The sequence below is a fragment of the Sciurus vulgaris genome (assembly GCF_902686455.1).
Source record: "Sciurus vulgaris genome assembly, chromosome: 4".
Lineage (NCBI taxonomy): Eukaryota > Metazoa > Chordata > Mammalia > Rodentia > Sciuridae > Sciurus > Sciurus vulgaris.
This window is the reverse complement of record NC_136464.1, coordinates 83,146,069-83,271,251: the sequence shown is the minus strand read 5'-3', so window position 1 is coordinate 83,271,251 and position 125,183 is coordinate 83,146,069. Positions and strand designations below refer to the sequence as shown.

At 39.1% G+C, this 125,183-nt stretch overlaps 1 protein-coding gene across 2 annotated transcripts; it reads right to left on the bottom strand.

The window, feature by feature from the left end:
• Positions 1 to 14,030: 14,030 nt before the first annotated feature.
• On the bottom strand, positions 14,031 to 98,561 carry PAPSS2 (3'-phosphoadenosine 5'-phosphosulfate synthase 2). 2 transcript variants are annotated; one of them, XM_079138306.1, is made up of 14 exons: positions 98,443 to 98,561; positions 96,770 to 96,909; positions 68,462 to 68,551; positions 47,608 to 47,725; positions 45,967 to 46,202; positions 44,745 to 44,883; positions 43,684 to 43,802; positions 43,442 to 43,555; positions 41,832 to 41,943; positions 32,612 to 32,817; positions 21,695 to 21,830; positions 18,306 to 18,574; positions 16,352 to 16,581; positions 14,031 to 15,607 (listed from the first exon to the last, which is right to left on the bottom strand). In XM_079138306.1, the coding sequence occupies exons 3-14, from the start codon at positions 68,486 to 68,488 to the stop codon at positions 15,466 to 15,468; spliced, it is 1,848 nt and encodes a 615-aa protein (XP_078994432.1). In that variant the 5' UTR covers positions 68,489 to 68,551; positions 96,770 to 96,909; positions 98,443 to 98,561; the 3' UTR covers positions 14,031 to 15,465. The 2 variants fall into 2 exon arrangements, with proteins under 2 accessions (XP_078994432.1, XP_078994431.1); XM_079138305.1 differs by lacking the exons at positions 68,462 to 68,551; positions 96,770 to 96,909; positions 98,443 to 98,561 and adding an exon at positions 95,826 to 95,989.
• Positions 98,562 to 125,183: the final 26,622 nt, after the last annotated feature.

Below are 125,183 nucleotides of genomic sequence, written 5' to 3'. Positions count from 1 at the left end.
TAACAAACAATTGTAATAAGGTCTGCAGTTTCAAATGGAGGACAAAGAGGATGCAGAGGGATGTAGAATGTGGCTGTTAATGGGATAAGAAAAGAATATACAGAAGTTCCAGATAATAGGGTGAGAGTGTAATCAAAAGAAATTGGATGTTAGCATGCAAAAAAGGGAGAAAGAGACTCTGAGGGAACAGGTAAACAAAAGGAAAAGAGAGCAAGAAAAGTAAAGGAATAAAAACTAAAATTTTTTCAATAAGGAGAAAAAAGAAAATCTACAGTATAATAACAGTCATATAGTAATGAAACCTTCCAATCTTCAGTAGCCTGATGCATGAGAGGTACCTGACAACGAGCTTCAAGCCTCTAGCAGGCATCTCAGGATGGCATTTGCCCCACCTAAAGATCAGAGCTATGGCTTCCAGGATTATCCAAGATGGCCACTCTGGCTTCAAAATGTGTTGGCAAATGGGGGGCTGCAGCTCAGGGTGTGGTTATGGTCAGCAGGAGGTCCTGGAGGCGGATGCGGTTGGTCAGGCAGGGGTCCTGGAGGTCGGGTGTGTTTGGTGTGGTTGTGGGATCCTGGAGGCCGGATGCAATCAGTTGGTCTGGGGTATAGGTGCTAGGGCGCAGTCAGTTGGTCAGGGTGTCCTGGCGGCAGGGGGTAGTCAGTCGATGTGAGGGTCCCAGAGGCAGGGAGTGATTGGTCCGGCTGAGGGATCCTGGAGATGGGGCTCAGTCAGTCCAGCCAGGGGTCCCACGGGGCCTGGCTGTTGTGTCTCAAAATGGCGGCAGCCATGTACCTGCAGGTACTGTAACAGTGAACTTCCAGGGAACAGCAGGCAGCTGGTGCTCCACTGGCGGTCGGTGATCAGTTTGCTGACTGTTGTCAGACCATCGGGAGGTGAATCTCGTGATGGATAGGTGTAAGGCAGGAGTTGGACACCGAGAGGCAGGCAAATGGCGGATGATAGGCGCCTGACAGTGAGCAATCTGCAGTCAAAAAAAGGCGTCGATATGCTGGCAGACTGCAGGTGATCACAGCAGACAAATGGGGTAAACAGCAGGGGATCGATAAGCAGCAAAAACTGCCTCACCAAGAAACAGATATCCTCTGCTTGAAACCAGAGTTACAGAGCAACAAGGAACACAGCCTCCCTCTAGTCTGCCATCTTGGATTCCCCCCCCCCCCCTTACAGTAGTTTTGACTTGCATTTCTCTAATTACTAGAGATGGTGAACATTTTTTCATCTACTTGTTGACCTTTGGTTTTTCTTTTTCTGTGAAGTACCTGTTCAGTTCCTTTGCCCATCTATTGATTGGATGATGATGGTGGTGGTGGTCGTGTGGTGGTGGTGGTGGTGGTGATTTGGTGTTAGGTTTTCTGAGTTCTTTATATATCCTAGAGATTAATGCTGTATCTGAGGTGCAGCTGGCAAGGATTTTCTCCCATTCTGTAGGCTCTCTCTCCATGTTTTTTATTTGTTTCCTTTGCTGTGAAGAAACTTTTGGTTTGATTCCATCCCATTTATTGATACTTGATTTTACTTTTACTTGTACTTTTTGAGTCTTGTTATGGAAATCAGTTCTGAAGCCGACATGGTGGAAATTTGGGCTTACTTTTCTTTTGTAGGCACAAGGTCTCTGTTCTAGTGCCTAAGTCCTCGATCCACTTTGAGTTGTATGCAGGGTGAGAGATAGGGGTTTAATTTCATTCTACTACATATGAATTTCCAGTTTCCCAGCACCATTTGTTGAAGAGGCTGTCTTTTCTCAAGTGAATTTTTTTGGTCCCTTTGTCCAGTATGAGATAACTATATTTATGTGGGTTTGTGTCTGTGTCTTCTATTTTGTACTGTTAGTCAGTCTACATTTCTGTTTTGGTGCCAGTACCATGCTTTTTTTGTTACTCTAGCTCTGTAGTATAATTTAAGGTCTGATAGTGTGATGCCTCCTGTTTTACTTACCTTTCTAAGGATTGCTTTGGTTATTCTGGGTCTCTTATTTTTCCAAATAAATTTCATGAATGCTTTTTCTAGTACTATGAAGAATGTCATTGGAATTTTAATGGGAATTGCATTGTCTGTATAGTGTTTTTGGTAGCATGGCCATTTTGACGGTGTTACTTCTGCCTATCTGAGAGCATGGAGATCTATCCATTTTCTAAGGTTTCTTCAATTAATTACTTCCTTCCTCCCTTCCCTCCTTCCTTCCTTCCTTTCTTTTTGGTTTCTTCAGTTTCTTTCTTTAGTGTTCTATAGGGGTTTTTTGTTTTATTTTGTTTTTTTGAGGCTATTATGAGTGGAATAATTTCCCTAATTTCTCTTTCAGTAGATTCATCACTGATGCATAGGAACACATTTGATTTATGGATATTAATTTTATATCCTGCTACTTTGCTGAATTCATTTATGAGTTCTCGGAGTTTTCTTGTGGAACTTTTTTGGTCTTCTAAATATAGAATAATGTCAACAAGTAGGAGTAGTTTGAGTTCTTCTATTTGTATCCCTTTTATTTAAAAAAATGTTTTTTAAATTGTAGATGGACATAATACCTTTGTCTTATTTATTTTTATGCAGTGCTGACAATTGAACCCAGTGCCTTACACGTGCTAGGCAAGTGCACTACCTTGGAGCTATAATCCCAACCCCACCTTTAATTTCTTTTGTTTAATTGCTCAAGGACAATATTGAATAAAAGCGGTGATAGACAGCATCCTTGTTCCAGTTTTAGAGGGAATGCTTTCAATTTTTTTTCCATTTACAATGATGTTGACGTTGGGTTTAGCATATATAGCTTTATAGTGTTGTTATGTTCCTACTGTCCCTAATTTTTCTAGTGTTTTGAACATGAAGTGGTGCTGTATTTTGTCAAATGCCTTTTCTGCATCTATTGAGATAACTATATGAATCTTGTCTTGATAAGTTTATTGATGTGATGTAAGTTTATTGATGTGATGAATTACATTTATTGACTTCGATATGTTGAACTAACCTTGTATCGCTGGGATGAACCCCACTTGATCATGGTGCACTATCTTTTTAATGTCTTTTTTAAAAATTTTATTGTAAACAAATGGGATACATGTTGCTTCTCTGTACATGGCGTAAAGGCATACCATTTGTGTAATCATAAATTTACATAGAGTAATGTTGTTTCTTTCATTCTGTTATTTTTTCCCTTCCCCCCACCCCTCCCACCCCTCTTTTCCCTCTATACAGTGCTTCCTTCCTCCATTACTTGCCCCCTCCCTAACCCTAAACTCTAACCCTAACACTAACCCTTCCTTCCCCCCATTATGTGTCATCATCCACTTATTAGCGATATTCGTCCTTTGGCTTTTTGAGATTGGCTTCTCTCACTTAGCATAATATTCTCCAATTTCATCCATTTGCCTGCAAATGCCATAATTTTATCATTCTTTATGGCTGAGTAATATTCCATTGTGTGTGTGTATATATATATATATATCACAGTTTCTTTACCACTCATCAATTGAAGGGCATCTAGGTTGGTTCCACAGTCTGGCTATTGTGAATTGAGCAGCTATGAACATTGATGTGGCTGTATCTCTGTAGTATGCTGATTTTAAGTCCTTTGGGTATAGGCCAAGGAGTGGGATAGCTGGGTCAAATGGAGGGTCCATTCCAAGTTTTCTAAGGAATCTCCACTCTGCTTTCCAGAGTGGCTGCACTAATTTGCAGCCCCACCAGCAATGTATGAGTGTACTTTTCTCCCCACATCCTCGCCAACACCTGTTGTTGCTCGTATTCTTGATAATCGCCATTCTAATTGGGGTGAGATGGAATCTTAGGGTGGTTTTGATTTGCATTTCTCTTATTACTAGAGATGTTGAACATTTTTCCATATGTTTGTTGATTGCTTGTAGATCATCTTCTGTGAAGTGTCTATTCCTTAGCCCATTTGTCAACTGGATTATTTGAATTCTTGGAGTAGAGTTTTTTGAGTTCTTTATAGATTCTGGAGATTAGTGCTCTATCTGAAGTATGATTGGCAAAGATATTCTCCCACTCTGTAGGCTCTTTCTTCACATTGCTGATAGTTTCCTTTGCTGAGAGAAAGCTTTTTAGTTTGAATCTATCCCAGTGGTTGATTCTAGCTTTTATTTCTTGTGCTATGGGAGTCCTGTTAAGGAAGTCTGATCCTAGACCAACAAGGTGAAGATCTGGACCTACTTTTTCTTCTATAATCTGCAGGGTCTCTTGTCTGATTCCAAGGTCCTTAATCCATTTTGAGTTTAGTTTCGTGCATGGTGAGAGATATGGGTTTAGTTTCATTCTGTTGCATATGGATTTCCAATTCTCCCAGCACCATTTGTTGAAGAGGCTGTCTTTTCTCCATTGCATATTTTTGGCCCCTTTGTCTAGTATGAGAAAATTGTATTTATTTGGGTTTGTGTCCGGGTCCTCTATTCCTGTACCATTGATCTACCTTTCTATTTTGGTACCATACCATGCCGTTTTTGTTACTATTGCTTTGTAGTAGAGTTGAAGATCTGGTATTGCGATACCCCCTGTTTCACTCTTCCTGCTAAGGATTGCTTTAGCTATTCTGGGTTTCTTATTCTTCCAGATGAATTCATAATTGCTTGCTCTATTTCTGTAAGGTACGTCATTGGGTTGACATACCTTTTTAATGTTTTTGAATGTGATTTGCCAGGATTTCATTGAGAATTCTTGAATTTATGTTCATCTGTGATGTTTCTCTACTGTTTTCTTTCCTTGATGTGTCTTTTGGTATCAGGGGTGACACTAACTTCATAGGATGAATTGGAAGGGTTTCCTCCTTTTCTATTTCATGGAATAATTTGAAGAGTATTGCTGTTAATTCTTCTTGAAGGTCTTGTAGAACTGGGCTGAGAATCCATCTGGTCCTGAACTTTTCTTAGTTTTGGTAGGCTTTTAATACATTGCTTGAATGTGTTGGTTTAAATTGTGTTATGTTCTCCTATTTGAGTTTGGGTAGGTCATATGTTTCTAGAAATTTGTCAATGTCTTCAAGATTTCTATGTTTTTGGAGTATAAATTTTATAATAGTTTGTGATTATCATCTGTATTTCCATTTCCATCTGTGTTCATTTTGGTATTTTCCTGTCTCATCGTGAACTTTAGTAATTCAGTTTTTCTCTTTCTTTGTTAGCATGAGTAAGAGAATTTATCAATTTTATTATTTTTCCAAAGAACCAACTTTTTGTTTTGTCAATTTTTAAAATTCTTTTGTTTCAACTTCATTGATTTCAGCTGCTGATTTTAATTATTTCCTATCTTCTACATTTGGTATTGATTTTTCTTTTTTCTAGGGCTTTGAGATGTCATGTTAGGTTATTTTATTTGGTATTTTCTATTCTTTTAATAAATAAGCTTAATGCAATGAACTTTTTTCTCTTAGAACAGTCTTCTTAAGTCCCAGAGATTTTTAAATGTTGTGTCCATATTCTCATTTACTTCTAAGGTTTTTTAAATTCATCTCTGATTTCTGTGCTATGCATTAGTTAATCAATAGCATATTATTTAGCCTCCAGGTGTTAGAGTAGCTTGTATTTTTTATTTTATCATTGATTTCTAAGTTCACTTCCATTATGATCTGATAGAATGGAAGGTATTATCTCTGTTTTTTTGTATTTGCTAAGAGTTGCTTTGTGACATAAGAAAGTCTGTTTTAGAAGAAGGATCGTGTGCTGCCGAGAAAGAAAGTGTTTTTGATCATGATACTGAAATACTCTATATATTGTCTGGTAAGTCTGAACTTACTTCGTTGTCTTATTTAGTTATATAGTTTTCTTTTGTTTAGATTTTGTTTGGAGGATCTATCCAGTGGTGAGAGAGGTGTGTTAAAGTCACCCAGAATTATTGTGTTGTGGTCTATTTGATTCTTAAAGTTGAGAAGATTTGTTTGATTGTACATAGATGCTCCATTGTTTGGGGCATAAATATTTACGATTGTTATGTCTTATTGCTGTATAATTCCTTTAAGCAATGTAAAATGTCCTTCTTTGTCCCTTCTGAATAACTTTGGCTTAAAGTCTATTTTACCTGATATGAGGATGGAAACCCCTGCTGATTTAGTGATCCATGTGAGTGATATGTTTTTTCCCATCCTTTCATCTTCAGTCTGTGGATGTCTTTGCCTGTGAAGTGAGTCTCTTGAGAATAGCATATTGTTGGGTCTTGTTTTTCTGTCAGTCTACTTCTTTTTTTTTTTTTTTTTTTTAGTTGTAGATGGACACGATACCTTTATCTTACTTGTTTTTATGTGGTACTGAGGATCAAATCCAGTACGTCACACATGCTAGGCAAGTGCTGTACCTCTGAGCCACAACCCCAGCCCATTCTATGACCTTTGATTGATGAGTTTAGGTCACTTATATTCAGGATTATTTTTGGGATATTATTGTATTCCCAGTCATTTTGGTTTATTTCTAGTTTTTAATTTGAATTTGTTTCTCCTTTTATTGACTATTCTTTAGTGTAGTTCCTCCTTTTGCTGGTTTTCACTTTTTTCTCATTTCATCTTCATGGAATATTTTGCTGAGAATGTTCTGTAGTGCAGGCTTTCTAGTTGCGAATTCTTTTAACTTTTGTTTATCATGGAAGGTTTTTATTTCAGCTTCAAATCTGAAGCTTAGGGGCTGGGATTGTGGCTCTGTGGTAGAGGACTTGCCTAGCATGTGTGAGGCACTGGGTTTGATTCTCAGCACCACATACAAATAAATAAATAAAGGTTCATCAACACCTAATAAAAATATATATTTTTAAAATATGAAGCTTAGTTTTGCTGGGTATAGTGTTCTTGGTTGGCATCCATTTTCTTTCAGAGCTTGGTATACATTATTCCAAGACCACCTAGCTTTGAGTGTTTGAGTTGAGAAATCAGCCTGAGATCCAAATTGGTTACTCCCCTAAATGTAATCTGACATTTTCCTCTGGCATCCTTTAAAATTCTGTCCTTATTCTATGTGTTAGACATTTTCATTATCATGTGTCTTGGTGTGGGGGTCTGTTGTAATTTTGTACATTTGGGGTCCTGTGTGCCTTCTGTATTTGATTTTCCATTATTCTTTAGGTTTAGGAAATTTTCTGATAATATTTCATTGAAAAGATTGTACATTCCTTTGGTTTGTGTATCCATGTATGTCTATCCCATTAAATCTTAAGTTTGGTCTTTTCAGGTTATTTCATACTTCTTGGAAGTTCTGTTCATGGTCTCTTAAACATCTTCTTTCCATGGTCAACTTTATTTTCAAAATTATATGTTTTGTCTTCATTGCCTGAAACTCTGACTTCCAAGTGGTCTATTCTATTGGTAATGCTTTCCATTGAATTTTTAATTTGATTTATTGATTCCTTCATTTTAAGACTTTCTGCTTGATTTCTTTTCAGAATCTGTCTTTATTGAAGTGATCTTTCACCTCCTGAATTTTATTTCTGATTTCACTCCTTACATCATCCTTTACTCTCTGATCAGTTTAACTGTGAACATTCTAAACTTCTTTTCTGACATTTCTTCCTCTGTGGTGTCAGGTCAGTGTATTCTATTATTGAAGCATCTTGGTTTGTTTGCAGCTATTTGTTCCCTTGTTTTTTCATCTTGTTTGTCTACTCATCTAGCAGAGTCGTTCAAAAGCAGTATAGTTTCTACCTTCTAGACTTATAGTGTCCCTGAAGTTTTCTAGTACCTCACTTTTAAGGGTGAGGCAAATAATAACAGCAATCAATGCAAACAACACACAGTCTTAAACCAAATAGCTCCTACTAAGATGTCTGTGGTTTTCTCACAGTAAATAAAAATGATGTATTCAGTCATTGCCTACAGTAAATACATCACATTTGCAAAAGGATTCACAATTTCAAGTGGTGGACAAAGAGAACAGAAGTGGTGTAGGATGTGATGTTTATGAGGGAGGAGGAGAAAAGATAAGTAAAACATTATAGGAAGAGTGAAAGAGGGAATAATAGAGGTTGGCTGTTAGGAGAAAGAGAAGGAGAATCCAGGAAAACAGATTAGTGAGAGAAAAACTATATGTAAAGTAAAACTTTAAAAAAAAATTAAAAATAGAAAAAAGTAAAAATAAAAGAACACAAAATAAAACTGAAAAATACTATTCAGACATCCCAGCCCTCAAACTGATGCATGAAAAATAAAATCGGTTTCAAAAATGGTAAAAATGAGAGAAAAAAAGAAAAGAAAAAGATCTTGATGAAAAATTGATTAGATTTTTTCTATTGGAGTTCACAAGTTTCTCAGCTTCCCTTCTCAGCAGTTAGGTGCAGTTGTCTGGAGTATGATGCTTGTTCCACCCTCAGGATAGGTGGGATTGCTAGATGAGAGGGTTAATCCTGGAGGTGGAACTCCTGGTGGTTGGATGTAGGCTTGGGTATACTCTAGTCTCTTTGCCAAATGCTAGTTGGTCTGGAAATTTTAAGTCAGTGCACCTCCAGGACCCAGCAATTGTTGGTCCACACTGGAAGACTGTACCCCAGGAATCTCCTTTGGGTTCCACTAGTGTGGTATAGGAGCATATTCTTAGCCCACTACATCACCTGTGGAACTCATGGATTCCTGGTCTCTGATTCACTCTCGAAACTCAATCTTTCCTTCCTGGCCCTTTCAAATTCCCAGTCAGGTGCTTCTCTTCCAGCTGGTCCTGCAAGCAGCCAGATTGGAAGGGGAGAGGAAACCAGGTGGGTTTCCTTGACCAGTATTCCCTGTAAACCTCTCTTCACACTTGATTTTCTCCTGGTCACTTAGACACACTCCGTTTTTTGAGCCAGACTCAGGTCTGCCAGAAATTGTCTCCCCCAGCTATTGGCACCCCACCGTGGCTATAAAATGGTTCCTTCTGTCTTGGACATGCCACGGAGAGATGGTGGCTTTTTTCCCATACAAGGACATTGTGCAACTCAGCTTACTCTTTATTTGGGCAGTGATTCTAATCTCTAAACTCTCCGTACCTCGATATTCCCTTACTGCTTTACTGCATTCATGGAGGGACCATTCTGGCTTGTGCCTCCAGCTGCTGCCATAGCTGTGGGACTGAGGATTTTTTTTTCCTTATTTTGAGTCCCAGGTCTGTTTGAAGTATCCAGTATTAAATTCCTGTAAAGTTGCCCCTAATTCTTGTTCATTCACCCACCTTGCTGAAAAGCTGTCTGTCTGCTTTTCTTGGTCTCACACCATAAATCCGCCAGGGAAGTGACCTCTCTATTCTGCCATCTTCCCAAAAGTCCCTCTTGAGTGGAATTCTGATAGACCAAGGATAAATACAGCTTGCATGACCACTAACTGGGTGTACTAAATAAAACCATGAACTCCTCTCATCTATAGCTAATAAATCTTCAAAGACTTTCATTATTGAATTCATTATAGATTTGGTTACAACTTTATAAAAGTTAAAGCTCCCTTTACATGTACAGAAGAAAATTCTGTGCAAGTCATCATCACATTCATGAAATCATATAGGAGATCTTGAACCTTACTAGCAAGTTGAACTTTACAATTCCCAACTGAATTGACTGAAATATAGCTGTCATAATGCAGATATCATATGCAAATGAGATCAAACCTAAAAAATCGTGTAGCAGTGTAAAAAAAATTTTAGTAGCACTGATGTAAACTCAATACTGTTTTTATTAATGACTCACAAGAGTCTCATTACTAACACTTGGAACTATTTATGCTTATCTAATATTTGCAGTTATGAACTTGGTTTTGAACATTTTTAGATAGTAACTTTGGTGCTTTGAGAATGTTAGTGCTACCCATGGAATGCTTCAGGGACACAGGTTTCGTTGGGAAATGAAAGTCCAAACAATGAAATAGTCACTGATATGCAAACATGGAACTCAGAATAGAGCACAGCATATAGATGACAAAGTATAAGATTGACTAAACTACTCAGGGATGACTATATCATGAAGTAAAAGTTCTTTGCAGTCATGTCTAAGGAAGATGAGGGTCTGTTCGACCATAATCATAAATTATATAGAATACGCCAATTAGGGTTCTGTAGGAAATGATGAGCTCCAACCCAGGGAATAAAGAATTTACTTGAACGGCATGATCACAAGATCAAAGGGAAGTTAAAGAATCTGACTTAGGATAGAAAATCAGAAAACTCCAGAAGTTCTTTAGCAGAAATTGCAAGTCAGTAGGCTTGTATTTATTTCTCTACTGGATTAGATGTACTCTTTAAATTCCTGATTCAAGAGAAGGAAACCTCCAGGACACTGGGTAAGATTGTAATGGTTCCATTTCAAGTTTTGACCACAGATGGCTTGTTCTTAAACTGATATGTTTATTCCTCCTCTCCTCCCCTTCCCCAACAGTGGGGGTAGGGGAAATATTAATGTTCTTCCCATCCTAGGCCAGGAAGTAAAATACAGACCTGGGAACTGGTGCCAGCAAGTGAATAGCTCTCTCAAGGCCACTGGATAGACAGTAATTTTATCTACTGATAATTGTACCCAGAGCCTAGTCCTTGAATTTCCCTTTAAAGGCCTTTGTTTCTCTTTGTGAGGAGAGATGGCAATCTTTGGACCTTAGTCCATTGCCTTCTTTCTTTGCCAGAAGTTTTATTAAAACATTTTTTTCTCAAAAAACTTGTCCTCGTTATTTGAATTGGCACCAGGGACAAGAACCAAGCTTTCTGTATCAAAATGGTTTGAGAGCAGTTATCTTGGTTTACCTATTGACTCATCAAGACAAATGCAGCAGGAGAGATAATTTATTCAAAAGGAAATAATATATTATGGGGAAGGGTGCTGGACAAACAAAAAATGGCATATGGCCAGTTGATGAAACCTCAGGTATTTGCTAAATAAAGGCAATGATACAAGAAGTAGGCATGCTGTGGACAAGCTTGCAGGGACTGCTCTGTTGGATTCCTTCAGTTTACTTTTCCTTGAATAGCTACTTAACTCACCCAACTCTTCTTAGATGGGTAACTTTTTTAAAATTTATTTTTGTACCTGGGGGATTGAACCCAGGGGCACTTAACCAATGAACCACATCCCCTCACCCTTATTATTTTGAGACAGGGTCTTACCAACTTGCTCAGGGCCTTCCTTGCTAAACTTACAGAAGCCTCACAAGTTGCTGAGATTATAGGTATGTGCCACCACACCCCACTAAAGAACAGTGGAAACTGAATAACATTTTGTTTTTGACATAATATCTTTATTTATTTTTCTGTGGTACTGAGGATCAAACCCAGAGCCTCACACATGGTAGGCAAGTGCTCTACCACTGAGCTACACCCCCAGCCCTTTTTGTTTGTTATATCTCCAGGGAGTATAAGCCCTTCCCACTGATAGACAAAGTGAGGGGCTGATTATTCTTATTCCACCTAGACATAGTTATGCGGGTCTGGACTGTAGGGCTGGTTTGTTTACATTACACCACATGTTTACCACTGAACATACATCCCAGCCCATTTTATTTTGATATAGAGTCTCACCAAATTGCCCAGGTGGCCTGAATTTACAATCCTCCTGTCTCAGCCTCTTAAGTAGCCAGGATTGTAGGTATGCACCAGGGTACCCAGCAGGATTAGACTGAGTCACTGGTTTTATCCAACCCCTACCAACCCCTGTAGCAGTCTTTTGATCTTGTTGGCATTTGAGCTGGGAGGGGTTCCAGTTGCAACGTCAGATGTTTGTGGTAGTTTGTTTTCAGTTCTTAGGGTTCTAGAATCCAGTCATTTTGAGAATGTGCAAGACATCCACATTCCCTGATCTTGACACCCTCCTTCCCTGATCTTGGCAAAATTCAGGAGAGGGAATTTTCTAGCCTAACTGTTTTTACAGGTGGTGTGTTTCCCGATTACAGTCTATCCTAACAGTACACTGTTGTCTTGGTCCTGACTTAATTCCCATCCCTGCAAAATCTCTCCATCTAGGACAGACCCACACTCCATACAACGTAACCACAACCCAGAGTCCACCCCAGAATTAACTGCCAAGACAAAGCTCTCAACTTACCTTCGAAGGGCTTCTCTCTGGAAGATAGTTCATGAAGAATTTCTTGCATCCACTTGTTCTTTTGCTAGTCTTGTAGGAAGGTATTATTTTTACCTTTTCTAGAATGAGACTAAAATGTTCAAACTCTGGCATGTGACCCATTTATTTGCAATAATTCAGTAAAATTACAACATAAGGAAAAAACAAAACAGTCCTTGGAGAGCATATTGTGAGTTGCTTGAATGCCATTTTCATCATTTGGTGAATGTGTACTATGAGTGGCCCAGTAGTGGCATTTACTAAAGAACTAATTGCATGCTGGGGAAGAATGGTTACACTCAATATCTGTATGTGTGTGTTCTCTATAATCTGTGCCTGTTAATGGGTGATGGAAACCTGAATCTAAGGCAAAAGCTGCACCATTTTTCCATCAAACCTTTCGACCTAAGAACAGTTGACCCATCTGGTACCCCTCTCTAATTTCCTCATTTCTTCCCTGTAAGGAAAATTATGTTGAAGATCAGAGCTGGAACTAAAGGGAAACGATACAGAAAAATAAGAAAATAATAAACTTGCTCTTCCCAAGTAAACAAGCTTTGTTTCTTCTTGCACAGAAGTTGAGTTGAAAAGAAATTTAAAGGCCTGGTAGAACTGTTGATGTAGGTAGAGGAAGTGGCACGTGTCTACAATCCCAGTCACTCAGGAAACTGAGGCAGGTGGATTGGATCACAAGTTTGAGGTCAGTCTCAAAAACTTGGATCCTTGTCTTAAAGTAAAACTAGGAAAGGCCACAGATGTACCTCAGTGGTAAGGCATCCCTGGGTACTGGAGAGGAAAAAAGTTGATATATTGGACCAATTGATTGATTGTATGCATTTCCCAGGATCTTTTCACACTGCTGCTCCCCTGAACAGTTTTGCATATGCCCTCAGCAGTACTTATATACATCTTCGTATATTTATACACTCATTTTCTGTCCTATATTGTCCTACTAATTGACACCAGGAGCCACCAAGTAAGATCTGGGATCAAAAAGGAAGGAACTAGAGTTGACTGCTTTGAGTTGTCCATTCTACCAGTTTTATTTGGGAGTGAGGATCAATAACAAAAAATTGCATGAAGCCTTCAGGACAAAGTGAATCAGGGGCTCAAGAAGAAACAACAGAGCTGCATGCCTGAAGGCCACTGAAAGAATGGGTGAAGACAGGTAGTTTTTGTGTGTGCATATAAAAGTAGCAACTGCTGAGGTCAGTGGAGGTGCTGGGATTGCTGAGATAAAAAAAAAACAGCAATTATTTCTAAGCCTACTGGTGAAACTCCTTGGTGGCACTCTTTTATTATTATTATTATTATTATATATATATATTTTTTTTTTTTTTGGTTAGATGGACAAAATATTTTTATTTTATTTATTTTTATGTGGTGTTTGAGTATTGAACCCAGTGCCTCACAAGTACCAGGCAAGCAGTGCCTTACCACTGAGCCACAATCCCAGTCCCTTGGGGGCACTTTTGAGAACAAGATCTGTTCCTTTGAAAAAAAGGTAGCAAAGAAGATAGCTTCATCTCCTCAAATGGAAGGAAAGGTCAAATCCTCCTGCAGTGAAATTCCAGGCAGAGGCTCCAGAGCAATCCAATCACTTCTGAAAAGATCCATCTGCCAGACTGAGACATGTGTCATTTACAGTTAGAAAATGACATAAGCAGGGCAAACAGTCTTCTAAGTTTGGTCTTGCTGTCTCTTTGCATTCAGTCACACAGCTCTCCAAGAGTCCTGTAGTCAGCCCATGCCCAGTGCTACAGACAGAAAAGACAGCCTTTGTTTTGAGAAATTTATTAAAATAAGGACAAGCATCAGTTGTACACAGAAATAGTTGTTTGCACTAAGTGTAGAGCTACAGCAAAAGAGCAATTTTAAATATATTTTTTAAAATCATAAAATACATTTGGTTAAAGCATTATATCTGTCTCATGTTTTAAATAAATATCCTGTTTTTTAAAAAGGTAGCAGTGAGTACCTCTGATTAAATGAGTATAGGCACAATCCTTTGCTGTGGCCATTGTATGTTATTTATTCTCAAGAGAACCTTTATTACTTAGCCAAGACTCACTTTTTTTTTTAATGGACAATATGAAAAAAAAAATCAGTTTTTCTAATTAGGACTCTTCCAGAGAAACCTATGTATAAAAGATGTTTCTTTATATATTCCCTGGCATAAGAATTGTGCATAGAGTACAAAAGATTATTTCTTAGGAATTAAAACCATCAGAGGACATCTCAGAACAGCCTGAGTCTTTGGAAAAGTTTTGTTTCGTTTCCAAATATATGGTAAAATCAGTGGAGTTTACAAAACCCTAGACCTTTCTGTATCCAAAAAGGCTGCTTTGTAAGCCCCCTCTGATCAAGAGACTTCTCTGAGGGAGCTCAGACCCAGCTCCTGTGTTGTCTGGTGTAGACAGAGCACTGGACAGGAGCCAAATGGCCTGGGCACACATTTAGTGCCACCAGTACTTCCTAATGGCAATTTTGCTTTTTTTGGTATAATACTCAGCAGCTCACGAAGCACATGAATATATATCATCTCAGTTTGTTCACCTCTAAGACAAAAGGTTAGTAGTTGACATTTTCTGCAGTCTTTTCTAGTTCTGGCTCCTTGCTAGTCTGATGATGTGAATTACTTTTGGTTATAGTTGCTGCTGCCGTCAGATAGGCCCCAACCACTCTGTAGACACAGTGACCACAGCAAAGGGGAAAAATTAACTTTCAACAACATGGTCAGATTGGTCCCTTGGTACAAATTCCTTCATTAAAGTATTTTACATTATGATATTACCATTTATTAGTCACAGAAGGCCATTAAGACTTCTCTTATTGGAAAACATAACTTGCATGGCAAAAGTAGGTTGCATAGATTTACTAAGATTAAATTCACATTATCACACATTTGGTTTCTCCAGTCAAGGAGAAAGGCAGTAAGGCTGTATGTAGTTATGAGGTAAAAGATTAGCAAGAAACTTGATGCGAGGCACATTTCGTTTAGGGTGATGATTTTTTTTTTCCAGTTGTACAGAAGGACTGTACATTGTTGTACTGTTAATCCAGTTTATTTTACTGCATGTACATGACATTGGGATTGTAGGTTGGCAAGTTTAAAGTGAAAAATATGCTTCACTTTTTGTCAAGGAAACTAGACACATTGTCAAAGCTTTAGAAATCTGGGACCTACCTGCTCAGATGCAGTAGAGAATACAGCTGATTTCATTCTGAAATGTATAAGAACGTTGCTTTCACCTGCTAAAATTTAATCTTCAGTTTGACTTTAATATATAAAAATGTAGCTGGCTTTAAATTATAGGCACAATTTTTACCTTATTACAAAATATTAACTTTAAAATCAGTCACTGAGAAGCAATTGGATACAAAGCATCTAATCACAAAAATAGAAAAGGTAATCAAAGAGCACTTCAGAAAGAAACTTTGGAGCCAAGGTGCATTTAGTTGATCTTCTCCAGGGACCTATAATAATCTGTCAGGACTTTCCATGCTTTGGGGGCCATGAAGCCATCTGGGGGATTTTCTCCTTCTCGGGCGAGCTTCCTCATACGAGTTCCGGAGATGAAGTCGAACTCATTGTGCCTATCAGTAGAGAGCAAAGAACTCAGTGTAGGTTAGTAACTTCTGTCCTAAAGGTTCCTGGAATTAGGTTATGGGTTTATGGACCCATGTTATTTTTCTTTCTGTAAAATTTTGCATTTTTGAAAATGAGCAGTTCACTAAATCTTCAGTTCAGGAACTTGGTAGAGGAAAAGGGAAACCATGGCAACTGTGTGCTCAGTATTTATTGTCACCTACTCTGTTATGGGAAGTGTCTCGAGGCCAGGGACTGTCTTCTATTTCTCTGCCTAGTTCTGTGAGCTCTTATCCTGGGGAGTGAGTACACATAAATACTCATTGAAATCTTTTCCTATGTTGCTTTTTTCCCCACCTTAATGTCCTAAGCACTTGGTGCATGCTCAAAGCATGCATGTTGAGAGAGAGAAAAAAATTACACACACACACACACACACACACACACACACACACACGTGTCGTGGTGCTGGGGATTGAATTTAGAGTCTCATCCATGCTATGCCAGTGCTCTACCACTGAGCTACATCCCTATCCTTGAAATAAATATTTATAGACCATTTACTGTGTGCACGAGTCTGTGCTGCAACTTCAGGAGATAAAAAAATTCCAAGACCAAGTTTTGACTCCCAAGGGACACTCATTCCAACTGGGAGCACGTGCAAATGTGCTGGAGAGTTTCCCAAAGGGCCAAAATATTGCCTCATCATTCCAGTCATACAGATGTTGACTGATTTTTCTCTGGAAACCTACCTTGTTGGATCATAGAAGTCCATGGCTTTTTTAGCCTTATTGTAGGCAGCCACTCGGAATGGAATGATTTCCACAGAGGTGAGGCCAGGGGCCATGCTCAAGACCTTGCCCCCATGGGTAGGTTCATACAGGTCCTTCTTGGTCTCAGGGTGGGGCATTCCTGCAGGATCCCTGCCCACAATGTAAAAATTGGCTCCTGCAATCATCCGGGCCCTGCAGTGCCACTGGACCTAGGAAACATTGTACAAAGGACATGATGGTCACCCTGCTTTAAAAGTAGTTCAGTGATACTGGTCACCTAAAAGTTGCAAGAAAGTCAGTGAGTCCTAAGACTGTGTGCTCCCTTCTTCACACTTGGTTCTACTGGGTAGGACTGGAGATTTAAATATAAGAATCATATGATACCCAAAAGACTTAAAATCAGCATACTATAGTGACAAGGATATATCAATGTTCATAGCCGCTCAATTCACAATAGCTAAACTATGGAACCAACTTAGTGCCCTTCAACAGATGAATGGATAAAGAAAATGTGATATATATACACAACAGAATATTACTCAACCATAAAGAAGAATGAAATTATGGCATTTGCTAGTAATTGGATGGAACTGGAAGCTATCATCCTAAGTGAAATAAGCCAGTCTCAAAAAATCAAAGGCTGAATGTTCTCCCTGAAATGCAGATGCTGACTCACAATGGGGTGGGGGAGAACAGAGGGAGGTCTGGAGGTTCACCAGATTGGACTGGGGGAATGAGGGGAAGGAACAGGGAACAGGAATGGGTTAAGACAGTAGAATGAATTGGACATTTCTTTCCCATTTTCATATATGAATACACAACCAGTACAGCGTGTACAACAAGAATGAGAAGTTATACTCTATGTATTATATGTTAAAATACATTCTACTGTTAGGTATAACTAAAAAGGACAAAATTTTTAAAAAAGGGATCATATGAATCTTTTAGAACTCAAGGATGTATTTCTTCATCTCTTCTCCAAACAGGACAGCAAACCAGGAATATTCAGATCTACTGACCTACAAAACTATTAAATTTTACTTTTCAGTCCTTCCTTATTTAGCTAAATTACAGTTTAAAGGAAATTACAAACTCCAATATCTCATAATTTGACCACCAGTAGTGAGTTAATTATCTTTCAAATACTGATTTCAGTTCAACACAAAGTTTGCCCTCTCTAAAGCTCAGATAGAAATACAAAGGATGGAGATTGAAGAGAACTCATGAACTTCAGTTTGGGGCAGTCCAAAGGCTGAGACTTTCAATTCATCATATTTCCTTCAAAATTCTTCAAACATTACACTGCTGGTGGTGTAGGACAAAGAAGATCTGTGATAGGCTTGCTGGGTTAGGATAAAAGGGAGATAATTATCTTTTAAGGACATCTCCCTTCTAAAAAGCCCACTGGGCATGGTGAGCCACTTACCATGAATATCAGACTGTATACAATTTGCCCAATAACCCAGACAAGCTCTGTTACCCACCTCTTCACCAGCCTCCATATTCTCAGAGGCAATAATATATGATGGGTTTGGCTCGATGTTTCTAGATTTTTACAAATAAAAAAATGGCCACATTATTAAATTGGACAAAGGAAAGACCAGAATTTACTCCTAAGGAAGAAAAAAAAAAAAGGATCACAGAGACTCATTTACTCATTTTTTGTTGGGGAAGGGGGGTTGCCAGGGATTGAACTCGGGGGCACTCGACCACTGAACCACATCTTCAACCCAATTTTGTATTTTATTTAGAAACGGGGTCTCACTGAGTTGCTTAGCGCCTCCCTGTTACTGACCGCTAGCTTTGAACTCATGATCCTCCTGCCTCAGCCTCTCTAGCCGCTGGGGTTACAGGTGTGGGCCACTGTACCCAGCCTCATTTACTCTTCTAGATACAGTTTGAGTCTATATAACCCAGTTTGGGGATTGCTCACCTCTGTGGGGCCAGCATATAACATAGGAGATGGAAAGATGGCAACAATGGTTGACTTGGGGTCCAGGACCCCTTCCTCAAGCACAGCTGCATGCTGTTTCATCCGCCAGTCCAGAGGCACATCGTCATCCTTGGTCCAGCCCCCCAGAGGGTGGAGCAGGAGAACCGGGTGTTTGTAGCCCCTCTCCAGGAGCCGCCGGCGGGTGTCCTGCATCAACAGAGCATGGCCATTGTGGACGGGGTTGCGCAACTGGAAGGCAAATACTGCATCTGGGAGAGAAAAGCAGAAAAGTCAAGGTCAAAGAAACATAGTGTTTCTCGTCCATTGGAACAGAAAGGAAAGACAGCTCTGATTATGGTTAAGTGCATTCATAATAAAAAATAAAAAGGTCTGGGGATGTAGCTGAAATGGAAAAGAACCAATAACGCCATTTTGTTCTGACCTGACTCCATTGTATGCTTCCTTGTAAAGTTTTCCTTTCATCCTCCTGAAGCTGTATCGGTGTTGACAGTATCGTGGGACCTTTCCTCATCCCTGACTATGACCTGATCTATAACAAAAATGACTCTGAAATGTATGATCAAAATTATTCTCTCATGGAATCAAAATAACTGTCTCTATAAGGTCTTTTCTGACCTCCATATGCCTCAGTTGTCCTTGTGGTTTCTGTAGATTTTTGCCTTTTTTTTTTGTACTTAAAAAATTCCGGGGCTGGGAGTTCTTTTGAGGTGTTAGCCTGTCCCAGGCATCTTTTGCCTGGCATGCTCATTAAAAAACCCCTTTTCCCTTTCGCAATTTGGCTCAATGTGAGTGGTGGTTTGTAATTCTCACTCACTTCCATACAACAGTGGCTTATTGGTGGAGCACCCCTGGGTTCAATCCCCAGTGCCCACAAAAAAAAAAAAAAAAAAAAAAAATGTACTTTACACCCTCACTTTAGTGAAAGCTTCAAAATACTACTCCCACGATGACAGAATTCTGACAGCCTTACTCTCTTTCTGGTTGTGAAATATAGTTAATATATCTCCATTATGGAAATCTTGGGAAATGCATAAATGCATAAAAGTCCAAAATAGATATAACAATCCCTATCATTACTTTTTTCTCTTTTTCAAAATGTATAAAGAATTACAACCTTCCCTCTCCTTAGTCCAAGTCCATCCCCAAGAGGTAGCTGCTGTCATCTGAAATTTGGTGCTATGCTACCCCAGAAACTTTTCTGCTTCTATATACACAAGTTAAATTAGGGTTTTAAAAAACTATTTTTATTTTGCTTCCAAAATACGATTGTGCTACACATATTGTTCTGCAATTTGCTCTTTCACTTAATAAATACATTTTAGGTATCTTTCTGTGTCAGTGCATATTTTCAACTGTTGCATAGTGTTCCAGTACAGAATGTAGTACAACTTTGAACTGTTTCTATATCATAGATATGCCTGTAGATGTTTTCATTTTATTTTATTTCTATTTATTTATTTTTGATACCAAGAATCAAACCCAGGTTCACTTTATAAAACACTGAGCCACATCCCCTGCTCCTTTTATTTTTTTTATTTGAAGACAGGTTCTTGCTAAGTTGCTTAGGATATCGCTAAATCACTGAGGCTGGCCTTAAACTTGTGATCCTCCTACATTAGCCTCCCGAGTAGCTGGGATTACAGGTGTAATCCCAGGTATGTTTTGCATTTAAAAATACTGATTCCTGATTGCGGCCCTCCGGCTCCAGGCTTCCGGCGGACGCTCAGGGGCCCCTCGGCTCCGCCTGCTGGCACTACGCTCCTGGGGAGCCGGCTTGGCTCCCAAGTGCCCGGAAATGGGCCTGTTGACATTCAGGGATGTGGCCCTCGATTTCTCTGAGGAGGAGTGGGAGTGCCTGGACCCTGCCCAGCAGAATTTATACAGAGACGTGATGTTAGAGAACTACAGGAATCTGGTCTTCCTGGCCATGACTTCTCATCATACCCATGAATCTCCACCAGAGCAGGGGATAAAATATTTATTTCAAAAAATGATGAAGGGAAGGTGCTCATGATGTGAGTTTGCCCTGAGTCTCAGAGGAGACTTTGGACTTGAACTTTTGGGCAATCTTAGAAATGTTGAGACTGTGGGGACTCTTGGGAGTGGACTAAATGTATTTTGCATTGTGAGATGGTCATGAGCTTTGGGGGGGCCAGGGGAGAGTGTTATGTTTTGGATATGAGGTGAGAAAATGCAAGAAGGTTTAGAGGAGAAATGATTGAGTTATGAGAGCCTTAAACCAGTCAGTGAATTAATCCCCTGATGGCATTCACTGAGTGGTAACCAAAGTTGGGTAGGGTATGGCTGGAGGAGGTGGGTCAATGGGGGCATGCTTTTGGGGTATATATTTTGCATCTGTCAAGTGGAGTTTCACTCTGACTTCTGGTCATCATGTGAGCAGATGCATCACATGCTTCCCTCTGCCACACTCTGCTGCCGTGATGTTCTGCCTCAAGCTCCAAGGAATGGAACCTGCCATCTATGGATCGAGACCTCTGAAATTGTGAGTCCCCAGATAAACTTTTCCTCTTCTAAAATTGTTCTTGTCAGGTCTTTCAGTCACAGCAGCAAAAAAGCTGACTAAAACAACCCAGTTATCCCACTACTTGGTATGTACCCAAAGGGCTTAAAATCTGCATACTACAGTGACACAGCAACAGCAATATTTAAAGCAGTTCAGTTCACAATAACTAAGCTATGGAACCAACCAAGATGCCCTCAACAGATGAATGGATAAAGAAAATGTGGGTATATATACATGATGGAATATTACTTCTACATAAAAAAGTAATGACTATGACATTTGCTGGTACATGGATAGATCTGCAGATTAACATGCTAAGTAAAATAAGCTAATCCTAGATATCCAAAGGTTTGAATGCTCTGTTGAAAGGTTGATATGCAACAGATAACACACAAGAAGGAGCAGGGTGAGGGGAAAATAGAAGTTTAGGGGATTACAAAGAAATGAGGAGAAGGGAGAGGGAATGGGAATAGGAAATAGATTAGAAAGAATCAGACATAACTTTTCTATATCAATATATGAATATACTGCAGTGAATCTCATCATCATGTACAACCACAAGAATGGGATCCTAATTAGAATAATTTATACTCCATGTATGTATAACATATCAAGATATTCTTCTGTCCTAAATATCTAAGAGGAAAAATTTTTAAATTAAAATTAAAAAAACAAATCTATTTTTGGGACTTTGTACTGAATTTTAGTTTTTTAATTTTCATATTTTGTACCATGTATTAAACTCAAGGATGCATTAAAAAAATACTGATTCCTGATATCCTTAATTCTTTAATCAAAGTGTGGTAGGGAGTACTAACAAATGTGCTCAAGCCAGTCTACATACCAGCATTCATTTCTTTACATTTCTGTTTGAGTTCCAGAGGTGTCAGGCGATACTGGTCCAGCCCATCATTCCACCTTATTCTCTCCAGCACCTGAAGGTCTCCACCAACCAGCCAATCCCCACTTTCCATCACCATCTAGAAAGAACATGATTAAAGTTTTTCAGGATTAACATTGATTTCTATATTATCTGAAAATTTTCCTCCTTCTTTTTGAATTAGTTGTGGGATGAAGAACCACCTTCGATTCTTCAACATTTCTAGCACCTTAGTTATCAAACTTCTTGGTCTCTTGGCTTTATTTTGCTCTTAAAAATGAAGCCAGCTGTGGTGGCATGCATCTGTAATCCCAGAGACTTCAGAGGCCAAGGCAGAAGGACTGCACATTTTAAAGCTAGCAATTTAGCAAGACCCTGACTTAAAATAAAAAATTAAAAGGACTGGGGATGTAGCTCTGTGTAAAGTGCCTCTGGGTTCTATCTGCCAAATGAAAAAAAAAAAAATTACTGGAGACTGCACAAAAACTTTTCTTTATGTGGATTATATTTGTCATCATTTTCCATATTAGAAATTAAAACTAAGAAACTTTGAAAGTAGCTATGAATTAATTTAAAATGAACATGAATACATCTTTTACACACTTTTAGCCAAAAAATCCTATTATCCTCCCCCCTGCCATAAAAACAGGAAGTATGGCATTATTTACATGTTTTGCAGATCTCTTTCTATCTGAATTAATAGAAGACTGATGCTGGATTCTCATACTTATTTCTGCATTTAATCTGTGGCAAAATGTTGTTTGGGCTGAAGTATATAAAGAAAACCCAACTATAGGTAGATAGTTGGAAAAGGGAAGAAGATTTCAATAGCCTTTTTATATAATTGTGGATATTCCTTTTCAATGCTACACCAAAATGCCAACACATGCTAGTGTTTTTAAAGGTAAGCTGCACCTGTAAGATCCAAAACTTTTTTAGTGTACTTTTCATATTCCGTTACATTAAAAATATATTATGCTTTTGAATGAATCTCTTACCCATGAAGGAGTGTGTAACACAATATATTGGTCAAATAGAAAATATGATTCCCCTGAGTTTTTTTGTTGTTCTTTTTAGTTATACAGACAGTAGAATGTATTTTGACATATTATACATAAGTGGAGTATAACTTCCCATTTTTGTGGTTGTGCATGATGTGGAGTTTCACTGATCATGTATTATATATGAACATAGTGAAAATTATCTCCATTCTACTGTCTTTACCATTCCCATCCCCCATTCCCCTATTCCATTCTCTCCATAGCCCCCCTTCCTATCCAATCTAGTGAACAACCACCACCACCCCGCCCAACCTATTGTGAGTCAGCATCTGCATATCACGAGAACATTCAGCCTTTGAGTGTTTGGAATTGGCTTATTTCAATTAGCATGATATCTTCAGGTTTCCATCCATTGACTGGCAAATGCCATAATTTCATTCTTTATGGCTGAGTAATATTCCATTGTGTATACTACATCTCTCTCATTCATCTGTTGAAGGCATCTAATTGACTCGAGGTTTTAAGCCTTCAAATGCTGACACAGTTTATTTATAGAATTTTTAAACACAAACAATTTGTTAATTAGTACTGTTCTTACTGGAAATTTTTATAAGTATGGTGAAGCTCTGCCTAACACAGGAGGTAAATATCACATTTCCCAAAAACTCTTTGCTTGAACCTCAAGACTTACTCATAAGCAAAATAATACTCTGTTTTTCTTGATGTGACAGGACTTTGTTCATTTTGAAAAGACCTGCTGAATATCCAAGTCTGAATAACCATAGTTTGTCACCTATTCTTTCAAGTAAAAATGGTGTTTCATGCTGAAGCACGGTGGTACACACCTGTAATCCCAGTGGCTCTCAAGGCTGAGGAAGGAGGATCACAAGTTTCAAAGCCAGTCTCAGCAATTTAGCCAGACGCTGTCTCAAAATCAAAATAAAAGGGCTGGGGATATGGCTCCGTGGTCAAGTGCCCCTGGATTCAATTCCCAGTACAAAATAAAATAAAATAAAATAAATAAGGTGTTTTATGAAAAACAAAAACAAAAACAAACAGAGTGTCTAACTTTGCTTGTAGCTCAATCACACAAGTACTCTTCTTAAGCCAACCATTGTATGTTGATGTATGCAGTGGAAGTACTTAATATGTACTTCTCCTTTTGTAACAGGATGTGAAAGCGATGTGAATTCAGGTCAAGATTGAAGAGTCCATTTTTAGAGCTTCATCAAGAACATTCTAAGAGAAATTGGCCTCTTTCTTATGCAAGCTCCTGGTATGGGGAGTACAATGACAATGGGTACCATTAGTTGTCACCATGTCGAGTCTAACGTGCAGCAGTTTCATCCAGGATTGCTTCTATACCAACTTTGCAAATGTCAACACAGTAACAAAGGCAGATGAAATCTTTGAATCATGAGCATGATTTCATGCTTGGAAAGTCTCTGGCTGGGCCGTGGGCACTCCAGGGTTTGGGGGCCACTGCTAGTGTACTGCTCATACGATCTGATGTATCTTAGACTATTTCTAGTAAGAACCCAAAATAGAGGCCCTGGGGGGAAATCAGACAAGTTGTTTTCTACAGTTAATTATTGTTTAGCACAATTTCTATGCAAATTCTCAAAAGATGCAGCCTCCTTCACTTATACCCAACTTTAAATCTCCAAAATATAGCAAAATGTAGTAAAGTTCACGTGGCAGGCTAGACACCATTTTATCAAATGATCTTCAACAAGGACAATCAAGATCATTATGGAGAAAGGACAGTCCTTTCAACAAATGCATTGGGGAAAAGTACACTCATTCATTGCTGGTGGGCACTGAAAATTGGTGCAACCACTCTGGAAAGCAGTATGGAAATTCCCTAGAAACTTGGAATGGAACTACCTCTTGACCCAGTTATCCCACTCCTTGGTATATACCTAAAGGACTTAAAATCAGCATACTACAGTGACACAGCCACATCAATATTTATAGCAGCTCAATTCACAATAGCTAAACTATGGAAACAGCTTAGGTGCCCTTCAACAGATGAATGGATAATGAAAATGTGGTATATATACAAAATGGAATATTATTCAGTCATAAAGAAGAATAAAATTATGGCATTTGCAGGTAAATAGATGAAACTGGAGACTAGCATGCTAAGTGAAATAAGACAAAAACCAAAAGCCAAGTGTTCTCTGATATGCAGAGGCTAACTCACAATAAGAAGGGGTAGGGAAGAATAGAGTACTTTGGATTAGACAAAGGGGAATGAGGGAAGGGAGGGGGAATGGGAATAGGAAAGACAGTAGAATGAATTGGACACAACTTTCCTATATGACTACAGGACCAGTGTAACTCCCCATCATGTACAAGCACAAGAATGGGAAGTTATACTCTGTATATGTATAATATGTCAAAGTACATTCAACTGTCATGTGTAACTAAAAAGAACAAAAAAATGTGTTGGGGAAATCAACAAATGGGCTAAGGATATGAACAGACGCTTCACAGAAGAAGATCTACAAGCGATCAACAAACATATGAAAAAATGTTCCCCATCTTTAGTAATAAGAGAAATGCAAATCAAAACTACCCTAAGATTCCATCTCACCCCAATTAGAATGGCGATTATCAAGAATACAAGCAACAATAGGTGTTGGAGAGGATGTGGGGAAAAAGGTACACTCATACATTGCTGGTGGGACTGCAAATTAGTGCAGCCACTCTGGAAAGCAGTGTGGAGATTCCTCAGAAAGCTTGGAATGGAATCACCATTTGACCCAGCTATCCCACTCCTTGGCCTATACCCAAAGGACTTAAAATCAGCATACTACAGAGATACAGCCACATCAATGTTCATAGCTGCTCAATTCACAATAGCCAGATTGTGGAACCAACCTAGATGTCCTTCAATTGATGAATGGATAAAGAAACTGTGGTATATGTATACAATGGAATATTATTCAGCTATAAAGAATAATAAAATGATGGCATTTGCAGGCAAATGGATGAAATTGGAGAATATCATGCTAAGTGAGATAAGCCAATCTCAAAAAATCAAAGGACAAATGATCTCACTGATAAGCGGATGATGACACATAATGGGAGGTAGGAGGGGGGCAAGAATGGAGGAAGGAGGGACTGTATAGAGGGAAAAGAGGGGTGGGAAGGGTGGGGGGGAAGGAAAAAATAACAATGAATCAAACATCATTACCCTATGTAAATGTATGATTACGCAAATGGTATGCTGTTACTCCATGTACAAACAGAAACTACATGTATCCCATTTGTTCACAATAAAAATAAATTAAAATTTAAAAAAATGTGTTGGGGAAACTGATTAACCATATGCAGAAGAATGCAGTTGAACACATATCATACCATATACAAAAATCAGCTCCAAATGGATTACAGACATAAATGAAATACCTAAAACTATAAAACTCTTACGAAAAAATATAGGGAGAAACAATGAAGTTGGCAGTGATTTCTTGTATATGGAACCAGAAAAGCACAGGCAACAAAAACAAAAGTGACAAATGGGATTACTTCAAATTTAAAAACTGGTGTGCATTAAAAAATGGTTGACAGTTGGGCACGGTGGCGCACACCTGTAATCTTGGGGACTCAGGAGGCTGAGGCACTAAGATCACAAGTTTAAAGCCAGCCTCAGCAACTTAGCAAGCCCCTAAGCAATTTAGAGAGTGTCTGGCCTCTACCCCCTGAGTGGCTGGGGTTACAGGTGCGTACCACTGCACAGGACCGAGAGGGTCTTGAAGTGATGTTTGCACACCCATATGCTCAGAAACTATTCACAATGGCCAAGAGGTGGAAGCAGACAAAGTGTCCACCAGTGGATGATTGGGTAAATAAAAGGTGGTAAAAACACAATGGAATATCATCAGCCTTTAAGAGAAAGAAAATCCTGTGAAATGCTACAACACGGATGAACCTTGAGGACATTATGGTGAATGAAATAAGCCATAATTAGCAAAATGAAAATCACTGAATGATTACATTTATGTAAGGACAATGTGGCCATCTGAAATATAAATGGAGGAGGAGGCAGCGTGAGCGAGAGAAAGCTGACTCGATTTAAAATGTCTAGTGAAAGCTGCTCAGAGGCTGAGTCCAGAGGATCGCAAGTTTGAGGCCTGTCTGGGTAGTAGTGGTGGTGTGTCCCTGGCTCAAATTCCTGTTATGGCCAGATATTGGGGTTTACAATGACCTGCATCCCAGGGGGGGCTCAGGGAATGGGGTTGGGGTGAGCAAGTGGTGGTTCTTGACATTTTGTTCCTGGTGACATTTGACAGGAAATTGTGATTGCCATATCTGAACTAGGAGAAGGTATGTTACTGGCATCCAGTGTGTAAAGGTAAGGATGCTACTATATATCCTAAACTGCATGGGACAGCTGCCCACCCCTCTCCATGCACCAATAAAGAATCATCTAGTCCCAAGTGTCAATAGCACTGCAGTTGAGAAAACTGGGGCGGGTAGAGCAAGGGTAAATTGTGCAAGATATTTGGTTCTGTTCTCATGGCCCTCTTTATAAACCCTGTACTTAGGCAAATTATTGAACAAGAATATTTTCAAACACCCATACCTATGTATAACTTTGTCCTCACGGCTTAGTTAGGCCACAGATAACAATTTTGAAAGAACTGAAGACCCAAAATCCCTGGGGTGCAGTAACTCATTTGGACACTAGGGGTCCCCGTGCACTGCATTGCTCTTTTGAAGAGGCTGACTTTGTTCACTGTCCTGCCCAAAAGCCAGTCTGATGAGTGGTGCTGAACGTGTGCTATTGGCATTTCTAGGACCAGGTGGAATGACTGGTTCAAGGGGCAATGCCCTCTCTAAGGTTGCTTCAACTACCCCCAGAACCATATCTAGCTGTCAGGAAGGGAGGCCCAGTGCTTGTGGCCTAGAAATTCCCATTCCCTCACAGGTCTCCTGCTGAAGACAGAATGAGGACCACAGCAAGGGGATTTGCAAAACTTGACGGGCCCAGAAAAATGAGGATAAGGCTTAGCAAATCTGGTGAAGTAGTGAAAGAGGAATTGGGTTCAGAATCACAGACAAGAAGAATGCAAACAGGAGGAGATAATGAGTCCAAACACACTAGAGCAAAGACTAAGAAAGCTGTGGCCAATACAATGGGCCCAGAGAGGGCAAGGAACAGGAAGAAGGCCACCGAGGAGGCAAATTGGAAGGAGAGGAATAGCTCAGAGTGGGAAGGTGTACCGAGGCCACCAATGAAAAAAAGAAGGGGAAAGTAGAAAACGAAAAGGAAAATAAGGTCACAAATAAGGTCATGATGGAAGGGGTTCAAAGAAGAGAATCGAGAAACCAACATGAGGCAAGTGGTAGAATGTACATTCTTTTCTGCCAAGATCTATCATAGTCATGGAATCTAGAGCTTGAAGGGACCTGGAGATCATGTGGATTTACTGTCTTCATTTCAGTAGGAAGGTAGTTTTATGGAAAGCAGCACAGTTCAAGGGCACACAGCTCTCTTACCAAAGCCAGGACCCAAACCTAGGATTTGTACAAACCAGGCCTTTCTTTCCATCACACCCACTGCCTCTGATCAGTGGCTCACCACCTTGCTACTTCCCCCTCACCTTCCAGCATTACCTGTCACAGGTGCAGGCTGGACAAGTACAAATTGCTCTGGAGCATACAGAGGGCATCTATTCATGCTTCTATGTCATGGGAGTTAGGGCTGACTTTCTTAAAGGAGGGAATAAGATGAAGAGGCAGGAGTGGACAATGTCCCAAGCTGAAGGAACGAGCATGTGCAGAAGTAAGAGAGGGCATCATTTAATGACCAGTTCAGGGATGACTGTTGAGTGGCATGGTGAAAGGCTCAGCGATGAATCCCATTTTTCAAAGAGGTTCTTGAATAAAGTATGAACTGTTCATTCTGGCTAAAGAATAGATTAGAGGGACAGGGAAGAAGTGAAATGTCCTGGCCCAAACTGAAACAGGAATGAATACATTCAAGTCAGACCTGGGAGGCAGAACTTTGTGATGAATGAGCAAAAGAAGAAAGAAGTAAGGATGACACTCAGGTTTTGTTTATAGACCACCATTTGGATGGCAGGGCTGTTGGTGAGATGAGGGACACACCAGGGGCAACAAATCTGGGGAAAGGTTGAGCGTGTTGAGTTTGAGGTATGCTTTAATATATCCAGGTGAAGTCACATAGGAAACAGCTCCAAATAATTATCTATTGAAGTGGTTCTCAACCTTCACAGCACATTCAAATCACAGTGAGATGGAAAACTTCCCAGGACCAGGACTGACCCAAACCCAATTAAATCAGAATCTGTGAGAGTGGGATCCAGTCATGGGTAAGTTTTAAAGCTGCCCAGGTGATACTGTTGATTGAACTGATTTTCTGGAGTTAAAGCATATAAGACCTCTTCTTCCTGTCCTTCACTGGAAGTCATGCTTTATTTTCTTGATTTCTACGTCTATAAAGTGGGAGAAATGATTTTTTTACCTACTTCACAAGAGCATTGTGAGAAATAATTACTGCTTGGAAAAGCTTTGAGAGCTGTGGATGAAAGGCAACTGGGTTCCTCCAAGCGTTATTTTTACAAGTTTCACCTGCTCTTCCTCATGACTTCATCTGGGATCATGTCACATGGTTCCATAGTGACTCAACAGAGTCCTTGAATGGACGGTCAGGAACTATGGGAACAGATGGGAACAGACAGATCGTTTCCTTGGTGACACCAAGGAAATGTCATTCCCAGTGCCATGTGGAAATATAAGAAGACCCATGATTACTCTGGGAGTTACAACTTTTGGAATTTTGGGGTTCTAAAAAAATTATGTTAACGTATGACTGAGTTCCAGGATGCTAAGAAAAATGCACAATGAGGAGTTCTTTTCCCAATAAAACCAGTGTTTGTGTTTCCTAATAAAACCCTGTGTAGTCTGGTAAATGCACCTTCAACAACCCAAGGGTAGTGGCTTTCTCTCTCTGGTTATCCATGGCCCATTTCTCACCATTAGCTCACTGAGAATGTTTACAGAGTCCCTCTAACCACCTAATAGTACAAAGTCACTGACAATATTGTCAAAGGCAAAAGTCACAACAGCACTCTCCCTGGCTTCTAACTCCAACTGCTGACATACGTTGACAAGACAAGATGAAAGACATAATGGCTAAGATCACTCAAGAGCTTCCTGAGGGTTTTTTTGTTGTTGTTGTTTTAAGTTCAAGTCATGTGTATGTGGGTGTTAGACCTAAAGAGGAGAAATAACTGATCTGCCATACTGAAAAGCCGTTATTCTTTGGGTCACTGGGCAAAGATAAGATCCCAAACCCATATGATTAGAATCAGGAAAGAAATGACCAGAGATATAATTGAAGCCCAGAACAAAATAAGTCCTCAAACAGTTCTAAGTCAGAATTCGGAAATTACAAGAACCATCTGCCATCCTCTGAGAAAAACCAGAGGATTTGATCTAGATATGCATTAAGATTGAAGATTCTTAATGTTTTTTTCTCGTCCAAGGCTGAGGATTAAACCTAAAGATCCTTTACCACTGAGCTACATCCTCAGCCCTTTTGTTCTTTTATCATTATCATCATCATCTTCATCATCATCATCATTTTGAGACAGGTTCTTGCTAATTGCCCTAGCTGGACTTGAACTTGTAATACTCCTCAGCCTCTAGGGTCACTGGGATTACAGGCGTGAGCCACTGAGATAAAGATGATAAAGATGCTGATCCTGAGGGTGACTAGCTATGTCCAGTGAGTGAAAAGGCTACTTTGCCTGCCCTCTTCATTCAGATTAAGAAATTCCCTGGAGGCCACTGTTGGGACAATCCCCAAAGGGCTATTGTTAGGTTCCCTCCCTGAGGCTTTTGGCAAGCATGTAACCAAGGCCATAAATTGGCTGTGTTATAGTTAAGGTGTGGTCAAAGTCAGAAACATTCTGATTCAGTGTACATGCTCAAGGTCGTGATCATGTGCTTGTGAGCGCTCGCCCACTGATGTAACCTGCTAGATCATGCCTTCTTTGTCTGAACTGTATATAAAAAACAGGGTAAGTGTGTTGGGGGCTGTGCCATGTTGACTGCGCCAGAATGGCGCCTGATCATATCGGCAGCGAGGAGGTTAATTGACATAAGCACACTCAGATGATTTATCGTCCACGCACACCATGTATGCGCATGTGTTCTCAAGCATTCCTAATTGTGCCTGCTCGGACATCTAGTGTCTTGCTAATCTTTGCATAAGAGGCGTGGCCCTGCTCTCCGCCTCCTGGAGGTGATATAAGCGTAGGCGGAGCGAGACAGCGAAACTCAGCAGCTAACACACAGTAGCTAGTAGGGAAGAGCACAGCAGCTAGTAGAAAGAAGCGGCACAGCAGCTAGCAGAAAGTGGCTGAAGACAGATTGCAGAGCAAAGAACTGAGACGCATCATTAAAGCACCTTAGGTAGACGCACTCTTAGTTCACAGGATGCAGGACGCACCAATAAGAAGCAGCAGACCTTAAGTGAGGCATAGCAAGTCTCTCTTCCTCTAAGCTCTAAGCAAAGCCTGTCCTTCTCTCAAAGTCTCTCTTAAGCAAAGTCTCTCTCTCTCTCCTCTCAAAGCAAGTAAACCTCATTTCCTCTATCCTCTATAAACAAACAAGTAAGAAAGCAGCGCACTAAAGAGAAAGATAGAAGTATCTCAGTTTCCACTCCACCACCCATAAGACCCGTGCAAGTTGTTGCTGCAAGCGGTGTCAAATATTCGCGGATTTTGTGCCGCAAAGAGCCAGCGACATAAGTGGAGCTGGCTGGAGGCTGTTGCCACCTCTGAATAAAGCATGTCTACTATCCAAATTTGTTTCCTGGGTCTGAGACCCTGCATGACAGACACCAACAGGGACCTTGAAAAGTCCTTCCTGTCCTAGAACATTTCAGAACTGAGGACAACAACAACATAATTTTCTCTGGGGTCAAGGGACTGGAATAGCTTATAGTTATTTTGACTGGCCCCTTCTTTTGTCAGTGAAGAAACTGAGGTCCAGAAAGATAGCACGCCTTGTCCATCATGAGGCTTTTTAGAGCCTCTGGGCCTTGAATTGCTCTTGATGATACCTGTGAACTTGCTGAAAGTTATTCCAGTTGGGGAATTTGAGAAGTCAAATTAGTAGTTTTTTTCTGTCTTCCTTTTTCATCCTAATGCCTTTATCTTGGATGAGCAATGGTTTCTGAATTCAATTTCACATATTTTTCTTTATGGGAAATAAAGATTCCATAATGACCCCTCACTCTCACCCCAACCCCAACAGCAGCTAGAAGGTGTGAATGAACCCAAGGAGGTTCATTATGATAAATGATCATTTTCACTGATGAAAATGTAGTATCTTTCCTCTGGGAGCTCAGCCACTATCTGTGCTGATTTGTGTTTACTGAAAAGATGTCTTTGACCACCTCAATGGCCACAGAACATGAACTCCGAATTCTCTCCAGTGGTTGACCATGTTCGTTCTGTGTGACGATATTTTCCTCAAGTCTTGTTAAGATGAACAGGGCTAAACACTCCAGCTGTGGGTGTGTGCAAGCTATACAAATTTAGTCTGGTATCATGATTTCTACTCGTGATACCAGACTAAATTATCTACACACTTCCATTTAGCTGAAGATGTGACCATCAGAGGATCTGAGGACTTGAGATCATTGAGACCAGCTCTCAAACAGAAAGACATTTCTATATCCCCTTTTAAAAAAATCTCCCAAGGCCAAGTTTGCAAAACCAGTCTTCCATGGAACCTCAGTTTTTGAAGTCCTCCAGGAAGGAATTAAAAAGAATGATTTCTGTCCTCAGTTGAAATAGATCAGGGAAGCCCTTCCAAAGAGTTCAAGACTTACTTTGATATGGGGGTGTTTTGAACAAGTGGTCCCCCACACATGGGAACAACGTTCCTCTTTCCTATGCTCGTAGAATTCAGGGTCACGTAAGACGGCCACCCTTCGTCCACCATATGTCAGGACAAATGCGCTGCACCCTTCCAGCTGAGTCTTATCATCTGTAGAGACTGGCAGCACGATGGGAATGCTCATGTTGATCACTCCATCTGTGGAAAGACCCATGTGAGGTGTGAATACCGGAAGTAAGGTGTGCCGACCCTTAAGGATGTCTCACATGTGGATGATGTTCCTTCCAAAGAGTTCCTTTAAAGAGCTTTAAAACCTAAATCCAACATGGCTATGTCATCTGTGTGGGTTTTTCTAGAGTCAGTGATGAGAAGTCCCAAAGGACTTCCAGAGCAGGAGATGGGCAGTGGGTGAAAAGTGGGCTGAGTGACCCCCAAAGGTGGCCTACCCTTGGGTATGGAAAGGCCTTATCTCCCTTCTGGGGGTCTATTTTTGGGTTTTGGTACTGGTGATTGAACCTAGGGATGCTTTAAAACAGCCACACCCCCAGTCTTTTTTATTGTTTATTTTGAGACAGGGTCTTGCTAAGTTGCTGAGGGCCTCAGAGTTGCTGAGGCTGGCCTCACACTTACACTCCTCCTGCCTCAGCCTCCTGAGGTGATGGGAATACAGGTGTACACCCCCACACCCGGTCTGGGTTCCATTTTTAAAGCTTGGTCCTTATCCCAATGCATGAGGGAACTTAGAGTCTTTAAAAATCCAATTAAACAAAATAAAAAAGTTTGATGAAACAAAAACAAACTCTTCAGTTTTTCTTGAAACAAAACTTGTAACAACACTGATCATGGCTAACCCACTGAATTGAAAAGATAGGAAAACAATCAAGATACTCCATAGTCTCTGGGACCCCAAATAAGTAGTCCTTCTGATGCTCACTACAGTGTGGGCACAGCAGCACCTTTCAATGTTTTTGAAGAGACTGGTAATCTGACTTTTCTTTGCTAGCTTAACTGTACTTGAGAACCACTGGCCAAAAAACAGGAGGAGTAAAAAATTATATGAAACCATTACTGAAGCTCATGTACTTTCTTTGGAAAGTGAGACTCTCTCACCTTTATGCTGAGTCTCTAAAAGGAATGTAAGTAAACTGTATGCTCTGATTTCTCAGTATACAACACAATGAATCAGAAAGGTATAAAATGTGCTGTGTAGAGAAGCGACATCTTCAGCAACATAGCACGTCAACATCTTGACCACAAAGGAAGAGATAGGAAAACAGACAGAGACTGGGATGGCTGATTGTACATGAATTCTGAGTTTGGTCTCCATGGCTAGGCCACCGTACCCAGATATTTGGTTAAATATTATTCTTGATGTTTATTAGAAGATAATTTTAGATGGGATTGACATTTAAATCTGTAGACTCTAAGAAGCCAATCCTTCATAATGTGGGTAGGCTGCCTCTAATCAGTTGAAGATCTGAAAAGAAAGACTGACGTCTCCAGAGGAAGAGGGAATTCAGGCAGCAGGATGCCTTTGGATTTGAACTACAGCTCTTCTCTGGGTCTCCAGCCTATTGGCCTATCCTGCAGATTTTAAACTTGCCTCCAAACACATGAGCCAATTTTTTAGGATAAATCTTTCTTCCTCCCCCTCCACATGTATGCATATGTGTGTCTCTGTGTGTACATATGCATATACACACAAATCCATATGCATCTCGTCAGTTATGTTTCTTTGGAGAAGCACTAATACAGAAACTAAAAATACAGAAACCACCAAGTCCCTTAGTACAAAGGCCAATAATCCCACAAATGTCCCAGGTGCCATTATATGAAAGCTCAGCTTAATAACTGATAGGACTAATGACAACAGAGTCATTTTGAAAAGTTTCCTTATGTTGAACTTTCTCTTTTGTGTGTGGGGCTGGGAATTGAACTCAGGGCCTCATGCATGCTAGGCAAGTGCTCTACCACTGAACTATACCCCCCAGTGAGTTTTTTTTTTTTTTTAGTGAATAAGGATTTTTTTGAAGTCAGACTATTTTGAAGTATTTCTAGATAAAATGGTTAAAAGATGTAATTGTTTTTCAGTTGGAAACTTAAAAGGGTAAACGTTGGCTCTCATTTTTTAACAATGCCAGTCAATGTAAAAAATAACATAAAACTGTGTGCCCGATACCTTTTGTAACAATGCTATAATATTCTAATAAACATGTCTGCCTCTCAATTGCACCTATAAGTGAAAAAATGAGGGCCCCTGGTTAGGTGTGTAACACAAAAGAATAATAGGGAAACTTCAGCTTCCAAAGAGCATCAAAGGAAGGTGAATAAAGAAAACATTGAATTCCAGAGAAAATACGAGCAGTGCTTCATGGATTTGGGAAAATATGTCACAAACTAATGAAGTCATTTAAATCTAACTTTCAAATCCAACATTAAGAATGCCTCTGTCAGAGTTAAAGATTTGAGTTCTATTGTTTTGGGGCATAAGACTCCACCTTAGCAGCTATAAAAATCAAATTTTCCAGGCAAATCATTTTGTTCTTTTTAAACACTCTCTAAAATTACTAGTACCTAAGAATGTCATAGAAGACAGGCAGCAGCTACCAGCCATAAAGAAATACAGTCTATCCTAAAATCCTGCAACATACTTTAGGACCCTTAATAAGACAAAAATTAGATATGTGCCTTACAAAAGTAAGGTTTTTTGTTATTCAAATAACTCGTTGTTTCAAAGGTCAAGAGCAGCCAACCCCTTTGCAGAGAACAATAAAAGTAAAGTGAGGGCTTTCCCACTTATGAAGTGTGTTACTCAACTCCTCTGAACTCAGTTTCCTCCCTTAAAAAAAAAGGTGGAGTGGGGGGAATAATAAATAAAATGTATTTTTCCTAGTGTGATATGAGAGGGGCGGCTCAACACTAAATTAATGGAGGTTTATGATGAAAGATAATTAAATCCACCACAGTCCAGGTAAGGAAAAGAGGTTAATTAAGAACACCACTTTCAAGGATGCTGATATTCTAATTAGAAATTGTGTTTATGCCAGACATGGTGGCCCAACACCTGTAATCCCAGGGACTTGGGAGGCTAAGGCAGAAGGATCACAAGTTTAAGGTCAGAATCGGCAATTACTGAGGCTCTCAACAATTTATTTAAACTGTCTCAAAATAAAAAATATATATATAATAAAAAGGGCTGAGGAAGTAGCTCGGTGGTAGGGAAAGCACCCCTGGGTTCAATACTCAGTATCAAAAAAAAAAAAAAAAAAAAAATCATGCTTTCTGTGGCCATACTTGCTGAAAGAAGGACCGTGGTGTTTGACTCTGCTTATAAAGAGTGACTTGACCAAAATAAAGTAAAATAAAGAAAGAAAAATGCAAAGTCCAAAGTAGGGTACGAAGCTAGAGGAACCCTCGCCTTGCCAGCAACATGCCTGCAACCTTGTCTTGCATCAAATGTTCTGGGTGGAAATCTAAGGGATACTTCACTTCCGGTTGCAATTTTCTCCTCTGGTCCACCAGGTTGTTGCCCATTGTAGCCTCTACTCCCCCTTCATCTCGTCCTGGAGTGAGCATCCACAGTGACTAAGCAGCACGCCCCTATGGTGGTCTAGGTCAAGGAGCACATCCATAGGATGCTGTGGAGAGGAGTCCTACTGATCTCACGCCTGTGGTTGCAACTGCACCTGGGTACAAACAGATTTACTGTGGGTTCCCTATCATCTTTCTCAACTTTTCTAAAACATAAATTTTTCCGGATATTTAACTGTGCTGAACATCCTCTATGGCTTTAAACATTGATTAAGGCTTTCTGCCTTTCCCTTCGTGTGCTTCCAGCTCTGGCAGGAACTACCTTGATTATTTTATTGTAGTACGTCTCATTTTGGAAGAGTACTGTGTGGTTTTCTTAACGACTGTAAATCCAACAGATAATTTCCTGTTCAACTGAGTAACTTTTCTTTTGCTTTAAAAATAATTTTCAAGCTTCTGTTGCAGTCTTATAGATCTATCTATCTACATATTGGATGTATAGATGTTCTATGTAAACCCTGAATTAATCTTTGTTACATAACTAGGATTTTTTTTAAGGAGAAATAACAATGATGAAAACAATGTCAGAGATAAATGATACCTTTGGAATTTTACCTCTTCATTCTGGTACAATTCAGAAATTTACAGTCACAGCAAATGTATATTTATTTCCATTTCTGTAACTATCAATTATGATAGCTTGAAATTAAATTCATGCATAATCACATATCACAAACAAATAAAGTACAATCATACACAATCCAACCAGGTGCATCCACTTGAAATTGAATCTAAAATGGATTTATCCTTCATCAATTAAAATATTTTGTAAACATGGTAGAATTTCCAAATTTGTGAAGCTAAAAGGGAACTGGAAAACAGTGGAAAAGAATCATAAATTTAAAAATACTCAGGAACAAAAATGTTTAACAATAATTTAGAAACAAGTTTACTTTCATCAGCTAAACACAACATTATCAACAATAGCTGCCTCTAATCCAGAAATTTCCTGTTATTTGGACTCCAATTAGCAGAACATAATGTACCATTATTCTACTATAACTGGTTGGATCATGAACTGATAACGATTCCAACTGGTTAATTAAGTTTTTTTTTTTAGTTATGTCTTTGACCATTTTGAATTAATGCAACATATCTAATTATGATAATTTAACTACTTGGAAAGTTAAAGTACATACCATGAAGGACCATGCCTAGAGAAATACAAACACAATTAAGAAACATGTTTTCAGCTCTCCACCAAAATAATCTGAAAGCAACAATGTCAAGGAACCTGTTATGACACTTCACATATATAACATACTGAGCTCTTTGTTATGCTATATTTAAAAATAGAGACTATATGACATCAAAAAGCTATAAAATCAGAATTTGTATGGACTATTGTTCAATACACTCCAAAAACATTTTGGGATGATTAACTGTTTTTTAAAAAAACAGATTATTTTATAACTATAACATATGTTATATGGAATCCCTCCAACTTCAGTTATCTCTTGTAAACATGTGGTATTACAACCACTGTCAAATGATTTCCAAGCCAGGCTTTGGGAGAAGGTATAGAAACCAACTGCCCTAGATTTTCTGGAATCCCAGATGATTCAAGGACATGAAATCATGCCCAGGAGAACAAGCACAAGTGTTAGAGCCAGGATAAGCTGGATTTGAATCCAAGCTTCAAGTAAGTTGTTTAACTTTTCCAACGTTCTTCCTCCTGTGGATAAAATATCTTCACAGTGGTGTTTCCAGACTCAGTGTGATAGACCACATCAAACTCCAGTCATTGGTGCTTAGTAAATGCTGGTGATGTGTGTAGCATGCCAGCGACCTGCCTTGGAAAACCAGCAGCAGGAAAATTACCATTAAATGATGGTGTCTCATCAGGCTGTCATATCTTGAACCCATTTGGAAGCCATCAGTGTAAACTTGGTGCTCCATATTTAAATGTACATGGGACATTTATGATGGGAGGGTCTGTGATAACCTGGAACTGTATTTCCAGTGAGAGATAAAGTGACACAATACATTGATATGGAAGTAGTTACCATAAACACTGACCAGTGATTCCTTTTGGGCTCTTGTTTTGCAGCTGTTTCATGATATCAAAAGTGAAAGTGACTGTGGCTAGACTCAAAACATTTCAAATATTCAATGGCATTGAATCAAACCTTTATGAATGGGTTGAAATTAAATTATATTGATATGAATGATATCTTGCTCCATATTCTGATACATAAAGAAATCTCTTTTTAGAATTTAATTCTGTGTCCCCAATTCTGAAGCCGTCAAGCCAGGCACTGCCAGGAAACTGCCATGGTATGGGAAATATGGAAAGTTTTATGGTATGGAAGCAGTTTCCACTGGCTTCCTTCAGATGCCCACCAGCCTGCTGCTCAGGAGGAAGGCCAAACCCCCAGCCCCTCCTAGGGAAGAAGTTCCACTTCGTCTGTTATATATATTACCTCAGATTTCCTTGAAATAAAGAGTTTTATGGCCCCCAAAGAATCACTGATGTGGTGGAAGAACCCGCTGCTCTCGGGCTCAGAGGAGGAGCTGTACTGTCTGTGCAGGAAGTGCACATCTGCCTTCACAACCACTCTGTCCCCAGGAGCCAGGTGAACCCTGGCATATGAGGGCTCTCAATAAGTATTTGTTGCTGTGATGACATCATCTGTGCTAATTCAAACTGATGTGACTGTGCACAGCCACTTACTGTCTTCAACCCTCCAAGTTCTTTTAATTGTATGCATGATGATAGCTAACGTGTGGAATTTACTAATGAACGGGGCACTCTTTTAAACTTTCAATATCCCAATAAAGTAGGTGTGTAATTAATATTCCCATTATAAAGATGAGGCAACTAACTGCAGAGAGTCTAAGTAATTTTGTCTCAGGTTCATAGTTCATCACTGACATACAAACCCAGACCCCAGTTCAGCTTCATAGCTTATATTCTACCTTTGCTTAGGCTAAAACTAAACGGAGATATGTAAAGTGGCAGACGGAGGCAGGAAATCATATCCTGGTATCTATTTTTATTAACTGGTTGACAAGAATGGAGGAGGTTTCTGGGGGTATGCAGAACTTGGACTGTAATTTAGGGTTACATAAGGATGCCCAATGGATTCTGGTTGCAGAGGCAGATGGAACAGCCAGCAGAAAATTTCTGTAAGGAAACGAGGAATCTTCCAGAAAGCCCCAGAAATGTGGCCTGCACGGGGGAAGGGGTTAGGGGTCATGGAAACAGCATGACACCCTCCTGACATAGCCCCACTGGAGACACAGGATAAAGGGATCCATATGGATTACAAGTCATTTGGTGGTACTCAAGCACCAAATTCCTAGAGAGTGCTCCATTGAGGTTAGCACAAAAGAACAAAACACTCTTCTTCCACTTAAGAAACAATCCATAAACTGCCCCAGCCACACCAGTACCAAATTCAGTGGCTTGGGCAGGACTTGTACCACTGTGGACACAAAAGCCATACGGATTCACACGGCAAGTGACACATGGCTATGGGCCTGATGCAGAAGCACAGGAAACACACCTCCTATGAATTCTTGGGCTTAGGCTTTGGAAATAACTGGTTTCATATGAATAGGTAAAGAGTTGGCACCACTGGGACTCAAGTACCAGTGGGAACATGAGCTTACTGGTATACCCATGGGGGTGGGTTTAGAAGTCAGACATCTGCATTACATGGGAAGTAGGAACAATAAGTGCTTCATTCACCTCATGGTTGTAAGGACCAAATAAGAAGTAGAAAAATCAATGTGTTTGCCCATGAAATGAAATGGAAATGGTGTGAGAAGGAAGGAAAGAGAATTTGCCTAAATTATCAGATGGATTATCTGCATTCTATTTTTCATCTTTTTTGGGTCATAGATTCTTAAGAATTCATCAGATGCTATAAACTCTGAACTCAGTAAAAAGCCTGTCCTCTTCTCAAAACAAGCTATTTTTGCCCACCCTGGGATGTTTTCTTTATCCCCACCCTGAAGACCGAGATCCCATGCTAATGAACCTGGACTGCCATTAACATTGACCACTGCAACCATATCTGCCACCCTGTCATTTTTCTCTATGGAACAAATACCTGTCAAAGGTTAATGGCATTATCTGTAAATGGGCCTCTTTCGATGTGGTCCACTTGTCTTTTTTAAAAATAATTTTTAAAACATTGTTCTAATTAGTTATCCATGACAGTAGAATGCATTTTGACACATCATACATAAATGGAATATAACTTCTCATTCTTCTACTTGTCTTTTGACGACAGCTCCATTTTGGATGCTCATACTCAACCTCTTGTTCATAGATGGCTGAAGTTCAGTGATATTTACTTGAAGCAGCCTGTGTCCAGCATGTGTGTTGAAACTGAGACATCAACTAAAAACATCAGCCTTCCTCATATAGACATCTTGACCTTCTAGATTCTCTTGGAAAGGACATCGAGAGAGTACCTGGTGTGGAAAGAGCACCTGGCCAGGAGTCAGAAGACTCTGGACTTTGGTCTTGAGCCCTCACCTATGAATGATATGAATTTAAGCAAATCACTTAACCTGAGGTCAGTTTCCTCATCTGTAAAATGAATAATAATAGTTGTCTGTTTTCCAGGGTTTTTGTAAGGATCAAATGAAATAATGCCTGAGAAAATGCTTTAAAAATAGAGAAATGCTATACCAATTACATTATTATTACTGTCAAGACAAGTTTGAAGTAAAGAAAGTGTCTTTTTCGGAACTTCATTTAAGCTGAGAATTAAAGGCCTCAGGTTGTGGAGAAGACTAAGGGAAGAGGGCCTATTCTGATGAGTCTATAAGTTCTGATTCTGGCTTTACACTCCATCCCCCAGTAGAATCAGAAAGATGTTCAGGACATTTCAAAGGAAGAACATCTGATTTGATCTTTCTTCCTTAAAGTCTGGAGCTCTGCTCAGTGTGACTCTACCACTACTCCTTTTTCACTTCTTAGCTATTTCCCAAGGTCTTGAAATAATGTTACATTTGATAAGCTCAAGCAGCTCTAGGAAGGAAATGATCACACAAGGGTCAGGAATTCTTCTGAATAACACATGCTTCCGACATTAGATCAGTTTTCTAATAACCATTAGCCTGTGCCCAGAAAGCCGCCTTGAGTCAGTCTTGTTGGAGTTTAGAGGACAAAGCCCTCCTAGTATATTTCATGTGTAGGTACAAACACTGACACTTTAGGATCCATCAAGGAAAGAAGCTGTTGCAATTGTGCATGACAGGAGCGATATGGGTGTTGGGAATTGCCACATGAGTCAGTAACCTGTGTGGAGCTGGTCTGGGCTGCCCAGGATGCAGCCATCAATGGACTGCAATAGTGCATCTGAATATCAGGACCAGCAAAGAACAGGTGGAGATGAAACAGACTTAACCTTCTTTTGGATTTGTGTGCAAATAAAATCTTCATTTTTCAGTTCCTTAGTTTTAAATAATCAATAATCCTTTGAAAATTACAAAAAAATCCTACAAATGGAAGTTTACACATAATAAAATTAGGAACACTGTAAAGGATCTAACTATTTTTTCAAACAAGTTTATGAACCAAAGATTACTAGTTCCTGTGCAAACTTCTAGGAAAAATTTTTTCTTCAATAACAAAGAGTAAGAAACAACAACAAAAATCATACCATCTAGCAGGGTGTCAAAGTGTATAGTTTGCAAGTATTCCTTCTCCCGCATAAAACCTTTGAGGGGAGTGGCCCAGCCTTCACTCAACACCTGGACCCACTGGAGATCTAGCTGCAAAACACAAACAGCAGGTGAATATTTCCATGAATTCTGTTTCTCCAGCATCTGTTCCCAGGGCAGTTGTTTCTTATGCAGTTGACAGGAGGATGAGGACAAAAACTTTTGTTAAGTGTTCCCATATATGGTGCTGACCTGTGATCTATGGGTCAGACAGGCTTAGGTCTAGAACTTTCTTAGGGAAGAACCATAAAAAGATTCCAAATCAAGATGATTTGTTTGAACATTTCAGGCTGTAACTATCACTATAATATGCAACTAACTTGAAAATTCACTGTTCATTCATTTTTTCATTCTTTTCTCCACAAAAATCCTGGTTTGGCTGAATTTTTTTCACCAGATGTACTTACTGGTCATTTGACTGAACTGAGCAAACTCTTGACTTTAAGATAAAGTCCAAAGTTATTAGCATGAAAATGAAAGTCCTTCTGGCCCCTAGGACCCATGGAGGGACCTCCTTCCACTCCAGTTGGAGACTACTGGTCATCAATTCCAGACAATGTATATGTAAACACATAAATGGTTTCAAGCCTGTGTTTTACCCATCCTCCTCTCCACTTTCAACTCCTATTCATCCTTGAAAACCCAGCAATGGGTCATTGCTCCAAAACCTTTCTTGTTATCCCTATGACAGAAAGAATCAATCTGAAGTTGAAGTTCTCTGCCTCACAGATAGTTCTGTTTGGAACTATCATACCACATCCCCATTGTCATTATGTGTTTTCTCACCTGGTTGGCACTTGTGGCACTCAGGATTTGTTTCACAGAGTTAGGGGATTTTGTTTATAAATTGGTCATGACTTTAGAGTATGAGGTCTTCATGAGCTGAAACAAGTTCCCCATTCACCTTGCCTCTTACAGAATCTCCAAAGTCTTAATGGGTAATAAATAACTCCCCATGAAGACTTGATCACTTTGTGTGGACCAACTAACACTGACCAAAAACAGGCCCTGTGCAGGGCAGTTGCTGGGACTGCACCACACATCCTCCAGGTAGTAAAATCAGTGCAACTGAAGCTGTGTCCCTCCTCTCAGACTGCAACTACCCTGACGAAGGAGCAGTGCAATTTGCAGAGTAGAAAAGCCTGGAACATTCCCATTACCGTAGATCAGGGCTACTTTCTGTTTTCTTTAAACTCCTTCTCACTTGCTCAAAACAGCACTTGTTTTCCAGGCTGTCTTCTTAGCCACTGCCAACAAGTAGTTATGGGGATGTCTGCACTTGAGAATAACCAAAAGTAAATCATAGCTGTGTAAAACTGTCCCATGCAAATATTGTTGTCACTTTTTCAGCCTGCCTCCGTACATAGCTCTGATCAGCTGCCTTGTGGCAACTCTTGGTGAAAGATGTGCTCAGAGAAGAGGTGAGAAAAAATTGGCAAAAATGAAGTGTCCCTAACTCATACTTTCCTTTTTAACAAGAGTAACTGTAAATGAATTATAATGATGGGTGTTCAGCCAAATTCTCCTTCGGCCAGTTTGTATCCCTTACCTTGGTAATTGATAATGAAGGGAGATTTTCAGCCTCAGCCCGGACCTGATCAAGTTTGTTTTCTGGCACAAAGAGTTCATGGATGCCTCTGATTGTAGCATGGGGCACAATGTTCTGAAATGAAACAAAATTGGCAACAATCCAATGAAAACTGGAAAAAAGAATGCTTTAGTAAAGAAACCTAGGTTATCTTTTATGACTTCATTAAATTAAAAAAAAGAAAGAAAGAACCACATGCCCACCTGTTCTTGTAGAAGTTCCACCACTTGCTGGACACAGTCGCTCACTGAAGACAAATTGGTTTTAAGCACACACTCAGGAGTTTCAGGCTTCTCATAATCAGAATCGATACCTGTAAATCCTGCAAGACATAAGGGGGGGAAATCACATCTGTCCCAATGGAATAATTTTTTTTTTAATCATTAAGGTATAACACATGTTGGAATAATGTGTTAAATTGAGAGGTTGGATTATAACAGAAAAGGTCAAACTGCCATCCGTGACCTCTTGCCATAGCTAAGAAAACATACCGCTGTGTTTTCAACATGGAAAGCCCTAAATTATGAACAATATCTGGCAAAGTCTGAGCCCTCTACAGGTAATTAGAATCGTTATTCTTTTCTTTTCTTTTGAGTCCTGGAGATTGAACCTAAGGATACTCAACCACTGAGTCACTACCACAGTCCTTTTTATTTTTTATTTTGAGGCAGTGTGTTGCAAATTTGCTGAGTTTGGCCTTCAACTTGTAATACTTCTTGCCTCCTGAATCATTGGATTGCAGGCATGCACCACCACACCAGGCTAGAATTGAAAGGGAAAACTCTGAAACATCCTCCTCACATACATATACCTATTTTATTTTTCTGAACTTTGTTTCTCTGAATTTCGTTGCTTCCACAATTAGAAGACAGTACTTGAAAGCTAAAACTCCACATTTTAATAAGGCATTTTAATGGGCATATTGAATATATTATGATTTGATAAAAAGTTGCTTGGAAAACAGTTTGAAACTTCAGACAGATTCCTGAGGATGTAATCAGAGGATTTACAGGCTAAGTAATTTGCAATGAAGCCTCTAGCTGGTTCTCATACATTTTTTTGTGTGGAGGGGTGGGATTGGGGTTTGAACCCAGGGGTGCTTAACCACTGAGCCACACCCCCAGCCTTTTGTTTTGAGATAGGGTCTCTCTAAGTTGCTTAGGGCCTCCCTAAGTTGCAGAGAGTGACTTTGAACTCTCAATCCTCCTGCCTCAGCCTCCTGAGTCTCTGGGATCAAGCCATTGCACCCAGCTGGTTCTCATACCTTTTATCTCCCCAGCTCGAGCCCGTTTGTAGAGGCCTTTTACATCTCTGCTTTCACAAATATTTAGAGGTGCATCTACAAATATCTCAAAGAATGGAAGTCCTGCTGATTCGTGGATTTTACGGGCATTCTCACGATCCTGAAAAACAGAACATTTAAGATGGGAAAAAGAGGTTTGTTATGGTTTAAACATGTGCCCCAGATTTTATGTTGGAAACTGAATCCCTAAATTCATGCATTGATGCTATTTGGAGGAGGAGCCTTTGGGAGGTAATTAAGATGAGATAAAGTCATCAGGAAGGAGGCCCCCAGTGGGACTGGAGAGAAGAGGAGACACCTGTGCTGACACACATGTTCTGTCTCCCTGTGTAATAAGCCTCCACCGTGTTATGATGCAGCCAGAAGGCCCTCACCAGATGCTGCGCAGATGCTGGTGCCATGTTCTAGACCTTCTCAGCCTCCCAAATCATGAGCCAAACAAGCCTCTATCCTTTATAAATTACCCAGTCTGTGTATTTGGTGATAGCAACAGAAAATGAATTAAGATGAAATTTCACAATTAAATTATTTGTCAAAAACACTGAATGCACTGATCCTTGACAGCGTTGAGATAACCCTGGGCTACAGAGTCCTTTAGAGAGAGTCCAGAAATATCACTCTGGTAAACACAGCTCTTTCAAGAAATTTCAGAGAAATTTAGCAAGAATCACCGGCAACATGAGCAGATTCCATTCAAAGGATGTGCTCAAAGCACACAGCACATTATGTGTAGCTCCTAGAAATTTTTAGTTTTAAAACATGAAGAGTGACACTCCACCTCAGTGATTCCACATCAAACACACACCCCAAGCTTTGTAGTGAAGGACTCTTTTCTTTAGCAAGCTAAACATTCTTTTTCCAACAACCGAAATTACAGAGCCTTAGAGTTCTCCTTGTTTATCTTTTTCTTCCTGTCAACTCTGACCAATGTCCCTTATAATTGTGAACATGAGAGAGTTTAGGTCAACTGGGGCCCTGGCGTCTGGAAATGAAGGAACTCTCTTTATATAAGTAATTGTAAATAGAGGAAGTGAGGGAGCGTGTGGGGAGAGGAGGACATGTGGGTACCTTGAAAATGAAACGTTCCATTCCCGCCTCCCCTCCACCAGACTCCTGTCCTCAGCAGTTGTCCTCACAACTCAGATTGTGTGTGACAGTTGGGTCCAGTCTCAAATCTTTTTACCTTTGCAAATGGAGAGATGAAGCTGGTAATGCAGACCAGACCAGCGTCAGCAAACAGCTTAGCCACCTCGGCAATCCTGCGGATATTTTCTTCTCGATCCCCAGGTGAGAATCCGAGGTTCTTGTTAAGGCCATGCCGGACATTGTCCCCATCCAGGGAATAGCACGGGATGGCATGGGAGACGAGGTACTCTTCCAGAGCAAAACTTATTGTTGTTTTTCCAGCACCGGAGAGACCTGTCACCAGAACAAGCAAGACATACTAGCATTGTCCCGGATTGTTAAAGATATTAATTGTAAACCAATCTGGCACTTTTATATGTACCTAAACCCTCATTACAATTTTTGATTCATCTTAAATCAAAATCCATTAAAGTCTAAAAAAAGTATAGCTTATTAAAAGCCAAGAACTTAAACATTTATTTCAAAATTTGAAATAACTCTTTGTCCACCCTTAGGATTTCAAAGAAAATGGGGTTCATAAATAGGGACTTGAGGGCTGGTTTGGAGAGGAAAGGGAAATGACTAGAATAGCAAAACAAAACAAAACAAAACAAAACACACACAGATGCAGGGCAGGTCCCTGCCTGCCAGATTCTTTAGAATTATCTTCAGGTTAGAATACATTTGTCTTCATGAGCAGACAATAAAATCCACACTGATTTCACAACCTGGATAAACATATTTTTGCATCTGGCTCATGTCTATTTGAAAAGTTATGTGCATGAAATTAATTTTTCCCCCTTTGAGTCCAGGCTACATAAAACTCATCTCCAGTTGTCGTGGTGCATGCCTATAATCCCCAGAGACTCAGGAGGCTGAGGCAGGAGGTTTGCAAATTTGAGGCCAGCCTCAGCAATTTAGTGAGACCCTGTTTCCAAATAAAAATGGTTGAGGATGTGGCTTGGTGATGGAGCACTGATGAGTTCAATCCCCAGGATCAGGAGGAAAAGAAAAAAAGCCTCATTTCTACTCGTACTCAGAGTAAGAAGGGACAGTTTGGGACTGGTGTGTTGGGAGTCTTAGGTTCTGAATCCAGTTCTGTCACTAACCCTTAGCTTTGGCATTCTGTGACTATAAAAACATGAGAAAAGGAAGATTTGCTGGGTCACCTGGGTGGGAGCTAGTGATTTCCATTATTTCTCACCCAGTGGAAATTAGCATCCTTACATTTACTTGCTTGTTTACAGCAAGTGAAACAGTTCTCTCACATATCAGAACATCAGAAAACAAAAAGACTATCTCTAAGCATCCCATGCCTTATGAACCAGCAAATATTGGTGTCAAATTAGAAAACCCGATTCCTAACTGTCAGCTGATACAGTACTGAATTTCTTGGAGTTGAAAAAGGGGATCATAATCCACTTGTCCCACCCTGGCCTGCCAGAGAGCAAAAAACTGACAACTGGAGACTTCTCACGACTGGATCAGATGCTATTTCTAGAGTCAGACTTCGACTCTCTTTTCACTGGTGGGGGAATTAGGACTAACACTCAGGTTTTCTACTACAGCTCTCAAGCTCTTTCTAAGGTTAAAAATAAAGATATACTGTGTGTAAGATACACTAATTTCCTTACAATTGTGTGCCGTATTTCAATTTCAAATATATATCAATAAAAGATATACATGTATATTTCAATACCTGTTAGCCACACAGTACATCCTCGGAATCCGCCCCTGGTTCCAACCACCTGTCCTCTCTTATTCCTGCTCACATGGTGGGCCTGATAGACTACATTGGTAGATTTCTGCTGGTTGTCCTATAAAACAAGACAAGGCCAAGCATGATATTTGATTAATAAAATATATATTCTTCACCAGAACAGTATAAATCCATTTAAAATTTTTAATTGAAAAATTGATATATGTAATGATGTCTATGAAACATTTTTTTTGAAAAAGATTCACCCTTGTCCCTCTTCATAATTTTTTTCATTTCTTCAGATTACCCTGAGCCATTAGCTACATGTATATATTTTTCATTGCTGTGAATATACACACTTAATTTCTTTATCTGCTCCTTTCTTTTAATGTAATTCATAAGAATTTAAGTTTCCTCAAAATAAAAATTTTTATTTATTTCTTTTTAAATATTAATTTTAAATTAGTGGATAATATTTCATTGGTTCAGGCAACACAATCTGCTAAATAACTAATAAAATTATAATGTAATAACAGATTACATTCAGAGACTTCGCCAAATTTATCTTCTCTTTTATATCTGGCCAACAGAGTTACCATTATTAATTCTATCAATTTAGAAACCAACACTGCCTTTAGAATATTGAGAAATAGAAAGCCCAGTGGTCCATTTTCAGAATAGAGTTTTTAGCCTTAATTGATCCAACTGCAGTCATTTTATGTGTAGCCCTTCCCTTTGCCTGCCCCAATTTTAAAATTAGCCAATCGCATGGATTGTATCCCCAAACTCCTCACGAGGGCAAAGGGTAGTGCCACGTTAGGGAAAAAGCAGGTGGACTGCCAGCTGGTTCCACAGACATGGGCTTCACCAGCTAACCCAGCATTCCTCCTGTTGGAGTGTTTGGGATGTTCTCCATTCAAGCCGATTGGACTTGAGGAAACCAGGCATTTACAGAAACAAAGACATATCCCTAGTCACCACCCAAAGTGCCCTGCTGAGGAGACATCACAGTGACAGTGATTCCATGACATTTTAGTTTGTACCTTGGGTGGTGATAGGGATATGTCTTTGTTTCTATGGAACCAGGGAAAGACCCAGGGTATAGTGTAAAGGGTTAAAGTCAGTCAATTCCCAGATAGCAGTGAGCAGGTAAGAGCACACAGGGCTACCATCTCATAAGAACTAAACTTTGCTTCCACTCTTTCCTGGCTCCATGTATGAATCCTTCAAAAACCCCAGTAGAAATTCAAATATACCAGTTATAAGACTTGGGGAAAATTCAAACATCAAATGTTTTGGTTGGGCTAAAAATCAGTCTAATGAGGGAACAAACTATTTGATCCTGATTCTAAACTCTGACTGGAGGTTGTATGTCTGATGAATTTTTTTTTAAAGTAAAATGAGCCAATATATACAATTTTTGGTGGATTTTTTTTAGTAACATGAGATTCAAGTTAAAAGAAAAAACAACAACTCATAATGATGATTAAACAGGTAAGGAACTACCCATATATGTTTGCAATATGGTAACTGTATTTCTAACAACAGATGTAGTCCAGGTTTCTGCATTGTAATAATCTATGAGCCTCTTAAACAACACACATGTACACCCATCAGAGCTAAGAAAGAACCAGTGTTTTCTGAATAAGTCCTAGAGGATCTTAGAAAACTATGGGCTACATAGGCAACATTTATATTCTGGAGCAAATCAAATCACCTTTTTGCCACCTCCACAAACAAGAGCTACAGCTAGGGCTGTCTAGAGGTTAGCATGAGAAAATGAATATGAACACATTCTACAAATGTGGATGCTGGTGATTATTATTCACTGGAGATCTCCCAGTAGAAGAGGCTGGAGTCAACTAGATTAGGAGCAGGCAAATGGCTTCAAAACTGGGGCAAAGAACTCCCTGCTAGCCATTGGGGGATTAAGAAAAGCAGAGCACACCAGTCTGGGCAGGGCTGCTCCTGAGGCAGAGCACATCAAAGGGGCCAGTCAGCATGAATGGGCATTAGCAGTGTCAGAGGGGGCCATGAGGAAAGAGGTTAAATGCATGGCGGAATGATCCAGGTTAGATTACCTGAAATTCTCCAAACAAACCTGGTTAGAGCCCAAGACTTAGAATGGTGACGATTTAGCACCAGAAGGTGATGGGTAAGATGGGAATGATGGCTTGCACCAGAGGGCTCATAAATGGGGACACATTATACTACTTCATGAGATATCCATTCTAGCAGTAGTTCCCCTGGCTGAACAAATTCCCTGAAGGCTTTTCGAATCCTTGGTGCCACAAATATTTTATAGCTCAAAATAACATTTAGCTTTCGTTTTTTTCTGTTTCCTTGTGCCATTTTTCCCTAATACCATTAAATTCAAGAACGTTGTATCTGAATATAAGGTCTCAAAGTGGGTTCATTTATTCATTCAATGATTCAGGAAATGCTTATTAATCTCCTACTATATGCCAGGGGCAACCATGGGAGCTGGGAATGTAGTACTGAGTAAAGCTGAGTCCCCAGCATCATTTTGGATGATCAAATACTCAGTCCCTAGGGGTGGGGGAAGCACGTGCACGCGCGCGCACACACACACGCGCGACTCAATAATAAGGATACTCCTTTTTTTTTTTTTTTGGTACCAAGGATTGAACTCAGGGGTACTTAACCACTGAACCACATCCCAGTCCTTTTTAATATTTTATTTAGAGACAGGGTCTCACTAAATTACTGAGGCTGGCCTTGAACTTGTGATCCTCCTGCCTCAGCCTCCCAAGTAACTGGGATTATAGTCATGTGCCATCACAACCAACTGACAATCCAGTTTTTAAACATGGGGAAAGAATTGAACAATCATTCCACATAGAAAGATATACATTTGGCTAAGAAGCATCCATGAAGTGCTCCATGTTGTTGGTCATCAGAGAAAGGCAAATTAAAACTAAAATGAGATGCCACTGATGACATTTAATGGCAGCTAGGGCATGTCCTCATATGTTGATGGTGGGGGGTGTAAAGGGGTACAACCATCCTGTAATTATACCTGACAGTTTCTTACAGAACTAAAAATTTACCTCCCCTATGATTTTCTCATGAGAAATGAAAATATATTTCCATAAAAAGACTTGTGCAAGAATGTTCTTAACAACTTTATTTGGCTAAAGACTGAAAATAGTCAATTGTCCAGCAATAAAAAATAATAGATACTCCAAAACTCCCTCCAAATATAAAAAACAAAAATTCAACCCCAAACTGTAAAAGATTCAGAATGGAATACTATCCAACAATCAAAAGGAATGGACTGCTAATACAGGCAATAGAGATGATAATAAATGGAAAACATTATGCTGAGCCAATAAAGCTTTACAGAAGAACTACATACATATGATTCCATTTACCTCAAGTCAATGGAAAATGAACCCAAGTCAGAACAGCAGTTACATGTGGTATGAAGGTAGTGTGTTATGTCTTGGTAAGGATTTGAGGCACATGGGCAGTAGCATTTGTTAGAACCCATTGCAAGTATGCTGAAGATGTGTATTTCATAGTGTATAAATTTTACCACATGCACAAAAAAGAGCCATCATAAAAGCAAACAAACAAAAAAACATAATAAGATTTCTAATAGTAGAATAACTTGTTCAACATGACTGCATTTATAGAAAAGGACTTGGATCCTGAACTTGGTATGTTAGACTATTAGACTATTGTGCTACTGCCCACCTGTGCACGTGAACACCATCAAGGTTGAATTTGTTTGCAGAAATTAGATTCCTTTTTTTCTCTTTTGATGTTTTTTTCTCCAGACAAGTGGTGATCCAGAATAAACCCAGGCTCTGCTAATCTGTGAAAACTCTGTTATGATTTTATTAAATGCCATCCTAACAAGCTTTTTGGTTTTTAAAAATAGTTTGCAATTCACCAAAAGGAACTATTCTAATGTAGTGTAATAGTCACATCTTCATCATGGGTTTTAGTACAAATTTCAATTACCTCAGCAATGTTTAAACAATTAAAATATTTTCAGGTCACCTTTCTGGGGTCTTTTGGTTTAGCAAGATATTTTGCTTTTTATTTATTTCAAAATTACCCTTGATGTTTTGCAAAAGGCAAACTAATAAAATAGAAGCAGATGTTTTGAATGATATTTGAACTGCAAAGGGGCAGGGCAGCCAAAAACTTTTCTTTTCCTTGCTGAAAGCCTTACACTCCTCTAAAAAGCATATGGTGTTCTAAGCTTTGGAAAAAAAGTAGCTGTCAGAAAAAAGGATTCTCTACAGAAAATAAAACACATGTTGAAGGGAAAAAAAAAAATGCCTGCCTCCTGCACGGTCCTAGGAGCACCCAGACATCCGCAGCACTTTGTCTAACACTGTCACTCAGCAGTAAGTAGCCCAGAAACCACAAGAGTAGAAACCACATGCTTCTACTGGGTGCCCAAGAAAAATGTCGCAAAAATCCTTCTTCCAAGTCTCTCCCCTGTCTGCCTGCACAGGAGCAGCATGAGCATGGGTTTTGAAATCAAGCAAATTTGGAATTGTGCCTGCTCCACAGCCTCCTGAGGTACTTGATTGATCAGAGACGAGTGATTAACATCCCTGATCCCCATTTCTTTTCTGAAAAATAAGGATAACAATACTTTCTCCCCGGGATTGCTGAAAGTTTTAAATAATTATCTTATTTATTTGTTTGTGTGAAATGGCAAAGAAAATACCAGACACGCAATAGGATGTAGAATCTAACAAGTACCAGAGAGCATTTAATCTGGAGAAATAATGGTAATTTAGGTCTAAATCGTCCGGAGTTATAAGGGTTCTAAGGACTTGGGTTCTCTTTGAGGGAATTCGAGGGAGGTGGGCTCATGAGCAAATCAGACAGTGGACAGGACTTTGTATGGGGGGAAAGAGTCTCTTTCTCACACATGTGCACACACACATATATACACACATACAATGTCACTGTTATCGTTGCTGCTCTGACGACTTAAGTCCAGCCAGGATGTACCCATGCTGAGATGCACCAGTTTGAAGCCTCCTCCTTCCACCCTAAACTTACTGCCCTTGTTCTAGCTGTCTTGGAGTTATGAACACTTTGTTACCAGAAAGGAGAATGGCCTTTGCCCCAGGTCAGCCTCCAGCTCAGTAGTGTCTGGGCTATGTCACCCAGCCCAGGGTTTCATAAGTTTCTCTGCTGCTGTCACCCTCCGCTCCCACCCATGCAGAAAGGAGAGTGCCAAAGTGGCTTTTGGAACTCAGGGTGAGGCAGGTCAGCAGAAAGCCTCAGTCTTTAGTCTGTGGGCCTTGAAAAGAACAATCTGGGGGAAAGACTTCAGATGGCTTTGTGGTGGGATGAGGCAAGGCATATCACAGTAAGGCCTGTTGTGAAAGAGCCCTGAGGGAATAAGGAAGCTGGACACCACATGTCAGGGTGAGTTTTTCAACGGGCAAAGGATTTTTGCTTTTGCTTTTGTGTTTTGGGTTGTGCATATCTTTAGTAAAAATGAGCAAGTACATTTGAATTCTCTCTATACCCTGCCGCTTTCCTCATGGTGCAAACAAACCCACTTTACTTCTCTAATTAGAGCCACTTTGGTCTCTTTGAACTTGGGCCTCACTGCTGTTGCACTGTGCTTTCACTGTTCCCTTGTTTTTTAAAAGTGTTCCAATCTTCCCCATCTCTCAGTGTGCAGTTTGAAGATTCATTTCAAGATCCATTTTCAGAAAAAAGCAACCTCAACTATTGCCCTATCAAGTCCATAGTAGAAGCTACATTTTCACATATATTATCTCATTTTTTTGAACAAAACCTGGGAGCTAGGGAGCCTGGGCTTTGTGATACATTTACAGATCTGAAAACTACTGCTTAGAATCAGGGTTGTGAAGGAGGTCACACGTGGAAGCTAGAAGACACAGGCAGGTTTATGTCCAGGTCTTCCTTCTGCCTAGACGGAACTCCTAGTGTTCCAGCCTCAGCTCTCTGATCTGTGTCACAGTTCCTTGTTGAGCATTAAATGAGATACTGCATATTAAGACTTTTGATACTAAATAAAATGTAAAGAATTAAAAACTCTTTCTCACTTAATTTTCATTACTTAATATGAGTAGCTGCAAATATTTCAATAATTTTTCCCCTTTCAGATTTGTTCCTAAGGATGTGTAATGCAAAGTAAATGCGAATTAAGAATCATGAACCATTGTACAAGTCTCATTATATATAGCCAGTTCTTTGTTCAGGGAGACAACAAGTTATCAATCTTATTTTATACTTTTTTACATTTTTCTAAATAGCCTTACTACTTTGCTGTGTTTGCATTTTTGCCAAATCAGGTTGATTTGTATTCATTTAGTTACTTCTACAAATATGCAGTTTTTCCCTGTAACAAGTTACTTGTGACTTTTGTGGGGTTGTTTTTTGTACTGGGTATTGAACCCAGGGACGCTCTACCACTGAGCATTACCCCCAATCCATTTTTTTACTTTTTATTTTGAGACAGGGTCTTGCAAATTTGCTGAGAGCCTTGCTACATTGCTGAGGTTGGTCTTGAAATTGTAATCCTCCTGTCTCAGCCTCCTGAGTCACTGGTATTGCTGGTGTGCACCACCACATCCTGCTTAATTTTTTGCAAAATTGATCAGTTTTATGTCTTTTCTAGTGATTGCAAATATATCGTATTACAGCTCATTTTCTTTTACTTTGAATGTCTTTTAATATTTTTTGAATTTATTTCAGAATTCCTATGTATTTTTTGCAGTTCTGGGGAGTGAGCCCAAGACCTCACCCATGCCAGGCAAATGTTCTACTCCTGAGTTACACCCGTAATCCTTTATGTATTTATAATAAAGAAGTTTTCTGCTTTAGTGGAAATACATATGGTTCTGATAGTTGTCATTTTATAATATGCTTTTAAATCTTGAAGATTGAAAAACTCATTCATCTTTAAAACTTCTCAATTTTAGTTTATTCTAAACACATTCTCCCATTGAAATAAAATTATGCAACTTTTGTTGAGAACATGCAATGATTCATTGAGATTTTCTTTGCTAGACTCTTTGATTCTCAAAGAAGCCCAACATCATAATATAGAAAAGGGAGTGGTTATCCAAGATGTTCATAGCAGTATTATCTAAAATCGTGAAATTGGAAACAATAAACATGTCCATCAATTAACTAGATTATAGCATATCCATAGGATGACCATGAACATCTATATTTATTGACCTAAAAATACATCTTGATATAAACCCAAGTGGGAAAACAGTTTACAAGGTAAGTTAACATTAATCCCCATCTAAAAGAGTAAGTACTTATATGCACAAGGCTATGTAGAAAAAAGTCTGGAAATCAAGGACAAAATTGTAATAGGAATAATAATCACTTTGAGGGTTGGCTAATTTAAGGTAATTACTTTCCATTCTGTCTCGATATTCTGATTTTTCATTATTCAATTTGAAAACAAATCTGTTTTAAAAATACACAGCCTTTCTCAACCAGAAATCTATGAGACCAAAATGATAAGATTCTTGATGCCCAAGGGATCACAGATATGTGGACACAAGCAGTCATGAGGTAAGTTATGACCAACAGGAAAATTGCCAAACCAAAAACGGACAACAAACCAGTCACCTAATAACACCAACACTTTGAGAACAAACCTTCAAGACAACCAGTCCCTCTGAAATGTCTAGTGATGTGTGGTGAACTCTACACTGATCACTTTTCAAATATACGCCATTATACTTGATCGTGATGGTTACTTCATCCAGACAAAAAATGTATGGGGAAGATGCAACAGTTTTTAGAAACTGATCAAGAGTGGGGTTCTCTCTTTCATATATTCTCCAAAGCAAGGCACTCACTTTGCATCTGCAGAGTCTGAGTTTGTTGTGTCACCTCCTACATCCTAACAATATTAGTGAAGACTATTAATGGCAGCAAAATATCAAGAGGGTCATTTTACTCAACTTAGAGGTAATTACTACCCACTAAACATGTAAGGTTTAAGGTTGTTATTAATAGAGAGGAGAGTGGAGTTTTTTGTTTGTTTGTTTGTTTGTTTTTGGTACTAGGGATTGAACCCAGGGACATTTAACTACTAAACCATGTCCCCAGCCCTTTTAAAATTTTTTTTAGACACGGTTTCACTAAGTTGCTTAGGGCCTTACTATGTTGCTGAGGCTGGCTTTGAACTTGCAATTCTCCTGCCTCAGCCTCCTGAGTCACTGGGATTACAGGTAAACACTACTACACCCAGCAAGATGGAAGTTTTAAGAGAAGTGTCACTAAATTTGAAAACACTTTGAAAGGAAGTCTATTTTGAAGAAAATATGGTTCTAAAGTCTTCTGTGTAAAGACAGATTATGGATAAAGAATGCTGAGCACTGAGCATGCTAAATCCAATTCTGTGAACATACTTTTCACAATAAAATGTATTTATTAACTGTGTTAGTCAGCTTTCCATCACTGCAACAAAATATCCAAAATAATCAACTAACGTGGAGGAAAGTTTTATTTTAGTTCATGGTTTCAGAGGTTTTAGTCCATGGTTGCTTGACCCTGTGGGCTTTGGGTGTGTGGCATCACAGCACATCATGGCAGGAGCACCTGGTGGAAGAGGTATATTTACTTTATGAGGCCAGGAAGGAGGTGGGGAGGGCCAGGGTCCCAGTATTATCCCTATCAAGGGCATGCCCACAATGACTTCACTTCCTCCAACTAGGTTTCACCTGTGAAAGGTTCCACCACCTCCCAACAGTGCCACTGGTTGGGGACCAAGCCTTTAGCACATGGGCCTTTGGCAGGCATTTCAGATCCAAATTATATCACTACTTATCCTGCTAAACTTAACCTCCCTGAAACCACCAAATCTCCAGGGTTACACTTTGTGTTAAGCTATTCTTGAGTTACAAAGGAAACAACCACATAAGGTAGTGTAGTAGATGTGATAATGAAGACAAAAGAATTGACAACTTTCTGAGAAGAACAAATTGAAGCATTTGCTAAAACAGTTATTGGACAATACAAAAATTGTCCAAATTTGGAATTTATAAATTAAAATTATGAACTCTAAAGTAAGTTTTAGGATGGATATAAATTTTCTTTAAGACAAATACCTATCACTGTCAACAATTCCTACCAAGGAATGTTCTGCTAAATAAATAATGCTATGAATGAGAGAACAATTACAAAAATACACCACAACTGAGTTGATTCAACTTTTCAAATTCACCACTAGGAAATAAATCACAGACTGATATCAAATGGATAAGAATTTGAGTCCTATGGAAAAATGAATGAGGCGGGCATCTTTAAAAAAATAAAGATCATTTTGAAAATTCCATGTGGCTTTTTATGGTGTTTGATTTTTCCTCCAAAGCATCTGAGAAACATATATATTGTTGAAAAATCCTGGATGGCAAATTCACTTTGTAAGCATCATTTGCACTTTTGCCAAGGAAAGTAAAGGAGACCCTCTACTCTTGGAATTATGTATGGTGTTCCAGATTCTTTATGGCACACTAGATATCAACTCAGAGGTCTGTATGACAGTTGCAAACAAGACATCATCTGGAAGGGAGGGGACAGTGGAATTTCCATTGGTTGGAAAACAACCCGCCTCCAGCCTTTCCAGATACAGAACTCAGCAGAAAGGGACACTGGGGAACTTTGGTTGCATCCTCTACTTTGACTTATAGCCATATGTCCTATATTGGTTCTGCTCAGAGGCCCTGGAATCTAACTAATTTTCTTTGGCCTGCAGCCACTTGGTAAACTCACTTGAAGCACCTCTGTCTGGTTCCAGTTTCCAGCTGGTACAAACCAGGGACAGACTGTGACACACTCTGTCCACTGCCCACTTCTAAAGCACAGGTGTGCTGCTGCTTCTAGGTGTCCTGAGGGTCAAGGGTCTCTGTCTGACTTGGCCAGAACTTCATCTCCACAGAATAGGCACTGTGCAGGATAGAATGATCACAGGTACTCTCTCACAACTCTCTTCATCATTGAGGGACAGAGCAAGGCCAGCACCACATCAGGACAATTGCTAGGAGTTGTAGTCTGCCAAGATGCATGCTGGGTTGACTGGGTCAAAGCCTCAAGTTGGCCTGATCTTCCCCTTTGACATAATCACTTTCCAATCTAATGGATGAAGAAGATATCGTGCAAACTCTGAGGGGCATCTTATGAAGTACCTGGTCAGCACTCCACAAAACTATCAAAATAATAAAAAACAAGGAAAGTCTGAGACCGATGGAACAGATTATAAGACACAAACCCACATAAACACAGTTATCTCATACTAGATAAAGGCCCCAAAAACATACATTGGAGAAAAGAGCCTCTTCAACAAATGGTGCTGGGAAAACTGGAAATTCTTATGTAGTAGAATGAAATTAAACCCCTATCTCTCACCCTGCACACAACTGAACTCAAAGTGGATCAGGGACTTAGGCACTAGAACAGAGACCCTGTGCCTAATAAAAGAAAAAGTAGGCCCAAATTTCTACCATGTCAGCTTCAGAACTGATTTCCTTAACAAGACTCTTAAAGCACAAGAAGTAAAATCAAGAATCAATAAATGGGATGGAATCAAACTAAAAAGCTACTTCACAGCAAAAGAAACAAATCAAGAACATGAAGAGAGAGCCTACAGAATGAGAGAAAATCTTTGCCACCTGCACCTCAGATACAGCATTAATCTCCAGGATATACAAAGAACTCAGAAAACCTAACAACAAAAAAACCCCACAAATAATCCAATCAATAAATGGGCAAAGGAACTGAACATGTACTTCACAGAAGAAGAAACACTAGAGATCAAAAAATAGATGAATAAATGTTCAGCATCTCTAGTAATTAAAGAAATGCAAATCAAAACTACTGTAAGATTTCATCTCACCCCAGTCAGAATGGCAATTTTCAAGAATACAAACAACCGTAAATGTTGACAAGGATGTAGGGAAAAGGGTATGCTCATACATTGCTGGTAGGACTGAAAATTGGTACAACCACTCTGGAAAGCAGTATGGAGATTCCTTAGAAAACTCAGAATGGAACCACCATTTGACCCAGCTATCCCATTCCTCGACATATACCCAAAGGACTTAAAATCAGCATACTATGGTGACACAGCCACATCAATGTTTATAGCAGCTCAATTCACAGTAGCTAAACTATGGAACCAACCTAGATGCCCTTCAACAGAGGAATGCATAAAGAAAATGTGGTATATATTACTCAATCATAAAAAGAAATGAAATTATTGTATTTGCTGGTAAATAGATGGAACTGGTCATGCTAAGTGAAATAAGCCAATCCCAAAAAATCAAAGGCCAAATGTTCTCTGATATGTGGATATTAACTAACAATAAAGGGGGGCGGGTAGGGAAGAATAGAGTACTTTGGATTAGACAAAAGGGAATGAAGGGAAGGGAGGATGGGCATGGGAAAGAGTAGAATGAATTAGACATACTTTCCTATGTTCATGTATGAATATACGACCAGTGTAACTCCACATCATGTCCAACCTCAAAAATGGGAAGTTATACTCCATGTATTTATAATATGGCAGAATACACTAAAAAGAACAATTTTTTTAAAATGTAAAAATAAATAAATAAATTCAAAAAAGAAAAAAAGAGGAAAGTCTGAGAAACTGTCACAGATAAGAGGAGACTAACGACAAAACTAAATGTGATAGGGAATGGGTTCCTTGGGCAGAAAAATAATGAGGTAAAAATTAAGGAAACCTGAAGAAAATGTAGACTTCAGCTAATAATGATGTATCTTTGGGTTTTAAAAAAAACTTTTTTGGCACATTATACTCACACATTCTAGTGGGATTCCTTGTTACATATTTGTACATGCACACAATATAACAATATAATTTGGTCACTTTTGTTCCTCAGTACCTCCCTTCTCCTTCCTGATGATGTATCTTTGGTTCATTAATTGTAAAACTGGGCCACACTAAGGTAAAAATAATTGATAGGGTAAAAGAGGTGTAAGGGTATATGGGAACTCTGCATCTTCTCCTCAATTTCTCTCTAAAACCTAAGGGTTTAAGTTTTTAAAAGTACATTTCCCTAAAATTTTGCAATAAACAAAATCATGAAAACCTAAGCATTTCATAATCACTTTAGCTTCTGCACTACTAGATTCTTTATCCTTCCTGATCATGTTTCTTAAGATAGCTGAGTTCTTTATTTTACTTCTAATTTAAGGATTAAGAGTTATACGAGAAACCCTTTCATAATCACATCAGAGAGTAAAGAAAGCAGAAGGGTACAGAAAAACAAATGGACAGATTTAACAGTGGGGCACACATAAAACAAGTGTGGACATATCCACAATGTGTATGGACAACACTTAAAATATTACAAATGAGATCTGGGTTTGAGAGAAAACATATGACACCTAGCAGCACCTTCTTTAGAGTCCCTTTTGTCCTTCCAAAACAGATTAATCATCTTCATCTGGCCTTGTCTACATCCCTAGACCTCCTATTATGACACATGTTACCCTTAATTTTTCCATATACAGGGATCAAAGTAAATAAAGAGAAAGGAGAAAAAGAGAGAGATCTGGAACTTCTTGGTGGGGGGCATGTAGAGAAACTCAAAAGGGCTACATTTTGGTTTTAGGAAATAGGACAGCAGAAGAGAAGCAGGTAAAAGAGTAGATATTTTTGGAACAAATCATTCTGAAATTACATTCTGTTCTACAATTGGAACCCAAGATGGGGAAGAACATAGCTGGAAGTTGGGGGTGGATAGTGTGTGGAGTTTACATCCCAGGACCTGGAAATTGACCAAATTTTGCAGTGTGCATGTCCGAATGTCACAATGAATCTCACTATTACACAAAATTATATATATATATATATATATATATATATATATCCTTTTTTTTTTTTTTTTTTTTTTTTTTTTTAAAGAGAAAGGCTGAAAGGGTATACCCTGACAGACACTCACAATCTTTACATCTGAACCTAAAAGCCGTCTTCAGTGCTCTGGATGGAGATAGCTCACACTTGTGCTGAGAAGCAGGAGGAAAGATAGTGAAGCCAGAGGAAGTTTTGATTTCAGGGTTACACTAGGGTTGCAATATTCCTGATGCATTAGACTATTTTAAACACCTTTCCTATTGAAAGAAGTTCTTAATGACAAAACTTTTCCAAGGCCCAAGTAACTATTTTCCAAAATAACCTTTGGAACTTATTCCTAAAATGACCATGAGGGGCTTGGGACCCACTGCCTCCCTCCCACTCTAATTATCCACAAGTCATATCTATGCTTTCTTCATGTCTCTCATATAAGATCTTTCTTTCAATTTCCACTCTTAGACCTTTCATGCCTTGGTCCCCAGGACTTCCACTTTAGTGTTCAGACCTCCTGATGATGCTCTGCCTCTGTCCTAATCCAGTTACCTCAATCTCTGCTATGCTCTGCAGTAGAACCTGTTCTGAGTTCCCTCAGCTTATTCTTCATTTATAGGCTGCTATGGTCTGAAATTTTGTGTCTTTCCCCAAAACCTAGTGGCTAACATGACGATTATTAGGTGGGGCCTTTGAGAAATAATCTGATCTTGAAAGTGGAACCCTTGTGAATGGGATAAGCACCCTTATAAAGGGGCCCACAGAGTGGCCTGGCCCTTCGTCTGCCCTAGTTAGAAGGGTGCCTTCACCAGACACCAGATCTGCTGGAGACTTGATTTTAGACTTCTTATTTTCCAGAGGTGTGAGGAAGGATTTCTGTTGTTTATGAGCCACCCAGTTGATGGTATTTTATGATAGCATCGTAAATGGACTACGACTGGCCATATTTCACGTCTCAGATCCACCTGAAGCTGTGAAAAGCTGCTCCAACCCTAGCCTCCAGGGTTGGATATTCTTGACCACACTCTGCAGGCTCCTTTTGGCTGCACTGCCCTCCACTGCTGTAAACATCTCCCTTGATCTGGCCTGACTTTCTGGACCTTATTCCCGGACACAATTCCCCGTGAACCCTGCTCTTTCTGGGTCTCCTCAAGCTCCTTTTCCCCTCATCCCAGAGCCTCTTGACTGATCTCCACAACTGATAGTCAGGTTAATATTCTACGTCACTTTTTAAATCATGTTATTTTTATATTCAAAAGTTTAAATGGCTTTCTATTAGCCACAGAATAAAGTCCTACTTCTTTAGCTTGGATTGAAGGGCCTCTGCTGCAGGCTTCATTTGCCCTTATAAAATACATTTTCTGCTCTCAGATGCAGAACTTCTGTTGTAGGCAGTCGATCTAGTCACAATTTCCTGAATACAACTTTGCACTTTTTTTTTTTTAATTCAGTTTAATTCACCTGGAAGGGTCTCCATGTCCTTAACTCTCCATATATTGCCTATTCTTCATGCAATACAAACTTATAGGCCTTCTTGGATGCCTCTTCCCTGAACACCTATTATATTACATTCTGTGGCACTTTCCTAATGTTTTGGATGAATGCCTTACATTTTATAGATTTACAGATTTAAATCTTGTGTTTGAGACTTCAATGTAAACCTGCATTGTAAGAGCCACCGTTTTGACTTCCTTAAAGGCCCAGGCTCAGAGGAATTGAATGGGATTTTAAAGCAGGATAGCTCCACTAGAACCTACAACAAGTTCAGCCTAACCTCTACGTCTTGTAAAACTGTGGTATTCTAATTTGATTCTTGCTAATTGTTATAAGGATTAAAAAGAGGTGGCAAATGTGGAGTAATAGACTTTATTAGGCATTAGCACATGTTTGTTGAATGAGTAATAGAAGCTTAATAAATATTTTGTTGATTGATTGCCTGATGTGGATATACTTAAACTTTAATCTCCATCAGCTCATAGGCTTTAATAGCAATACTCAATAGAATGACATGTTCCAAATTTCAGTTATAGCTCCTGTTATGTTGTGTACTAAAGTCTTAAAGTAAGACCTGCTGTAATCTATCTTCTCACAGATCTCACTACAGAACACAGCCAACACACTCCAAATGTTAAAAAGAACAGAACTCCCACTCACAAATGCATTTGTTAAATAGTCTTTGAAATCTGTTTCAAAGAACTATGTATGATTGTGGTTATGATTCTGTTGAGTTCTCCATACTCTATGAGAATTAATTCAGCATTTGTTAGCACTAAAATCAAAGCTAATGCCTAAATCCAAGAGAACAATTGAATTGGACACTTATTTCACACTGCTTAAATATGTCAAATGAGCCACACACTCTCTGAGCACCTCCTCAAGTAGATTATTTCACTGCTTTTCCTCCCATAAATACAAATTAACAATCCAAAAATAGTCAAATAAAAATATATATTATACACTAAAAGAGTCCTCCATATTGAAATGGCTTGAAGTCATTCTGAAAAGTCTACATCAAAAAGCTGATTCAATGTGAATGTTGCTCACTCTGCTCAGGCACCGTCTCAGTCTGTTTCTTGCTGCTATAACAAAATACTACCAACTGGGTAATTTATAAAAAGAAGAAATTTCTTTCTCACAGTTCTGGAGGCTGGCAAGCCCAGTATCAAGGTGCCAGCATCTGGTAAGAACCCTCTTACTGCATTATTTATGGTGGAAGACAAGAGGGTAAGAGAGCATACAGCTCACTTTTATAATGGGGTTCTCATTAGTTCTCTCTCAGCAGAACTTCCCCTGGACCCCCTTAGTGATTCCCATCTGCTCCCAAGGCTTGGCCTACCATTGTTATGCTATGAATTCCAACTCTTTATTGGCAAATATCCAAATGTCTAGTAGTTATGGTCCCCAGAGCCACTGAAACAGTATGATCAAGATGGAATTCATCTTCTTGTCATCATTCCTTGCTCCTCTTCCCAGATTCCTTACTACTGGGCAATGACTCACACTTCTTTCCACTATCTGATCAAGGAGTCATTCTACTGTCCTCTCCCTCATTAAATAAAACAAAACAAAACAACAACAACAAAAAAAACCTATCACTAAATCCTGTCAAACTTAGCTAAAACCATCCCACTACTGTTAATCAGCCAGTTGTTTTCAGGAGCCTACCTGACACCCTGCAAACAGGATTCCCTGTCTCTTCCCTGGTGTCATATCCTGTAGTAGTCCCTGTGACTTTTAAGGTAATGTCCACAGACTTCACGTTGGGACCATGGCCAGTTTTTTCTGCTTTACCACCCTTCTTGACCATCACACAAATCCCATGCTCCTACCCAGATCAAGCCATTCCTTTCATGCTTCTAGATTGGAATGTCCTTCTTCTCTACTTGTTTGCTTACTCACTCGTTAAGGTGTGGTCTACACACTGCTGTGAGACTTTGGTTAATTTCCCATCACACAGACACACTTAGTGACTTCTTTCTCTGACCCTACAGGATGCCATTTGGACTGAGAGCTTAGTTCCCCAGCTTATCTGATTGAAAGACTCTCCTGGGACACTTGTTGGAAATACAAGATTCCCAGAGCACTCCCAAGATATTCTAATTCAGTTGGTCTGAGGTTCAGTCCCAAGACACTAAAGCATTTTTTATTGCGTTGTTTTGTTTTTGTTTTATTGTTTGTTCGTGTGCCGAGGATTGAACCCAGAGGTGCTTAACCACTGAGCAAAATTCCAGGCCCTTTTTATGTTTTTTGTTTGTTTGTTTGTCTGTTTTTTTGAATTTTGAGACAGGGTCTCACTAAGTTGCTTAGGGCCTCTCAAAGTTGCTAAGGCTGGCATTGAACTTTCAATCCTCCTGCCTCAGCTTCCAGACCACTAGGATTACAGGTGTGCACCAGGCCTGGATGTAGAGAGTTTTGATGCTGGTGTTGTTGTCTTTTACAGTGCTTCAGAGACTTTTAATGCTTAAGCAAATTTAGGGAACACTAAGCAATCTAAAAGAGCCTAAGGTAACTATGTTTTTTGCTGACATACCATTTGTTTCCCACACAGGGACTTTATAGAGGATGCTCTAGTTACATTTACCTTTGAATCCATGTGCCTGGAATATCATAGGAGCTAAAAATTTACCGAATGAATGTTAAATGCTTTCACTCACAGTAATTGTCATGCTCATGATATTTCATACATTTGGTTAACTGAATGTCATGGTTCACAGATGGGAGGCCTGGTGCTATGATGGTCCTGGAAGAAAATGGGTGCCATGGTGGTAGGATTGGGTCCTAAGAGTGGGAGAAATGTTCACAAGTCTCAGCTGGGTTACAGATTTGGGGTCCTTACTTAGTACCATAAGATGAGTTCAATAACATTTATAACATCACTGTGTAGAAAGATTCTTGTTCCTACCCGCACCCCCACCTACCTCCCTCTATTGGAATTACATTTCCTTAAAGAAGCAGAATGATACAAAAGTTAAGAACGTAAGAACCAAGTTCACAGGGACTGTTTGGGCATCCATTCCACCAGCAGCCACCTGTGTGCTTTGGAGCAAATTATTTAACCTCTCAATTCATGTATACAATGGATTTAACAGTAATTACTGCCTACCAGGCTTTTAGGAAGATTAAATGAGAAGATGTACATAAAACAGCACCAGTTAAGCCCTCAGTAAGTATTAGCTTGAAGAAGAAAAATAGTTACTGTTAGTGATAATTATAAGTTATTATTGCCAATAAGAGAATTATAATAAGAATAATAATTAAGTTAAGGATATTAGTTAAAATTTAGGCCGCCCTAGTGCTTCCCTCTGCTCAGGATTTTCAGGTCATGAGAGATGTAGTGTAGAAAGAAATTTAATGATTTCCCTCAAAAATTGGGATATTGTCCTTTATTTTCCTATGTGACACCTCCCAATGCCCTGCTATTTCTAACACCGCACAGAGCAAAACATGCATAGCCCTCTCACCCACTGGCAGTTATTTCTATTGACTAAAGTATGCCCAAGAATGGAAGGTGGTCAGCACCTTACCAGGGAAATACAGTTTCCAAAGCCATGCCTGAGCCTCACTAAACACAGTGGTATCTGACATGCCTCATCTTGTCCATTTCACAGCAGAAGAACTAAGATTCAAAGATGTTAAGTTTTTTGTCTGAGTTCACATAGCTGGTCGCTTAGGGTCTTGAGTCCCAGTCTTCTGATTACAAATTGAGCAGTCCTTTGGGGATCTTAAAAGCCCAGTTTCTAAATGAGACCATAGGGAACAAATTATTAGAAGTCACCAAGGCCTCCTTAGAAGATGTCTTGGGGCTGGCAGACAAAGCACAAGAGTGTATCAGTGATTCCTGAAGGAAGCAAGTTTTATTTCATTTTCCCAAAGGAAAAAGTTTGGGTTTTAGAAAACATGTACCTTGCTTATCCCATGACTCCCCACTCCATCTACTTTGACATGGCTCCTGGATATTTCCTGGGCATTTCTACCCCGGATCCCTCCCGAGGCTGCACATGGACTATTCTCCTCTCCTCTGATGGAAACAGATAACCACTTCTGTGAGTTTCTTATATGTCCTGACAGTTTCTTTATGTAAATAGAAATTTAAAAACATGTATTTATTGTTTATTTTTCCTTTCCACACTTTCTACACTTTGCTTTTCCAGCTCTTTCCTTGTAGAGTTCAGAGAGTTTTCTTATTCATTCTGACCTTGCATAATGTTCCACTGAATGGATATATAATAAAATATTTTACTGCTTCCTTTTTGATGGATAGTTGGATGATTTCCAGTCCTTCACTATTACAAACAATGCATCAGTTAATAACTTCAAACATAATTTCTCACACATGAAAATATATATGTAGGATTAATTCCTAGAATTGGGATTATTAATCTGCCTGTAGGAGCTTTGTAATATTGATAGAACCAAATTGCCAAATTGGAAGATTATACAAAACTATATTCCCACCAGCAAAACATGGACATTCCAGGTCCCCACTGCTATTGGGGACATACACAGAATACATTATAAAGACTTTTGAATTTCTGCCAATCTGATGGATGAAAATAATTTTCAAATGACATTTTTAGTTCAGATTTGTTTTAAGTGTTGTTGTACACTTTTTATTAGGTTTAAGATGGTTTGTATTTCCTCCTTTATTTTCTTTTGCTATATAGATATATTGGGTAATCTTCCCATCAGATGAGTGTATATATATTATATATATATAATATATATATATATATTAGTTGTAGATGGACACAATGTCTTTATTTTTAAATTTATTTTTATGTGGTGCTGAGGCTCGAACCCAGTGCTTTACACTTGCAAACCCTCTACCACTGATCTACAACCCCAGCCCTTCCCATCGGTTATTTATCCCTTAACTTTGTGAATGTGTTCTTTATGACTTTGCTTATGGTGTTCCTTGACACACTGTTTTTATATTTTTTTAAAAAACATAGCCAAAATTTTCAATCTTTTCTTTCAATTGGGATTCCAATTTTAGTGAGATTGAATATGTGTATCACTTCAAGCAAGAAAGAAAGATAGTCTAAATAAGAAAGGCTAAAAATGTCTAGATAAGAAAGAGTGTTTAGAGTTTTGTTCTTCAGAAACTTGTATAGTTCTTCAGACTTTTCCTCTGAAGGAGAAAGAGATTACATGATCTCAATTATAAATGATATACTTAAGGTCTTACAATCCTGAGATTTGAGGAGTTTAATTATGTCAAATTTATTTGTTTTTTCTTTATATTTTGAAAAATAATAAACTCTAACAATGATAAATTCTATATGCCTAGGTTTTATACTACACAAATATTATATATTAACTAGCCTTTGTATTTAAGACTATTATAGATGAAAGTGTTATAATGAGTTAGAAACTCCTTAGAAGGAAAATCTAGATCAAACCAATAAGTTTTACTTGATAGTAAAGCTCCAGGTTATAGCTGACCAGTTAGTGCCCATCCATTTCTACTCAATCAAATTCAACCTGTCAGAAATAAGAGTATTAAAGACACAACTTACTTGATAAGAACTATAGAATAAAAGTGTATATGAAAAAGAAGGCAGGCAATGTTATGTCTAGGAGGACAATTTAAATAAAAAATTTTAAAATATTGCATTGAATTCAGATCAGACCATTGTTCAATCCCCAGTTTAATTAACCCTTCTTTTTGAAGTGGGAGTAACCAATTTAGTATCTGAATTCTTTTCCTAATCTATTGAATAAATAAATCAGCTGAAATCAAAAATTAGATCATATTAGTCACATTACCTCTGTATATATGATAGCTCACATTCCTACCTAGGTTAAAAGAATATTATATTTCATAATTCTTTTATTCCTTTGATTAAATTTTTCAAAAAAAATATTTATCAAGCACCAACTGTACACCAAACACTATTCTGGAGTCTGTGAATATGATGGATTAAGAAACACACACAAAGCCTGGGGCTCCTGAGGTTACTGCTGAATGTAATCATGCCGGAAGTACTCAGCAAATATTAATTGTGTTGAAAACCTAGCCAGAGTTGCCAGATTCAACAAATAAAAATACAGTATGTCTCATGCAATATTTGGGACATAAGTATACAAAAAATATTATTTGTCTGAAATTCAAATTTAACTGGACTTACTATATTTTTTATCTGGAATTCTAATAAGGGTTTACTTCTCAGCAAATAACCCCTAACCTTGCATTTATTACATGCATAAATCATCTGAACACTGCAGGTATCTCTTTGACTTGTTCTTTACGAAATCTTTTCAAAGGAATATCCCTCTTCTCTGGTGTTGATCAGAGGGGATGGTTTATTTTTCACTGCTATATCACTGCTATAAACGATAGCATTGTGACAAAACAATATGTGCCACCTCTAGAATTCACAGTTCCAAAACCAGTTGTGAAACTACAGACATCATGATTTTATAGTTTAGATAATTCTTCTATCTAATACCCTGTATCAAGATCATTCAGCTTTCACACATTACCTTGAAATTAGCTGTGAGCTGGTTCATTGATTAGGAGTTGGTCAATGGGGTACAGAATCCGGGAGAAGGTATGTGGGAGGTGAGGAGGACCTTGGTGGAGGTGAGAGAGAGAAGGCAATTTCAGATTCCAGAATGACAGGATTTAGATGTTTTAAACAGCCTGCACACTCCCCCTTTATCAACCAATGAGTAAAAGTGTTTTGTTTTTTTTTTTAATTTGGAAATCAGCCATTCTTCTCCTGGCTTGCATAGCTCATGGATTTCATAGGCGAAAGGAATATGTGAAAGAAAAGGACAAAGTTCTACAGAAGACAGCTTGCACACTTAACTTTTATAAAATGTTCTTAGAAAAACAAAGATATTGCCCTATCGATGCATACATACACAACCACTCATGTCAGCATAAAAAAATTCTTCCATCCAGACTGAAAATCTGCCCAAGTTATTTCTTATTTTTCAAAGCAGGAAACAAGGTGCATGATTTGCATTCTTGGACTGAAGAATATCTGGCTGGAGACCTCCTGTGTACTTTCATCATCATTCCAAAAGCCAATATCCATTAGCAGATCTGACAAACTTTGGCAGTATCTAAGATGGTCAGGGAGAGAGGTGAAAGCAGGACATCTTATAACCTACTACTAATGGATTTTTCCCAGTTTTTTTTTTATTGGTGATTTATAATTGTATACTGATGGGATTTGTTTTTACATATTTGTGCATGCACACAATACACAATATAACAATATAATTCTACTAGGGGATTTTGAGAGTATATTACTCTATTCATATGCCTCCATCTCTATCCAAGGAGAGGCCAAAATCTGGCCTCCCATAAACTTCCTAGTACTGACTTCTTGATAGAAGCCTAGGAAGTTGACCTTTAAAAAAAAACTATACCTTTTTTGTAAACCTGTAGCTTCCACCTGAATGTTTCTCAGGAAGCACTCATAGCCTCAGTCTCCCCATCTGCAAAATGACTGGAAGAATAGCACCTAAATCACAGGGTTGTTATAAATATTCAGACATCTAACTGTCAATCAACAGTAGACTGGGTGAATAAATCATGGTATTTACACAATGAAATCCAACATGACAATAAGAAAGAACAAAGAAGAGTTAGATACACCTTTAGAGGTGAGTCTTACAGACACAATGTTGAAAGAAGATGGTCACAGAAGAGCACAGTGTGATTATAGTGTGATTTCATTTCTCTAAAGCTCAAAAACAGCCTAAGCAAATAATCTAGAATTCAAAAACACAGCAGCTATCCTGAATCCTGACTGTGCTTGGTGAGTCACATAGTGAATGAGACCTGTAATGGGCACATGTGAGCTGCTTCCTAGGGACACAGAAGCAGTATTAGGAGGCTGGAATGAAAGCCTGAGAAACATAGCTTAGCTCTGCAAGTACAACTGGGTGACAGCATGGTCTAATCATACTGCCTAACCAGGTTTAATCACATACCCCCTGACTGCTTTCACACACGCAGATGAAAAAGACTCCTGCACCAATATCCAGCCAGTCCAGCCAAATAGCTAGCTCCTAAGGGGAAGACTGGGATTAAAAAAAGAAAAATATCAAAACAGGATTAACCTGAAAGGCCGGCTTCGACCTTCATTGACCACACATTAAGGTCATTGTGCAACTCTTTATTTTACTGCATTTTGCTGACAACACATGCTGATAGTGTACGATTGTATATAGATTCAAAACAGACTGTGAAGACTACTATCAATTCTCTATTCTTTCTACTATATAGTAGATGCAAGATATTTCATCTAAATAAATAGAAGAAGCTTCAAATAGCTATTAGTGACCCTGACACTTTTTAAACTTCCATGCATCCACTTGGGAGAGAAAATACTTCCAACCACAATAATGCAGGATCATCATGCAGCAACCTTGCACGCTAATGCAAATCTACACTATCAAGCTCTGTTTGGTTCTTATCAGGTGATGGAAGCCCAGTGAACATAAGGCAGAGTCCATCAGGAATACACAGGAGCCACATGGTTGAACTGTTCAAGAATTACTTGTGGACTTGTGTGGGTCTGGGCCTAGTTTTCATGTGAGCAGATACACAAGTTGGAACAGTCTACACTTCCCTCAGCATCTATGGAGAGAGTACAAATGTAAAGAACAGCAAAACGAACTGGTCATGTGAATAAAAAAAAAAAAAAAAAATCGAAACCTTCTTTGTCCTCTATGCCAGATGGAGAAAAGAGGATTCCAGATGCTTCTCCTTTACTGGTTTGGCTCTACCTCAAAATGTCTCAAATTGCCTCTGATTGCCTATATGCTCCTTAATGATCAGTCCCTTCCACTTATCCACCTAAAGGGATAAAAGGGAAACATCACAGCTTCCCCGACTTTGTGGGTTCTAAAATCTACATTGTCAACACTTTCATTTGATGCAGATAGCTTGACACTGAGGATGGGAATTTTCTTTACCATTCATGCTTGTAAAGTGAAGTTTCTTTTTCAAAGATCATGTGTGTGTGTGTGTGTGTGTGTGTGTGTGTGTGTGTGTGTGTGTGTCTGGGGGTGTGTCTGGGGGTGTGTCTGTGTGTGTTTTACTGGGGATTGATTCCAGGGTCGTGAGCGTCCTGGGCAAGCATTCCACACTGAACTACGTCCCCAGCCCTTTTATTTTGAGACAGGGTCTCACTAAGTTGCTCAGGCTGGCCTTGAATTTGTGATCCTTCTGACTCAGTCTTCCAAACTGCTGGGATCACAGGTGTGTACCACCATGTCCAGCTCAAATCTCTTTCTACATGCCATTCTTTACAACTTTTCTCTAATACAAATAATCTGGGTAATTACCATACATGCACTTTCTATCTTGAAGATTTAATCTTTTTTTATTTCTAATTTTTTAAAAAATTTAAATGTTGAATACTTAATACTTAAGCTCCAAATCAAGAATGGAGAATGTTCCCACAGAGTTACGGTGGTTTTATAGCCCTGGGAAATCCTCCAAGTATACATTATTTTAACTTGAAATTATTTTTAAATTTTTGTTTATCATATATATAATTCATTCATTCATTCACTTATTCTCTAACTTTATTGAGGTATGATTGATAAGTGAAAAATTACAATATATTTCAGAGCATATATTATTAAAGTTGTCTGGTTTGAATATTAGTTATTAAATCTGCCAAAAAACAAGGGTCTTCATGATTCAACTGGAAAAATCACCCTCAAGAGAGTACTGACTGGACCTGTGGGGCTGTAATTCTGCTCTTCTGTGGACCAAAGAACCAACCTAACCTAGCATAACTTAAGCAGAGATCTTTTTTGAGACATAAATTTCAAAATGGAAAGTTGGATAGAGTAAGCAGAATTTTGGTTTTTGTGTTTTCTTTATTCTTCCCTCCTATCTACTCTTCTCCTTTTCCTTCTTTCCTTTCTTTTTTTTTTTTAATAGATGGGACATTTATTGAGGTTGGATAGAAATGTAAACCTAAATTTTAATGAATGGACAAGATGAAAATAACATTTAGTAGGCATGGATGACATTTATATGAAACTTTAATATTTCTTATTATTTACATAGATTTCAAGTTCATCTGCATCCAGAATGCCAAAGTGAATACACACACTGTGAAGACCACAAATATTTATTCAATTCAACTGGGTAACTAGAATGTTGAGGATAAGATTTCATGACAAATAAGTCATTTGGGTGTGGTGATACAGTTGGCTGCTGGATTGTACAAGATGCCACATTATTTGTGGTCAATCATTGTAGAGACAACCAACCATATCACTAAAGGAGTATGAGAATTTATTGAATGGGAATGAAGTGTCACTTATTTTTAATCTAAACTAACCAATTTGATTCATGAAAGTTCAATCTGTGATATAAATAAGGAATTAAGCATAAGTGAAAAAATCACCATCATGTCAATAGACTTAAGGATAAGAATCATATGGTTATTTCAAATGATACAGAAAAAGCATTTGACAAAATTCAACACCCCTTCATACTTAAAACACTAGAAAAAATAGGGATAGTAGGAACATACCTGAACATTGTAAAGGCTATTTATGCTAAGCCCACGGCCAACTTCATTCTTAATGGAGAAAAACTGAAAGTATTCCCTTTAAAAACGGGAACAAGACAGGGATGTCCTCTTTCCCCACTTCTATACAACATTGCCCTTGAAATACTAGCTAGAGCAATTAGACAGACTAAAGAAATGAAAGGGATATGAATAGGAAAAGAGGAACTTAAGCTGTCCCTATTTGCAGATGACATGATTCTATATTTAGAGGATCCAAAAACCTGCTCCAGAAAACTTCTAGACCTCATCAATGAATTCAGCAAAATAGCAGGCTATAAAATCAACATGCAAGGAAGACCTTAGAAGATGGAAAGATCTCCCATGTTCTTGGATAGGCAGAATTAATATTGTCAAAATGGCCATACTACCAAAAGTGCTATACAGATTCAATGCAATTCCAATTAAAATCCCAATGACATACCTCACAGAAATAGAGCAAGCAATCATGAAATTCATCTGGAAGAATAAGAAACCCAGAATAGCTAAAGCAATCCTTAACAAGAAGAATGAAACAGGGGGTATCGCAATACCAGAACTTCAACTATACTACAAAGCAATAGTAACAAAAACAGCATGGTATTGGCACCAAAATAGACAGGTAGATCAATGGTACAGAATAGAGGACACGGACACAAACCCAAATAAATACAATTTTCTAATACTAGACAAAGGGGCCAAAAATATGCAATGGAGAAAAGATAGCCTCTTCAACAAATGGTGCTGGGAAAACTGGAAATCCATATGCAACAGACTGAAACTAAACCCCTATCTCTCACCCTGCACAAAATTCAACTCACAATGGATTAAGGACCTTGAAATCAGACCAGAGACCCTGCATCTTATAGAAGAAAAAGTAGGTCCAAATCTTCACCTTGTTGGCTTAGGATCAGACTTCCTTAACAGGACTCCCATAGCACAAGAAATAAAAGAAAGAATCAATAACTGGGATAGATTCAAACTAAACAGCTTTCTCTCAGCAAAGGAAACTATCAGCAATGCGAGGAGAGAGCCTACAGAGTGGGAGAATATCTTTGCCACTCATACTTCAGATAGAGCTCTAGTTTCCAGAATATATAAAGAACTCAAAAAACTCTACACCAAGAACACAAATAACCCAATCAACAAATGGGCTAAGGAAATGAACAGACACTTCACAGAAGAAGATGTACAAGCAATCAACAGATATATGAAAAAATGTTCAACATCTTTAGTAATAAGAGAAATGCAAATCAAAACTACACTAAGATTCCATCTCACCCCAATTAGAATGGCGATTATCAAGAATACAAGCAACAATAGGTGTTGGCGAGCATGTGGGGAAAAAGGTACACTCGTACATTGCTGGTGGGACTGTAATTAGTGCAGCCACTCTGGAAAGCAGTGAGGAGATTCCTTAGAAAACTTGGAATGGACCTACCATTTGACCCAGCTATCCCACTCCTTGGCCTATACCCAAAGGATGTAAAATCAGCACACTACAGAGATACAGCCACATCAATGTTCATAGTGGCTCAATTCACAATAGCCAGACTATGGAACCAACCTAGATGCCCTTCAATTCATGAATGGATAAAGAAACTGTGGTGTATATATACAATGGAATATTACTCAGCTATAAAGAATAATAAAATTATGGCACTTACAGGCAAATGGGTGAATTTGGAGAATATCATGTTAAGTGAGATAAGCCAATCTCAAAAATCCAAAAAGGAATGATCTCACTTGTAAGCGGATGATGACACTTAATGGGGGGTGGGAGTGGGACAAGAATGGAGGAAGGAGGGACTGTATAGAGGGAAAAGAGAGGTGGGAGGGTTGGGGGGAAGGAGAAAAATAACGGAATGAATCAAACATCATTACTCTATGTAAATATATGAATATGCAAATGGTATGCTGTTACTCCATGTACAAACTGAAACAACATGTATCCCATTTGTTTACAATAAAAATAAATTTTAAAAAATCAACATGCATAAATCTAAAGCATTTTTATACATAAGCGATGAAACATCTGAAAGGGAAATGAGGAAAACAACTCCATTTGCAATAGCCTCAAAAAAAAAATAAAATATTTGGGAATCAATCTAACCAAAGAGGTAAAAGATCTCTACAACGAAAACTGCAAAACATTGAAGAAAGAAATTAAGGAAGACCGAAGATAGAAAGATCTCCCATGTTCTTAGATAGGCAGAATTATTATTATCAAAATGGCCATACTTCCAAAGGTGCTATACAGATTTCATGCAATTCCAATTAAAATCCCTATGACATTTCTCATAGAAACAGAAAAAGCAATCATGAAATTCATCTGGAAGAACAAAAGATCCAGAATAGCCAAAGCAATCCTGGGCAGGAAGAGTGATACAGGAGGTATCACAATACCAGACCTTAGACTCTACTATAGAGCAATAGTAACAAAAACAGCATTGTATTGGCACCAAAATAAACAGGTAGACAAATGGTACAGGATAGAAGACATGGGGACATACCCACATAAGTACAGTAACATCATATTAGACAAGGGTGCCAAAAACTTACAATGGAGAAAAGATAGCCTCTTCAACAAATGGTACTGGGAAAACTGGAAATCCATATGCAGTAAAATGAAATTAAACCCCTATCTCTCACCCTGTGCAAAACTCAACTCAAAATGGATCAAGGATCTAGGAATTAGACCTGAGACCCTTCACCAAATAGAAGAAAAAGTAGGCCTGAATCTCCATCACGTTGGCTTAGGACCAGACTTCCTCAACAAGACCCCCATAGCACAAGAAATAAAAGCAAGAATCAATAAATGGGATAGATTCAAACTAAAAAGTTTTTTTTCTCAGCACAGGAAACAATCAACAATGTGAAAAGAGAGCCTACAGAGTGGGAGAAAATCTTTTCCACACACACTTCAACCAGAGCACTCATCTCCAAAGTTTATAAAGAACTTAAAAAACTTTACACCCAAAATACAAAGAACCCAATCAATAAATGGGCTAAGGAAATGGGCAGACTCTTCACAGAAGAAGATATACAGGTGATCAACAAATATATGAAAAAGTGCTGAGCATCCCTGGTAATTAGAGAAATGCAAATTAAAACCACCCTAAGATTTCATCTAACTCCAATTAGAATGGCTATTATCAAGAATACAAGCAATAATAAGTGTTGGCGTGGATGTGGGGGAAAAGGCACACTCATACATTGTTGGTGGAGTTGCAAATTGGTGCAGCCACTCTGGAAAGCAGTATGGAAATTCCTCAGAAAGCATGGAATAGACCCACTATTTGACCCAGCTATCCCACTCCTCGGTTTATACCCAAAGAACTTAAAATCAGCATACTACAGTGATGCAGCCACATCAATGTTCATAGCAGCTCAATTCACAATAGCTACATTGTGGAACCAACGGAGATGCCCCTCAATTGACAAATGGATAAAAAAACTATGGTATATACACACAATGGAATATTACTCAGCCATAGAGAACAATAAAATTATGGCATTTGCTGGTAAATGGATGAAGTTGGAAAATATCATGCTAAGTGAAATAAGCCAAGCCCCCAAAACCACAGGCCAAATGTTTTCTCTGATAAGTGCATGAAAATATATAATGAGGGGGTGGCAGGGGGAAGAGAAGAATGAAGGAACTTTGGAAGGTGTAGAGGAAAAAGGGTGGGAGGGGTTGGGGATGGAAAAACAGTAGAATGAAACAGACAGTATTACCCAACATATATGTATGATTACATGAATGACATGAATATACATTGTGTACAACCATAGAAATGAAAAGTTGTACCCCATTTGTGTACCATGAATCAAAATGTGTCTGTAAAAATAAAAAAAATATTTTAAGAAAAGAAAAAGAAAAAATTGGGTGGGATCAACACTATATCAACTGCTTTCTTCACATTGTCCTTTGAGATATTAGTATGTTTTAAATGGTAGGGATGGCAGGGAAGAGGGCACTGGCCAAGTAATTTTGGGAAACATTGAAAATGATATAGATCATTATCCCAGAATCACATCCCTTCTTCAAGAGCCTGCTTGTGTTAGCCATTTTCTTACCTGTGCTCAAAAGTCCTTCATGTACTTTCCTCATGAAAGCCCCAAACTGGAAACAACCCAAATACCATTATCCTGTGCATGCACAAAAGAATTTGTTTGGTTTGCCCATGATGGAATCCTATTCAGCCATAAGAACTGAAGTACAGGGGCTGCTACAACATGACTGAACCTTGAAATATTACACTAAGTAAAACAGCTAGTCACAAAAGAACACATGTTGTGTTAGTCCACTTATAAGAAATATGCAGAAAAGGAAAAGATCTGGAGACAGAAAATAGACTGATGGGGACTTGGGGTAGGAATAGAAATGACTGCAATGAACACCAGGAATCTTTTTGATGTGATGGAAACATTCTAAAATTAGACTGTGGTGATCACCACTCAACTCTGTGAATTTAGTAGGAATCTTTGAATTGTATAGTTAAAATGGGCAGATTTTACAACATTGAATTATGCCGCCATAAAGCTGTTCTCCAAGAAAAGTCCTTTCATTCTTTGTTGAAAACCTTGAGCTAGCCCATTTTATTCCCTTATTTAGATTCTCTTCAAATTCATACAGAAGTTCCAAAATATACAATTTTGTCTCTGACCAAGGCTGGACATGTTAAGTCATTTTCACTCTAACAGTTATGCTACAAATAAAGATTCTTCCTGTTTGTTAGTCTCTTTATTCTGATAAGACTGGTTTTAAGAAGGGTGGTTTCAAGAATTTCAAAGCCAGGGTCAAGCTGTGTAATGCTTATGAATTCTAGTGTTGAGGCTGTAAGAATACATAGGTAAATAAGTCCTGGTATATTCCTGTGATGGAATACTACACAGCAAGCTTTCTCATTTGTGGCCTGATCATTCTTGGTCATGAGGCACTATCCTGGGCATTGTAGGATGGTTAGCAGCAACCTCTCCCCCACCTGACTTTTCTAGTTGTCCTGACTTGTGACAACTAGAAAAATGTCAGTGAATGATGCCAGTGTCACCCCATTAAGAACCACTTCTATATAACAATGAGGATGAACAAATTGTAATAACCCACCAATAATATGGATAACACAAATATAAATTAGGGCAAAAGAAGCCATGCACAGAGGGTATATAATGTAGAATTCCATTTATAAGGGTCCAAAAACAGGCAAAATGAATTGAGATCATTACCTAGGAGAGGAAGGTAATGACTGGAAGAGGTTTCTGGGATTCAGGAAATGTCTGTTTCCTAATCCGGGTGCTGGTTACACAAGCATGTTCACTTCATGAAAATCCATTGAGCAACACACTTAAGATTTATATATTTTTCCTAATGTATATTATACTTGAACTTTTAAAATATGGGTCATTTCTGCTGCAAAAACAGGCCATTCAAGGTGACTTAGGAGGGGTTCAACACCTCTCTAACAAGATGCTAATTCATCCCATCACAGACCTACTATGGCTCCTTCTGGCCCACCCTGAACTGTAAAACAGAAATCCAGTGTATTACATTGATGAATGAAAGCTTGTTCTTGCAGCACTTCATTACGCAGGTGACAAAGCCAAGAAAGAATTCCACCCCTCCCCACAATTTTCAATTCATACTTACTCAAAATTCATTTCAGTTTGAAACAGAACTAGAATGAGACCAAAGAAAGTTTCGCTCTAACTCTAAAGAAAATGATGGTGTTGGATCTCAAATTGAAGACTATTTAAAAATCCCTGTTTAGGAATGAAAGTGCCCAAGGTGACATTGCTAAGAACTACAGTTTTTTGTAATAGTAAGGGAGAGTGAGGTGTGCTGATTCATTTGTTTTCTCAGTTGAGATCTTGCCTCTTGACCAATAGCTTGATCTTGCAGATAGTGGACCAGATACAAGATTGGAGTTTGTAACCATAGTGACCTTCGATCTGTGCTAAGTTAGGTGACACCAACCAAGACCTAATAATCTAACCAATAACCAATGAATACACTCTACATACAACCTAGCTAAAAGTCTTAAAGCATCAAGAAATTACTTTTAGCCTTTAAACTTTGTATGTACACATCTGTGTCTCTCCATCAGTATCTGTGTCTCTGAGCATCTTGTGAGTGGGGTAACTGCCATTTATTCCAGGTTATCTTTTCAAGGATGTTCATATAGTGAACAACATGGAAGCCAGAACATAGGGCCTTACTGACCTTTCAGATTCAGATTCGGATCTCCATGCTTAGGGTTAAATAGGTTATTCCCTATGGCTTAGGTTATTCTGTAATGCAGCACACCATTAATGCAGGCATCTTTCCAGATGTATCAGTCACTCCCATGGGAGTTGGGGGCAAGGGAAACTGACATGCATGCTAGTGCTCATTCTGCTTGTTATGCCATGAGTAAGAAAGTCTTTGACCAAGAAGTCTGGTGTTTTCTGTCAGCATCCATGAAACTACCACAAACTAACTTAGTAGATCACAAGTAGGGTAAAAATCTCAGACCCTTCACAGTTCTTGTCTGGTTATATTATCTGTACATTTTTACTTTTCTGTTTTTGAAAAGTAAATCTCAGTGCTCTCTCTGTCAGCTTCCCTGCTTCAGTGAGCAGAGCAGATTTCCTCTGTCACACCCTTTGGTCATGATGTTCTGTGTGCCTCAGGCTCAAAGCAGTGGAACAAGCTGACCACAGACTAAAACCTTTGAAACTGTGTGCCAAAATAAAATTTTTCTCCTTTAAAAAAGAGATAGCAAAGAAAAAGAAAGAAAGGAAAAGGAGGAAGGGGGAAGGGGGGAAGGGAGGGAGAAGAAGAAAGGGAGGGAGAGGAAGGAAGGAAGGAAGGAAGGAGAAAAGAAAGGAGAAAAGCAAGCCAGGGCATGATGGTGCACACCTATAATCCCAGCAGCTCAGGAGGCTGAGGCAGGAGGATGGCAAGTTCAAAGCCAGCCTCAGCAAAAGTGAGGTGCTAAGCAACTCAGTGTGAGACCCTGTCTCTAAATAAAATATAAAAAAGAGCTGGGGATATGGCTCAGTGGTTGAGCACCCCTGGGTTCAATCCTTAGTACCAAAAAAAGAAAAGCAAGTCTCCTTTTGCTCAGTTCTCTTTGCCAGAGGCAATAATACTATTGGTTTATTATGTATTCTTCCAGATATATTATATGCATTTATAAATATACGTATCATTTTCTTTTCCTCCACAATGTTACCTGACTATAGATATTGTTTTGCACTCTGCCTTTTTCAATTAACAAAATGTTTGGTTATCCTATCACATTGGTATATTTTCCTACCTCACTCTTCTTTATTTTTACTTTTTTTTTTTTTTTTTTTTGTACCAGAGATTGAACCCAGGGGTACTCAACCCCTGAGCCACATCCCCAGCCTTTTTTCTTTTTTATTTTGAGACAGGATCTCACTAAGTTGCCTAGGGCCTCAATAAATTGCTGAGGCTGGCCTCAAACTTGCAATTCTCCTAAGGCTGAGACCTGCTGAGTTGCTGGGATTACAGTCCTGTGACACTCGCTGGTTTTGTTTTTTTTAAGTGCTTAAATCTTTGCTCCATCAAACCTGCTCACTTTAAAATCAATCCTTAAAGTACACATTACAATGTTTATTTTTATTCACAAGGTTAAGCATATCTTTAAAACAATTATTTTTTTCACCTCCATGATCACATTTTTTTTTCAATCCCCATCCTTTGGCGTCACTGACTTATGGCCTTAGATACATTGTGGTTCAAAGTACAATCCATTTGGACACATAGAATATTAATCTTATATAGTGAATGTTGTTACCCTACAAAGAAATAGTGCAGAGTAATTTTAGGTGATGGTTATGAAACCTAAACCGGCAGCATTTTTTCCCATGAAGTACTTAAAAATTTTCCCCAAGAAGTGCTAGATTCACACTAACTCACAAAGGATAGGCAGGCCCACTTTCCAATGTGGTCTTAAATACTCAAGTCTATCAAATGTAATGAAATAGTGCAGAGTTCTCCAGTAGTAACTCAATGGAGGAATTTTGCTGTACAAGTTTTGAAACTGTATTGCCTAAGAAAAATAAGATGATCCAGAGAGGCAACCAGAGCTTCCACAAGGAGATATTCCACTTAGTTCTCCATGCTGGTTCTGTACAGGGCTGGTGAGAGGACTTAGCATAGAATTCTCTTTTCCTTCATATCTACCCCATTTGGTCTCTCATTTTTGATCTCAAAAGATCCTGAAATACATTTTCTATTATTTATTTTAATATGAGAAATAAATAAAAATTTCAATGTCATATATGATTTTTTCAAAATAGTTGTAATTAAGTTCGCTTCAAAATAACAGAAGAAAAAAGAAAGCTGTTATTTTTTAAAAAGCCCTATACATCAGAAAACCTGTCATCAATTTAAGAATTGCCATAAGCTAGAATCACCTAATCTTTATAAGCCTAAATAGCTGCGTTAAATGTCTTTCGACTTATTTACTATACTAAGAATGAATACCTCTATAAAGATAAGTGCTATATAGAGCAACATTTTATTAATTTCTAAACCTAGTAGACAAAGTTGATCACAAACCCAAGATCGGATAAACCAAAGCAAAAAATCTTGGATGGAAAAGGGTGCAAGATTATAAATTAATTTGATGCCCTCTAAGTAAATTTAGGTGATGTGTATGAAACCTAAATGGGCAGCATTTTTTCCCATGACGTACTTACAAATTTTCCCCAGAAGTGCTAGATTCACACTAACTCACAAAGGAAAGGCAGGCCCACTTTCCAATGTGGTCTTAAATACTCAAGTCTATCAAATGTAATGAGGGAACTCTTTCAGATCTATTCCTATCATAACAAAAATTGGCAATAAGGTCTGGAGATTTATAATATCAAGAATTACAAGCTAATTACCTACACCACTCTCTTAATTGTGATGAGAATGGGGGCAAATTTACAGAGATAAATGGGAAAGAACAGTTAAGAAAAAACAGTCTCCACATTTTTCCAGAAACTTATTTGCTTATCAGGTGATGGTAAAACAGGACAAGAAAAACAAGCTTTTAGTGTTTCAGTTGGGATATTTAATTTTAAATATTCCTTGAGGAGTACGGTGAACACAAGTATACATTAGCCAGTAAATGACTTAACTTTTTTGGGGAAAAAAAATCTGAAAAGTCTTTTTTAAAGTCTTTTTTAAAAACATTAATAATTATAATGTTTTTAACATTATAATTATAATGTTTTTAACATTATAATGCCCCAAAACACACCAATTCAATCAGATGCTCTGGGAGTGAAGTCCAGGTATCAATATTTTGTGAAGTTTAGAAGGATTGAGAAACATGACACTATAAAATTTCCAAGGTCCCACCCAGATCTCAGAAAATTAAGGGAAACATTCAGATAGCAGTGTAATGAACAGACCACAGGACAGCATAAAGCCACTACAGGTATAAGCAAATCCTAACCTATGAGTCTGACAACATATACATATTAGCAGAAATTATGTTCTCAGTTGAATTGTGTCTTCACTATATATAAAAAATAACTATGAATAATAACTCTGTGTTGTAAAAACAATGACATAACTATTCAGGGCACAGAATACTAGGAGAGGTACTACAACAGTCCTCTTCTTATGGAAGAAAGATAATACTAAATGATAACAGACCAGGGCAATGCTGTGATGAAGAGGACAGTGCAATCGATTCCTACAAGTGATTCATCTGAATGGGACCTTAAGGATATCAAAACAAAATAAAAACCCTCTTCCATATAGCTCGCTGTCTTGAACTTTAGCAATACAGCTAGACATGGGCCTTGTAAGGAGGAGTCTACAAACCCCCTGAAACCTATGAACAAAGAGTGTGTGTGTTTGTTCATGTGTGGGTATGTCTTGCAGGGGTTTTCTCATCCTTTTTTGAGTCAAGAACCCCTTTGGTAGCCTATGGATCCCTCCTCCTCAGAAAAATGTTTTTAAAGGCATAAGACACAAAACATTGCAAAAAATTTGCAGTTATCAAAATATATGCTCCTTTATCAATACCAAATAAGATCTAGCTATCTAGAGAAACAGCAATGATGATGATGATGATGATGATGATGATGATGATGATGATGATGATGATTTTCAGTATTAGGGATGGAACCCAGCGGCACTCTACCACTGAGTTATGTTCCTAGCCCTTTTTATTTTTTATCTCAAGACAGGGAGATATCTAAGTTGCCATAGCTGGCCTTGAACTTACAAATCTCCTGCTTCAGTTTCCTGGGTGGCTGAGATTACAAGAGTGTGCCACTGCTCCTACTTTATGACTATCTTAACTCTATAGCAATAAAGAACATGGATATGTTGCAATACTTGCAGTGTATATTTAAAGTAAAGTGAAATGGAAATTTCTGTGGTTTCTATTGTTGGCTTAGTTGTAAGTACTGTTAATATTACTATGGGTTGTTGCCGGTGATCATAATTGAAGGAAGAGTTAGATTTCGGTTATAGGTATAAAAAGTATTCCCATCCAAGTTTACCACCCTCCTGAATTCTGTGTACCTTAGATAAAGAACATCTGATCTATGTCTTTATCCATCTTAAAAGGGTTTACTTATAGGCCTCCAGGAAGGCAGAACATTAGGCTAGAAAGCTCTCATTACTTACTTCATGGACTGGTGCTGGACCCTGCAGTCATGGAGCCCTGGACAGTCCCAAAGCAAAAAGAGAAGGCAAGGTGCTTTTTGAGGAATTACAGTGATGGAGAGCTCTCTGAAGTTCTAGAACATTCAAATGTCCTTTTTATTAATTTTACATATTTTTAATGTTCTTCATGGTTCCTTAAAAATGTAGAGTGACTTACAAGATACATATTTCATAGTAAACACTCAAGAATCAAAAGCTGGTGAGAAAAAGAAAAATCAGCCTGGGGCATAAAATGAAATGGTACTAAGCATATAGATGATACAAGAAAAAAAAATGAAAGTAGGTCACAAATTCACTTCTGAGCAGGCATTTTCAAGGGCAAAACCTGGACAATCACTGAATTCACAGTTTCCAAAGGATTCTATGAGGGGGAAAAAGCTAAAAAAAGATAAGAAAACAAAACCAAACAAACCTTCTGGTACTGAGACTAGAGAAATATCTCCCATGGATCTTTATAAAGAGAATACTTCATGAAGAGAATCCCAGGATCTTTATATAAGAAAGTGTTGTAATTAAGGAACAGCATCCTCATAACCTCAATAATATCATTATAGTAGACACATCATGAATTCCATAAGAATATTTTTAAAATACTGTGTGTGTGTGTGTGTGTGTGTGTGTGTGTGTGCATGTGTGTGTTAAACAAAACAGCAGCAATGCAGCAAACAATTCAACAGGGCTTGTGAGATACAGTCAGGTACGTAGGTTTCTGAATTCAGGCACATCCGGTGACTTACTGACAGGACATAAGCCTCAGCATCAGAACTGACATTATCTACAGCAGGAGGTGACAAACTATTCTTAAAGGGTCAGACAATATATTTTTAACTGGACAGGCCTCATAATCTCTGTCACAAATACATATCCTTGTTGTGAGAGTGCCCAATAAACATTGTATAAAATGAACATCGTGTGTTCCAATAAGCTTTACTTACAGACAATGAAATTTGAATTTCTTATACTTTTAACAAGTCATGAAGATAATTCTTTCTTTGAACCCCACAACCCCATCTAAAAAGATAAAAACCATTCTTAGCTTACAGGCTTATCAAAACAAGCAGGAAACTGAATCTGACCCACAGGACTTAATTTGCTAGCTCCTGATCTATGGGATCAAGTTCTCCCCAGACATTTCCTTATCTCTGGCATTCTTTCCTTCCCTCAAGCCTCTGACTTGAATATCCGTGTCCTCAGGTTTATTCACAACTACCCACAAAGACAAGCATGACATGGCTTTAGAATTTTTCTATTTCAGGGAAATAAGGATGTGAACCAGAATGAATTAGCAGCAAAGAAATGATTGAGTTCCTAGTGTCCTAGTGAAAATAAACATACACACATAAAAGGGTAGAAAAACCTGAACATACAACTTTCTCTATTTCAAGGATCATTTGTTAGTTTGTTAGAAACATATAAAATATGTATAATTAGCTGAATCATTTAACTCATACATTGTAGCATTTATAGCACTAGGTCTCTCCATGAAAACGAGGCCTTGCCATATTTCACAGCACACAATTAACTTGGTGCAATCATGATAAGAAACCCTTCATTCCCATGCCATTTGGCGATCTCTGAGTTTCTTTCTATTTTGAGACAAATGCTGGACTAGGCCACTGAACTTGGCAAACTTGGGTTGTCTCTACTATTATATCGACTCACGAGAAGACTGCTGGGAATTTATTTCATCTCTTTATTTTAGTGTTCCCATCTAGGATTTTGTAATACTTACAATTACTCATTATAGAGAGCTGCTATGTAATGAATAAATTGCATGGATAAGCCTAGATGGGTATAATGAAATAAAGGATTATGCACAACCAGAGGAACCCTGCTATAATACAGGGAGGTAGCAATTACCATCATGGCACTATAACCCACATCGAAACAGATCTCCTGAAATGTGTGACTATATTCAGAAGATGCTCAAAACCACACAATTACAGTGTTCAACACAGGTCATAGAGGCCCCTCTCACACTCTCCCTGCTGGAGTTCCACTGAGGGCTGTTCTTTGTCAACTCTGTGTATTTTCTTAATACTGGCAACGAGGTTGTATATATGACACAGGCTTCTTGAGCCATGAAAGAGTGAAATACTGTGCTTAGCTGTGGAAATGCCAGTGAAACCTCTACTAGGTCCAGAGAAAAAGCCCATTGCGTATGGGATTTTGGGAACTTGTAACTCATGAATGCCTGACTGTGCAGCACTCCCATAATGAACAAGGCAAGGTCTAGAGTTACATGTAAGTCTCTGCAATTATTTCTAAGGACACTTATTCTTGAGTACATGCGCTCAGCCACTAGAACACTGAAGCCTTGTATTACTAAGGTGAAACACTGGGTTTGATTCCAAGGGACTCCTATTCCTAAAACTGGCCACAGAGCCTCATCCAAACTAACATTTATTGCCTTTTAGTAGCATTTGCTAAAATCTACATCTTCTAAAAAGTTTTACAACATTTCAAAGAAGCCTCAAGGAAAATCACTTTCAAAGCAATCACAGCATCTTTTTAATTTCTTCACTGCATGAATCTGCATCAGCAAAGACAAAATTAAAATGTATGTTTACATAACCAAAATATTCTTCTTCATTCTCACGGTCACAGTATCCATTACATCTGTTCCATAAACTGGGTGGGGGACTCATTGTGCATCCTAACTAAGGTAAACAGGGGCATGTACACTAACTACTCCACAGGTTGTCAGATGAATGAGATGGGATACTGCATGGAAAGTCCCTGGGTAAAAGCTCATTCCCTTGCCCTATTGGAGGACCCAGTTAGATACACAGGTGCCTTCCTGAATCACAAGGGAGTTTCCTACATTGCTAAGAATTAATGATGTTAAAAATAATTTTCAGCTCCTTCATAATCTTATGAGACCATGACTGCATATGCAGTCTGCCATTGACTGAAATGTTGTTGAAGTGCCCCTGAGTTCAATCCCAGGTACCAAAAAAAAAAAAAAAAAAAAAAAATAGAATTAATGATGATGGATGTTTTTAAGGCCTTTTCAATCAAAATCTCAACACTGAGAAGAAAATGAGAGAAACCAGGTGTTTCCATGTTTTGCCATCCACAGAATATGGCTGTAATGAGACGATGCACTCTTGACAGCACTCTGTGTCCCACTTTGAAGACACAGGTTGTGTGATTTGCTTTCTGTGCAATAACTACGACTGTTTTCATTCAAATAAATAATAATACACCCAGCCAATGAGGCCCTCTTCAACATGGACAATAGTCTCCTGGGTGTGGGAATCCAGACCTTTCTAGTACCTATCACTAAGATACTGAGCCAGGATTGCTGAGAAACTTGAACTTCCTTGACTTTTGAGAGAATAAAACAACTCCCCCCATGTCTCTCCAAAACATTGTGAAAGATCTCTTTTATCTCTTTTATGATCTCACAATTTCTAGGCATTCCTCATTGATTTCCAATGAAAGGGAGGCAGTATCTGGTTGCCAACATCCTTAATCTTGAACTACACAGGTCAGTCAAATTTTTATTCTGCAAAAAATTCATTGGTGGCCTAGTTTCCTTTTTTCATTTACAAATCATAGTTACAACTTGCCTCAAGTATTAGCAGCCTTGGAAACAAACCTGTTCACTTTTATTGAACACTGACATAGCAGTTAAGGTAAGCAATAAAATCATTACCCATAGTTGCTGAATCTGAGGACAAATAAAATTTATTTTCTACCTCATGTCACCATAAAGAAAAAAATGATGATAGTGGGGGTATGTGTATTTGCTAATTTATGCCATTTACTCTTTTTAAAAATGTATGAAGGAATGTCTCTAAATTAAATTATTATTATCTTGAGAAATTAGCAGTAGATAGCTGCCAAAATATTATACAAATGAAGCAGCACTACGTTATGAGTTACTTAATCCAGCTGTATTTGCTACGTGGCATGATGTTTCATTCCCTGTATGAAATAAACAACTGCTTAACCACAGAGAAGCTAGGAAGATTTTAGCTTCTCCTTTGGGTAACTCTCAAAAGGATCATCTCATAAATGAGCTCCCTTTCGATCATTTGTTCACAGACTTGCTTCATGAGATTGAAAACCAAATGAATTATGCACAGGATGCCCCTTGCCTGGTGCTAGATGCATAGGTGCTCAATAAATGCAGGCAATAGACAGATCACAACAGAGTGGGACTTTTCTAACAAAACATGCTCTAAAAGCTGAAACTCTAGGGCTGAGGATATAGCTCAGTTCATAGAGTGCTTGCCTGTTAAGCACAAGGCCCAGGGTTTAAACTCCGCACTGCAAAAAAAGAAAAAAAAAAGCACTGAAACTATAGGTAAAAATGCAAATTCCTCAGTTGGAATTTTAAAATTGAGGTTTTATTTAACCTTTACTTATCTGCATGATTAATTTAAACCCCAGGGATGATTCGTAATCCCAGTGACTTGGCAAGCTGGGGCAGGGGGATTACAAGTTGGAAGCAGCCTCAGCACTTTAACAAGACCATCCACAACTTAGACTTGTCTCAAAATAAAAAATAAAAAAGGACTGGGGATGTAACTCCATGGTAAAGTGCCTCTGGAATCAATCTGGCAATCACCAAAAAACAAACAAAAACCTGAGGGACCATGCAAATTTTTTCTAAAAAATAGCAACTACTCGAAACCTTGTTATAACAGTGACTCATATAGTTCATATATTCATATAATTGAGGAAAAGATCCTCTACTGAGAGTTAGCAAATTACAGAGATTTACCTGGCAAGACCACATGGTTACTGTAATGGATTCTTGGTTCTTCATGAACGGGAAACAATGAAAATGGATGGATTTAAGATAAAACTGAATTGAGGTTTTAGTGTGTACTTGAACTTGGTCCAGCGTGGGCCTAAAATGGTTTTATCTGCATTGCCCATTATATAATCATTGGCATCTCTTTTTCTACTAAGACGATTCAATAGTTTGAGAAGGCTTAAGGGGAGCGCATGAGGGGAAAGTGGGTTGAACTGTCTAAAGAGAAAAAGGTCAGCCAATGCAAAATATTTTAAAGTTGTAAACTTACATCTTTCAAATGCTGCTCTTTGGTCTGTAATTCTATCTCCAGAATGTCAGAACAAAGTCTGAGTCAGGGTATAATGTGACTCATTCACTGATAAACCACCTGAGAGGGAGTGTTTTGTCTTTAATATTTATATAGAAAATATTTCTTGGTAAGTAAGAAACAAAGCTGTAGGAAATGGTAGAGCCATTTTCAAAGGGCATGTGATAGAGAAGTGCTGGATGTATAATTTGATGATAAAGAGTTCCAGTTCTGGTACACATCACCAATCAATCAGTAGAGAAGATGGCCGCAGACCTCCCCCAACCATGGTGCTGAGGTTCAAACCCAGGCCTCATGTATGTTAGGCAGGTGTTCTACCACTGACCTACACCCCCAACCCCTGAAGAAGCTCTTGAACATGTGTCAGCTAAAATGTAAAGGGCATAAAGAAGTGGGCTTTTAATTTTCCTTCCAGAAGTAATATGATTCTTTAAAAACACACACATATTTTTGAGCAGGGACAGCCTGAATAAAAAGTAAATAATTTTAAACAGCTAACTTAGTAGAAAAAGGATATAAAGATGTAAGAAAAGTCAGTTGGAGTTGTTGTTGCTTTTGGCTCGAGTCCACTGCAAGACTTACTGGGCAGAAGGTTTACAGAATATAAAAGTTGTGGGTGGGGTGCTTCACTTAGAAAAAGTAAATGCTGTGTTTTGAATAGTTAGTTTGAATGAACTGAAATCTTTAGGTAAAGAATGTAAGGCTTCAGTAGCTATAGTCCATGTAACAAGCAGAGTTCAGAGTTCCTGGTTTGGTCATTCAATAAATATTTACTTAGTGAATAAACAAATACATAAGTGAGGATTTTGACAGAAGTTTAAAAGGGAAAAGATTTTCAAGACCTTCAGGGGATTGAAAAGTTAATTCTATTTTTTAACATTGGATAAAAATTATAATTAATGCCTTATATTGCCAATTTTGTTGGAAATTGGGAAAGTATGAATAGTCCATAAACTAATAATTGGGGAAGGATGAAGATGAATGAGGTGTGTAAGAATAAAATCTGAGGTTTTACTGGAGGTCATTTAAATTGATAAAGAAAGTCTCCAAATGATTTTCAAAGTACTCAGTAAGTATAAGTTAAAGAAAAAATAATAACTGCATATCATTATACTGGATATAGATGTTTGGTGCACAAAATAATGATTTTTTTATAAAAAATATGCAAAGCGGATGTTAATTAGATGTTTAAAGCAAATATTAATCTAGCATAGAACTGAGCATTACTGAGCATTATTAATGATGCAGCATTTGATATATTTGTATAAATGTCTTAGAAAAGATCACAGGATATTTAGTTTTATTGCCATAACTTATATTTGGTGTTAGATTGTTTGAAGTGCTTATATTGTAGCCATGCTTCTGCACTACCAATTACAGCAAAATCAACTTCAGGAGTACATTTGAAATGCAGAAACATTTGCTGATAAGATTTTAACGAAAGTTACACCAGCCAACTGATGGAAGCCATTTTATATACCACATGCCATCAGAGACAAGTTATATTTCAAATTCTAATTCAGTTGTACTTTTGCAGAGATTTAAAATATTTTTGAATCTTGTGCACCAATTTATTATATACTGAAAACAATATTTGAGTACCAAAAAGCAGGAAAGAGAAAGAAGACCAAATTTAAAACAAATCCAAGGCTTGCATTGCAATAAACCAATTAATCTTCCAGGAAAGTTTTATTTAATCTTGTTAGGAGAGAAACAAAGGGAGTTTAGAGGCCAGGGTAAATCTGAAATAGGGAGTGCTGGACTTGGGGCAGGTGGAGGCCAAATAACTTTGGGGTCTCTGAAAGCTGAGGGCATTGTGTGTGTTTCCGGTCTCAGAGATGAGGCCTAGGTGGACTTCGGCAGACCCCAGGGCTTCTCAATGTCCCAGCATGGTTACTTCAAAGCAGGAACCAGTTCCCACACTGCTGAGCGTAGTGAGGAAATATCAAGGCCCTTAACCAGACCCATCAAGTTTCTCCCAGAGCCTCAGAAGTTTGTTGGAACAACACGATGTCCTCAGGGTACCCAGGAGAGCATGAAAGGAAGAGTGACTGAAACAGAAGGGGCCTTTCAGATAGGAAAGCAGCTGAACTGAGAGTCAAACAAGGTGTAGGATATGGACCATCTCTAAGGATGTGGAACAGGTAGAGACCACCAAGATAAGGGGGGCACACTTCTCAGGGAGCCCCCACCCCCACCCCTCTGTAGCACTTCGTAAGGGAAAAGGGATTGAACTACACATTTCTGATTAGTTGACTCAAGTTCATTTGTTCATTAAAGCACTTCCTTTATAAGAATGACACAGATATGGTAAAGTACAGGTAAGATATGAAACGTAATGATACATAGGATTCAAAAGAGGAAGAGGTTTATGTTTCCAGCAGTGATGGTTTAGATCATCAGACTACTCCTTCCACTGGCAGGGTGGGGGGGGGGGGGACTAAAAATGCTGGTTATAATGTAAAATAATCAAATTAAAGACAGCAAATTGCTGATGAATAGAAACTGCCAGGTTGGAATCTGGGGAAAGCAGGAACTTAAAGAGAGCAGGGAGAGACTTTCATCCTTATCAGGGCATATTTGTTGATAGGAGTCAATTAAAATTGATGTCAACAGCTTCACTGGTAAAGTTGGAACAGAAATTAAAGCCCAGGACCCATACAAGTGGGGAGAATAAAAAGATCATCACATTATTCTGGGCTTCTAAGAGCCAAAACCTGAAACTGAGGTGAACCAGAACAAAACCTCCTACCACTCTGAAACCCCTCTCCCCAAGGATAGCTGCTTTGGCATATAAATCATCTGTGAGGGTGTGGGAAGGGGCTCCCTGAGGAGTTGTATCCACAAACTTAGTCCTATGTGCAAAATTGTAACCCAGATTCACATCAACTGGGTAAAAAGTGTTAAATTTAAGTGGTCCCAGAGTAGGAGTGCTGCCAGGCATGTGGCAGAACTACAAAAGTAACTCATCTTCCCTGGAAAAAAGGCCATTCATCCTAAATCTCAAAGAATACCTGCAAGTAATTTTTCATCAGTAATGACAAACATTAAAAAATAACCAAGCACAGAACAGACCAATAAAAGGGGAGAGTGAGAAGTGTAATAAAAACATAGATCCTGAGAACAAATTCTTACTCTAAGAATTCTGTAGCCATTTATTCAACAAGTATTTATTGAGCAGCTACTTTATGCCAGACTCTTTGGCAAATGCTGGGCATATATGCCGTGCTGGCAGTCATATGAACAGATATTCCAGGGGCTAAAAGGCCAATTAAGCCACCATTACGTTGATGTTTATTTATCTTTACTTTCTGAGTTGTCCAACACAAACACTAATGAAATAAACAGTAATCTCTTGAAATTACCGAGATTGACATCATTGACTCCTTTCTCAGATTCTCATTTCCTAAAGGAGTTAAGCCTAATTATACCCTAAGCAAACCACAGAGCCACATGTATTAACAGAAAGGTGACAAAGACAAAACTATCTCAAAGAGACATAAAGCATAATGTTAATTACATTTATCTTTAAGTATACTAAAGTCCAAACAGATGGTCTATTATTGGGAATAATAGCATGAATTGGATAACATTGATTTTGACGTAGATGTGAAAACAACTGAAGGGACAGGAAGGGCGGAGGCCAGTTAGATAAACATTCACTTATACGTAGACTGCCTTTCTTGACCAAAGTTGTTGGCAAAAATGTGCTAATACAGTATTTGGGCTACTTAGGTGTGCCTATACTAATTATCAACCCGTGTCTTCTATTCAAGCTTTCGCAACAAGGATTTAAATTGTCACATCTCTATTTCTGCATTTGTCTTCCCTTATTAAATATTCTGATGGCTGTCATTTACTGAGCCTTCAGAACAGTATGACCTATACTCTTTCCCTCGTTCTCTCTCTCTCTTTTTATAATGTGTGCTTTCTTCCTAGGTATGCTAAACCACAACAGTATAGTGCAATAATCATGATCAAAGTCATTGTTGTCCCACTTTATAGATGAGGAAACAATAGGCCAGAGAGGTTACATCCTGAAACAGAGGTATAGAAGGAGAAGGAACAGGAGTTTCAGGGTTGGACAGGCCTGAATTTAAATTGCGCCTTGTTGCTGGTGTTGCTCCTTCCCTGGAGACGAAACTCAGTTTTATGGGATAAACTTCAGTGTGCATGGGTACACGGCTCTAGGAAGTCTCGGTTTCTCAGTTAGAACTCATGTCTTGCCCTAGGTAGTGTCTTCAAATGATTTTAAAAGTAGTTATTTGGGGGAAAATAATGCAGCATTATACAGAATTTTAAAAGTAATGAAAATGCAGATAATCCTTTACAAAGAGCCTTATTATTATTATGTTTTCAATAGTAGGGATTGAACCCAGGGGTTCTCTACCACTATACTTTAAAAATATATATGCATGTGTGTATATATTTTACATATATACAAGTATAACATAATATACATTATATAATATTAAGATTTTATATATATAATCTTGAGACAGGGTATTACTATGTTGTCCAGGCTGGCCTCAAACTTGTGATCCTCCTGTTTTAGCCTCCTGAGCAGCTGGAATTACAGGGATGCACCACTAAATCTGGCAGCCCTATGGTTTTTAATACTGTTCATTCATTCCTAAAACTGATTTGTTTGATCCTCTTGAAAATAACAGTATTTCAATTGATGTTTTTTGGTTGGGTTTTTCTAGGACATCATTATACTATCTGCGGGCTTTAAAAAAAAATGCTTATTCAGGAAATGATGCCCAGTTATACATTTTAAAATGGTTAAAGTGGTAATTTTTACACTGAGTACATTTTGTCACAATAAAAAGTATTCCCTTTTTCAAATGAAAAGAGAAGGCCGAAGAGAAGAAAGGCCCAGATCTTTGCCTTCCCTTCTTTCCAGGCCTCTGGAGGCAGTCTGTCTTTAGTTCTCCTGGGTATCTATGTGTGTGCAAAGGGATGGATTCGGAGGGTAGCCAGGGTTGGAGGGAAGTCAAGCTTAGAAATAGAAAGGAGGGATGTGATTGGCCACTGTTTCTTTGGTTTCCATGGTAAGATAGCTAGCACAGAAGGAATGTATTACCTTCCTTTATAAAAAGAAAACTTTTTCTTTTTTTTAAGCTTATGAGGAAATCATCCTCCCCACTCTTTCATTTAATCTGAAACTATTTACTCTTCCTGCAGTGCTCTGAACTGAAAGGCTATAGTCATTCAGAGAGTAGACAAAAAAGAAAAATATAGGAAAGATGTTTTGTTTTGACAAAAAAATTTGCTAATACAGTTTTGGGTTACTCTGGTGCATGTGTACTAATTATCAACATAAGTCTTACACCTCGGTTTTCACAATAAGGATATTCAAACAGTCATTATCTGGCACACAGGAGGGTCTCCAAACATTGGAAGTTACTACAGTGGCTCCTGTGTGAATTGACTCTCTTCTACTGAAAATGTAGAAAACAATGTAAGAGTGACTGCAAATCACTGAAAGATCAGTCCAGCCTCACTCCTAGGTTGGCTTCTGAGCTAAACAAGACTCACTTCAAGTAATTCATTAGTTCAGAGCCCTCACATGTGGCTCCGAGCTAAAACACATTCTGAGTTAACATTTAAAGTTTGAGAGATTTCATACGTCTTTGCAATGGGTTTGCTATAAGTAGTACCAATAGTACCCATCTGGCCCTTTTTGGGGAACTTGGATTGGTAACTGGATTATAACTATTTTTAGGTTAAATAAAAATTCAGAAGTCCTGTTTCAGTTAGGTGTATCAGGTGTAATTGTACATAGACCACACAGAGACCCAACAAAAAATAGAAGGCTCAAAATGTTAAATACAAAAACCAAACACTGTGCCTCAATTTCCTCACTTGTGACTGTGTAGAGTCCCCAGGATGGATCTGTAAAACTCCTATCCTAGACTGTCAACTTCCACAAGTTCTTGCTGACTGGAGGCATGAAGAGAACACTCATCCCTTTCTGTAGTGCTTGATGAAGCCCCACATTAAAATTGGAAGACATTCTTGATGCAAGCAGGGAGGTGAGAATAAAACCCTATAAGTGACTGCTACAGCAGCTTGTCATTTAGATGATGCCACTTAGGATCTTACAGAAATTAATCATATGGAATAGGAATACAAGTGATCATCACTTACTATTTTACAAGCAACTTACAACACTGAGAGTCTCTCCCCTTTAAATAAAAAAAAATGAAAAAACACTCAAGAGGCAGCTGAACCCCAACTATTGCCCCATCCCAAACTAAAGCCACCTTCCTCTCGGGTCTATGTGGTTCCCTGAGGCCACAGAGTCCCCACCCTCTTCCTTGCTGCTCAAGTCACACTGCTAGTGCCTGCATGGTCCCTCCATTTCCTCCCCCTCAATTTTTTCACATCTTAGCTGGTCCACCATAAGTACTGTACACCTCAAAGATATTTCAGCATTATATAGGAAAAATAATAAACATTTATTAAGCATCTGTGATGTGCCAAGCACACATCTAACTCTTTGAGAGAGGACTACCTCTTTAGTGCTCACCACAATCATCTGAGGCTTGTAGTGCTGTGGTTAAAGATGAATGTCCACAGCCAGACGGCTGGGCAGGATTTTAATCAAGGCTTGTAGACCACATCTAGGGTGACCCAAATGCTGTTCTTCCAACTCTTAGAGTCTATGATTGCTGCTGCCATTTTCCCTACCTTTATTGGGGTATAACTGACAAAACTGCCATTTTTAAGGATGCAAAATTTGTTAGGAGCCTGTGTTACCATATGGAAAGGGAATTTTTCTCTTTAATAAGCCTTCATATTTCGCAATGAAAAGGAACGGCTCTGACTGATTCTGGAGAAAACTGCACCCTCTGGAAATGGTCCCCTCACCTTGCTCCACCAAACCGAGGAGCTCCCTCCCCTCAATACTAAACTCGAGATGTCATTCATTCTCAACAGGGAACCTAATCATGCTAGAGGGTTAAGTTCTGCCAGTATATAAATGCAATTTCCTCCAGTTAGACTAGATAATTGTAGTTTTTTCTATGAAAGTCTGTCATTAAAGTTCACTCCAAGAAGATTCCATGGTTAAAACCCCAGTGACTGTCGCTGACGTGTGCTCAGCGATCAGATCTGGCAGAACCGGAGTCAGCTCAGCCCACCACCCACTCTGCTTGCGCAGAGGTCCCATCGAAGAAAAGGCGAAAAGGCGGTTCTGTGAACGCTGTAGAGGAAAGAAAGGGAATTTCCTATCTTTGGTCCTGTCTAGGTCCGGACCCACTCTGCAAACTCGAGAGTTCTCTCTCGGGCGCAATCTCCAACAAGCGCAGTTCTTAGAGGCGCAGCGAGGAAGGGGCTGCCTGACGAAGACTACCCGGGAATCCCGGACCCCGGCCTTGCCCTCCTGCTTTTCCTCCTCCGCGCCCTTCTCTTCCTCCTCCACTTCCCGGCACCCGAGCCTCCGAGCCGTGGCGGCTGCCTCTTCCCGGGGAGGGTGGGACTCCAGTGCCCCGGGAGGGTGAGCGCAGCACGGTAGGAGGGGGCGGGGAGGCAGGAGACTTGAAGCCTACCGTCTTCTGTTTCTTGACCCCTGACATTCTGGCTGGTTGTGGCGGAGCCCGGGTTCTGGGACCAGAGACCGAAGGTTGCGCGGATGGCGGCGGTGGTGGCGGCGGCTGCTGCCCAACTCCCGGGAAGGAGGTATAAAAAGGCTCCGCAGACACGTCGCACTTCCCTTGACCAGCCCCCTTCTCCTACTCCTCCTCCCGCCGCGCTCCTCTCCGCCCCGTCGGCTCCGCCAGCAGCGCCCAGCCCCGGGGACCCGGCTAGCCGCTTGGGCGGGGTCCTGGGCCCGGCCCCCTACTCTCGGGCGCGCGCTCTGCCAGCCCAGGTCCGAGGCGAGCTGTTGCAATCCTGGCAGCAGACAGGCACGCCCCGCGCGCAACCTCGGATCAAGTTCGTTCTCGCCCCTAGCACAACTAGAGGGTCCCGGGGCGTCCTTCACCTCCTGCTCCCTCAAGGCCTTTTGGACCCAAGAACTTACTCGGGTAAGGGCAGGGATGCTTGAAGTCTCAGGGAGACCTGCCGGCACGGTCCTCAAAGGGCCCTGAGGTGCAGCTTGTCTTCATATACATCACTTAAAAAGACGTTAAACATTGAGGGATTCTTACTCCGCACTCCACTGAGCATTGCCTTAATCCTCACGTCCCCCCACCTCCCGCCCCCTCACCATCTTGGCCCTGCCCTAGGCAGCAACTCTTTCTCTTCATTGTGCAAATGAGTCAATTGAGGCGTTCAGATTTTGCCAAGATTATATTCCAAGAGAGAGAATTCAAACCCAGGCAGTCAGCCCCACAGTGCAGACTTTGTACACCAGCCTCACCTAGCAAGATGATAAGAAAATCTCGAGGCTCAAGAATTACCTGTGCACTATGCACCAGGCATCATGCTAAGGATTTTACACGCATTTACTCCTTTTGAGCTCATGATAATATCCTCACAGTTAAGGACTGACCAGCAGAGGCACTACCCAACGTCACAAAGTTAAGTAAAGTAGGCCAGCTCCAGGCAATGACCAATGTTAGCCCAGAGACTTGTTTCAGTACATCCTAAAACGTTTTCCTATGGCAGTTCTTCTATCAACTGGGATGGGCCCTGTAAAGGAGAAAAAGGCACAAGGTAAGAAGTCTCATGGCTCCAGGGTTTTTTCAGAGGTCAGTATGAGGCAACTCTGAAAAGACCCAAATGTCAGGTAGGAGCAGAGGGGAGGAAGAGACAGCCCCAAGGGAGCAGTCACTTGGTTTCACACTTATCTCCCTGCATGGTGCCACGAATAGATCCATATGACAGTATCCTCAAAAGAACCAAGAAGACACACAAGAGCCACAATCATTCTAACTCTGACCTTTCTGTGAAAGTGCCAGAGAAGTTATGTTCTAAGGAAGTGAAAGATGGAAATTTCCCTTTATACCCAATTGTATTTCTGAAGACTGCCATTTTTCCAGACAGACATCTGAAAATCTGAGTATTCACTGACTTCCCTTCTCCATGGGGGATGCTGAAAAAGAAAAACAAATGAGTCAAAATCTTAAAAGGCAGCCTGCATATCTGTAGTATTGAAATGTCGACTTATTTTACTCATTTTTGAGTAAATTGCAACCACTCCCTTCAAATGTGAGCAGCTAGGAGGCCAATGCTGGATGTGAGTTTCTGTGCTGCACACAAAATAGAACATTTTGAATTTATCTTAAGTTTAAAAGTGTGAACCATGCAATTTGAATGATTATTGTGGTTTTTTTTTTTTTCATATTGCATTTCTTTTTTTAAAGAGCTGTGTTCTTGAAACAGAAAGAAGTTAAGGGTAAATCCTTAAGGGCTACATATTGGAAATGAAATACAAAATAACAGACTTGGGAGAGATTTTTAGATCCTTTATGCAATTTCCCTATCCCTGTATCTTGCATATTAACAATGTAAAACTGGTGCTCTGAGAAGGGAGATAATCTGACTAGATCATTAGTAGGGGCAGAGCTGGGACTCAAACCCAGGTCAGCAACTCCCCAAATGTTATGACCACTGAATAACTCATCCTCTAGGTCAACTATTTTAAGACCCCATGGCAACTGTAAACCAGAGTGTTTATCTTGTTTTCAATTTAGTTAGTTTTCAAATAGTACTTTGGAAGAGGGTTTTTTTTTTTTTTTTTTTTTTTTAACTATTCCAAAGATGTTTGAAATTGGAGGACTTAGTCCTCTTGTATTCGAATTTGAGCTGGGTTGTTTCTGATCCTTTAATGTCACAGATTAGTCATAAATCAGCATGGCAACTTACTAAAAAGTAAAAATAAATAAATAAATTATTTTAAAAAATCTGACTTTCCTGGGGTCTTTCTTCCTAAATGCAACTGAATTCTTGAATTCTTTTTCATCTCACTATCCTCTTGGCCCTATGAGAAAGCTTTCCTGCTGAAGAGATATGAGCAACTAGAGAAGCCTAATTTAGGAAATCTATGACTCTGGCACATGGGAAATGGAGAAGACTCATTCAGGGAAAGGGAGGAAGGATTGAGGTTTGTTCATTCAAATGGACACATTCTCCATAGCTTCCTCACTAATGTTTCCTCCAAGACTCCCCTGTAAAACACCATGGACTACATTGTACCAATGTATAATCCTTGATATTACTCACAACATTCACATGAGGGCTGGGTTTTCTCCCTATTTTCTTTTCTTCTTTCCAGAAACTGGTTGGGCTTGAATATCTTAATAAGGTGGTGCTTACCAGTTGATCCTTTTATTGTTCAGAGGAGTTGGAATTGGTCAACTTGTCCAACTAAACAGGGGAAACATACATAAAGAATGCTACTGTTGGTGAGATATCTATGTCATAGATTCCTAAACTTTTAGAAGATCTCATCCCATTTTAGTGGATCTAGCAAGGAGGCACCTCCCCTAGATGGTCATTACAAAGGAATGCAACTACATTGCCCCCTAGTGACTGTAATGCTTAAATGCCTAAAAAAGACCTAAATGTTGAAACTCTGTACAAAACGTGGAGCATTCTACTGGGTAAGGAAGCACATAGTGAAAGTCCTCTAGAATCCACTCAACACAAGCATTATATACCAAGAAGAACAAGACATGCTCTCCGTCTTCAAGAAACTCACAATCTATTTGAAGGAAACAGACTCCCTTTTAACCTCATCATTTCAACATAATACATAACTGGCACAGGTAAAAATGATAAATGCATGCCTTAGACATTTTATTTTGATTTACACATACACTTTACTAATATTTTGATATAGCTTCTATCTTGTTATGGGTCCACTGATGGGAGTTCCACAACTCACTTTCATTAGATAGCTTTAATAATTTCCAGTTGGGGGTTTTAAAGAGTTAGAAATTAAGGGCACTTAGGAACAATCTGAGAAAAAACAACTATCTTGATTCCTTCAAGATCACTACTTTCCCTTACCCCACCTTTGTTGTCATGCCTATGACTAATCCAACAGTACAATTTTGAGAAGCTTATCTTTATAAATCATCTGCTTTTATAGAAAACACAACTCTTTTTCCACTCACATATTATTCATTTAAGTTACATCTAATTAAATTCCTTACTACACTAACAAGTAACGGGGCATACATAAGTTAAAGAACAAACACAATGGATGTCAGCAAGCATCCATTTAGCTTAGTGTGGACATGCTGGTGCATCTACTGTTGAAAAACATTCAATTTGATGTGGATCTTAGTGATTTCTTTCTTTTTATTTTTTCCTAGAAGGAATGGAGAGTACAGATTAAACTGACCAGTCAGTTACAAGAAAGGATATAGTGGGAGCATTATGAAGGAACATCCAGTTTCATTTTGGGAAGAGAGGAGAACAGAGACTGATGTCATAATTTTCTTAAAGAAGAGGATATATGAACTGAGACTAAAAACCATGTTTGCCAGCCCTTCCCACTCCAAAGTGGGTGGTGTAGAAATTTAAAAATTTAAAGGCAGAGAAGAGCATGAAATAATATGGCAGGCTCAGAAAATTATAAGTATCTGTATTGCTGATTTTAGGAGACAACAGAAGAGCGAGAAAGGTTGTACTAGAAGACATGCCACATGTAGTCAGGCAGCAGTGTGATTTTGCGTGTTCTTTTCATGCCCATTAAAGTGTGTTAGACACGTGGCTGTTTCTCATTATAACTATGGGACACTTCTCAGGCCCACAGATGAGAAGTCATTGTTCTGAGGTGTTTATGGTTTGGTGAGGGAGATGGACATATACACAAATAATTCCAAGGAGATGTCTTTTTTTGTTTTTGTTTTGGTACTGGGGATTGAACCCAGGGGCACTCAATCACTAAGCCACATCCCCAGCCCTTTGTGATTTTTTTTTTTTTTTTTTTTTTTAAGTTTTGAGATAAGGTCTCACTGAGTAGCTTAGGGCCTTACTAAGTTGCTGAGGCTGGCTTCGAACTCATGAGGCTGACTTTGAACTAGTGATGCTCCTGCCTTAGCCTCCAGAATTGCTGTGATTACAAGCATGCCCCAGTGCACCCAGCTCAAAGAAAGCTCAGAGAAATGTCTTAAATGCTGGAATGAATGGATATTCAGAGTAATAGGGAAAGTGCCAAAAAAAAAAAAAAAAAAAAAGGGAACAATGACTGCTGACTGACAAGAGATTGCTATGGGTGATAACATTTAACCTGAGTTTTCAAGGATAAAAGGAAACTAGATAGGAGGGTGAACTGTCACCCTGTTTACTGATGGTTAACACTGCCTAGGCTGTCTCTGGCTGCATGAAGTAGTTACTTTCCATCATGATGTTCCCTAGGTCTCTTTTTTGAAGTATCCCAGCCATCACTAGAGACTCAGGTACTATCTACAGAGAAAAACTAGTGACAACTGGATATTACACCAGCCGCAGTGACCTGGTCACCAAAGTCTGCCCAGAGGGAAGGGTCTGCATTCTCAGGCGAAGGAAAACCCTTCTGCCATTTCTTGGGTGAATGCTGTCCAAAGTTTTCAACTATTCTTCTTTATTAGTTTAAAAAGAAGTCTACTTATTAGTATACTCCTACATTCCACAAAATAGAAACTATTAGGGTATTTATGGAAATGCTGTCCAAATTTCAATGAATCTCAGTGAAAACAACAATTATAAGCAAACCAATTACTTCAGTTAATTAATTGAAAATTTTCAGATTTCAACAGATTATTTGGGGGGGGGGGGTTTACCAGGGATTGAACTCAGGGGCACTCAACCACTGAGCCACATCTCCAGCCCTATTTTGTATTTTATTTAGCAAAAGAGTCTTACTGAGTTGCTTGGGACCTCACTGGCTTTGAACTCAGAGTCCTCTTGCCTTAGCCTCCTGAACCACTAGGATTACAGGCATGTGCCACCACACCCAGCTCAACAGATTCTTTTAAAAGATGTTTAGCAAAGTGGCAAAAACCTTAATCCATGTTGTTTAGAAGTCTAAATCAGAGAAATAACCAAACTTTAATCATTAACTGAAATTATTTAACTATTACTTTGTCTAAGTTATTGGAAATATCCAACTTAAGTTTTACGTCTAAACTTAGCTGATCTTTAAGAATCATATTTTAAAGAAAGGAAGGAAGGAGCTGGGCATGGTGGTACATGCCTGTAATCCCAGAGACTCGTGAGGCTGAGGAAGGAAAATGACAAGTTTAAAACTAACCTCAGCAACTAGTGAGACCCTGTCTCTGAATAAAATATAAATAAAAAAAGATATGGAAAAAGAAATCATAGTTAAAATTAAACAGATGTCTTTATTTATGAAAAGATAGAAATGTTCCAGTTAAAATAAATGGGTCTATAGATAGTAATGGGTCTACTATAGTAAGTGCTTTATTTTCCTTTTATTCACTTTTAATTTAGAAAAGCAATTCTGCTCTGGACAGGAGGAAGCCCCAGAGGTTCTCAAACATTGTTGAATGAGTCTGAGAAACATGAAAAATAAATCTAATATCATTATTAGGGAATGTCATAGATACTGTAAGTGGACAGTTAATTTGCATAGAATTAGAATGCTCTATAAAGAGCATAATTTAGTTTATTAGTGGGTACCAAACCTTCTGAAGGGATAATGTAAATTTATAAATTCAGGCAGTCACGTCATAGAAATATAAGCAGTAGAAAATCAAAAAAATCTGTCTCTCTCTTAGATAAAAATATAAATGGTCCACAACTAATGAGCCTTTGGCCTCCTGAAAGTATTATAAGAGAGCTTATAGGAATCCTATATATTTCCTGAAAAAGTTGTAGTTCTACATATATATTATTATTTTTCAACTGTATGTAGGTGCTACAGTGAATAAAATTCATATTCACTTAAAATGAAGTCATTTAATAATCTTCATACAATATTTTCAGTCATCAAATACTAAAAAACACCACAATCATCATGTTGTATATCTATGGAACCAAATGCCTGACTAATTAAATCAAAATCTGGTGGTGGGAGGGAGGTCCTAGGCATTAGGCATTTTAAATTTATCTTTAAGAGAAACATTGGTTCTCAGAAGTTTGGTTGGATCAAATGACCTGGGTGGCTTGTCAAAACTAAAGATTCCTGTCCCTCCCTGACCAACCAAGTTTCTCATCCAGCAGGCGGAGGGTGGGCTACACAACCTGCATTTCTAACAAGCTCCAGGTGAAATGCATGTTGTCCAGGGATAACACATTGCCCTAGATGTAGCTCCTCCAACTCATCCACAACTTCTCATTTTTTATAGTAAATTTAGAAAATAAGTAGAAAGAGAAGAAATGTGTGTGTTGAGGAGACAGTCTTGGATATATTCTAAAAATTCATATATCAGGTTTTTACAGTGATGAAGTATCTAATAGGATTATGGAAAAGGAAACAAACTAACAATTCTTAGCTTTGACTTGTCACTGCCATCATCTGGGAAGCTTTAAAACAGAAATCTGCTATCTGGGCTTCGCTCCACCCTACCATTCTAGAGATGTCTGCTGGGGGTTGGAGGGACCTGCAGCAGAATATGTTACACCCTCGGGTGATTCTGCCGTGCAGCAAGGTGGGAAAACACCAAGTCAGCCCACTGGTTCTCCAACTTAAGCATATGCAGAAATTCCCTGGAATGCTTGTAAAACACACATTCCTGAACCTCTCACCCTGGAATTCCTCGGCAAGGTCACTTATCTCTAATTTTAGTGGAGGGCTTTTTGTTAGGCCAGGTTGCTTTTTCTCCCAATGCTTTGTTAGTCTGAATTCTTCCTTTAAGGGCTTCCACCTTTTGGACACCAAAACCAGAAGACTCTAGTTATATTTTGTTTTCGATCCTAAGTAGAAAGGTCTTGGTTGAATAGAGGAAAGTACAGGATATGAAAACATTAGGTATAGAAATCAGCTAATGTTTAAAAAATATTGTTACAGCACTCCACTCTTTCTAATAATTACTCAATCTATTGGTTTGTGGTGCTTCCTCTGTGATGCAATGTTAGCTGGCAGAAGCCACCACTAATAATCCTTGATTCACTATCAAATCCTTGTCACGACTCAACACAGAGACCATGTAAGAAGCAGCTAAATTTTAAAATATGGAACTTTTTTTGCCTATTTTCCCTTCTAGAAGAATTACTGAAATATTTTATTAAGCCCCCTTTCCTGCTCCCTAAAATTGTATAGGGTTTCTGATTGAAAGTGCTTATAAATAAATTAATTAATTAAACATGAATTCAGGAAGAATTGATACAAAGACCAAGTTTCCTCTATGTCATAAGAGCTCTCTCTTTATTCAGATTCCTTAGGTCTCATACTCACATTGAAGTAATTCCTAGGAATTATAAATGGATTTCCTGCACTACTCCTATCATTCTTATTTTGGAGGAATGCTATAGATATAGGGATATTTGTTTGATATTCAGTTACTTTAATAGTTAATAAAATAACAAAACTCTATTTCCTTTTCTCTTTTTCAGTTTTCTTCCTTTGGTACTGGGGATTGAACCCAAGCGCATTCAACCACTGAGCCACATACTGTATTTTATTTAGAGACAGGGTTTCACTGAGTTGCTTAGTGCCTAATTTGTTCAGACTGGTTTTGAACTCTAAATCCTCTTGCCTCGGTCTCCTGAGCTACTGGGTCCTTTTTTCTTACAAACATAATTTGTACTGCACAATGAGAAAAAGTAACCTGGAGAATGGAATCAGAGGCAGGTGAAGTGGTGGGGCTGGGTAACGTCTATGAGTGGTCAGCCTAGACATGGTTCTTAACTCAAACTGTCTTTCACCAGCATTCTGAGTGAGGACAAGTCTAGTAACAAGTCTGGTACATCTATAAGGATGTACCAAAAGAATCCTAGGCTTGGAGGCAGAAGATCCACATTCATATCGTTTGGTTCCTTCTGTCCTTAAGGGTGAGTGCTGTAGGCTGAGCACAGCCCAGGGCAGCTGCATGTCTACTTTGGGTCCTTTTCCAGGATTTTTCTGTTGGAGCTGTGAAAAGAACTCTTTCCTTCTCAGTAGGAAGTGTCAATACTGTGTAAAAAACCAGAGATGCTGGTGGTCACTCCCATGTGGACAAGTCTTACAGAATAACAAGTGGGGAGACATCTAGTGGTGTCAAATTCCTGGTGTGGTGGCATACATGTGGTGGCATAGGTCTATAGTTCCAGCTAATCAGGTGGCTGAGACTGGAGAGTCAATAGAGTCTAGGAGTTCTAGACCAAATATTAGGCCAACATAGTGAGATCCCCCACAACTCATAAATTAATTAATTTCTGGTTCCTGCAAGTTTCCCAGAAATACCCTACTTCCTAGGGCTCCTGTGGTCCCATGAGTTATTCCATTAGCCACCAGTAAATATAACCCTTTATTTTGAGTAGGATAATTTGAGTTAGGACTAATACATAATCACTACATTCTTGGAGCACCATGAACTGCATGAAGGGATATATGTGAAGTTTCCACTATGGTGCTGAGCAATGCTCAATAAATCTACAGAAGAGAATTGAATTGAACCAAGTGCTAATCTAGAATTGCCTTTCCATTGCTGACAGTTCTGATTTTCAAGGTTAATGGGAAACTTTATTATAAACTCTAACTTATTTCACATTTTTAAAGACATAAAATAGAAATGACTTGAATCCTCCCCCAAATTGGAAAACACTCAAAAATATATAAATTTGGTCACATTTTCAGGTTATCATAGAAGTAGCTTCCAGTTGGCTGTAGAGGAACTCTCTGTCCTCCCTCTTTTTGCCTTAAAGTGGCTCACTCTTCTTCTTTTGTAAAGGTAACAAAATTCTGTCTGTGGAGGTTCCTCCTGCCCCTTGTCCCAAGGAGAGGAGAGTAACCCATGTCACAGGAGATGCAAAATTAGCACCCAAGAGTCTATGCAAGCCTTACTAAAGGAAACTTTGTCTACCATCAGTTTTCCCCACATATTTACCTTTCTGCAAATTATCAGCTGTAGAAGCCCAAATCTCTTTTCCTTTGAGTTTTCAGACCTCCACAATTTGTTAGCCCTTGTTAAAATGACTTAGACACTCTCAGGCCTAACTGCTTCGGGGGTCTCTTTTCTGTGAAGCCTCCTTCGCCATGTGCATATGAAATAAGTCCTTTATCTTATTTATTTAACTTATTAATTTGTCTTTTGTTAATCCCCAGCCACTAAGTCTAAGACGGTAGAGGAAAAGGTTTTGTTTTTTTGGTTTCTTTTCTCCTCCCCTACACCTGGCAGCTCCCTGGTCACATCTCTCAGCACCACCAAAACTTCAATACTTTCTTCACTGTATTCAGGAGTTGTCTTCAATTATTGTTATCTTTAACCTTCTGACAGATCTGGTGCAAACATGGCAAACCGATGCCTACATTTTCCATGAGGAGGTCACAATTTTCAAGAATCTAATACTCATATTCTCCATGAAATAGCCAATTGAGTCTCACTAAATGTTTTCCTTGATGTTTACCAAGTTAAAGAATTTAACTATACTCATAGGTTGACTGTGAATTCTTTAGTGAATATTTTAGCTTCAGCCCTTCTCTGTTAGAACTTCACATAATCATCAGTGACATAAGCAACTTCTTTGCTGAATAATAACTTCTGAAGAGTGGAAGAATACTGCTATTTATAATGTAGTATCTACAGGATCCATCTGTAAATCTTTATTATTCTACAAAGCCCAGTCTGACATTACAAAAATTTTAGCAAGTAGTCAATCAACTGGCTTGTTTATCAAATACAGGACAAATTCAAGGGTGGAACTATATAGGTGTCAAATTCAACTGTCCCTTAATCTTTCAGTAAAGGTGACTGCTGCCAGAAACTAATCCCAAGAATTCCTTTCCGGGACTGGTGCCAGAGGTTAGGAAAGGCCTGTACTAACTTACGTGTTAGATAGGCCCTGAGGTGGTGCACGTTGTCCCATCTCCTATTGTGTCCCTTGGGAATGGGCTGGACTAATGACAGGCTTCTAAGGAGTAACAATAAATCAAAAGTAATGGAATGTCCCTTCCGAGATTAGTTTACAAAAAGGCTGAGGGTCTTTGATTGACCTCACTCTCTCCTGCTATCTCTGGCTCCCTCTGAGGACAGCCAGTTGCCATGCTCTGAGCAGCCCTAGGAAGAGGCCCACCTGGAAAGAATCTGGGGTCTCCAGCCAAAAGCCAGTGATGGCCTCAGGCCTGCCAACAGCCACAGAGCAAGCTTGGAAGCAAATTCTCCCTCCATCAAACCTGAAGATGAGCAATCACACAGGACAGAGTCACTGGCATGAGGCATCTGGTCTGTGAACCGACCTGACACCTTGATTGCTGCCTTCATTGCACCCAGAGGCAACAGCATCCAGCTAAACCACACCTGGAATACTGACCTATAGAAATGACAAGATCATAAATGTTCGTTGTTAAAAACCATCTAATGCAGTCATTGAAAACTGATATACACCATCGCAAATAAAATGGTATATTATTCTCTTCATTTTACAGAGGAAGTGAACAGCTCTGAGTGTTTAACTTAACCAGCTTTTCCTTGCCTCAGGTATAAAGGGGTTCAGCTGGGCTCAGTCAGGTCTCTATTCTCTACTTCTCTGTACCTGACACCTCTAAGTGGCCTGAAACAGTAACATATTTCAGTTGTAGTCAGGTCTGGATGCCGCCCACCATGCTCCCTTCAGGAAATTCTGGTATTGGTTAGCAATGCATCAGCTCACACACTTCATCAGACCAAGTACTACCTCAGATCCATGAACTATGTAACCAGTAACTCCTCTATGCCTTGCAATTTTATTTGCAAGGTCCTCTCAGAAGGACGGCCAGTGTTTCAAAGTTTGGAATGAGAATATAGAATTTTTTTTTTTTCTTTCTGGAAGAAATTCACCACACTCACATATTTTGAGCTGTGAATCAAAATTATTACCATATTTTTAAGTAGTTGAAAAGAATGGTATATTTCAAACTTGCAGCACGAAGAACTGTTGAACACCATAGTGTGAGTAAACTTTGTAGACCAAGTTGAAGAGGGGTTGGAGCGCTTGTCAGAGTTGTCATTCTATCCTCAAGGGCAAGGAGGACCCTAGCAAAATGAGATTCTGATACTCCCATCTAAATGAACTACTAAATGCTTTCCATGCTCTCCACCCACTTTTCTGTTCATACTGGTATGTGAAATTTTTGTCCACGTGAAGATAAGTCAGTCAAGTAGAGAATGTTTTTGAGCAGCACTGAAAATAAAATGCCAAGAAGTTGAACACGTGTGTACTTGTATCCCCTTCAAAACACTCGTGTGTAACAGGAATTGTGAAATTATTACATGTAAACCATAAAAGCCTATTCTAATGAGAGGCAATTATTTTAACTCCTTTGTCCCACGATAAGCCCAGTGATATTGACTTGGGTAGTAGATTCACACAAGAGACAAACATCCCCCAAAATGACAGAGGGATGAGAATCTCTCAAACTGATACATGGTGATCTTTTCAAATAAATTAGGGGGGGAAATCCGTGGGATTCTGTAAACTTTTCCCTGTCTAAAAAGATATTCTCCAACTTAGCCTTAATTATCCATTCCATTCCTTGATCCACTTGGCATGGATACCATTTTTAAGAATTCTGCTGAGAAAGCACCAACTTAACTCATCTGTGGTCTTAACTCATCAGGGTTCTTTCTCTTATAATTACAAATTCCCAAGGTGGTACGACCAAATGATCTTGAGTTGTTAAGATTAACTTGTTATTTTAGGACCCTGGCTCAGTTGGCTAAGTCAAGACAATGAAGCTCATGCACATAGCATTTGACACTTGTAAGTGCTTTCATATATTAACTAATTTAACCTTCAGATTTAACAGCTGTTAAACATGTAATGTTGCTATTCCATTTTATAGAAGAGGAAGTGAAGCACAGAGTTACTAAGTAAACAACAGAGCCACATTTCAAACCCAGAGTCTGGCCCCACAGTGCACGCTTACAGCTGTTATGCCTGCTGTCTATTCTATGCCTCTATATGCAATATTTTTTAGAAATTTTTAAAACAGAATAAAATTATCATGAATTTGGCATTATTCATGGAAAAGACATCCTGAATAAGTGAAAAGAGGAGCTTAGATGGTTTAGAGAACTACCTTTTCTTAAATTTTAGTGCTTTAAAAGAAACTGTTCTATAATTTTTTTTTTATCATATACATTCAACAATACTACTCTTACCTCCTGAACTATGCCTCAGATCGAAGCCTACTAAGAAGGAGCATAAACTATGTTTAACCATTTAAGGAAGTGCTGGACTGTTTCCCAAAGCAGTTGAATCATTTTATAATCCCATCAGCAATGCATAAGGGTTCCAATTTCTCCACGTCCTCACTTGTTATCATCTGCCTATTATTGTTGTTGTTGTCATTATTATTATTATTGTTATTGTCATCCTAGAGAATGTGAAGTGGTATCTCATGGTTTTTCTTTGCATTTCCCTGGCTATTGGTGTTGAACATCTTTTCATTGCTTATTGACATTTATGTAACTTCTTTGGAGAACTTCCTATCCATCACTCATTTCTTTCTTTTCCTTCTTTTCCTCTATATTTCTCCCTCTATTTCTTTCCCTTTATTTCTCCCACCCACTCTGTACTAGGGATTGAATGGAAGGGCACTATACCACTGAGCTGTAACTCCAGCTCTTTCTATTTTTTATTTTGAGATAGGGTGTCACTAAGTTGCCCAGGCTATCCTTGAACTTGTGATCCCCTGCCTCAGCCTCCCAAGTCCACCATATCTTATTTCTTACCTGCTTCAATTTCTCCTCTATGGGGAAAGCTTTTGCAACACAATTCTCGATCACTGGCTTCACTTGCCTTGTTACAATTCATAATATCCAGCAAATAGTGAAAATATATTTATAAAGCATATGAATCAGTCAGTGATTACTTATATTGTCAAAGTCTTCCTATTAATAGAGACAAAGACTTCAATAAAGACTCCAAGAACTCAAAGTCCATCACAAATGGACTTACCATATGTCTAATAGGCTTAACTTAACCAAAGGCACCATTTAATCTTCAAGGCATTATTCCCAGGCCTATAATTCAGGACAAGATCCAGTCACAGAATATCAGATGAAGGATTCAGAATAGTAAAACTGATGGTCACAAAGTGTGTTTTGGAGTCTTTCAAAACCCCATCACAGTTTGCCTGGGTCTATCCTGGTTTTTAAACTCAAAGTCCTGGGAAATATCTTAGTCCTGGGCAAGCCAGTCCATTGGTCACCCCAAAGCCTTCTCATTCTCCCAGTTGTATAGATGATAAGGTCATAAAGGAGGATGCAGTAAAATGTACTGGCTATGTGTTTAGGCCTTGCTGACAGTATGGGTTTGAATTCTGCCCTACCATTTAGTGAATTTTGGTATGCAACTTCACTATAACTCTCAGGCAAGTTCAGGAGAAATGCAGAGGGGCTCATATCTAACATGGATTAAATCCAAAAGCCAGTCTGTAAGGGTGACATTCACATACAGTCAACAGTAACCTTGCAAATTCCTCAGATACAAAACCAAGCATAGTTCCAAATGCATAGCTTGATACCGTCAATGCTGATAATTATTTTCTCAGATTCTCTAACTCTTCATTAATAATTCTCAATGAATTCCTCACTTTCCTCTATGACCACTCTCATACCTGTCATCAGATATGGATCAACCCCTTGCAGTCACTTGCCTGGTCTTTCAAAAGATTTCAGCCAACAAGCATTGCTGGTCTCAAGAACAACACACCCATTGCCCTGTGTGTGCTCATCAGGTAGATGTGTAGGGCATTCTCTGCATTGCTTGAATTCTTTTTCTCTTTTTGCTAAGTACACATGGTAGGAGTCTTACAAGTTAAGTGTGTGTGCACTGTGACTCCACTGAGAAGTATATAACCTTATATATCAGTTAGCAATTCCTGTGTAAACCCTCAGGACATGCCCCAGAAAATGTCTAAGTTCCCAAATCTAAGCTGCTTTGTGGGTAAGATGGCAGCCTTCAAGCTTTCCCTCCAGAGAGAAGAGCAGTGTTCCCTGCGAACAAAGGCTGCTTCCCAACTCTGGTTCCCAACCCATTTTGATGACTGTCCCACAGCCACTGTTCTGGAAGTCTGCCCAGGTCAGCCCTACCTAGCCTCTTGCTTGGTACACAAATCACAATTTTCATGCCAGAGGTCAGCTGGGTTCCTAGGAGAGCAGTTCAATTAAACCCAGTTGGATCCAGAGCTTTAGGGTCACTCTGGGGCAGTAAAAGGTTTTCAGAATTTGTGTTTGATAATGATGAAAGGAAAGAATATAATACTCCTACCCTTATGTGCACCAGGAGTAATAACAGGGTGAGAGGGGACATGTACCATGTGCCAGGAAAACAAGGTATTTAGGTACAACAAGTGGTTCTTTTCCATTGCCATTGATTTTTTTACTATTTTAACTTTTGTTTACTTTTCGGGAAGCTCCTCGGTGACGTTTCTTAATAAAAGGCAAACACTTTATGAGCCTAAGCAGAAAGTCCTTATTGGCGAGAAAGCAAAAGAATACTCCCCCAAAAAATCAGTAGAGGATTAGTTAGGATAATTATGGTATATTCTTATAGTAGGATGTGATGCAGTCATTAAAAAGAACTAGGTGGAGCTCTCTGTTCTAATATGGAACAGTCTCTGAGACGTGTGTACTCTTACGTGAAAAAAAAGCATGATAGGTGCATTGATCTTACTGTTTGTGTAAAAGGGAAAAGGAAGCTATGGAGATAAGTTGATATGATCCTGCTTATATTTCCTTTGCATATCTCTAGAAAGATACATAAGAAACGATTAGCAGCTGTTGTTTTCATGAGGGAAGACATGTTTTTGTACTGTTTAAAATTTTCATATGTTCTTATATTAAATTTTCAAAGATCATAATGTGCAAGTCCAACCACAAGGAAACTAAAAACATTTGCATCTCACCTGCACAATGGTGAGTAACAGAATTCCTACTGTTCTTTGCTTTGCTGGCAAAAAAAAAAAAAAAAAATGTTCTGCAGTCATTAAGTAAAATAATCCATATTTGAGTTGGACTACTTCCCACATACAATAGAAATGTTCTGACAATCTTTCAAAGACAAATAATAAATCAGGTAATGGTAGTTTCTGGATTAGAACAGAGTTATAATGGTTGTGCTCATTTATTTTAATCCAATAGAAATTCTTGTTGACTCAGAAATGAATGCTTAATAAAGATGGAAGAAGAAAATGACTTCATGAAAATAACTTCAGGTGTCTTTCAATAACTGAGATTGAGCCAATTATTTGAAAAATTGTGAGAGCAAGAATTTGAAATCATAGAAAGCATGAGTGAGGAGTGCACCTGGGTAATCAAAACTGGATGAGAAGTTTCTCTATGGGGAAAAAAATGACTGCTTGTCTTGGCCCTTCATTCATTCTACAAGCTTCACTGAGTACTTGCCCAGTGGATGGAAGGTGCAAGGTGCGGGGCTAACAAAAGGAAGTATAGCTATCATTTCCCATGCTCCAGATTCATTTTCCCCCTTTTTTTTTTTTTTTTTTTTTGATTTTTTATTTCATTTATTTTAGATTTTCCACATAAAAAATTATGTCATCTGCAAACAAAGACAGGTTTATTTCTTTCTTCTATAAATGTATATAGTTTTTTTTAAATTAAAAATCATAAATTTACATAGGGCAATGTTGTTTGATTCATTCTGTTATTTTTTCCCTTCCCCCCCCACCCCTCCCACCCCTCTTTTCCCTCTATACAGCCCTTCCTTCCTCCATTCTTACCACCCTCCTTATCCCTAATCCTAAACCTAACCCTAACCCTAATGCTAACCCCTCCTACCCCCCATTATATGTCCTCATCCGCTTATCAGCGAGATCATTCGTCCTTTAGTTTTTTGAGATTGGCTTATCTCACTTAGCATGATATCCTCCAATTTCATCCATTTGCTTGCAAATGCCATAATTTTATCATTCTACATGGTGGAGTAATATTCCATTGTATATATATGCCACAGTTTCTTTATCCATTCATCAACTGAAGGGCATCTAGGTTGGTTCCACAATCTGGCTATAGTGAATTGAGCAGCTATGAACATTGATGTGGCTGTATCTCTGTAGTATGCTGATTTTGAGTCCTTTGGGTATAGGCCAAGGAGTGGGATAGCTGGGTCAAATGGTGGTTCCATTCCAAGCTTTCTGAGGAATCTCCATACTGCTTTCCAGAGTGGCTGCACTAATTTGCAGTCCCACCAGCAGTGTATGAGTGTACCTTTCTCCCCACATCCTCACCAACACCTATTGTTGCTTGTGTTCTTGATAATTGCCATTCTAATTGGGGTGAGATGAAATCTTAGGGTAGTTTTGATTTGCATTTCTCTTATTACTAGAGACAAGGCAAGCACTCTACCGACTGAGCTATCTCCCCAGCCCCCTTCATTTTCCCCTTTTCTAGTGACAACATCTTGATTTTCCTTTGGGAAGCCGCCAGGTCTCTGCTCTTCATCCACGTTTTCTTTTTTTAGAAGAGGCTAACCTTGCACCTTGACGCCACCCGCCCATGACCACCGCTAACCACAGCTAGAGCATGGGTACCTGGCATAATATAAGCCCTTGATTTCAGTGCTATTCATGGGACTGGAGAAAAGCAATTCTGCGATTTTTGTGGAACTATTGGCAAGAGGATGATCTCCTCCCAATGGAGGCTGAAACTGTGAGAATGTGAGCTTAAGGCTTCCAGTAATTAAACAAAGAGTCCAAGAGAACCAAAATAGAGTAGGGGAAGAAAATGTGGGTAGTATCAGTGGATACTAGGTCCAGCCACACCTGAACTAGATCTGCTCCTGGTCTTTTAAGTCACAAGAACTAATACTAATTTCCTTCTTTGCTTAAATCAGGTTAGAAATATATTTGTCACTTGAAAGTAATACATTTGCCTCAACAAATAGAAGAGATGCAAGACCATTCATGCACCCAAGGTGCTCCAGTCTACCAAGAAAAGCAGACACATAACAGAAAATTAATTACCTATAAAGGGTGCTATGACAAGGTTCATACTTGGTGCTATGGGACATGGAAAATGTATATAATGCAGTAGGATATCTTAGAGGAGTAAAGGGTCTTAATGTTGATCTGCATTTTTCCAGAATTCATGTCTAGACTCAAGCCCAGGCTCACCTAAGAGATACAGAGTAACTAAGAACAGTTCCCAGCAGTACTGTATCCCTCTTATGTAATTCATTTATCAGTACCAGTTTTTCTAACCACCAAGAAATTAATTTTTTAATTTTTTAATTTGTTCTAATTAGTAGAATGCATTTTGACACATTGTACACAAATGACACACAACTTCTCATTCCTCTGACTGTACGTGGTGCTGAGTCACACAGGTCATATAATCATACACGTATACAGGATAATAATGTCCATCTCATTCCACCAAGAGATTTTTTAATATTCATTTATTCAATATTTATTTCCATATCTTCACTGTAGAAAATGTATTAAACATAAGAAGATCAAAAAATTAAATAAAAATTACCTATAATATCCACCAACCAAGATACCACTTTGGTATAAATTTGACCAAACATTATAAGTTTGGAGGCTGAGGCAGGAGGATTGCAAGTTCATTGTCAGCCTTAGCAACTTAGCAAGGACCTAAGCAACTTAGCAAGAACCTGTCCCTAAATAAAATATTTAAAAAGGGCTGGGGATGTGGTTCTGTGGTTAAGTACCCCTGGGCTCAATCCCCATTATCTGTCCTCAAAAAAAAAAAAAAAACTTTCTCTATGAATTATTGGTTTTTTTTAATGGTATCATATCATCTTATAACCTGCTTCTTAAATTTAGCACTATGTTATAACATTCATCCATATTATTTGATATTCTACAAAATGTTTAACTGGCTGTATCATATTTACCTAATTGCCTCTTGAACAGTTGGGCTGCCACCAATTTTTTATTATATGCAATACAGAGAAGGATGTCCTTCAGATAAATCTCTGTGGTCATCCTATTTCCTTGGGACAAATTCCTATCCATGAAGTTGCTAGAACAAGGAGTTCACATCTTTGAGTTCACATTGCATTTTCAGGCAACATAGATAAATATTTTACAGCAAATACTCAACATTTACTGGAAGGAGCAAACACCCCAGTCAACTGCACACAAGAAGCAACGTGCTTCATAATTGTAGGAGTTAATCTTCCTGATGCAGACAGGAGAAGGAATAATTTCAGGGAGCCGGGAAGCCTATCTTCTGAGAGAAGGAGGGTGTGGAGATATAACTTGAACTTGTTAATGTGTAACATATCATAAAGTCTAAGCAGTATGGTTTGAAGAAGAAAAGTTATAAACATGAAGAGAGCTCTCCACCTTCAAACAGCCTTTAAACCTATCCATTACACTGCCCACCCCCAAAATCACTGACTCCAAGCACAAATCAGGTCTGGATAGTCTCATCTAAACTCTTACATGACCCTCTATTGCTTCTCGACTAAAATTCTTTATGGAGGCCTTCACATCTCAGGATATGACTCACAAACCATACTTTGAGCCTTAAGTCCCTTCTAAGTCACCTGTTCCAGTTACCTAATGCTGCAACATGGCCTTTGTTCACTGGAAGGATCCTGGACATGACCTGCCGTACTCTTTGGCCCACATCATTCCTATTTTCTAGAAGGACATTCTCCCCATCTCTACCTGTTAAGATTTTGCCATTCTTCAAGCCTTGAATGCCACCCCTTCTTCAAAGCTTCCAAATTTATCCCAACAAATCTCTCCTTTCCCTGGTTTATGTTATGGTTGACCATGAGCTACAAGATGCTCCAGTGCTTGGTGGACTCCTTGAAAGCTTGATGTCTTATTGAGTTTTTCTTACCAACCAGTCCCATGCACTGCACCTGCCTATCACCAAATGAATGTTTGTAGAATAGTTTTTTTTTTTTTTTTTTTCCCCAAGCATTAAACTTATGTGAAATGGCACAAAATCTAGCAGGACTGCAATCATTAATTGCAAGGAGTTATTCTCCTTCATTAGATTATTATATTGAACATTCTTTTCTCCATCCTAGCCTTCCTAGACAATTCAAAGAGGCTTATTTTTGGTGAGTGGAGGTGTTATTTGCAATGAAATTCAGTTTGAAATACTGACTTTCAACATTTACTGGAAGTGTGAAATTTTGCATTATGCTTAGAGAGATTCTGAAAATGGCTTGAAATTGGACATAATAGTTTATTTCAAGGAAACAGAAGTAAGAGCACACTAAAAAACTTAACTAAATAAATGAGTTTTTGTTTTCCTCTCAGGCTCCCCCAACACACACACAAATCTGTGCCTAAAGCAATCCTTCCTTAACAGAACTCCACAAAATGAATCTCCAGTGTACATCTGAGGAAACAATTTTGAAAAGGACTTTAGAACAGCTTGACTCAGTGCTGAGACCTCAGGAGGAGAGGAACCAAGAGAGCCTTGTCCAACTTTTGAATTGCTTTTTATGCATTGCACTCTGCCTCAAGCAGCTGAAGAATGTGGCTCAGGGTGTTATTGGACACACTGTGGGGAGTCGGCTTGAGTGAGGTTGACATTAGACACTTGCCAACAAATAAATCACCAGTACATTTCCTAGGTTGTCTTAAAATGTATGCTGTGCAGAAACACAGGTATATTCAGAATGTATGGATTTTGAAAAGCTAGAGTTGTGGTTTCATACTGTCTACATCTGCATCTCAAAGAGAAGCCTGGGAACCTCTTTCACCAGTCACATGGGCTTGCCTGCCACTTGCTTAGGCTATGAGCAGGAGGCTGGGAGAAGGAGATGGATCACACCCCTACTCTGTCCTCAGGGTGCTAACTGTGCAGGCTTCTGTGTAAACCACTGAATTCTGTGATGCATGCAATAACAGCACCACACGGTGCTAACAGAGAGGAAAGCTGAAGGGATGTTGGGGTCAGCAAACAGAACAGACCCTGCAGACTTCACACAGCATGTGGCACCTGAGTCAGATTTGGAAGGATAAACAAGACTTAGCAAATGGACAGGGCAAAGGGCAGCACAGGCAGATGGGGCTGTGTGCACAGAGGCACAGCAGCATGAACAAAACCTGCTCAATGCAGGGAATCGAGTGCCTCAGGGAATTATCAGGGAAACAGAAAGTGAAAATTGAGGGATAGTCAGAACCCGCCAGATGTGTGCCTGTCTGTGCAAAAGCACCCATCAGTTCTTGGCAATCTTGAATTGATCCTCCAAATGAGCTGTCCGTGCTCTCCTCCCTACTTTGCCCCTAGACCCAGAAGGCTGACTTCTGAAGTCAACACCTGTGGGTTCCTTGCCCCCCACTTGGTTAGTTTCATGTGTTAGGCACTGGCAGGAAACCAAACAGAGGTCAAATAAGAAATCAGAGTGAAAGAGAGAGTCAGAGACAGAGAGGTTTTAAGGAATTGCTTTAGGCGACTGTGGGGACTGCAAGCCTGAGATCTGCAGGGCAGGCTGCACACCAGGGACAGTGGGTGGAATCTTTAGTCAGAAGACAGTCTGAGGCCAAACTCTTTCCTCCTTAGAGAAATCTCTGATTTTTCCCTATTGAGGCTTCAAATTGACTAGAAGAGGCCCACTCGTGTTATGGAAGTTAATCTGCTTTACTCAAAGTCTGCTGATTTAAATATTAATCACATCTTAAAAATACCTTCATAGCAACATCAAGACTGGCATTTGATCAAAATCTGGGTTTCATGGTCTAGCCAAGTTTGTCCATAAAGTTAAACATCACAAGTATTTATTGCCCTTGCTTCTTCCCTATCAGATACAAATTGGTACTGAATGCCTCCCTGGGTGGACTTGACCAGCAGTCCTCTTGGTCTTTGGGCACAGAGCTGGAAGCAGTGATCTGTTGTTACTAGCCCCTGGCTGCTTCCCTATTCCTTGTGTTTCTCTCAACCTTGACTACAATTTTGTAAACAGTTCCTTCATTGGATGCTCTTTAATCATCCCACTCCAGTATTTTCTTTTGTTTCTGTAAGAATCCTGTCAATGAATTTGTGCCACCTTAGAGTTGATAATCAAAAAAAGAAGAACCATGCCTCTAATCCCAGAGACTTGGGAGGCTGAGGCAGGAGGATCACAAGTTTGAGGCTAGCCTCAGTAATATAACAAGGCTCTAAGCAACTTAGCAAGACCCTGTTTCTAAATAAAAATAAATAAAAAGGGCTGGGAATGTGGCTCAATGGTTAAGTGCCCCTGGATTCAATCCCTGGTAAATAAATAAATAAATAATTAAATGAATTAATAAATAAACAAACAAATAAAAAGAAAGTCAGTCTCCAGACAACTTATAGGCTCAAGAAATTGTCCAGGGGGCACAATGGTAGAGCACTTGCCTAGCACATGTCAGACAAAGGGTTCAATCCTCAGCACCATATAAACTAAATAAATAAATAAAATAAGGGTATACTGTGTCCATCTACAACTAAAAATATATTTAAAAAGAAAAAGAAGTGACATCCATGATCTCAGAGATGTTACTGGTCATATCTCCTTCATCTCAGGAGTTTCCGAATACTATCTCTCTGCCTGGGACAGTATATGCAACCATTTATATACCTGGACCTATCATTCTCTGAACTCCCAGGAGTGATTAGCGCTTTCCCATCTGCCCTCCTATTGTGGTCACCTCTGAAGGGCTCACCAGCTGGGTAAAATCCGGTCATCACTACCCTTGAGCACAATTCCTAGCTAGGTTCTTCCTGAGGGCAGAGACCAAGCTTGTTCACCTCATTATGCACCTCATTATCCCCAAAGCTCAGTCCAGTTCGAGCCCTTACTACTAATAATAGTAACAACTATAATATTTATAGCTAAGGTACTAATCTGGGTAGCTTAAAGCAACAGAAATTTGTCACATAGTTCTGATGTTAAAATTCAAAATCCAGGTGTTGGCAGGGCCACCTCCCCTCTAAAATCCGTCAGGGAATCCTTCCTTGCCTCTTCCTAGCTTCTGGTGGTAGCTGTTAATACTCAATATTCTTTGGCCAGCAGTTGTGTAATTGCAGTCTATTCCTGTGTCTTACGTGGCCTTCTCCCTGTGAGACTGTGTCTTCACATGGCATTTTCATCTTAACAGGTGCACCCATCATGTTGGCCTACAACCTTCCCTGACATCCTTCTCTTAACTTGATTACATCTACCAATAAGATCATATTCATAGGTACAAAGAGGACTTGAACAGAGCTTTTCAGAGGACATAATTCAACCCACTACATTGAGAGCTGAGTGTGCGCAGGCACTATTCTTAGTGTTTAGTGTTTCCCATCCATTAATTCCTTTACATAACACCCTTGTGAGATAAGCATTATTACCCTGCCCAGGGTAGGAATTTAAAGAAAGAGAAGTGTTGGCTCAAGTTTAAATTGGTACAAATTTGGTTAAGTAGAGAAGGCAGAACTCTCCCATCCTTCTTCTTTCCTTCTCCTTCTACTTTTTCTTCTTGAATAATTTGAGAGCTAAATTGTAGGAATTGCATAGATAGTGCTCCTTGAACTTTGATGTGCCTATGAATCACCTGGGGATCTTGCTCCAATATAGATTCTAACTCAGTTGGTCTGAGATAAGGCTGAAGATTCCACCTTCCTAACCAGTTATGGGGTCTCACTGCTGCTGCTGGTCTACAGACCATACTTTGATTGGCAAGACCAATGGTGGTCTCCAAGCACTAGTCAGAAACTTTTAGAGGTATTTTTTGTGGGGCGGTGTACAGAGGATTGAGCTTAGGATCACTCAAACACTGAGCCACATCCCCAGCCCTTTTTTTGTGTTTTAATTAGAGACAGGGTCTCACTAAGTTGCTTAGCTTCTCGTTGTTGCTGAAGCTGGCTTTGAGCTCATGATCTTCCTGTCTGAGCTTCCTGAGCTGCTGATTATTTAGGGATTTTTTTTAACTACTAATTTTTCAGAACTCATTTAAACCTATTGACAGATTCTTAGAGGAGAATGAGAATCTGTATTTTAAGGGAAGGGATTCTGAAGGGCATTCGGGTTTTCAGACTACTGACCTAGGCAAACTAAATGTTGATTGGAACTGACCTGTTACAATGTCTTTTCCCATTACAGTGTGGCTAAGACCAAAGCATTTTTATTAGTGATGATAATTAGAACATTTAGAATTAATTGGGTAACTCTATTAAAAAAAGTCAACCCAGAGGCAGTCCTGTAGATGGGTGGTCTGACCCTGTCCTGAGCAAGATACATATGCAGTGACAGAGGAAATCGTATGCTTATCAAGGTTGTAGGTGGTAAGTAGCTGGGTGAGAAAACTAATGTGATTACTACAAGAAAACCAAAGTTTAAATGAGGCTCAATAGGCGACAGTATCCTACTGAAAGCAATAGTTTTAGGAGTAATCATAGTAAGGTATAGTCCTACATCAGGTTTATAAAATGAATGTAGAAGCAAATGATGGGGAAAACCTGGTTTGAAATTATTGATATAAAAAGAATCTGGACAGTTTATTGATATAAAAAGAATCTACAGAGTTTAGTTGATCACTCATTCAATATAAACCAACAATAGAGTGCAATTACCATTTCTGTACCTCCAGAATAAGGAGGTGGCAATCTCAGCTTTTCTGCCTGGTGAGAGTAGGGCAGGTGTATCATGTTGGCTTTGAGATGTCGTGTATTAGGACTGGAATTAGAATGTGCCTTGTGGAGAAAGATCAGGCTGGTGGGGAAAGTTTAAGTCACTGCACCCAGAACCAGGATGAAAAAAATCAATACTATCTTAGAAGAAAAAAGACAAAAGAATACTAGGACCAGGTGATGTGGCTCATGCCTATAATCCCAGTGGCCTTGGAGACTGAGGCAGGAGGATTGCAAATTCAAAGTGAGGAGCTAAGCAATTTAGCAAGGCCCGAGGCAACTTAGCGAGGCCCTGTCTCAAAATAAAAAATAAAAAAAGGGCTGGGGATGTGGCTCAGTGGTTAAACACCCCTGGATTTAATCCCCAGAACCAAAAACAAAAACAAAAACAAAAAAAACCCTGAAAATTTAGGAACTAAATGTCTATAGACAATGACCTCTTTCTAAGTGGGCTCAAAGAGGTGGATGGAAACTGCAGGGAGACAATGTTTCAGTCAGCATATATAGAAGAATGTTCTAAGACTCAATCTGACTGATGGTGGAAGAAGACATTTGAGGAAAGATTCAATTCTGTGTCCTTGCAAGTGTTTCAGGAGCTGTGTTACAGAAAGGAGTCTTTTCACTTTGGAGGCTGGGCTAGATGTCCTCTTACACACACCCAGATGAAAAGCATTGGTGATCCCAATAATGTGTAAGAAATGATGCACTCATATGTTACCAATGGTCTGTTTCATCTCCCAGAGGGGTTTTCCTTTCCACTTTCTCAAAAATGGAAATAATTATGGGCACACTTCAAATCCTTATTTAAGGAAGTTTGATATTGCTGAAAATAATATTTTGGCATAAGAATTCTCATTGCTTTATTTGTTTTATCAACATATATTTGTTGAGCAGCCAGTATTGACAATAATTTGTAGTGATAAGAGCTATCACACATTTATAGAGCAGCAAGCTGAGTCACAATGACGTTAAGAGATCTCAGAGAGGGTCAGAGGCAGCCTTTGAACCTGGCAGCCTTGCTCTAGGATTGTCACTATTTTTCTTTCCTCCTCCTCCTCCTCCTCCTCCTTCCCCTCCTCCTCCTCCTCCTCCTCCTCCTCCTCCTCTTCTTCTTCTTCTTCTTCTTTTTTTCAGTATTGTTGGTTGAACCCAGGGGCACTCTACCATGGAGCTACATCCTCAATTCTTTCTATTTTTTTTATTTTGAGACAGGGTCTTATTAGGTTGCGAGGGTGGCCTCGAACTTACGATCCTCCTGTGTCAGCCTCCTGGGATTACAGCTGTGTACCTCTGTGCTCAGCTAGGGTTGTCGTTCTTAACAACTATACCACCTACCTGTTTCATGGACGATATAGTCTCAGTGTTATCCACTAACTATAATGCCTACAACCTCACAATACTTTATAGGGTCCATGAAAATATTCAACTTCTTTTGAAATCAGGAGAAAGAGAAATGAACTTAGAGTTCAAGGGAATGGTTTTTGCTTTTTCTCACACCAGAAAAAAATGAAAATCTATGATGATGAGAGAGAGCCTGTGAAGGAAAAGTGCACCCAGGAAAGTCAATATGTGACCCTAGCAGTTCCACCTGCAGGGAATTTCAAAACATGACTTTTGGGAAAGGTAGTGTTTTAACGGGGCTTTGAAAGTGAGCTGGTGCTCTTCCAAACTTTGAGGTGGTATGAGATAAAAGGGAGTGATGGAGAGGGCACTCCACGTGCAGGCATTGAGCTGGGAGACAGGGCAGTATTAACCCAGTGGCGCAAGTGGGGCAGCTCAGACATGACCTACTTAAATTGCTTACTGGCAGAATTGAACCTCTAGAGAGCAGTGGGGGAAAGCAGTTTGAGTTAGGGTAAAAGAGCACAGAGTCCATTTTGTGCTGGAAGAGACCATCTTGTCCGGAAAGGGAAATGATTGCTGGGAGGCTGGTACACAAAGACTGGGGAATGGGCTAGAGAAGAGCAATCCTGCTTTTTCTAATCTTTTGAGTTGTTAACCTTAGACAGCTTTCACACTTTCAGTACTGTGCTCCAGCGCCTTTTACATCTGTAAATTCTGCCCCTAGGATATTCTACCACTAAGCAGATCAAATTTCCCTAGCTGGTCTCTTGCTTACCTGCATTTTCATTTCCCAGACATGCTTTATCTCTGCATTGCAAAGGAGCAACTGCCCCTCTTCTCACTTGCCAGCCTAGGGTGAATGTTCTGACAAGCAGTTTGGATGCCTAACACTGCCAGAATAGTGTTGGGGACTAAAACATGGCAAAACCACAACTATTTTTTAATTGTCTTATTAAGATAAAATTGAGATATCATATAATTCATCCACTTAAAGTGGAAATCAGATGGTTTACATCAAAAGATTTTCCCTGGTCCTGAATTTTTCAGGGGTACCTTTGCTTATAGATAAGGAATATTTCCCAAAAGAGATGGGAAGGGGAGCTCAACTGTAACTATTGATAGGAATTATGTTGCATTTTAGTCCATTGCCTACAAACTACGAAGTTGTTATAACTGCTTCTCTAGATTCAGAATCAGATGGCTCAAAGGGTGTCTTTTAGAGTTTAGAATATACCCTTAGCACACTTTGATTCATCAGACTTTCTTTGTAATATATGATGATGATGGTGGTGCTAATAGTGGTGATAGCTGAGTGGTTACTATGTGTAAGTACTGAGGCAAGATTAGGTCCTTGTCTCAGGTCTCATCCTACCTCTATGAGCAGAAGTGATCTGAGGCTAAGGACTTCCCTTTCATCCTGCACTGTTGCAGTTACTGGAAGAGTTAACTTCCCCAAAGCATAAACAGCAAGAACCTGTTTTTCAAAAAGATTGCTTGACCTCACTAGAAGCATGTGCAAAGACCCTCAAGTTTGATCTGTAGTAACCTAGGAGGGAGAATCTCCTACTTAAAACCTTATACATATTAGCTGCATCTCATGCATCTAGTGTGAAACCCAGGAAAGAGCATTTGGTACATGAGCAATAGGCATTATGGGCAAGGCACAGGAATCTGTCCATCACCCCTTATTTAGTAAAACCCATGCTTGGCAAAAAGCTTACCAAAGAAGAACAAAGAACTCAGAAACATATCTAAGCCCAGACCCCTTCTGAGTTCAAGGGCAGATGTTTTTGTCATGTCCCTGCTGCCAGAATACATAAACTCTCTTAACCGCTTCTCTTTGCCTTGGCAAATTTTTCTTATGACCTGTGCACTGGCCATCACCCAAGACTCGTGACAAGTACTACCCTAAATGCTTTAAAAAACATTTTATTTAATGCTTAGAAGAAATTTATGAGGTAGTTATAATCATCCTCATTTTACAAATAAAACTATAAAGAGAGAAGTGAAAGCAAAGGGAGAAGGCAACAGGCCAAAGACTGTCAATTCAGCAAGTGAAACAATTCAAAGCCAGGTAGGATGCCAAAGTCTTTCTCTTATTCAGAAGGTTATCCTTGGATCTGCTTGACTTTGGGCTCCTTTTGTCTCTCTATGTGAGTCTGTGATCAATAGGTTCAACTTTATGTAAGATCAAGAATACACGATATTCAACAACCCTAAGGCCCACTGTCTCCAGCCTTTTGTGCCTGTCTTGGTAACTGGGCTCCTGTCAATGATCAAGTCATTGCCTAGTCCCCACTTCCAGGCAAGACATCATATTTAGTTGCCTACTTCCTCCTCACCTGTCCTTGCCCACCCTGTACCTCAATTCCTGTATCAAGTATATCAGCTTTTTCAGAACTAAGATTGCTCATTTTTTCCATTCTCAATTTTTCAGGGACTGAAGTTTTGCCCGTTTACCTACTCCTGAATTCTGGGTTTGCCTGCTGACCTAGGCTTCCTCATTTAATGTAGTACCTGTGAGTGTATTTCTCCCAGAGAAATTTCTCCCAGGTAGCCTTACTCCTTCCAAACAAGCCCTTCTTCTTAGACTCTCATTTCTTCTGTAAAAATCAAAAGGTAGATATTTCCAATTTGCTACCTCTTCTCTTTGAAAGCACAGCAATCCTGTGACAAATGCCATGCTTGGGTATCTGCTTCCCCCTTCTCCTCACTTGGTACCAGCCAAAGACTTGAAGGGAGAGGAGAGGGAAGGGGCAGAGACAATACTACCCTCCATCCTCTTGTTCTCCATTTCTACCTCTCCTCAACAGGAGGCCCCCACTGGCAACCCACTCTCAGATCCATTGCTACCATACTACAGAAATAAATGGTTATTTGTGCCCAAACAAGGCAGGAAAATAATTTCAGGTTCTATGCAACAATAGGGTTAGAGCTCAGGAGCTAAGTCTTGAAATTTGCTCATTTCTGGAAACCTCTGTTTGGCCATGTGAAGTCCAACCTTTCCAGTCTCAGGTCCCACTCGTCCCAGTGGATGAAAAGTCTCTTTAATTCTTAACTACCTCTCAGTTCATAAGTAGAACTCTCTTTTGTAGGCCATAACAATAAGGAAACCAGATCTTTGTCAGGAAAGCTAGCCCCCAGCAAATTCTTTTTACCTTTCCAGCTCAAATGGCTATTTCTCTATGACCTTTTTCTTGTCCCTAGTTTGAATGATTTCCTTCTCCCTTTATGCTTCAGAAAACTTTGTTGCAGAAACACTTTTCAAAGTCAGTCTTTATCACTAGATTATGAGCTCCTGACTGACTGGTTTTTGTTTCCCCAGGAAAGGGTAATCTAGAGCAAGAACTCAGGAGTGAATGAACTTGGAAAGATGGAAAACTGGCAGGAATTGGAAAAAGACAGGATCAGTACAGATGTCATTTAGACCTTGTCACCAGTGTTTCTATAGAATGATGGATTCTGAGACAACACAGGGAAATGATCTTTGAATATGTGATACAATTTTAAAAAAATGTTTTGGATGGGGAAGCCAACAGATGGCCCATATCCTTGGGACTCAACTCTTGATTTTTTGGTTACTAAGAATTGAACCAGGGCCTTGTACATGCTAAGCATGCATTCTACCATGGAGTTACATCCTCAGGCCTATACACACACACAAATATGTATACATAAATAATATAAACATTTAAAAAATAATTTTATGGTTAGAGAAAATAGACTTGCCTTCCATTCTACAAAAGGGGAGGATAAGTTCTATTATGTTTGTTAAATATATTTTCCTCACATTAGAATTGCTTCTTATATATTAAGAATTTTAAAAAGCATTCATTTAGGAATTTAGGAGATTATGATCAAGCAGCATATGTCTATCTACATACTCAGTTTTAATCTACATTACTAGTATATTTGATTCTTAAATTTGCACAAGAACTGAGATAAGATCTCACTTAT

Bases quoted from the DNA above. Each gene is read 5' to 3' on its own strand.
- PAPSS2 (XM_079138306.1), bottom strand. From the start codon at position 68,488: ATGAACCAGCTCACAGCTAATTTCAAG. The intron at 47,726-68,461 runs GTAATGTGTGAA...CTTGTTTTATAG, and splicing joins AGCTCACAGCTAATTTCAAG to GACAACCAGCAGAAATCTAC. The intron at 46,203-47,607 runs GTATTGAAATAT...TTCTGGTGACAG, and splicing joins ATGTACTGTGTGGCTAACAG to GTCTCTCCGGTGCTGGAAAA.